The sequence below is a fragment of the Zea mays genome, chromosome 6, assembly GCF_902167145.1.
Source record: "Zea mays cultivar B73 chromosome 6, Zm-B73-REFERENCE-NAM-5.0, whole genome shotgun sequence".
NCBI classification, from domain to species: Eukaryota; Viridiplantae; Streptophyta; class Magnoliopsida; order Poales; family Poaceae; genus Zea; species Zea mays.
In genome coordinates this window covers 105,268,809-105,412,987 of record NC_050101.1, presented here as the reverse complement: position 1 = coordinate 105,412,987, position 144,179 = coordinate 105,268,809, and the positions used below count along the sequence as shown (strand labels likewise).

The 144,179-nt window shown below is 48.4% G+C and overlaps 3 protein-coding genes and 1 pseudogene across 3 annotated transcripts; all 4 read right to left on the bottom strand.

The window, feature by feature from the left end:
- Positions 1-32,847: 32,847 nt before the first annotated feature.
- LOC103629693 (probable GDP-L-fucose synthase 1) lies at positions 32,848-33,547 on the bottom strand (annotated as a pseudogene).
- Positions 33,548-75,284: 41,737 nt separating this feature from the next.
- LOC100216905 (WD repeat-containing protein 57) lies at positions 75,285-78,273 on the bottom strand. The gene is made up of 2 exons (NM_001143291.1): positions 78,137-78,273; positions 75,285-76,743 (listed from the first exon to the last, which is right to left on the bottom strand). The coding sequence occupies exon 2, from the start codon at positions 76,712-76,714 to the stop codon at positions 75,680-75,682; it is 1,035 nt and encodes a 344-aa protein (NP_001136763.1). The 5' UTR covers positions 76,715-76,743; positions 78,137-78,273; the 3' UTR covers positions 75,285-75,679.
- Positions 78,274-79,118: 845 nt separating this feature from the next.
- LOC100280916 (protein transport protein SEC61 gamma subunit) lies at positions 79,119-80,933 on the bottom strand. The gene is made up of 3 exons (NM_001153836.1): positions 80,799-80,933; positions 80,577-80,692; positions 79,119-79,335 (listed from the first exon to the last, which is right to left on the bottom strand). Exons 1-2 carry the CDS (start codon positions 80,890-80,892, stop codon positions 80,577-80,579), a joined length of 210 nt encoding a protein of 69 aa, NP_001147308.1. The 5' UTR covers positions 80,893-80,933; the 3' UTR covers positions 79,119-79,335.
- A 2,669-nt stretch (positions 80,934-83,602) lies between these two features.
- On the bottom strand, positions 83,603-94,793 carry LOC103629692 (ubiquitin carboxyl-terminal hydrolase 18). Its single transcript, XM_008650805.4, has 11 exons — positions 93,823-94,793; positions 88,787-88,958; positions 88,602-88,696; positions 88,420-88,505; positions 88,174-88,342; positions 87,951-88,074; positions 87,617-87,774; positions 86,622-86,706; positions 86,319-86,528; positions 86,170-86,231; positions 83,603-85,536 (listed from the first exon to the last, which is right to left on the bottom strand). The coding sequence occupies exons 1-11, from the start codon at positions 94,152-94,154 to the stop codon at positions 84,195-84,197; spliced, it is 2,835 nt and encodes a 944-aa protein (XP_008649027.1). The 5' UTR covers positions 94,155-94,793; the 3' UTR covers positions 83,603-84,194.
- Between the last annotated feature and the right edge of the window lie 49,386 nt (positions 94,794-144,179).

Genomic DNA, 144,179 nt, shown 5'->3' with positions numbered 1-144,179 from the left:
ATTATCCTCCTCATCACTACAATTATCCTCATCACTAGAGGTTTCATATTTAGTGGAGGATTTTGATTTTACCTTCTTCCTTTTGTCGTCCTTTGCCATGAGGCACTTGTGGCCGACGTTGGGGAAGAGGAGTCCCTTGGTGACGGTGATGTTGACAGCGTCCTCGTCGGAGGAGGAGTCGGTGGAGCTCTCGTCGGAGTCCCATTCACGGCACACATGGGCATCACCGCCCTTCTTCTTGTGGTACCTCTTCTTTTCTCTCCTCTTTCCCTTCTTGTTGTCGCCCCTGTCACTATCACTAGATAATGGACATTTAGCAATGAAATGACCGGGCTTACCACACTTGTAGCAAACTTTCTTGGAGCGAGGCTTGTAATCCTTCCCCCTCCTTTGCTTGAGGATTTGGCGGAAACTTTTGATGATGAGTGTCATCTCCTCATTGTCGAGCTTGGAGGCGTCGATGGGTGGTCTACTTGATGTAGATTCCTCCTTCTTCTCCTCCGTCGCCTTGAATGCGACCGGTTGTGCTTCGGGCGTGGAGGGGCCGTCGTGCTCGATAATTTTCTTTGAGCCTTTGATCATCAATTCAAAGCTCACAAAGTTTCCTATTACTTCCTCGGGAGTCATTAGTGTATATCTAGGATTACCACGAATTAATTGAACTTGTGTAGGGTTAAGGAAAACGAGTGATCTTAGAATAACCTTAACCATTTCATGGTCATCCCATTTCTTGCTCCCGAGGTTGCGCACTTGGTTTACCAAGGTCTTGAGCCGGTTGTACATTTCTTGTGGCTCCTCCCCTTGGCGAAGCCGGAAGCGACCGAGCTCCCCCCTCGATTGTCTCCCGCTTGGTGATTTTGGTCACCTTGTCTCCTTCGTGCGCGGTCTTTAGCACGTCCCAAATCTCTTTTGCGCTTTTCAACCCTTGCACCTTATTATACTCCTCTCGACTTAGAGAGGCGAGGAGTATAGTTGTGGCTTAGGAGTTGAAGTGTTGGATTTGTTCGACCTCCTCTGAGTCGTAATCCTTGTCTCCCTTCTTAGGTACCTGCACTCCATACTCAACAATATCCCATATGCTTTTGTGGAGTGAGGTTAGGTGATGCCTCATTTTATCACTCCACATAGAATAATCTTCACCTTCAAACATAGGTGGTTTGCCTAATGGAACGGAAAGTAATGGAGTGCGTCTGGAAATGCGAGGATAGCGAAGGGGCATCTTACTATACTTCTTGCGCTCATGGCGCTTTGAAGTAGTGGAGGCCGATTCCGAGCCAGAGGTGGAGGGTGATGAAGAGTCGGTCTCATAGTAGACCACTTTCCTCATCTTCTTCTTCTTGTTACCCATCCGATGGGACTTGATGGAGGAAGAAGATTCCTCCTTGTGCTTGTGGGCGGACTCCCTTGAGTGTGTTCTTCCCGAGCTTGCGGTCTTGTCGCCGGTCCCGAGATCCCTCTTGGCGGATGCTCCCGACATCACTTCGAGCGGTTAGGCTCTAATGAAGCACCGACTTTGATACCAATTGAAAGTCACCTAGAGGGGGGTGAATAGGGCGAATCTGAAATTTATAAACTTAAGCACAACTACAAGCCGGGTTAGCGTTAGAAATATAAACGAGTCCGAGAGAGAGGGCGCAAAACAAATCTGAAAGTAGCCTAGAGGGGGTGGATAGGCGAAACCTGAAAATTAAAACTTTATCCCCCAACTAGATCCCTTGATTAGTGGTTAGAACAAGATATATAATTATCGGAGTATATAAAAACTAAGTCCTTGCTTGTAAGGAGTATTGCTTTCAAATAATGCGGAAATGATAAATCAATACTACTAATTAGTCTATGAAAATAAAGCAAGAGGGCTTAGGCAAGAAGAGCAATAACACAAGTTCTCTCTTGCAATGTGTTGCTTCACCAAGTGAGAATTTAACTTAAAGCAACACCAAATAGAATTAGCAAAGAGTAGTGCAAGAGAATCTTAGAAAGGGAAAGGACAAACAAATCACAAGCAATAAGCACACGAGACACGGGGGATTTGTTTTACCGAGGTTCGGCCCTCGAAGGCCTAGTCCCCGTTGAGGAGTCCACTTAAGGATGGGTCTTTTTCAACCCTTTCCCTCTCTCCACCGATCACCCAAGGATCGGCGAGCTCTTCTTCTTCTCAAGGATCACTCTCGATCCCGTAAGGACCACCACACTCTTTGGTGTCTCTTGCTAGCTTTTACAAGCCTCCAAAACTTTGGAGGAAGTTCGATGGGAGTCAAAACTGAGAGCACCTAGAGGGGGGGTGAATAGGTGATCCTGTAAAACTTAAACTTAATGCCACAAAAACTTGATTAAGCGTTAGCACAAATAATGCCAAGTGGCTAGAGAGGAGTCTCAACAAAACACAATAACCACAAGAGATCAATCACAGAGATGGCACAGTGGTTTATCCTGTGGTTCGGCCAAGACCAACGCTTGCCTACTCCACGTTGTGGCGTCCCAACCGACGAGGGTTGCAATCAACCCCTCTCAAGCGGTCCAAAGACCCACTTGATTACCACGGTGTTTTGCTTGCTTTTACTATATCCCGTTTGCGAGGAATCTCCACACTTTGGAGCCTCTCGCCCTTACACTTAGATGATCACAAAGAAGCACGGAGTAAGGGAGGGATAAGCAACACACTCAAGACAAGAAATCACAGCAACACCACGCACACAAGTCGCAACAAGAGCTCACAACTCAACTAGAGCTCTAATTGCTATCGCAAGGAATCAAAAGCGCGGAATCGATGTCTTAGTGCTTAGGAATGCTTAGAGAATGCTTGGTGTACTCCTTCATGTGCCTAGGGGTCCCTTTTATAGCCCCAAGGCAGCTAGGAGTCGTTGAGAGCATTCCTGGAAGGCATATCTTGCCTTCTGTCGCCTGGCGCACCGGACAGTCCGGTGCACACCGGACACTGTCCGGTGCGGATTTCTTTCCTTCTCTGGCGAAGCCGACCGTTGGCACCTGGGAGCCGTTGGCGCACCGGACAGTCCGGTGCCCCCTCCCGACCGTTGGATTGGCCACGTGTCTTGCGCAGATCGCGCAGCCGACCGTTGGCCCGGCCGACCGTTGGCTCACCGGACAGTCCGGTGAATTATAGTCGTACGCCACCGATGAAATTCCGAGAGCAGCGAGTTCGCACGAGCCAGCCTGGCGCACCGAACACTGTCCGGTGCACCACCGGACAGTCCGGTGCTCCCAGACTGAGCAGAGTCTTGGCTGCTCGAGCCAAGACATTTCCAATTGTTCTTTTCCTGTTTCCAGCACTTAGACACAATACATTAGTCTCTAAAACAATGTACTAAGTCTGAGAAACATACCTTTACATTTGATTTGTACTTTGTCCACCATTTAACACTTAGTCACTTGTGTTGGACACTAAATCACCAAAACACTTAGAAATGGCCCAAGGGCACATTTCCCTTTCAATCTCCCCTTTTTGGTGATTTATGCCAACACAACATAGAGCGAGTAGAACAAGTGCAAAATCAATTCAAATAAGAACTCAAAATTGTTTTGATTCAAATTTGACATATATGGATCACTCTTTGCCACTTCAAATTCCTATCTCTAAGTCAAAAACACTTGTTGAGACATAACAAGAGTTGTTCCAAGAGAAATTGATCAAAGATTTCAAAAACTCCCCCTTTTTACCATAATTAAGCCTTCTCCCCATAAGAGACCAACTTTTGAAAATAAGAGACAAACAAAAGTATTTTGACAAACAAAAACTCTAACTCTACTGGCTCTACTTTTCAAAATTCTCAAGTGGTAGCTGATCCATTTATTGCTTTGGCCTTTATTTTCTCCCCCTTTGGCATCAAGCACCAAAACGGGATCAATCTTGGCCCTTTAACCCCATTGCCTCACCAAAAATCTTCAACTAAGAGTAAAAGGCAATAAGATCATAAAGATGAACTTGGAATAAGTTACCCTCTCATCGGAGTGCAGTGGAAGTCTTGCATGGTCCAAGTCCACCTTTTCCCTTTCAATCCTCCTTAGAGACTAAATCAAGCAAACTCAAGCACATGGTTAGTCTCAAAGGGTCAAGTTGTAACACATCTCCCCCTAAATATGTGCATCACTTTGCAACGGACTTGTGAGGTCCGGGGAGTGCATGTACAACTCGAGCACCATAAATAAACAACACAATGCAAAAGGAACATGATCAAAGGCATAAACACATGTATGCTATAAATCAATCCAAGTTCCACGAATCTAAGACATTTAGCTCACTACGCAGCTTGCAAAAGGTCTGCTCATCTAAAGGCTTGGTAAAGATATCGGCTAGCTGGTTCTCGGAGCTAACATGAAACACTTCAATATCTCCCTTTTGCTGGTGGTCTCTCAAAAAGTGATGCCGGATGTCAATGTGCTTTGTGCGGCTGTGTTCAACAGGATTATCCGCCATGCGGATAGCACTCTCATTATCACATAGGAGTGGGACTTTGCTCAGATTGTAGCCAAAGTCCCGGAGGGTTTGCCTCATCCAAAGTAGTTGCGCGCAACACTGTCCTGCGGCAACGTACTCGGCCTCAGCAGTGGATAGGGCAACTGATGTTTGTTTCTTAGAACTCCACGACACCAGGGACCTTCCTAAGAATTGGCACGTCCCTGATGTACTCTTCCTATCGACCTTACATCCAGCATAGTCGGAGTCTGAATATCCAATCAAGTCAAAGGTAGACCCCTTTGGATACCAGGTCCTGAAGCAAGCCGTAGCGACTAAATATCTAAGAATTCGCTTCACAGCCACTAAGTGACACTCCCTTGGATCAGATTGAAATCTTGCACACATGCATACACTAAGCATAATATCCGGTCTACTAGCACACAAATAAAGTAAAGACCCTATCATAGACCGATATGCTTTTTGATCAACGGACTTACCTCCTTTGTTGAGGTCGGTGTGTCCGTCGGTTCCCATCGGAGTCTTTGCGGGCTTGGCGTCCTTCATCCCAAACCTCTTGATCAAGTCTTGCGTGTACTTTGTTTGGGAGATGAAGGTTCCATCCTTGAGTTGCCTCACTTGGAACCCAAGGAAGTAGCTTAACTCGCCCATCATCGACATCTCGAATTTCTGAGTCATCACCCTGCTAAACTCTTCACAAGACTTTTGGTTAGTAGAACCAAATATTATGTCATCGACATAAATTTGGCACACAAAAAGATCACCATCACAAGTCTTAGTAAAAAGAGTTGGATCGGCTTTCCCAACCTTGAAAGCATTAGCAATTAAAAAGTCTCTAAGGCATTCATACCATGCTCTTGGGGCTTGCTTAAGTCCATAGAGCGCCTTAGAGAGCTTACACACGTGGTCGGGGTGCCGTTCATCCTCGAAGCCAGGGGGTTGCTCCACGTACACCTCCTCCTTGATTGGCCCGTTGAGGAAGGCGCTCTTCACATCCATTTGGAACAACCTGAAGGAATGGTGAGCGGCATATGCTAGCAAGATACGAATGGACTCTAGCCTAGCCACAGGAGCAAAAGTCTCCTCAAAGTCCAAACCTGCGACTTGGGCATAACCTTTTGCCATAAGTCGTGCCTTGTTCCTTGTCACCACCCCGTGCTCGTCTTGCTTGTTGCGGAACACCCACTTGGTTCCCACAACATTTTGCTTGGGACGAGGCACCAGTGTCCAAACTTCATTTCTTTTGAAGTTGTTGAGCTCCTCCTGCATGGCCAACACCTAGTCCGGATCTAGCAAGGCCTCTTCTACCCTGAAAGGCTCAATAGAAGAGACAAAGGAGTAATGCTCACAAAAATTAACTAATCAAGATCGAGTAGTTACTCCCTTGCTAATATCACCCAAAATTTGGTCGACGGGATGATCCCTTTGAATCATCGCTCGAACTTGGGTTGGAGGTGCCGGTTGCGCTTCTTCCTCCATTACATGATCATCTTGTGCTCCCCCTTGATCACACGCCTCCTGTTCATCATCTTGAGTTGGGGGTTGCACCATTGTTGAGGAAGAAGGTTGATCTCATTCATCTTGTTCCTGTGGCCGCACATCTCCAATCGCCATGGTGCGTATTGCGGCCGTTGGAACTTATTCTTCATCTACATCATCAAAATCAACAACTTGCTCTCTTGGAGAGCTATTAGTCTCATCAAATACAACGTCGCTAGAGACTTCAACCAAACCCGATGACTTGTTGAAGACTCTATACGCCTTTGTATTTGAGTCATAACCTAACAAAAACCCTTCTACGGCTTTGGGAGCAAATTTGAAATTCCTACCCTTCTTCACTAGAATGTAGCATTTACTCCCAAAAACTCGAAAATACGAAACATTTGGTTTGTTACCGGTTAGTAGCTCATACGACGTCTTATTGAGGAGGCAATGAAGGTAGACCCTGTTGATGGCGTGGCAAGCCGTGTTCACGGCTTCCGACCAAAAGCGCTCGGGGGTCTTGAACTCTCCAAGCATCGTCCTCGCCATGTCTATAAGAGTCCTGTTCTTCCTCTCTACCACACCATTTTGCTGTGGTGTGTAGGGAGCGGAGAACTCGTGCTTGATCCCTTCCTCCTCAAGGTACTCCTCCACTTGAAGGTTCTTGAATTCGGACCCATTGTCGCTCCTTATCTTTTTCACCTTGAGCTCAAACTCGTTTTGAGCTCTCCTTAGGAAGCGCTTGAGGGTCCCTTGGGTTTCAGATTTATCCTGCAAAAAGAATACCTAAGTGAAGCGAGAAAAGTCATCAACTATAACAATACCATACTTACTTCCTCCTATACTTAGATAGGCGACGGGTCCGAAGAGGTCCATGTGAAGCATCTCCAAAGGTCTTGATGTGGTCATCACATTTTTGGTGTGATGAGAGCTTCCCACCTGTTTGCCTGCTTGACAAGCTGCACAAGGTCTATCTTTTTCGAATTGAACATTAGTTAAACCTATCACGTGTTCTCCCTTTAGAAGCTTGTGAAGGTTCTTCATCCCCACATGTGCTAAGCGGCGATGCCACAGCCAACCCATGCTAGTCTTAGCAATTAAGCATGCATCTAGACCGGCCGCCTCTTTTGCAAAATCAACTAAGTAAAGTTTGCCGTCTAATACACCCTTAAAAGCTAGTGAACCATCACTTCTTCTAAAGACAGACACATCTACATTTGTGAATAGACAATTATATCCCATATTGCATAATTGACTAATAGATAACAAATTATATCCAAGAGACTCAACTAAAAACACATTAGATATAGAGTGCTCGGATGAAATAGCAATTTTACCTAACCCTTTTACCTTGCCTTGATTCCCATCACCGAATATTATTGAATCTTGGGAATCCTTGTTTTTGACGTAGGAGGTGAACATCTTCTTCTCCCCCGTCATATGGTTTGTGCATCCGCTGTCGATAATCCAGCTTGAACCCCTGGATGCATAAACCTGCAAGGCAAATTTAGGCTTGGGTCTTAGGTACCCAACTCTTGTTGGGTCCTACAAGGTTAGTGACAATATCCTTAGGGACCCAAATGCAAGTTTTATCTTCCTTGCATTTTGCCCCTAATTTCTTAGCAATCACCTTTCTATCCTTTCTACAAATTGCAAATGAAGCATTACAAGCATGATAAATTGTAGAAGGTTCATTAATTATTTTCCTAGAAACATGAACAACATTTCTTTTAGGCATAACATTTCTCCTAGCCAAATTTTTATCATGCATAATAGAAGAACTAGAAGCAACCATGGCATTTGAATTGTAAGCATTACAACTCTTATCATAATGATCATTTCTAGAAAATTTCCTATCATGGTACATGAAGGCATGGTTCTTTTGCACACTGCTAGCCATAGGGGCCTTCCCTTTCTCCTTTGCGGAGATGGAAGCCTTATGGCTTGTTAAGTTCTTGACTTCCCTCTTGAAGCCAAGACCATCCTTAATTGAGGGGTGTCTACCAATTGTGTAGGCATCCCTTGCAAATTTTAATTTGTCAAATTCACTTTTGCTAGTCTTAAGTTGGGCATTAAGACTAGCAACTTCATCATTTAATTTTGCAATAGAGGCTATGTGTTTACTACAAGCATCAATATCAAAATCTTTACACCTATTGCAAATAACATCATTTTCTACACAAGATGTTGATTTACTAGTTATTTTTAACTTAGCATTCAAATCATCATTTATGCTCTTTAAGTTAGAAATTGAATCATGGCATGTAGACAACTCACAAGCAAGCATTTCATTCCTCTTAATTTCTAATGCAAGGGATTTTTGAGCCTCTACAAACTTATCATGTTCTTCATACAAAAGATCCTCTCGCTTTTCCAGTAGCTTATTCTTATCATTTAAAGCATCAATCAATTCATTAATCTTGTCAATCTTAGATCTATCTAAGCCCTTAAATAAGCATGAATAGTCTATTTCATCATCATCACTAGACTCATCCTCACTAGAAGAAGCATAAGTAGAGTTTCGAGTACTTACTTTCTTCTCCTTAGCCATGAGGCATGTGTGATGCTCGTTGGGAAAGAGGGATGACTTGTTGAAGGCGGTGGCGGCGAGTCCTTCGTTGTCGGAGTCGGACGTGGAGCAATCCGAATCCCACTCCTTTCCAATATGTGCCTCGCCCTTTGCCTTCTTGTAATTCTTCTTCTTTTCCCATTTTCCACTCTTCTTTTCCTGGTCACTATCATTATCGGGACAATTAGCGATAAAGTGACCAGTCTTACCACATTTGAAGCATGAGCGCTTCCCCTTCGTCTTGGTCTTGTTGGGATGCTCCTTGCGACCCCTTAACGCCGTCTTGAAGCGCTTGATGATGAGGGCCATTTCTTCATCATTAAGCCCGGCCGCCTCAATTTGCGCCACCTTGCTCGGTAGCGCCTCCTTGCTTCTCGTTGCTTTGAGAGCGATAGTTTGAGGCTCTTGGATTGGACCATTCAATGCATCATCCACGTATCTAGCCTCCTTGATCATCATCCGCCCGCTTACGAACTTTCCAAGTATCTCCTCGGGCGTCATCTTGGTGTACCTAGGATTCTCACGAATATTGTTCACAAGATGAGGATCAAGAACAGTAAAGGACCTTAGCATTAGGCGGACGACGTCGTGGTCCGTCCATCGCGTGCTTCCATAGCTCCTTATCTTGTTGACAAGGGTCTTGAGCCGGTTGTATGTTTGGGTTGGCTCCTCCCCCCTTATCATAGCGAATCTCCCAAGTTCGCCTTCCACCAACTCCATCTTGGTGAGCATGGTGACGTCGTTGCCCTCATGTGAGATCTTGAGGGTGTCCCAGATCTGCTTGGCATTGTCCAAGCCGCTCACCTTATGGTACTCATCCCTGCACAATGAGGCTAGCAACACAGTAGTAGCTTGTGCGTTTTTATGAATTTGTTCATTGATAAACAAAGGGCTATCTGAGCTATCAAATTTCATTCCACTCTCTACTATCTCCCATATGCTAGGATGGAGAGAGAACAAGTGACTACACATTTTGTGACTCCAAAATCCGTAGTCCTCTCCATCAAAATGAGGAGGTTTACCAAGTGGAATGGATAATAAATGAGCATTTGTACTTTGCGGAATACGAGAGTAGTCAAAAGAAAAGTTCGAATTAATCGGTTTCCTTCTCTCGCAGTCGTTGTCGTCGTTGTCCTTTTGGGAAGAAGTGGACTCATCGCTGTCGTCGTAGTAGACGATCTCCTTGATGTGTCTTGTCTTCTTCTTCTTCCCATCTTTGCGTCTGTGGCCCGAGCCCGAGTCGGTAGGCTTGTCATCCTTCGGCTCGTTGACGAAGGACTCCTTCTCCTTGTCGTTGATAACGATTCCCTTCCCCTTAGGATCCATCTCTTTGGGCGGTTAGTCCCTTTCTTGAAGAGAACGGCTCTGATACCAATTGAGAGCACCTAGAGGGGGGGGGTGAATAGGTGATCCTATAAAACTTAAACTTAATGCCACAAAAACTTGATTAAGCGTTAGCACAAATAATGCCAAGTGGCTAGAGAGGAGTCTCAACAAAACACAATAACCACAAGAGATCAATCACTGAGATGGCACAGTGGTTTATCCCGTGGTTCGGCCAAGACCAACACTTGCCTACTCCACGTTGTGGCGTCCCAACGGACGAGGGTTGCAATCAACCCCTCTCAAGCGGTCCAAAGACCCACTTGAATACCATAGTGTTTTGCTTGCTTTTACTATATCCCGTTTGCGAGGAATCTCCACACTTTGGAGCCTCTCGCCCTTACACTTAGATGATCACAAAGAACCACGGAGTAAGGGAGGGATAAGCAACACACTCAAGACAAGAAATCACAGCAACACCACGCACACAAGTCGCAACAAGAGCTCACAACACAACTCAATGAGTTCACAACTCAACTAGAGCTCTAATTGCTATCGCAAGGAATCAAAAGCGCGGAATCGATGTCTTAGTGCTTAGGAATGCTTAGAGAATGCTTGGTGTACTCCTTCATGCGCCTAGGGGTCCCTTTTATAGCCCCAAGGCAGCTAGGAGCCGTTGAGAGCATTCCTGGAAGGCATATCTTGCCTTCTGTCGCCTGGCGCACCGGACAGTCCGGTGCACACCGGACACTGTCCAGTGCGGATTTCTTTCCTTCTCTGGCGAAGCCGACCGTTGGCGCCTGGGAGCCGTTGGCGCACCGGACACTGTCCGGTGCACACCGGACAGTCCGATGCCCCCTCCTGACCGTTGGATCGGCCACGTGTCTTGCGCAGATCGCGCAGCCGACCGTTGGCCCGGCCGACCGTTGGCTCACCGGACAGTCCGATGAATTATAGCCGTACGCCGCCGATGAAATTCCGAGAGCAGCGAGTTCGCACGAGCCAGCCTGGCGCACCGGACACTGTCCGGTGCACCACCGGACAGTCCGGTGCTCCCAGACTGAGCAGAGTCTTGGCTGCTCGAGCCAAGACATTTCCAATTGTTCTTTTCCTGTTTCCAGCACTTAGACACAATACATTAGTCTCTAAAACAATGTACTAAGTCTGAGAAACATACCTTTACATTCGATTTGTACTTTGTCCACCATTTAACACTTAGTCACTTGTGTTGGACACTAAATCACCAAAACACTTAGAAATGGCCCAAGGGCACATTTCCCTTTCAAAAACTCCACGCACAAATGAACACAAAGATGTAGCACACACTATCTCTCAATGAATCTCACAAGGCACTAGTGTTAAACACAATGAGTAGCTCTCTTTTGCTTGCTCTCTATTTTGTGGCACTTGTGTTGGTTGTAGTGGTCTAAATCTTGTGTATAGGATGGATCAATGAATGTGTGTGGTTGGGAGGGCTTGAGTATGTCAACTAGATGACTTGGAATGTTGCTTGGGCTCCCACCCATTGAAGTGGTCGGTTGGGGTGGTATTTATAGCCACCAACCAAAATCTAGCCGTTGGTGAAGTCTGATGGCGAAGGGCGCGCCGGACAGTCCGGTGCGCCCCCGGACAGTGTCCGGTGCGCCGCCACGTCATCCTGCCATTAGGTCTTGAAGCTGGTCGACCGTTGGAGGCTCTGTCCTCATGTGGCACCGGACAGTCCGGTGACGCACCGGACAGTACGGTGCCCCTCTGACCGCTGCTCTGACTTTGCAGAGTCGACCGTTGCGCGCAGATAGCCGTTGCTCCGCTGGTGCACCGGACAGTCCGGTGGCACACCGGACAGTCCGGTGAATTTTAGCGGAGATGCGCCTGGAAAACCCGAAGGTGAAGAGTTTGAGCTGAAGCACCCTGGTGCACCGGACACTGTCCGGTGTCACACCGGACTGTCCGGTGCACCAGACCAGGGCAGCCTTCGGTTCCCTTTTTGCTCCTTCCTTTTGAGACCTAACTTGTTCTTTTGATTGGTTTGTGTTGAACCTTTGGCACCTGTGGAATATATAATCTTGAACAAACTAGTTAGTCCAATTATTTGTGTTGGGCAATTCAACCACCAAAATCAATTAGGAAATAGGTGTAAGCCTAATTCCCTTTCAATCTCCCCATTTTTGGTGATTGATGCCAACACAAACCAAAGCAAGTATAGAAGTGCATAATTGAACTAGTTTGCTTAATATATGTGCAAAGATTGCTTGGAATTAAACCAATCTATAATTTCATAAGATTTGCATGAATGCTTTCTTCATATTTAATGTTTTGGACCATGCTTGCACCATTTGTTTTGTATTTGCAAATTCTTTTGTAAAATCTTTTCAAAGACATTTTGCAACTAGTCAAAGGTAAATGAATAAGATTTTTGAGAAGCATTTACAAGATTTGAAATTTTCTCCCCCTGTTTCAAATGCTTTTCCTTTGACTAAACAAAACTCCCCCTCAGTAAAATCCTCCTCTTAGTGTTCAAGAGGGTTTTAAGATATCAATTTTGAAAATACTACTTTCTCCCCCTTTTGAACACAATAAGATACCAATTTAAAAAACATGAGTTTAAAATTAGGTGGTGGTGCGGTCCTTTTGCTTTGGGCTAATACTTTCTCCCCCTTTGGCATGAATCGCCAAAAACAGATACTTAGAGTGAAATATAAGCCCTTTTTACTTTCTCTCCCCCTTTGGCAAATAATATATGAGTGAAGATTATACCAGATTTGGAGGAATGGCGGAATACCGGCAAGGAGTGGATAATACCAATGGAGTTGAGTGGAAGCGATGTCTTTGCCGAATACTCCATTTCCCTTTCAATCTAAGACTTAATACATGAGATGCTCATGAAAACATATTAGTCTTAGCCTTGGCACAAAGAGAGATAAGAAATATGCAAATGTACCAAAGGAAAGAGATATGATTAAAATGATATGTCAATTAAGCTTAAACAATTCTATATAATATAGATTGCTCCCCCTAAATATGTGCTTTGAGAGGAATACAAATTTTTGGTCTTAAACGCCAAGTGCACATAATTAGGTTAATGAGGTCATGTTTATATCATAGAGAATGTTAAGTGCATTGTGTCATAGTATAAGTGTGATGCTCATGACAATTGATGCACTTATGAAAGCATGTTATAAACATCTCAAGCATTTACCTTTAAGGATTTCAAAGAGGCTTAAGGACCATCCACATTTGGAACAAAGGCAGCTTATCCTCATTACAAGGATAAGCTTTAAGCTCCTTGACAATAAAATTACTTCACCCAGTTTAAACAAAGATGTAAGAATGAATGTTTGAGAAGTTTAAACTAAGTATGAAGCAGGGTTAATGCATGAACATCCTTTCTCTTCCTTTTATACAAGATATGCAAGGAATGTAGGAAGATTTAGGTACATGAATAAACAAGATTGAATAGTTTTACCCTTTTGTACCTTTACATAGTGATGCTCTTCTTCATTGTGCTTTGTCCTTAGTCTTATTGAATTCGCCTAAGACTTTTACTCAAGACAATGTATGAAAATATTTTGCACAAGAGAGAGTTCTACAACTAGTGATCCTTCTCTAAGTCATTGTTTTAGATATCAAGTAGATCACAAATTGCATAAATATATCATGAATTCTCCTTTTAACTTAGTGTATATCAAGATAGATGTCGATTGAAATTACCAATTGAAATCAAATTGAAATCAATTGAAATTACATGAGGCACTAAGAAGCATAAGTGATAATTGAAGTTATTAAATGATCAAACAACAGATGCGATCAAAAGAACAACATAGGCATTATATTTTCAATCAAGTTCAAAAATAGGAGAATCCAATAAATATGCTACTTTAACATTGAAAGCTACAATCCTTGATAAAGGTGACATTATTTTACCAAGTTGGATTGAAATGTAGTAGCATGCCTTATGAGAAACTTGTTCTCATACATGAGACTATATGAGATTACTAAGATAACGTGCTAGTCTCAATATAATCAAGATATAGAAATAGGCTCCCCCTAAAGATATGCATCAAGAATGAAAGAAATGGGTGAATGCACTCATTTTCAAAGGCAAATAGGGAGAAGCACTATTTATCTTTGATCAAGGCTAAAAAGATTTGCAATACACAATTTATGCCTGGTATTCTCACAATGAAAAAGATTTAGAATACTCACAACCACACCATTGATGTTTTGAAAATCTCATTGTCCAAGTAGGTGTTGTTGCACTTGATGTCTTTCTCTTTCATGTAAGTGTCCTCCCTTTGTAGTTGTTTCTTTTTCCTTTCAAACTTGTTGAAAAACACTCAAGAAAGATGTTAACAGCACAAGGGAGTATATAATGAAGGATGACTTCTTAGATAGGAAATAAACACAATTCATCATCCAAAATTCACATATACTTGAAGTAAATTTCTTAATGTTAGCACATATCTTTTAGGAAAGGGGAATATGCACCTTTTAATCATTTTGATCAATCATAGAAAATTTACTTCTTCATATTGAATTCATTAATCATTTCTTAGAAGTGGGTCAATATGAGAATATACATAGCAAAGGCATGATATAGATTCTAATGCACAAATGCATTTTGTGAGAATGAGATTGAATGCACATCTATCCGACTTTGGTCCAATAAAGAATCTATTCTTCTCATAGGTATAATTAGAGTAAACAATCATTGATGGGAATTATATTTGATTAAGAAGGTGAGTTCCCATACCTTTGCTTTTACCTTTCTTCCTTTGGGTGAAGATCAGCCCTTTGAGGCTTGTGGCATTAAACTTGCACTTACTTTCTTGTAGATTTTCATAAGCAAGCTCAAGAGAAATGTTAATAGCAACACAAGCACTAGTTTCCCTTTTTGTAATCATTTTGATAAGGAATGAAAAGTGGATTACTAAAGCATGGAAACTCTATAATATGAACTAGATTATTTCTTGAAGTATGCTTAGTTTTAACTTATGGAACAAGCATAGTAAGTTCTTTAAGATTACAGGAATAAGTCTAATTCATAACATGGAGAGCGATAAAAGTAGAATAGTCATATCCAATATAAGCAAGAAGCAAAACAACATAAATCATTGGATTGACTTTTCTTTTTATGTTAAATTACGCATCTCCAAAGAGAAACATATTCTCTACTAGTGAGACTACATGGGTTACTTAGATAAAAGCATTAGTCTCACAATTCTAGATATAGAGAGAATCTTCCTTTTGTAGGTGTCGTAGGGATTTGAATTCCTTACATGACACCCTATTCTTTTAGGAACTTGGAATATCTCTCTATATCTAGAATTATGGCAATAATAAGATAATAAGTGTAAAACATGCCATAAGTAAGAAATGATGAAATCTACCATATGAGAGGAATTTCTTCAAAGAATGGTGACATAATTTAAAAACATTTGAAGTGCTTTCTTTTTCTATGTGACTACACAAGACACATAAGAAATGATAACTTATGATACTTGAAAGCGTAATTGTTACCATCCTTTGGCTTTCCTCCATGTTGTAGGCCTTGACTTTTCGGCATAAGATGATTCTTTATTTCCTACAACATCAATATCTTTCCCCGAGATGATATGAATTTAAGAGATAACAATTCAAAATAACCTTGGGTCAATCTTGGATATAGATCATTAAAGATTGATAGCTTGAGTTAATAAAAATTGTATTGACTCTCTCAAGCATCCCAAAGCTTCATAACATCTCCTTTCTCCTGCAAAGCTTGTTAAGCATGTTTTTGTACCCATCGCTTGATGGGTCCATCATGGTTAGTCAACAAGGATATAGGAACCCAAGAGTCCTTTGTGTTAGCACTTGGTAAACTCATTACCTTTCTAACACAAGTTACAGTTTTGGGTTGCCTAGTCATATGAGAATTAATTGACAAGCTAGGAGTGGGATTTTTACTAATGGGACAATCTTTGCATTGATGTCCCTTCCTTCGGCATATGTAGCATAGGCGATCCTCATGTCTTGAAGATTTCTTTCTTGCTACATGGTTAGTGAATATTTTCTTTTCTAACATTATGCCTTTTTGTTTCAAATGGGGACAAGATTTAATAAAGTGTCCCTTCTTTGAACATTTAAAACAAAGTTTATCATCCTTGTTAATAATCAAGCCATTTTTAATATAGGGACATGATCTAATCAAATGCCCCTTTTCAAAGCATTCACTACACTTCTTATTTTTATTTGTATGAAGTGTAACTTGATTATTACCTTGGATGTTACCTTTTATGGAGGCATGGTTGAGGCTTTTGGAAGAGGTATTGATTTTCTTATTTTGCTTCCTCCTCTTGGCAATCCTCAAGTCCTTGACATTTTCTTCAAGGGATTTAGTGCATGCCACGGTTGTTCCCGTCTCAAGCTTCTTCACCATGTGATCACGGTTATCTTGAGAAGGTTGAGTAATGCACTTCCCTTTTAGTTGTGTCAAGCTCATCTTTAGCCTCTCATTTTCTTCTTTGAGCTTTTGATATGTATCATCTTTAGTTTCTGCAAATTCTAGCTCAAAGGAAGATTTGCTTGTCAACGGACAACAAGCATTAGCACATGGTAATGTAGTTTCAATTTGAATACATGTGCATGAGTGAGGTTGTTGAGATTTTAAGTTATATATCACAACCTCATGAGCTACATTTAATATGATATGATCATCCATAAGATTTTCATGAGAGCAAAGGAGCATATCATATTTTTCTTGAAAAGCTAGATTTTCAATTTTTAGCTTTTCTACTTGGTCCTTAAGCAAGGTATTCCTATTTACTAATTGAGCGATACAATGTAAAGCGTTATCTTGCTCAATTGAAATAGTTTCATACCTTTGGACCAAATCAACATGAGAGCACTTTAGCTCCTCATGTTCTTTAGTCAACTCGTCAAAGTGTAGCATTTTCACGGAAAGAAAATCTTCTAGCCTTTGACGAGCTTCGCTTTGCTCTCTCGCTCTTTCTAGAAGTTTTAGCATGACCGCCTTATCTTCTTGGTTTAGGCGAGCGTAGAGTTGCATGAAGCTTCCTTCTTCCTCCTCATCCTCGTGTGTGCTTCCGCTATCATTTTCATTAGCCACATAACATATGTGGGAATCGAAATGGGAAGACAAACCTTTTGGAGAGGTGGATTCATCGTTCGGTCTCCATCGGTCATTTTCTTCTTCTTCCTTGCAAGGGTTAGTATCACAAAGACCAAAGGAAGTAGAAGCACAAAATGATCTATTATGTTTGGACTTATCAAATTTGTTTTAAATTCTAGTCCAAATATCATGCACATCACAAATAGGTTTATCATATTTTATTATGAAGGCATGATAATCTTCTTTGCTAAGGGATTTACTTAAGATGTCATAAGCTAGATAGTTTAAGCGTATACATCTTAAATCTTCTTCGGAGGCATTTTCCCTAGCATAGTTAGAAGGAATGATACTCTTGTCTAAAATTTGTTCTAATTGATGATCTATGGTCCTAAAAGCATTTATCACCCTAGTAGACCATGAATTATAATTAGAACAATCGGGAAGTAATATCTCAAGAGTTACCTCCTTGTTCTCCTTGGTCTTCTTGTTCTTTTGGGATCTTCTTCGAGCCATCACTTCGAGTTGTTAGACTCAATATGAAGTGCCTAGTTCTGATACCAATTGAAAGTCGCCTAGAGGGGGGGTGGATAGGCGAAACCTGAAAATTAAAACTTTATCCCCCAACTAGATCCCTTGATTAGTGGTTAGAACAAGATATATAATTATCGGAGTATATAAAAACTAAGTCCTTGCTTGTAAGGAGTATTGCTTTCAAATAATGCGGAAATGATAAATCAATACTACTAATTAGTCTATTAAAATAAAGCAAGAGGGCTTAGGCAAGAAGAGCAATAACACAAGTTCTCTCTTGCAATGTGTTGCTTCACCAAGTGAGAATTTAACTTAAAGCAACACCAAATAGAATTAGCAAAGAGTAGTACAAGAGAATCTTAGAAAGGGAAAGGACAAACAAATCACAAGCAATAAGCACACGAGACACGGGGGATTTGTTTTACCGAGGTTCGGCCCTCGAAGGCCTAGTCCCCGTTGAGGAGTCCACTTAAGGACGAGTCTTTTTCAACCCTTTCCCTCTCTCCACCGATCACCCAAGGATCGGTGAGCTCTTCTTCTTCTCAAGGATCACTCTCAATCCTGCAAGGACCACCACACTCTTTGGTGTCTATTGCTAGCTTTTACAAGCCTCCAAAACTTTGGAGGAAGTTCGATGGGAGTCAAAACTCCACGCACAAATGAACACAAAGATGTAGCACACACTATCTCTCAATGCATCTCACAAGGCACTAGTGTTAAACACAATGAGTAGCTCTCTTTTGCTTGCTCTCTATTTTGTGGCACTTGTGTTGGTTGTAGTGGTCTAAATCTTGTGTATAGGATGGATCAATGAATGTATGTGGTTGGGAGGGCTTGAGTATGTCAACTAGATGACTTGGAATGTTGCTTGGGCTCCCACCCATTGAAGTGGCCGGTTGGGGTGGTATTTATAGCCACCAACCAAAATCTAGTCGTTGGTGAAGTCTGCTGGCGAAGGGCGCACCGGACAGTCCGGTGCGCCGCCACGTCATCCTGCCGTTAGGTCTTGAAGCTGGTCGACCGTTGGAGGCTCTGTCCTCATGTGGCACCGGACAGTCCGGTGACGCACCGGACAGTCCGGTGCCCCTCTGATCGCTGCTCTGACTTCTGCAGCAGTACTGTTCACTTTGCAGAGTCGACCGTTGCGCGCAGATAGCCGTTGCTCCGCTGGTGCACCGGACAGTCCGGTGGCACACCGGACAGTCCGGTGAATTTTAGCGGAGATGCGCCTGGAAAACCCGTGAAAGTCGCCTAGAGGGGGGGTGAATAGGGCGAAACTGAAATTTACAAAATTAATCACAACTACAAGCCGGGTTAGCGTTAGAAATAGAAACGAGTCCGAGAGAGAGGGCGCAAAACAAATCGCAAGCGAATGAAGAGTGTGACACGCAGATTTGTTTTACCGAGGTTCGGTTCTTCCAAACCTACTCCCCGTTGAGATGGTCACAAAGACCGGGTCTCTTTCAACCCTTTCCCTCTCTCAAACGGTCCCTCGGACCGAGTGAGCTTTTCTTCTCAATCACTTGGAACACAAAGTTCCCACAAGGATCACCACACGATTGGTGTCTCTTGCCTCAATTACAAGTGAGTTTGATCTCAAGAAAGAATGAGAAAGAAAGCAATCCAAGCGCAAGAGCTCAAAAGAACACAACAAATCACTCTCACTTAACACTAAAGCTTTTGTGGAATTGGGAGAGGATTTGATCACTTGGGTGTGTCTTGTATTAAATGCCTAGCTCTTGTAAGTGGTTGGAAGGTTGAAAACTTGGATGACTTGAATGTGGGGTGGTTGGGGGTATTTATAGCCCCAACCACCAAACTAGCCGTTTGGTGGAGGCTGCTATCGCATGGCGCACCGGACAGTGTCCGGTGCGCCAGCCACGTCACCAGGCCGTTGGGTTCCAACCGTTGGAGCTCTGACATGTGGGCCCGCCTGGCTGTCCGGTGGTCCACCGGACAAGTCCTGTAGACTGTCCGGTGTGCCACCCGCGCGTGCTCTGCTCCTCTGCGCGCGCTGGCGCGCATTTAATGCGTTGCAGTCGACCGTTGGCGCGAAGTAGTCGTTGCTCCGCTGGCTCACCGGACAGTCCGGTGTGCACCGGACATGTCCGGTGAATTATAGCGGAGCGGAAATCCGAAGCTGGCGAGTTCAGAGTCGCTTTCTTCTGGAGCACCAGACACTGTCCGGTGTGCACCGGACATGTCCGGTGAATTATAGCGAAGCGCCTCTGAAAATTCCTGAAGGTGCGAAGTTTGGCTTGGAGTCCCATGGTGCACCGGACACTGTCCGGTGGCACACCGGACAGTCCGGTGCGCCAGACCAGGGCAGCCTTCGGTTATCCCTTGCTCTCTTTGTTGAACCCATTTTTTGGTCTTTTTATTGGCTAAGTGTGAACCCTTGGCACCTGTATAACTTATAGACTAGAGCAAACTAGTTAGTCCAATTATTTGTGTTGGGCAATTCAACCACCAAAATCATTTAGGAAATAGGTGTAAGCCTAATTCCCTTTCAATCTCCCCCTTTTTGGTGATTGATGCCAACACAAACCAAAGCAAATATAGAAGTGCATAATTGAACTAGTTTGCATAATGTAAGTGCAAAGGTTGCTTGGAATTGAACCAGTATAAATACTTATAGAATACGCATGGATTGTTTCTTTGATTTTTGACATTTTGGACCACACTTGCACCACATGTTTTGTTTTTGCAAATTCTTTTGTAAATCCTTTTCAAAGTTCTTTTGCAAATAGTCAAAGGTAAATGAATAAGACTTTGTGAAGCATTTTCAAGATTTGAAATTTTCTCCCCTGTTTCAAATGCTTTTCCTTTGACTTAAACAAAACTCCCTCTCAATGAAATCTCCTCTTAGTGTTCAAGAGGGTTTTAAGATATTGATTTTGAAAATATTACTCTCTCCCTTTTTTGAACACAAGGAGATACCAATTTGAAAAATCATACCAATTAAAAAACTCTTTTTAAAATTTGGTGGAGGTGCGGTCCTTTTGCTTTGGGCTCATGCTCTCTCCCCCTTTGGCATAAATCGCCAAAAACGGAATCATTAGAGCCCTTGATAACTACTTTCTCCCCTTTGGCAAATAAAATACGGGTGAAGATTATACCAAAGATGGAGAGTTGCTTGGAGCGACGGCAAAGGATGAGTTACGGAGTGGAAGCCTTTGTCTTCGCCGAAGACTCCAATTCCCTTTCAATACGCCTATGACTTGATTTGAAATTCACTTGAAAACACATTAGTCATAGCACATGAAAGAGACATGATCAAAAGTATATTTATGAGCTATGTATGCAAGACATCAAAAGAAATTCCTAGAATCAAGAATATTTAGCTCATGCCTAAGTTTGTTAAAAGTTTGTTCATCAAGTGGCTTGGTAAAGATATCGGCTAATTGACCTTTAGTATTAATGTATGCAATCTCGATATCTCTCTTTTGTTGGTGATCCCTTAGAAAATGATACCGAATGGCTATGTGTTTAGTGCGGCTATGCTCAACGGGATTATCCGCCATGCGGATTGCACTCTCATTATCACATAGAAGAGGAACTTTGGTTAATTTGTAACCGTAGTCCCTAAGGGTTTGCCTCATCCAAAGTAGTTGCGCGCAACAATGGCCTGCGGCAATGTACTCGGCTTCGGCGGTAGAAAGAGCTACGGAATTTTGCTTCTTTGAAGCCCAAGACACCAAGGATCTTCCCAAGAACTGGCAAGTCCCCGATGTGCTCTTTCTATTAATTTTACACCCCGCCCAATCGGCATCCGAATAACCAATTAAATCAAATGTGGATCCCCTAGGATACCAAAGCCCAAACTTAGGAGTATAAACTAAATATCTCAAGATTTGTTTTACGGCCGTAAGGTGAGCTTCCTTAGGGTCGGCTTGGAATCTTGCACACATGCATACGGAAAGCATAATATCCGGTCGAGATGCACATAAATAGAGTAAAGAGCCTATCATCGACCGGTATACCTTTTGATCTACGGATTTACCTTCCGTGTCGAGGTCGAGATGCCCATTGGTTCCCATGGGTGTCTTGATGGGTTTGGCATCCTTCATCCCAAACTTGCTTAGAATATCTTGAGTATACTTCGTTTGGCTAATGAAGGTGCCCTCTTGGAGTTGCTTTACTTGAAATCCTAAGAAATACTTCAACTCCCCCATCATTGACATCTCGAATTTTTGTGTCATGATCCTACTAAACTCTTCACATGTAGATTCGTTAGTAGACCCAAATATAATATCATCAACATAAATTTGGCATACAAACAAATCATTTTCAAGTGTTTTGGTAAAGAGTGTAGGATCGGCCTTTCCGACTTTAAATCCATTAGTGATAAGAAAATCTCTTAGGCATTCATACCATGCTCTTGGGGCTTGCTTGAGCCCATAAAGCGCCTTAGAGAGTTTATAAACATGGTTATGGTACTCACTATCTTCAAAGCCGGGAGGTTGCTCAACATAGACCTCTTCCTTGATTGGTCCGTTGAGGAAGGCACTTTTCACGTCCATTTGATAAAGCTTGAAGCTATGGTAAGTAGCATAGGCTAATAATATACGAATTGACTCAAGCCTAGCTACGGGTGCATAGGTTTCACCGAAATCCAAACCTTCGACTTGGGAGTATCCTTTGGCCACAAGTCGGGCTTTGTTCCTTGTCACCACACCATGCTCATCTTGCTTGTTGCGGAAAACCCACTTGGTTCCTACAACATTTTGGTTAGGACGTGGAACTAAATGCCATACCTCATTCCTAGTGAAGTTGTTGAGCTCCTCTTGCATCGCCACCACCCAGTCCGAATTTTGGAGTGCTTCCTCTACCTTGTGTGGTTCAATAGAGGACACAAAAGAGTAATGCTCACAAAAATGAGCAACACGAGATCTAGTGGTTACCCCCTTATGAATGTCGCCGAGGATGGTGTCGATGGGGTGATCTCGTTGGATTGCTTGGTGGACTCTTGGGTGTGGCGGTCTTGGTTCTTCATCCTCCTTGTCTTGATCATTTGCATCTCCCCCTTGATCATTGTCGTCATCTTGAGGTGGCTCATTTGCTTGATCTTCTCTTTCATCAACTTGAGCCTCATCCTCATTTTGAGTTGGTGGAGATGCTTGCGTGGAGGAGGATGGTTGATCTTGTGCATTTGGAGGCTCTTCGGATTCCTTAGGACACACATCCCCAATGGACATGTTCCTTAGCGTGATGCACGGAGCCTCTTCATCACCTATCTCATCAAGATCAACTTGCTCTACTTGAGAGCCGTTAGTCTCATCAAACACAACGTCACAAGAAACTTCAACTTGTCCAGAGGACTTGTTAAAGACTCTATATGCCCTTGTGTTTGAATCATATCCTAGCAAAAAGCCTTCTACAGTCTTAGGAGCAAATTTAGATTTTCTACCTCTTTTAACAAGTATAAAGCATTTGCTACCAAAGACTCTAAAATATGAAATATTGGGCTTTTTACCGGTTAGGAGTTCATATGATGTCTTCTTGAGGATTCGGTGTAGATATAACCGGTTGATGGCGTAGCAAGCGGTGTTGACCGCCTCGGCCCAAAACCGATTCGAAGTCTTGTACTCATCAAGCATGGTTCTTGCCATGTCTAATAGAGTTCTATTCTTCCTCTCCACTACACCATTTTGCTGTGGGGTGTAGGGAGAAGAGAACTCATGCTTGATGCCCTCCTCCTCAAGGAAGCCTTCAATCTGAGAGTTCTTGAACTCCGTCCCATTGTCGCTTCTAATTTTCTTGATCCTTAAGCCGAACTCATTTTGAGCCCTTCTCAAGAATCCCTTTAATGTCTCTTGGGTATGAGATTTTTCCTGCAAAAAGAATACCCAAGTGAAGCGAGAATAATCATCCACAATAACTAGACAGTACTTACTCCTGTCGATGCTTATATAAGCAATCGGGCCGAATAGATCCATGTGTAGGAGTTCCAGTGGCCTGTCAGTCGTCATGATGTTCTTGTGTGGATGATGAGCACCAACTTGTTTCCCTGCTTGGCATGCGCTACAAACCCTGTCTTTCTCAAAATGAACATTTGTTAATCCTAAAATGTGCTCTCCCTTTAGAAGCTTATGAAGATTCTTCATCCCAACATGGGCTAGTCGGTGGTGCCAGAGCCAACCCATGTTAGTCTTAGCAATTAAGCAAGTGTCGAGTTTAGCTCTATCAAAATCTACCAAGTATAGTTGACCCTCTAACACTCCCTTAAATGCTATTGAATCATCACTTCTTCTAAAGACAGTGACACCTACATCAGTAAAAAGATAGTTGTAGCCCATTTGACATAATTGAGAAACGGAAAGCAAATTGTAATCTAAAGAATCTACAAGAAAAACATTGGAAATGGAATGGTCAGGTGATATAGCAATTTTACCCAATCCTTTGACCAAACCTTGGTTTCCATCCCCGAATGTGATCGCTCTTTGGGGATCTTGGTTTTTCTCGTAAGAGGAGAACATCTTCTTCTCCCCTGTCATGTGGTTTGTGCACCCGCTATCGATGATCCAACTTGAGGCCCCGGATGCATAAACCTACAAAACAAGTTTAGTTCTTGACTTTAGGTACCCAAATGGTTTTGGGTCCTTTGGCATTAGACACAAGAACTTTGGGTACCCAAACACAAGTCTTTGACCCCTTGTGCTTGCCCCCAACATACTTGGCAACTACCTTGCCGGATTTGTTAGTTAAGACATATGATGCATCAAAAGTTTTAAATGAAATGTCATGATCATTTGATGCACTAGGAGTTTTCTTTTTAGGCAACTTAGCATGGGTTGGTTGCCTAGAACTAGATGTCTCACCCTTATATATGAAAGCATGGTTAGGTCCAGAGTGAGACTTCCTAGAGTGAATTCTCCTAATTTTGCTCTCAGGATAACCAACAGGGTACAAAATGTAACCCTCGTTATCTTGAGGCATGGGAGCCTTGCCCTTTACAAAGTTGGACAATTTCTTAGGAGGGGCATTAAGTTTGACATTGCCTTCCTGTTGGAAACCAATGCCGTCCTTAATGCTAGGGCGTCTCCCTCTATAAAGCATGCTTCTAGCAAATTTAAACTTTTCGTTTTCTAAGTCATGCTCGGCAATTTTAGCATCTAACTTTGCTATATGATCATTTTGTTGTTTAATTAAAGTCATGTGATCATGAATAGCATCAATGTTAACATCTCTACATTTAGTGCAAATAGAAGTATGTTCAACGGTAGATGTAGAGGGTTTGCAAGATTTTAATTCTACAACCTTAGCATGCAATATATCATTTTTACTTCTAAGGTCGGAAATGGAAGCATTTCAAACATCTAATTCTTTAGCCTTAGCAAGCAATTTTTCATTTTCAAATCTAAGGCTAGCAAGAGTAACAATTAATTCTTCAATCTTAGCAAGCAAATCATCATTATCATTTCTAAGATTTGGAATTGAAACATTACAAATATTTGAATCAACCTTAGCTAACAAATTAGCATTCTCATTTCTAAGGTTGTCGATAGTCTTATGACAAGTGCTTAGCTCACTAGATAATTTTTTACATTTTTCAACTTCTAGAGCATAAGCATTTTTCACCTTAACATGCTTTTTGTTTTCTTTAATAAGGAAGTTCTCTTGAGTGTCCAAGAGATCATCCTTCTCATGAATAGCACTAATCAATTCATTTAATTTTTCCTTTTGTTGCATGTTTAGGTTGGCAAAAAGTGTACGCAAATTATCTTCCTCATCACTAGCATTATCATCGCTAGAAGACTCATATCTAGTGGAGGATTTGGATTTAACCTTCTTCTTTTTGCCGTCCTTGGCCATGAGGCACTTGTGGCCGACGTTAGGGAAGAGAAGGCCCTTGTTGATGGCGATGTTGGCGGCGTCCTCGTCGGAGGAGGAGTCGGAGGAGCTCTCGTCCGAGTTCCACTCGCGGCATACATGGGCGTCGCCACCCTTCTTCTTGTAGTATTTCTTCTTCTCCTTTCTTCTCCCCTTCTTGTCGTCGCCCCTGTCACTAGAAATAGGACATTTTGCTATAAAGTGACCGGGCTTACCACACTTGTAGCAAACCTTCTTGGAGCGGGGCTTGTAATCTTTCCCTCTCCTTTGTTTGAGGATTTGGCGGAAGCTCTTGATGACGAGCGCCATTTCCTCGTTGTCGAGCTTTGAGGCGTCGATTGGTTGTCTACTCGGTGTAGACTCCTCCTTCTTCTCCTCCGTCGCCTTAAATGCGACCGGTTGTGCTTCGGATGTGGAGGGATCATCTAGCTCATTGATTTTCTTTGAGCCCTTGATCATGTACTCAAAGCTCACAAAATTCCCGATTACTTCCTCGGGAGTCATTAGTGTATATCTAGGATTACCACGAATTAATTGAACTTGAGTAGGGTTAAGGAAAATAAGTGATCTAAGAATAACCTTAACCATTTCGTGGTCATCCCACCTTTTGCTCCCGAGGTTGCGCACTTGGTTCACTAAGGTTTTGAGCCGGTTGTACATGTCTTGTGGCTCTTCTCCTTTGCGAAGCCGGATGCGACCGAGCTCCCCCTCGATCGTCTCCTGCTTGGTGATCTTGGTTAGTTCATCTCCCTCGTGCGCGGTCTTGAGCACGTCCCAAACTTCCTTGGCGCTCTTTAAACCTTGCACCTTGTTATACTCCTCTCGACTTAGAGAGGTGAGGAGGATAGTTGTGGCTTGGGAGTTGAAGTGCTCGATTTGGGCCACCTCGTCCTCATCATAATCCTCATCCCCTACGGATGGTACCTGTGCTCCAAACTCAACAACATTCCATATACTTTTGTGGAGTGAGGTTAGGTGAAATTTCATCAAATCACTCCACCTAGCATAATCTTCACCGTCAAAGGTTGGCGGTTTGCCTAATGGAACGGAAAGTAATGGAGTATGTTTAGGTATGCGAGGGTAGCGTAGGGGGATCTTACTAAACTTCTTGCGCTCATGGCGCTTAGAAGTTACGGAGGGCGCGTCGGAGCCGGAGGTGGACGGTGATGAAGTATCAGTCTCGTAGTAGACCACCTTCCTCATCTTCTTTTTCTTGTCGCCACTCCGATGCGACTTGTGGGAAGAGGCTTTCTTCTCCTTCCCTTTCCCCTTTTTGCGGGACTCTTCCAATGAAGCCTTCTCGTGGCTTGTAGTGGGCTTGTCGCCGGTCTCCATCTCTTTCTTGGCGTGTTCTCCCGACATCACTTCGAGTGGTTAGGCTCTAATGAAGCACTGGGCTCTGATACCAATTGAAAGTCGCCTAGAGGGGGGGGGGTGAATAGGGCGAAACTGAAATTTACAAAATTAATCACAACTACAAGTCGGGTTAGCGTTAGAAATAGAAACGAGTCCGAGAGAGAGGGCGCAAAACAAATCGCAAGCGAATGAAGAGTGTGACACGCGGATTTGTTTTACCGAGGTTCGGTTCTTGCAAACCTACTCCCCGTTGAGGTGGTCACAAAGATCGGGTCTCTTTCAACCCTTTCCCTCTCTCAAACGGTCCCTCGGACTGAGTGAGCTTTTCTTCTCAATCACTTGAAACACAAAGTTCCCACAAGGATCACCACACGATTGGTGTCTCTTGCCTCAATTACAAGTGAGTATGATCTCAAGAAAGAATGAGAAAGAAAGTAATCCAAGCGCAAGAGCTCAAAAGAACACAACAAATCACTCTCACTTAACACTAAAGCTTTTGTGGAATTGGGAGAGGATTTGATCACTTGGGTGTGTCTTGTATTAAATGCCTAGCTCTTGTAAGTGGTTGGAAGGTTGAAAACTTGGATGACTTGAATGTAGGGTGGTTGGGGGTATTTATAGCCCCAACCACCAAACTAGTCGTTTGGTGGAGGCTGCTGTCGCATGGCGCACCGGACAGTCCGGTGCGCCAGCCACGTCACCAGGCCGTTGGGTTCCGACCGTTGGAGCTCTGACATGTGGGCCCGCCTGGCTGTTCGGTGGTCCACCAGACAAGTCCTGTAGACTGTCCGGTGTGCCACCCGCGCGTGCTCTGCTCCTCTGCGTGCGCTGGCGCGCATTTAATGCGTTGCAGTCGACCGTTGGCGCGAAGTAGTCGTTGCTCCGCTGGCTCACCAGATAGTCCGGTGTGCACCGGACATGTCCGGTGAATTATAGCGGAGCGGAAATCCGAAGCTGGCGAGTTCAGAGTCGCTTTCTTCTGGAGCACCGGACACTGTCCGGTGTGCACCGGACATGTCCGGTGAATTATAGCGAAGCGCCTCTGAAAATTCCCGAAGGTGCGAAGTTTGGCTTGGAGTCCCATGGTGCACCGGACACTGACCGGTGGTGCACCGGACACTGTCCGGTGGCACACTGGATAGTCCGGTGCGCCAGACCAGGGCAGCCTTCGGTTATCCCTTGCTCTCTTTGTTGAACTCATTTTTGGTCTTTTTATTGGCTAAGTGTGAACCCTTGGCACCTGTATAACTTATAGACTAGAGCAAACTAGTTAGTCCAATTATTTGTGTTGGGCAATTCAACCACCAAAATCATTTAGGAAATAGGTGTAAGCCTAATTCCCTTTCAACCCGAAGGTGAAGAGTTTGAGCTGAAGCACCCTGGTGCACCGGACACTGTCCGGTGGTGCACCGGACACTGTCCGGTGCGCCAGACCAAGGCAGCCTTCGGTTCCCTTTTTGCTCCTTCCTTTTGAGACCTAACTTGTTCTTTTAATTGGTTTGTGTTGAACCTTTGGCACCTGTGGAATATATAATCTTGAACAAACTAGTTAGTCCAATTATTTGTGTTGGGCAATTCAACCACCAAAATCAATTAGGAAATAGGTGTAAGCCTAATTCCCTTTCAAAATCGTGAGCAAATAAAGAGCGAGACACGATGATTTGTTTTACCGAGGTTCGGTTCTTGCAAACCTACTCCCCGTTGAGGTGGTCACGAAGACCGGGTCTCTTTCAACCCTTTCCCTCTCTCAAACGGTCACTTAGACCGAGTGAGCTTCTCTTCTCAATCAAACGGAACACAAAGTTCCCGCAAGGACCACCACACAATTGGTGTCTCTTGCCTTGGTTACAATTGAGTTTGATCACAAGAAAGAATGAGAAAGAAAAGAAGCAATCCAAGCGCAAGAGCTCAAATGAACACAAATGTCGCTCTCTCTAGTCACTATTTGATTTGGAGTGATTCCGGACTTGGGAGAGGATTTGATCTCTTTGGTTGTGTCTAGAATTGAATGTTATAGCTCTTGTAATGTGTTGAAGGTGGAAAACTTGGATGCCATTGAATGTGGGGTGGTTGGGGTATTTATAGCCCCAACCACCAAAATATGGCCGTTGGAAGGCTGCTGTCGCATGGCGCACCGGACAGTCCGGTGCGCCACCGAACACTGTCCGGTGCACCAGCCACGTCAGCAGGCCATTGGGGTTCGACCGTTGGAGCTCTGACAGGTGGGGCCTCTCGGCTGTCCGGTGGTGCACCGGACAGGTCCTGTAGACTGTCCGGTGCGCCAACTGCGCGTGCTCTGTCCTCTGCGCGCGCAGGCGCGCATTAAATACGTTGCAGTCGACCGTTGCGCGCGAAGTAGCCGTTGCTCCGCTGGCACACCGGACAGTCCGGTGTGGCACCGGACACTGTTCGGTGCTTCATCGGACAGTCCGGTGAATTATAGCGGAGCGGCCTCCCATTTTCCCGAAGGTGGCAAGTTTAGCTTCGAGTTCCCTGGTGCACCGGACACTGTCCGGTGGTACACCGGACAGTCCGGTGCGCCAGACCAGGGTGCCTTTTGGGATGTCTTTTGCTCTCTTTGTTTGAATCCTTTCTTGGTCTTTTTATTGGCTTATTGTGAACATTTGGCACCTGTAAAACTTATAGACTAGAGCAAACTAGTTAGTCCAATTATTTGTGTTGGGCAATTCAACCACCAAAATCAATTAGGAAAAAGGTGTAAGCCTAATTCCCTTTCAATATTTCACCCATTGTTGATGATTCTTTGTCTACTGATCATTCTTCTCCTGTTGTGCAGCAACCACAACAGTCTATTCTAGTTGGAAGGGCTAAAAGAGATATTAGGCCTCCAAAGAGATTGATTGAAGAATGCAACATTGCTTTTGCTCTGAGTTGTGCAGGGGATATTGATTGCAGTGTAGAGCCTTCCACTTATAGTGAAGCAATGGTTTCCAATGATCGTGACAAATGGGTGTTTGCTATGCAAGAGGAGATGTAGTCACTTGAGAAAAACGGTACATGGGACATTGTTTTCTTACCTAAAGAAAATAAGATTGTTCATTGCAAATGGATCTTCAAAAGAAAGGAGGATTCATCTCCAAATGAGCCTCCACGGTTTAAGGCAAGGTTAGTTGCAAAATCTTTCAGTCAAATACCAGGGATTGATTATAATGATGTTTTCTCTTTAGTTGTAAAGCAGAGTTCTATTTGTACTTTCTTGAGTATTGTTGCTATGCAAGATCTTGAGCTTGAACAGTTAGATGTGAAGACTACTTTCTTACATGGAGAGTTGGATAAAGAAATTTATATGGATCAACCCGAGGATTTTATGGTTCCTGGTAAGAATAATTTTGTTCGCAAATTGAAGAAGTCCCTTTATGGTTTGAAGCAGTCTCCGAGGCAGTGGTACAAGAGGTTTGGTTCATTTATGATTTCTAATGGCTTTAAAAGATCCCAATATGATAGTTGTGTCTATATTAAATTTGTTAATGGTTCACCTATCTATTTGTTGTTATATGTTGATGACATGTTGATTGCCGCCAAGAGCAAGAAGGAGATTGCAACCTTAAAGGAACAGTTAAGTAGCGAGTTTGAGATGAAGGACCTAGGAGCCGCTAGAAAGATTCTTGGCATGGAGATTAGGAGAGACAAAATCTGGTTTATTGTTCCTCGGTTAGCACAGTTATATTCAAAAGGTTTTGTGTCGTTTCAATATGCACTATTGTAATCTAGTAAGTACTCTCATTGTTCCTCACTTCAAGTTGTCATTTGCTCAATGTCAAACCAAAGATGAAGATTTAAAGAATATGTCAAAGGTGCCTTATTCTAATGTTGTTTGGTTCTTTGATGTATGCTATGGTTTGCTCACGTCCCGATTTGTCATATGCTATGAGTTTGGTTAGTAGATACATGGCTAATCCTAGTAGAACACATTGGGAAGTTGTTAAGTGGACTTTCAAGTACTTGCGTGGTACGTCTAATGCTTGTTTGTAGTTTGGCAAGGTCAAAGAGGGACTTGTTGGATATGTTGATTCAGATTATGGAGGATATTTGGATAAAGGAAGATTATGGATAGGTTATGTATTCATAGTTGGTGGATGTGCAGTCAGTTGGAGGTCTTGTATACATGCCACAGTTGCTTTGTCTACTATAAAGGTAGAGTATGTTGTAGCTTGTGATGCTAGTGAAAGTCATCTAGAGGGGGGTGAACAAGTGAAACCTAAAAATTATAAACTTTGAACATGCACTTCACCCGGGGTTAGGGTTAGAAATAAATAATAGTGAATTTGGAGTGCGGAAGATAGTTCTTCTTGCTATGAGTTGCTCAATCAATGCAGATAACTTTGGGAGCTAACTCAAAACAATGTGAGCTAGAGAACTTTTAGTGAGAGGGGAGAGGGAAGAAACAAATCGAATGGTGAAGATCAACACAAATGGACACGACGATTTGTTTCCCGAGGTTCGGTTCCAAAGAATCTACTCTCGTTGAGGAGGCCATAAAGGTCGGGTCTATTTCAACCCTTTATCTCTCTCAATCGGTCACCTAGACCGGTTGATTTTTCTTAATCTCTCGGGTCACAAAGACCCCACAAGGATCACCACACAATTAGGTGTCTCTTGCTAGCTTTACAAATCACTTAGAAAGTTTAGAAGGAGAAGAAGAAAGCAACCAAACAACAAGAGCAACAAATGGAACACAAATCACCCTCTCTCAAGTCACTAAACACTTTTGATCACTTGACTTGATTATGGCACTTGGAGAGGATTGAAGGCTTTGGATGTGTCTTTGGAGTGTATTCTTTTCTCTTGTATTGAGTGTAGAGAGTGGAAAACTTGGATGACTTGAATGGTGGTGGTTGGAGGTATTTATAACCCCAACCACTATTCTAGTCGTTGGTTGAGTTCTCTGTCGATAGGCACACCGGACAGTCCGGTGAGCATCGTACACTCCACTGTTCATTGTCCGGTGCGTGCCATGTCAGCCGACCGTTGGATTTTGGAGCTGTTGACCGTTGAATTCGTCTGTCCTTGTGGTGCAACACACAGTTCGTTGGCACACCGGACAGCCCGATGCGACATGATTGTCGCAGACTGTCTCTGACCTTCTGACGCTTTAGACTGCGGTGCAGTCGACCGTTGGCGAAGTCGACCGTTGCTCGTGGGCTCACCAGACAGTCCGGTGACACACCGGACAGTCCAATGTTTTTTAGCCGTGGAACTCTGAGAATTCTCGAGAGCGACCAGTTCGCTATGCGCGTCAGCCTGGGCACCGGACACTGTCCGGTGCGCCGCAGGCTGGTGCAAATCTATTTTGCTCCATACTTATAGAATTGCCCTAAGAGTCATTTTCCTTATATGTGTATATGAACTTTATGCACCTGTGAAAAGATCAACTAGGCAAACTAGTTAGTCCATAAGGTTTATGATGGTCGTCAAACACCAAAATCGATTATAGGAAAAGTTTGAGGCCATTTCCCTTTCAGCTAGCAAAAGAGGTCGTTTGGTTGAAATGTCTATATGCTGAGTTTTGTGGAGATACATCTTGTATTACACAGTTTTGTGACAGTTAGCGTGCTATTTGCCTTACAAAGGATCAGATCTTTCATGAGAGGACAAAGCACATTGATAGTAAGTATCATTATATCTGAGAAATAGTTGCAGAAGGTAAATTGAGGGTATGCAAGATCAGTACACATTTCAATCCAGATGATATGATGACTAAACATGTTTCTGGAGCTTTTGCTCAAACTTAGTTGGTATAATTGCTTAGTCCTAGCGACTATGTTGGCACCAGCAGTTTATTCCTTCTGTTATTTAGAAAGTTGCTTACAAGTTATGGCTACAAGACGAATTTATCTAAAGTTGGATATTGTCGATTTTGTGATCCAAATTCTGCATATGGAGGTCGTGTTGGCAAACGAGGCGGAGGCCCGTCGCCCAAGTGTGGCATTTTGTAAACACTCCACATTTTGTATATACATTGGTGACCCTAACTAGGGTTTGATGTGTGTCATTAGTTTTACTCCTCTTGTTAGCCATTGTCTAAGGATGACATTCCATAAACACTCCACATCATAGTGAAGGTTTCGTTTGGCTGGTGCCCATGGTTTTTCCCTTCGCATTGAAGGGTTTTCCACGTAAATCTGTGTGTCGGGCTATGTGGTTTGTTGGTTGATTTACTTCATTTTGTCTGTCGATTATGCTAACACTTCAGACGACAACCTCGAGGGTGTCGGTGGCCTTGGCCTCGTGGAAGTTACGGATGAGCGTGGGCAGGATGTGGGAGTTCTCCGAGTGGAAGTTGTCGTGCGGGCCATAGAGGTTGGTGGGCATGGTGGAGACGGCATCGAGGCCATGCTAGACGTGGTAGGCCTAGCACATCTTGATGCCGACGATCTTGGGACGGCGTACCACCCGTTGGTGGGCTTGAGCGGACCGCACATGAGCGCACCCTCCGTGATGGGCTGCAGCGCAAACTTGGGGTAGATGCAAGAGGAGCCGAGGAAGAGGAGCTTGTGAATGGAGCCCTAGTGCAGCGCAGTGTCCAAGGTGATGAAGTAAGCGGGCAAGGCGGAGTTGGCGTGGATGCCGCCGAGCTTGGCGACCACCTACACCACGTAGCGCAGGCGCTCCGCAGCGAAGAAGGCCTCCAAGTCGGCCGACCGGGTCAGGTCAAGCTTCGCACGGGTGTGGACCACGACTGAGGTGAAGCCAAGAGAGAGGAGGTGGTGCACGATGGCGGACCTGACGAAGCCGCGGTGCCCCACCACAAAGACCTTGGCGTCCTTGTCAGCGAGGAAGGACGGGTGCAGATCTTCCGAGGGGTCGGAGGTGAGCTCAACATGGGAGGGCGAGCTTGCGGAGGGTGAGGGACAAGACGGGGTTTACCTGCGGCAGTGACGATGCACATGTCTCCTGAGGGTCTGAGCGAGCGGTGGCGTGGCCAGATGAGAGGGAGACTTTCGAGGGTCATTATTAAGATGGGTTCGTGGGTCGGGTTACACACGCTCACAGCTCAGAGTCGTTGACCTCTGTTACCTTTTTTCCCTCCTAAGCAAATGTTAGATATTTCCTCTGTTCCAAAATATAGTTTATTCTGATCCTTTTTTGTTCATATTCGAACAAATTATAATGAATATAGACATACATACAAACTACATGCATAGATTAATTAATAAATGTATATTTAATCTATGACGAATTATATTTTGGGACGGAGGGTGTAACACCCCAGGTGTTGCCATGGCTGGAGCACACCTTGGCACTCAAGACTATGATCACATGTGGAAGAACTTAAGGAGCAAAAGTATAAGGGGCTTTGGAAACTAAGTTTTTACCAAGAGTTGGGAATGACCAAAGGCATTACCCTAATTGTGTGCAACTATCACCTTGGGAGAGGGGGAAAGAACCCTAGGCCTCTCTTAAACCCTATCTCCCAAAACCATGGATAAGAGGGGAAAGAGAGTGAGCAAATGTGCAAAACATGGGTAATCTTTACCCAAACCCTAAGCAACATTATAACCATCAATTAGGGGAGGGAAATATTACAAAAAGGCCCCTAGGGAAACCCCATTTCAAATCTCCAAGTGGAGAGAGAGCTAGAGCTCTCTAATTCCCTCTAAGTCCCATTTTAGCCCTAAATCAAAGATCAACCGTGTTCACTTTAAAAATGGCGCCAAAACCACTTGGGTTCTATACCAAAAATGTGCAATACCACTTAGGGCACCCACTGGAAAAAGTTGAGCTCGAGACTCGGACGTTTGACATGCCATGGCATGGCTTTTGTCGTGATATGCTCAGTATGACACACCTGTTTTGGCACCCGAAGATCTCCCTCCCTAGGCCGTATCTGCCCCGGCGTCTCACAGTTGAGTGACAGCCCTAGGTGCCAGGAAGAGGTCTGCGCCGGACTTTTGCAAAGATTCGCACGTTTGCGACCTCTGGCGACATTTGAACACTGGAAGAAACAAACCGCCACGTGTTCGACGCCGTCTGCCGCGCCAGAGCACGCCCGCGCCGCGCCCAAGCCAAGCCAGTGCCCTGGTCCGCGTCCGCGACTATAAAACGCCCAGGAGCCTTGGCCGTACCCCTCCGCACGCGCTCAAGCCTCACCGGAGCTCAGTTCGCCGCCGTTTGCCCATACGCGACGTGCCCGCGGCCACCCGAGCCCCTGCCACCGTAGACCGGCCAGCCCAGCCATTCCCAACCCCGTCCAGCCCTCGGAGAAGACTGTGCACGTCTCCGTGAAGCTCCCCGAGCGAGGAATCGGGCTCTGCTTCACCGGAGAGGCCGGCCCAAGGTCACCGGACTTCAACCGACCGCCGGCAACCGTGGACCGAGGTACACCGTGCACCTCTCTTCGATTCCTTGCACGGTTAGACTCCTTAGACCTCCACGAAGCTCCCCATGCCCTTGGATTGAACTATGCCGCCGTGGATAGGCCGGAGCACACGCCGCCGACGAGCTCGCCCGCCTGCTCACGTGGACCGGGCGATTCCGGCCATCCCCGACGACGAGCCGTACCTCGACGTGATCGCCAGACCCTCCCCGAGCCAACCCTACCCTTCGCCGGACCTCCCTCGCCGCCGGTAAGCCGCGCCACCCTTTTCTTTCCCGCGGCTACTGTTTCAGTTGAGGGAGGGACTGCGGGTGAGAGGGAGAGAAACCCAGGGGGTTAAGTGAAAGGTCAGAGACTCAAGTGAATAGTGCCTTAAGGGTAGATCTGCGAGGTTTGAATTGTTTTAAACCCAGGGACCTCGGCGCAAACTGTTTTTCCAGGAAAACTTAATTAAAACCTAATTTAAATTCAAACAGAAACTTTAAAAACCCATAACTTCTGTTTGGTTTATCCAATTTTGGTCAAACTAATTTTGCCAGACTCTAAATCATGTAACCTATTTAGGAAAAATATAAAACCCCTTGGTGTTGTGGAAAACTTAAAAGTTCTGATTTAATGTTAACTTTGGCCAAAAGCTAAATAATAGTAAGAAAAATAGTTAGGCTATTTGACTAAGGTTAGGAAAATTTGGAGAAGTTTATATTTACCTACTAACCTGTTTAAAAATGTTAAACCTCTCTGTCCACTCCATTTGAGTTAGTTTTACCCCTTATTCTATAATATGCTTAAGGATAAGGAAAATAGAAAATGTAATTAAATTAATGAACCAGAGGGTACCCCTATTTTTGTTAGGTTATTTATTCAACATAGTTCACTGGAAAAATATATCATACCCTATTTTAGTGTAAAATAAGTAAGATCCCTTTTGTTTAAATAAAACAAGTGAAACTTAGAAAGACTCTACAAAAATAACCCCAAGGTAAACACACCCCCACCCTTGGGATAACTATTGTTCTATCAGAAAGAACTTAGGAAAAATAAGAAATCTGCTGTTTGACATTTTTCAAATAATAATGTAGTAGAAGGTGCCTTCTTGACTTTAAACTTGAGAAAATCATAGCTAAATAACCACCCCTTAGTTTCCTGTGATTTTTAGCACAAAGACCTATTATTACCAGAGGATGTCAACAAAAATAACCTTTAGGACAGAACCTACCCTAACTAGGAGGTGTAGTGTGAAGTGGCCCTTATTGCCTAACTTTTGTTATTTTTGTCTAAGGCCTAACTTTTATACTTTAAGCCTCAAATTCTTAAAACAAGCTAAAATAGCTAGTGACAACCCACTGTAATTTTTACAGAATTTTTGGAAATTATTAAAACCCTGTTGTAGTTCAAACCTACCCTAGAAACCCTAAATGGAAATTAAGGAAAGAGAAATGAAAGATATGAATACAGGTTGTCCCTAAAAACTTTATTGCTGTCCACAAAAATATATCAAAGCAATACCAAACCAATCTGTGTTATCCTAAAGCCAAACCTAAGCTTAAAGGGTAATAAGTCAAAGTCTATGTATACCACTAGAAGCCCCGCACAACTAAGAAAACCTTAAGTTACTTCTCGACTTAGTTTCTTTTGCATAATGTTATTAAATCATGCATAATCATGACATACATGTTCATTGCATTTCGATAGACTGTAATCTTGCTGACGGAGAGTACATCCTCGTGCCGGAGCAAGGAGCTGCTCAGGAGGTAGCCCCAGATCCAGCACCAGAGCCAGCACCAGAGGACCTGCCTGCCACTGCTTTGGAAGGCAAGCCCCGGTTTTATGCATAACCTGTTATTTATGCTATTTTACTTCACTTAATGATTGTAGGATTGATTGTGCACTTAGGTGTAGGAATTGTTTGAAACCCTAGTTGCATGATCTCAGGAATCCTTTTGAGATGAATACTAGTATGACAGGTCGAGTAGTTGCTTTATTTAATTAGGATCTCGGTAGAAGACGAGTGATTTTTCTAGCACTCGCGCGAGATCAGGAAATTGATTGTACCCACTTTCACACCGTCATGATACTAGTTGGTGGACAACAATCCATGGGGATTGGTGGTTCACGAGATGGAAAATGGAATAAGGATTAACGTGCGGATACCTGTGTCAAGCGTTTGAACGTACTAAACACATACCGAGAAATATGGTAAATCGGTAAGCCTAGTACCTGAGTGAACCTGCCCGCAGACATATCCCCTCACGCGACCTGAGACGAGGTCTCCCATTCCGGTTATGGTGGGTACAAGTGCGGTCACTGCACGACGGCCAGTCGGGGTCAGTGGGGCATTGTACGCCAAGGCGGTGAGCCCTGATCTGTTGCCAGGGAATCGATGGGGACGGTTGATATGTGTGGGGACGGAGTGCCCCTACGTGTCGTGTGTTTAGGTTTACCTTGCAAGGATAAAAACTCGATTCGAATCGTCTGCTTCTCGCAGCTAATGAGACTGCTTGATCCATTGTACTGCATTGAGTAATAAGTGGAAGTATGATGAGTTGAGAAAAGATGTTGAATTGTTAATAATGCTTGCTACCATGTATGAGTAGATAGTTCACTTTTAGCCTTAAGAGAGTCACACTTAACTTTGATTAAGTTAAAATCTTGATTTAGAAACTCAGCTAGTGCTTTTGGCAACCAAACCCCACAGCCAAACAGCTGCATGTCTAGAGGTAGAGGAGTAGACTCCTCACACCGGGTAAGTCTAGCTGAGTATTAGTATACTCAGCCTTGCTTGTGGCATAATTTTTTACAGGTTCCCTGGAGGAGATGGTTGCTGGGTTAACTTGGCCGACCACCCTGCCACCGGGTTGGACTGTCGAGTGGGACCCTGCCTCGGCTGAGGAGGAGCATGAGGAGTGATGGGACAGGCTTCCCCATCCCTCTGTTTTATTTACCGTTAGTTTTATTCCGCTGCACTTCGAACAATGATGGTTACTTTTGCAAAAACTCCAATGATGATGATGGTGATGTAATAATTTAACATTGTGACATGTATGGTTTTATGCTTTATTGTATTTGCTCTGTGACTCACCTTCGAGTGAGATTGTGGTACTTGATCCTGTCAGTGGCCGTGTCGGACTAGATCCGAGGGATTGACGGGTTATTCCCATTTAAGTGTGGTCTAGCCTCTGAGGCGGGACTTGGACACTTAAGTTGGAATAATTCGGGCAGTTCCGCCACAGCTGGTATCGGAGCTTGTACCACCACAGAGGAATCAGTAAAATGTAAATACCATCAATTTTCTAAATAAAACTTGATAGAAACAAGTTGGATAGATAGTAGGACGAGCAGGATAGACCTAGGACGTGGAGCCTTAGGTTAATAGAAGGGTAGCTAGGTGGCTAAGTAACTAGGCCCTACAGGCCACTTTTACAGGATGGGAGTTCCTCCCTATTCCTTCTATCTTGTTGTGAGGTCGTTCAGGACGAGCATGCATGCATTCATAATTAAGCAATGGATAACTAAGTAAGGACTTAAAAACAAGATAACAACCAGCTAGGTCCTTAGTGCCTTTTTACTTAACTAGAGAAAGGCTGAGTTTTATTTTTCTTGTTCTTTTTATAATTCTTTTCTTTTACTTACGCTTAACCGTACACAGATGACTTCCCACGGATCCTCCGATGACGGGAATGCCCTGACCCACACTGACGGACTTGCACGAGAGGGTTTTCCCCGCATTTTATGGGAAGTGCTTCAGGGAGCCGGATACACGACACCCCCTCAGTACGCGGTGCAGCAGTTCGAGAAGCATCGAGTGCCTCGCTGTAGGGTGAGGATGACTTTGGAGCCTCATCCCCTGCAGCCAGGATGGCGCTCCTTGGACTCAGAGTCTTTCGGGTACCGGGCAGAGGACACGATCGAGGCAATCGCTCTGCATGGATTGACTACCTTCTGCGGATTCCATCCCTTAGAGCTGGCTACCCACCCCATTGGCTTGTTCCCCGCTGAGAAGGAGGACGACCCAATGTGGAAGGATCGGGTGGAACATGCCAAGGACATCTGGGCCATCTACCCAGGACAGACTGCGCACTTAACAGTACGGTGCATGAATGCTCTGTACCGTCTGCAAGTGATGCGCGGTGAGGCCATGTCCCATCTGATGGCACTGCTGGAGGCCACCAAGATCACGTTGGATAACCGAGAGGAGCTTGTGGTCGACTTGTCTCAAGAAATGGTAGAGAAAGATTTGCTAGTGGAGCAGCTGTCTGGTGAGATTCATGAGTTGGAGGAGCTAGTGGGCACCCGGGAGAACACCATTGAGGTCCTAGAGGATCAGCTCCTCAACACTCAGCAGCAGCTGGCAGAAGCAAATGAGCACCTAGACATGCATCACCAAGAGATCCATGGTGGGGAGGCTGACGAGGACGTTGACATCGAGGGAGGAGACGAGTCTGCTTCCAGTATAGACACTGCTGGCTTGGGAAGACCACCTTCCCCCGAGTCGAGCGTTGCTTCGTTCGCTCACTAAATGTCCAGGGTAGGTTTAGAAGTTGGGCAGTCGGACTCCTCGCCGCTAGCTTAGCTTTTGCACCCTTAGGGTACTAGGCTAGGTAGAGTTGAGTCATTTTGGAACAATTTGATGTAATCGTATTAAACTCTCTTGGGAGCTTGATGGATGGATGCTATTATTAGCTTAATCTTGGAAGGAAGGAAAATTATGCCTCTTAAAATCCCGCTGTTTAACTTTTTCCCCGTGATAAAATCTTGAATTTCGGAACTATGGTGTTAAGTATGTATGTGGTTTTTCAGATGGCTGGGAGGCAGCGTCGTGGCCAGAACGAGCACGTTCCACCACCACCCCCACCTCCCACTCTGCAGGAGCTCATGGCTCAGCAGAATGAGATCCTGAGGCAGTTGGCTCAACGTCAGCCACCACCCCAGCATTATGGTGGTGGAGACCACCAACGTCACCCCGCGGCGGCCACCTATCAGGAATTCCTCAGCACCCAGCCTCCACTGTTCACAAGGGCGGAAGACCCACTTGACGCAGATGTGTGGCTGCGAGTGGTGGAATCCAAATTCCCACTACTCCATGGAGTTTGCTCAGAGGTCACCAAAGTCAGGTTCGCCACCCAGCAGCTTCGCGGACCTGCAAGGACTTGGTGGGATCATTTTCTTGCTATGCAACCAGAGGACCAAGAGTTAGAGTGGAGGGAATTTAAGGCAGCTTTCAGAGGCCACCATATACCAGCCGGGATCATGGACAGGAAACTCAATGAGTTCTTGGCACTCACTCAGGGCAACAGGACAGTGTTGCAGTATGCCCAGGCCTTTAATGACTTGTGCCAGTATGCGGGATATCATGCGGATACAGATGAGAAGAAGAGGGACAGATTCAGAAGGGGGCTCAGCACTAAGCTCCGGGATCGTCTCAACACCGCCAGGGCCAACAGCTACAATGAGTTGGTCAACATGGCTATCTCCCAAGAGGACTGCATTACAGCTAGGCAGGCAGAGAAGAAAAGAAAGACCTCTGTGGCAGGACCCTCAGCTCAGCCACAGCGTTTCCGGATTGTGTCCGACACCCAGGGCAGGGGACCCCAGCAGCAGCAAGGGCGATGGGTAATTCGACCTCAGCAGCAGCAGCAGCAGGCACCCAACCGCAATCAATTTCCAGCACAGCGGAATAATCAGCAGCAGCAGTACCGCCAAGCCAATGACAACAGGTGCTTCACTTGTGGCAACACTGGGCATTATGCCAAGAATTGCCCCAGGAACCAGCAGAGGCAGGGGCAGAATGCAAATCAGAACCAAGGCAAGAGACAGAAGGTGCAAGTGAGGCAGGGCAGGCTGAACTTCACCACAATGGCTGACATTCCAGAGGGAGCACCCGTCATGACTGGTATCTTTACAGTTTTGAATTATCCTGCTATTATTCTATTTGATTCTGGTGCATCGCATAGTTTTATCAGTGCCAAATTTAGTGCCAAATGCCAGTTGCCCTTTCACCATACCGATGGGGGCATTACAATTTCAACACCAGGAGGCAGAGTTGCCACTTATCAAATCAACAGGCAAGTGCCTATAAAATTTGGTAGTCTGGTAATTAGAACCACCCTTCTCATCTTAGGATTGGATAGCGTGGATATTATTTTGGGAGCTGACTGGTTGACCAGGCATCAGGCAGTATTGGACATTGCAGCCAGAGCCATTGAAATCCATTCCCCTGCTTATGGCGAGACTGTTTTATATTTACCCGACCAGGGATGCACCCGTTCTTGTGCTTTTGCTATGATAGAATCCCCAGTGGAAAAGATCCCAGTGGTCTGTGACTATCCAGATGTTTTTCCGGATGAATTGCCAGGAATGCCACCTGACCGAGACATTGAGTTCGCAATTGAGTTGCAACCCGGGACTGCTCCGATCTCCAAGAGACCCTATCGGATGCCTCCCGCGGAATTGGCAGAATTGAAGAAGCAACTGCAAGAGTTGTTGGACAAGGGTTTTATTCGTCCAAGCACTTCACCATGGGGATGTCCAGCATTATTTGTGAAGAAAAAGGATGAGAGTTTGAGGATGTGTGTTGACTACCGCCCTCTCAATGCGGTAACCATAAAGAACAAATACCCGTTGCCTCGCATTGATGTTCTGTTTGATCAGTTGGCTGGAGCCAAGGTATTCTCCAAGATAGACCTTCGCTCAGGATACCATCAGATCAAGATCCGCGCTAGCGATATTCCCAAGACAGCTTTCTCTACCAGATATGGACTGTATGAGTTTCTGGTGATGTCTTTTGGGCTGACCAATGCCCCGGCTTATTTCATGTACCTGATGAACTCAGTGTTTATGCTAGAATTGGATAAGTTCGTGGTCGTCTTCATTGATGATATTCTGGTCTATTCCAAGAATGAAGACGAACATACTGAGCACCTGCACATTGTGCTTCAACGACTGCGCGATCATCATCTTTATGCTAAGTTGTCTAAGTGTGAGTTCTGGCTGAAGGAGATTAAATTCTTGGGTCACACAATCTCTCAGGATGGGATATCAGTTGATCCTGAAAAGGTACAAGAGGTAATGGATTGGAAACCCCCGACTACAGTGAAGCAGATTCGGAGTTTTCTGGGATTGGCAGGGTATTATCGACGATTTATTCCGGATTTCTCCAGAATTGCCAAGCCAATGACTGAACTGTTGAAGAAGGGAGTCAAATTTGAGTGGAGCCAAAAGTGTGAAGATGCCTTTCATACCTTGAGACAGCATTTGACAACAGCCCCGGTGTTAGCTCAACCTGACAATACCAAGCCATTTGAAGTTTATTGTGATGCTTCTGGTACTGGTTTGGGATGTGTCCTGATGCAAGAGAGCAGAGTGATTGCTTATGCTTCCCGGGCACTCAGGCCCCATGAGCAGAACTACCCTACCCATGATCTAGAGTTGGCAGCTGTAGTTCATGCTCTAAAGATATGGAGACACTACCTGATGGGAGCTCACTGTAACATCTACACTGATCACAAGAGTCTCAAATACATCTTCACTCAGGCAGATCTGAACATGAGGCAAAGGAGGTGGTTAGAGTTGATCAAGGATTATGATTTAGAAGTGCATTACCACCCAGGTAAGGCCAATGTTGTGGCAGATGCCTTGAGCAGAAAGGCCCAGTGTAATTGTATGAGCATGGATGTGGGAATGACCACCCTATGTGATGAGTTGTGTAAGCTGAACCTGGAAGTTGTTTCTTCGGGTAACCTAAGCTATATCTCGGTGGAGCCCACATTGCAAGAACAAATAGTCAGGGCACAGGTTGAGGATAAGGGTGTTCAGGTTATCAAGGATATGATCAAGCAAAAGGCAGAAAAATACAAATGTTTCCGACAGGACAGTAAGGGAATTCTATGGTTTGGAGATCGATTGGTTGTTCCCAAGGACCCTGAGCTTAGAAAGAAGATACTGGACGAAGCTCACCTTTCCAAATTCTCCATGCACCCTGGTAGTAACAAGATGTACCATGATCTCAGATCTCTATATTGGTGGACTAGAATGAAAAGGGAAATTGCCAAGTATGTATCCGAATGTGACACCTGCTAGAGAATCAAAGCTAGTCACTTGAAGGCAGCAGGCCCTCTGCAACCCCTTCCCATACCATCTTGGAAATGGGAGGACATTTGCATGGACTTTATAGTGGGATTACCCAATACCTCCAGGCACCATGATTCTATTTGGGTTATCGTGGACAGATTGACCAAGACGGCTCATTTCTTGCCAGTACACACCACCCACAAGACCGAGAAGTATGCTGAAATTTATGTTGATCAGATAGTGAGATTGCATGGTATCCCCAAGACCATTATATCTGACAGAGGAGCACTGTTTGTGGCACGCTTTTGGGAGAAACTGCAAGAATCACTTGGGACCCATGTTATCCGAAGCTCGGCATATCACCCTCAAACCGATGGCCAGACAGAAAGGGTGAATCAAATTTTGGAAGATATGTTGCGAGCCTGTGCACTACATTATGGAAAGGATTGGGACAAGTGTCTGTCTTTGGCAGAGTTCTCTTACAACAATAGCTATCAGTCCAGTTTAAAGATGGCACCTTTTGAGGCATTGTATGGGAGAAGGTGTAGGACCCCACTAAATTGGTCTCAAGCAGGAGAAAGGGAAATTTTTGGACCAGACTTAGTACTCGAGGCAGAGGCAAAAGTCAAGGTCATTACCAAGAACTTGGAAGCTGCTCAGGCCAGGCAAAGGAGCTATCATGATAAGAGGCGGAAGCCTCTACAGTTTGAGGTGGGAGATCATGTCTATCTTAAGGTATCACCCACCAAGGGTGTCCAGAGATTCGGAATCAAGGGCAAGTTAGCTCCTCGCTACATTGGACCCTATGAGATCAAGGCAAGTTGTGGACCCGTAGCTTACCAATTGGAATTGCCACCTCACATGTCAGCAGTGCATAATGTGTTCCATGTGTCTCAGTTGCGCAAATGTGTTCGTCTACCCACTGAAGTACTGCCAGAACCAGACATTGAGATAGAACCAGACTTGTCCTACCAAGAGTACCCCGTCAAGGTATTAGATCAAAAGGAGAGATCAACTCGGACAAGGTCGGTCAGAATGTATAAGGTTCAGTGGAGTCATCATTCAGCGGAAGAAGCTACATGGGAGACTGAGGATTTTCTACGCTCTCGCTTCCCCGACTTTCTACCCAAAAGAGTCGGTATGTAACCACAGAACCCCACCCCCACCTGCCCTTTGAAATCAATTATAAGAGAGACTAAGATAGCAAGAATAGTCTAAGTTGTGGATTTAACTTAAGAAGGGCTTCCTTCTGAAGTTGCAAAGAGAATGACATTCGAAGAGCAGTTAACAAGAGAAACTTGAGTATAAAGAAAGAGTAGCACCAACACACCTTCCAGCACCCTCCAAGGGACTCTACCTAAAATCTCGGGACGAGATTTCCTTTAAGGGGGGAGGGCTGTAACACCCCAGGTGTTGCCATGGCTGGAGCACACCTTGGCACTCAAGACTATGATCACATGTGGAAGAACTTAAGGAGCAAAAGTATAAGGGGCTTTGGAAACTAAGTTTTTACCAAGAGTTGGGAATGACCAAAGGCATTACCCTAATTGTGTGCAACTATCACCTTGGGAGAGGGGGAAAGAACCCTAGGCCTCTCTTAAACCCTATCTCCCAAAACCATGGATAAGAGGGGAAAGAGAGTGAGCAAATGTGCAAAACATGGGTAATCTTTACCCAAACCCTAAGCAACATTATAACCATCAATTAGGGGAGGGAAATATTACAAAAAGGCCCCTAGGGAAACCCCATTTCAAATCTCCAAGTGGAGAGAGAGCTAGAGCTCTCTAATTCCCTCTAAGTCCCATTTTAGCCCTAAATCAAAGATCAACCGTGTTCACTTTAAAAATGGCGCCAAAACCACTTGGGTTCTATACCAAAAATGTGCAATACCACTTAGGGCACCCACTGGAAAAAGTTGAGCTCGAGACTCGGACGTTTGACATGCCATGGCATGGCTTTTGTCGTGATATGCTCAGTATGACACACCTGTTTTGGCACCCGAAGATCTCCCTCCCTAGGCCGTATCTGCCCCGGCGTCTCACAGTTGAGTGACAGCCCTAGGTGCCAGGAAGAGGTCTGCGCCGGACTTTTGCAAAGATTCGCACGTTTGCGACCTCTGGCGACATTTGAACACTGGAAGAAACAAACCGCCACGTGTTCGACGCCGTCTGCCGCGCCAGAGCACGCCCGCGCGCGCGCCCGCTCCGCGCCCAAGCCAAGCCAGTGCCCTGGTCCGCGTCCGCGACTATAAAACGCCCAGGAGCCTTGGTCGTACCCCTCCGCACGCGCTCAAGCCTCACCGGAGCTCAGTTCGCCGTCGTTTGCCCATACGCGACGTGCCCGCGGCCACCCGAGCCCCTGCCACCGTAGACCGGCCAGCCCAGCCATTCCCAACCCCGTCCAGCCCTCGGAGAAGACTGTGCACGTCTCCGTGAAGCTCCCCGAGCGAGGAATCGGGCTCTGCTTCACCGGAGAGGCCGGCCCAAGGTCACCGGACTTCAACCGACCGCCGGCAACCGTGGACCGAGGTACACCGTGCACCTCTCTTCGATTCCTTGCACGGTTAGACTCCTTAGACCTCCACGAAGCGCCCCATGCCCTTGGATTGAACTATGCCGCCGTGGATAGGCCGGAGCACACGCCGCCGACGAGCTCGCCCGCCTGCTCACGTGGACCGGGCGATTCCGGCCATCCCCGACGACGAGCCGTACCTCGACGTGATCGCCAGACCCTCCCCGAGCCAACCCTACCCTTCGCCGGACCTCCCTCGCCGCCGGTAAGCCGCGCCACCCTTTTCTTTCCCGCGGCTACTGTTTCAGTTGAGGGAGGGACTGCGGGTGAGAGGGAGAGAAACCCAGGGGGTTAAGTGAAAGGTCAGAGACTCAAGTGAATAGTGCCTTAAGGGTAGATCTGCGAGGTTTGAATTGTTTTAAACCCAGGGACCTCGGCGCAAACTGTTTTTCCAGGAAAACTTAATTAAAACCTAATTTAAATTCAAACAGAAACTTTAAAAACCCATAACTTCTGTTTGGTTTATCCAATTTTGGTCAAACCAATTTTGCCAGACTCTAAATCATGTAACCTATTTAGGAAAAATATAAAACCCCTTGGTGTTGTGGAAAACTTAAAAGTTCTGATTTAATGTTAACTTTGGCCAAAAGCTAAATAATAGTAAGAAAAATAGTTAGGCTATTTGACTAAGGTTAGGAAAATTTGGAGAAGTTTATATTTACCTACTAACCTGTTTAAAAATGTTAAACCTCTCTGTCCACTCCATTTGAGTTAGTTTTACCCCTTATTCTATAATATGCTTAAGGATAAGGAAAATAGAAAATGTAATTAAATTAATGAACCAGAGGGTACCCCTATTTTTGTTAGGTTATTTATTCAACATAGTTCACTGGAAAAATATATCATACCCTATTTTAGTGTAAAATAAGTAAGATCCCTTTTGTTTAAATAAAACAAGTGAAACTTAGAAAGACTCTACAAAAATAACCCCAAGGTAAACACACCCCCACCCTTGGGATAACTATTGTTCTATCAGAAAGAACTTAGGAAAAATAAGAAATCTGCTGTTTGACATTTTTCAAATAATAATGTAGTAGAAGGTGCCTTCTTGACTTTAAACTTGAGAAAATCATAGCTAAATAACCACCCCTTAGTTTCCTGTGATTTTTAGCACAAAGACCTATTATTACCAGAGGATGTCAACAAAAATAACCTTTAGGACAGAACCTACCCTAACTAGGAGGTGTAGTGTGAAGTGGCCCTTATTGCCTAACTTTTGTTATTTTTGTCTAAGGCCTAACTTTTATACTTTAAGCCTCAAATTCTTAAAACAAGCTAAAATAGCTAGTGACAACCCACTGTAATTTTTACAGAATTTTTGGAAATTATTAAAACCCTGTTGTAGTTCAAACCTACCCTAGAAACCCTAAATGGAAATTAAGGAAAGAGAAATGAAAGATATGAATACAGGTTGTCCCTAAAAACTTTATTGCTGTCCACAAAAATATATCAAAGCAATACCAAACCAATCTGTGTTATCCTAAAGCCAAACCTAAGCTTAAAGGGTAATAAGTCAAAGTCTATGTATACCACTAGAAGCCCCGCACAACTAAGAAAACCTTAAGTTACTTCTCGACTTAGTTTCTTTTGCATAATGTTATTAAATCATGCATAATCATGACATACATGTTCATTGCATTTCGATAGACTGTAATCTTGCTGACGGAGAGTACATCCTCGTGCCGGAGCAAGGAGCTGCTCAGGAGGTAGCCCCAGATCCAGCACCAGAGCCAGCACCAGAGGACCTGCCTGCCACTGCTTTGGAAGGCAAGCCCCGGTTTTATGCATAACCTGTTATTTATGCTATTTTACTTCACTTAATGATTGTAGGATTGATTGTGCACTTAGGTGTAGGAATTGTTTGAAACCCTAGTTGCATGATCTCAGGAATCCTTTTGAGATGAATACTAGTATGACAGGTCGAGTAGTTGCTTTATTTAATTAGGATCTCGGTAGAAGACGAGTGATTTTTCTAGCACTCGCGCGAGATCAGGAAATTGATTGTACCCACTTTCACACCGTCATGATACTAGTTGGTGGACAACAATCCATGGGGATTGGTGGTTCACGAGATGGAAAATGGAATAAGGATTAACGTGCGGATACCTGTGTCAAGCGTTTGAACGTACTAAACACATACCGAGAAATATGGTAAATCGGTAAGCCTAGTACCTGAGTGAACCTGCCCGCAGACATATCCCCTCACGCGACCTGAGACGAGGTCTCCCATTCCGGTTATGGTGGGTACAAGTGCGGTCACTGCACGACGGCCAGTCGGGGTCAGTGGGGCATTGTACGCCAAGGCGGTGAGCCCTGATCTGTTGCCAGGGAATCGATGGGGACGGTTGATATGTGTGGGGACGGAGTGCCCCTACGTGTCGTGTGTTTAGGTTTACCTTGCAAGGATAAAAACTCGATTCGAATCGTCTGCTTCTCGCAGCTAATGAGACTGCTTGATCCATTGTACTGCATTGAGTAATAAGTGGAAGTATGATGAGTTGAGAAAAGATGTTGAATTGTTAATAATGCTTGCTACCATGTATGAGTAGATAGTTCACTTTTAGCCTTAAGAGAGTCACACTTAACTTTGATTAAGTTAAAATCTTGATTTAGAAACTCAGCTAGTGCTTTTGGCAACCAAACCCCACAGCCAAACAGCTGCATGTCTAGAGGTAGAGGAGTAGACTCCTCACACCGGGTAAGTCTAGCTGAGTATTAGTATACTCAGCCTTGCTTGTGGCATAATTTTTTACAGGTTCCCTGGAGGAGATGGTTGCTGGGTTAACTTGGCCGACCACCCTGCCACCGGGTTGGACTGTCGAGTGGGACCCTGCCTCGGCTGAGGAGGAGCATGAGGAGTGATGGGACAGGCTTCCCCATCCCTCTGTTTTATTTACCGTTAGTTTTATTCCGCTGCACTTCGAACAATGATGGTTACTTTTGCAAAAACTCCAATGATGATGATGGTGATGTAATAATTTAACATTGTGACATGTATGGTTTTATGCTTTATTGTATTTGCTCTGTGACTCACCTTCGAGTGAGATTGTGGTACTTGATCCTGTCAGTGGCCGTGTCGGACTAGATCCGAGGGATTGACGGGTTATTCCCATTTAAGTGTGGTCTAGCCTCTGAGGTGGGACTTGGACACTTAAGTTGGAATAATTCGGGCAGTTCCGCCACAGAGGGAGTATTTGTTTTCAAGTTTCATGAAGTGCATTCACGGTTTTGGATAGGACTATAGGAGTGCATGGTAGTTTGGCACTTGACAGTTTGAAGGAGTGCAGTGTTTGTAGCTACTCCTTCCTCCACAAAACTATTAAATATAAATTTCCGAAAAAACAAACAATATTAGATTTAACTAAACCTAGATAAAAAATATTACTACATCTGTTCTCGAATATTTGCCTTGATTCCCTCCCTCCATTTCTTCAGTTGTATTAACGCAAAAAATGATGGACAAAGATTTTTAGTTAAATAGTGTCAATTGCAAAACACAAAATATGCAATTACTATGCAACGGACGACCTTCACTACAATAAGCTGTTGTGAAAAAGCACAGGTACAAGTGCATACACACAGCGGACAAGGAGCATTTCGACAGGTACATTTCAAATCCTGCCAAGATGTAACACCCAAAATCTTATTTTGAAAGTCTAGTAAAGTTCTCTAAGGATTTTGAGTTAGAATACCTTCTAAAAATATTTTTCTTACATTTGAAGCTAAATCACCTAAAATAAACATAATACTCATAAAGATTTAAATAAAATAATCACTATATGAATTGGCCATCCCTTTGTTGAATTATATATTTTAAGTACCCTCTTAACAATTTTCTTTCACTAGAGATTATTTTTGGGGTATGAGTTGCATATTTAAAAGTATTTGTTTAAATAAGATACAAATAAATTAAATAAATTAATAAAACTATGTTTTTGCATGCATGTTGGGTTTTTGATCTGTGCATTTGATCTTAAGTTTGCAAACTTAAAACATAGTTTTAATTATAATTTGAACCAAATTAGAAAATAGAAAATAAAAATAAAACAGAAAAGAGATGGCTACCTGCGTTTGGGCCTAAAGCCACCCCCTCGGCCCACTATCCCCCCCCACCCACACACACACACACGATGGCCGACCCAGCTCCACACGCGCGCCTGCTGCCTCGGCCGAGCGCCCCCTCTCCCCTCACTAGCGGGCGGGCCCCTTTTTCCAGCCCCTTAGCGTGTGCGCCTCACGATCACTGACTGGTGGGACCGCAGCACCGCCTCCTTCATAACAAATCGCGAGCATCATAGCGAGCTCGCGCAGAATGCGCCTGGATTCGCCAGGGAAATCCGTGTGAATGCGGACCGAACCCTCCCCTTGGAGAGTATTTATCCGACCCTGATGCCCCATCCCACGATCTGGGTTGGAACCGTCGCGCGCAACATGGAGTCCGGCGGAGAGCGTGAGGGAGGCCAGCGATGTCGCTAGCTGCCCGCGTCATCGTTCTATTCCCGGAAAGGTACCCTAGGGACTCACTGATGCGCGTAGAGCGCGCGCGTCGTCTCTGAGTATGCCGACCATGGGGGAGCTCGGGGAATTTCTCCCTGTCGTTCTTCGGTACCGCGAGCCCGTAAACAGTCTGCAGTCCCATTCTATAGTAAAACTCTTACCGGTTAGTCCTGTTTTTAACATATTAGCCCTCGACTTTTTAAAAAATAGAACCCCACTACTACATGAGATCAGTTTAATTAAAATAAAAATCTAGAAATTAAATTTTTAGGTGTAAAAATAATTCTAGAAAGCTTAGATAAATCATATCTCCTCCGTCATAACTCTGATTTGGTCCGTTCAAGTTGTGTTAGCTTCATAATAATATTTTCTACAGAATAATAACATCATTTGTACCGTATCACATACTTTTATAATTATATGTTGTTTCAACCTATGTTTAATGGATTAATCTCCCTAATCAAAAGATAATTCGTCCATAATCCAACAAAAAATTGATCTCAACTAAAGTTATAACTTAGATCTTCCGAAAACCATAACTTCTTCGTTTTAGTTCCGAACTTAGTGGTTCTCGAACCTACGCTCTCGTAGCAGCGCGTAGAATATTCTTACGTTGTTTGTTTACATGCCTTGGTGTAATGTTACCATACCCATTACTTGCTTGATTGTATGTATTACTACGCATAGAGGTGAGGTCACGAGAAACCCAAAGATCCACTTGGTGAAATACCTGGAATCTCAAGTCACAAGCAAGTCGTGCCCTTGATCACTCTTTTTTACCTAATAATGTTCCTGTTAATCATTATGACATGCTCAGATTAATATGATGGGACGTAATAGGTTTCCATAGTATTGTTTATCCCACACCTTGTTTACCACTAAACTTTTGGGTAGTATATGCTATTGCTCTACCTGGTTTTGTGATTAATGTTATATCTGAATTATGATCATGTTCCAATTTTGTTTTTGTTTTAATTATTGCTCATGACAAGATCATTGTGTTAATTAAAACATGGAGCTTAACTTGAGATAACAATGCTATCACAAGCTAGTGGAGGACTACCTCACCCGAAAGGGGCAAGGGTGGTAGGAGAGTTGTCGGTATAGAGAGGTTCTTGGGTTGATCATGCTGCGATGACTTTTCAGACGAGGGATTCCTATATCGCTCTCCTCAGAAATCATAGTGGGTTTTCTGAAGATAGCGAAACTTTGTAAATGTCTCGTAGTGCTACACTGCCTCGTCTCCTCAGCAGAGATGAATGGAAAGTCGCAATCCCTTGGCAAATGGATAACACGACTTGTGGGTAAAGGGTGCAACATCTGCAAGTGTAAAACTGGTATATCAGTCGTGCTCACGGTCAAAGAGCGACTCAGGACTCTCGCATGATTAACTTATGGAACTAAACTTAATTTATCATATACATTGCATTGTGAGTGTTAATATTAATACTGATCTCTTATTTTTTTGGTTGGTATCTACTTATACCTAGTAACTGCTAGTAAAACTTTGACTAACTTTAAAAGCTATTGTCGGGGACCATAATTAGGGGTACCCTCAAGACTCCTAATTCTCAGCTGGTAACCCCCATCAGCACAAAGCTGCAAAGGCCTGATGGGTGCGATTAAGTCAGGGATCGGTCCGTTCGAAGGACTCGATCACGCCTCGCCCGAGCCTAGCCTCGGGCAAGGGCAGCCGACCCCGGAGGATCTCCGCCTCGCCCGAGGTCCCCCTCCAGCGATGAACATACTTCCGGCTCGCCCGAGGCCCTGTCTTCGCCAAGAAGCAACCCTGACCAAATCGCCGCGCCAACCGACCAAATCGTAGGAGCATTTAATGCAAAGGTGGCCTGACACCTTTATCCTGACGCGCGCCCTTCAGTCGACAGAGCCGAAGTGACCGCAGTCACTTCGCCGCTCCACTGACCGGCCTGACAGAAGGACAGCGCCGCCTGCGTCGTACCGACTGCAGTGCCACTTGACAGAGTGAGGCTGACAGGCAGTCAGGCCCGGCCTCAGGCACCATAGGAAGCTCCGCTTCGCCCGACCCAGGGCTCGGACTCGGGCTCAGCCCCTGAAGACGGCGAACTCCGCTCCGCCCGACCCAGGGCTCGGACTCGGGCTAGGCCCCGGAAGACGGCGGACTCCGCTCCGCCCGACCCAGGGCTCGGACTCGGGCTAAGCCCCGGAAGATGGCGAACTCCGCTCCGCTCGACCCAGGGCTCGGACTCGGGCTAAGCCCCGGAAGACGGTGAACTCCGCTCCGCCCGACCCAGGGCTCGGACTCGGGCTAAGCCCCGGAAGACGGCGAACTCCGCTCCGCCCGACCCAGGGCTCGGACTCGGGCTAAGCCCCAGAAGACGGCGAACTCCGCTCCGCCCGACCCAGGGCTCGGACTTGGGCTCAGCCCCGGAAGACGACGAACACCGCTCCGCCCGACCCCAGGGCTCGGACTCAGCCCTGGCCTCAGCTGACGGTCTCCGCCTCGCCCGACCCAGGGGCTCGGACTCGACCTCGGCCACGGAAGACAGACTCGACCTCGACCTCGGAGGAGCCTTCACATCGCCCAACCTAGGGCGCAGACTAGCCACGTCAACAGGAGGCGCCATCATCACCCTACCCCAAGCTGACTCAGGCCACGGGGAACAAGACCGGCGTCCCATCTGGCTCGCTCCGCCAGATAGGCAATGATGGCGCCCCGCACACTCTGTGACGACGGCGGCTCTCAGCCCCCTTACGGAAGCAAGAGGACGTCAGCAAGGACTCGACAGCTCCGACAGCTGTCCTTCCCCCAGGCTCCAGCGCTCCTCCGACGGCCACGACACCACACGAACCGGGCGCCAAGACCTCTCCGGCCACCACGATGGCGTGTACTTAGGGCGCTAGCTCTCCTCCGCTAGACACGTAGCACTCTGCTACACCCCCCATTGTACACCTGGATCCTCTCCTTACGCCTATAAAAGGAAGGACCAGGGCCCTCTTACAGAGGGTTGGCCGCGCGGGGACGAGGACGAGACAGGCGCTCGCGTGAGGCCGCTCGCTCCCTCTCTCGCGTGGACGCTTGTAACCCCCTACTGCAAGCGCACCCGACCTGGGCGCGGGATGAACACGAAGGCCGCGGGATTTCCACCTCTCTCACGCCCGTCTCCGGCCACCTTTCTCCCCCCTTCGCGCTCGGCCTCGCGCCGACCCATCTGGGCTGGGGCACGCAGTGACATTTCACTCGTCGGCCCAGGGACCCCCCGGTCTCGAAACGCCGACAGTTGGCGTGCCAGGTAGGGGCCTGCTGCGTGTTGACGAACAGCTTCCCGTCAAGCTTCAGATGGGCAGTCTCCAGCAACCTCTCCAGCCCGGGACGGTGCTCCGTTTCGGGAGTCTTGAGTTCATGTCCCTCGACAGCAGCTACGACATGATACTCCTTCCCCGTCGTGCGACAGCAGCAATGGCGGCCGACAGCCCGCCCGCCGGCGGCGGAATCGACGACGTCTTCCCCGCATGGTGGAAGAACAACATTCGAGCTCACCCCGTCCTCTCCCCCGCCGACGGAGGAGGAGGCGGGGCAACCAAGGCCAATCAGGAGGCAGCGCCTCGTCGGCTGTCGAGCGAGTCGACGGCGCCGGCACCCCAACGGGGGGTGCGCCGGGCATCGACCTCGCGTTTGAGACGAAGACGAGCGCCGCCTCCCCGCAACGCGCCAATTCCAAGCAAACGGACGACGCCAGCACGCTCGCGAAAGGCTTGTCGAGCGTCACCCTCGTACCAGAGACGACAGTGCAGTCAGTCCCTGACGTGACTTCATCGTCGCCCGTCGACCAAGAGGTACCGACCGATTCTCATCTCACGCCCCTTGGATTCAGCCTCGACCCGCCAAGCGACTTCGCTTTGGCGGGTGCCCCCGTAGAGGCGAGTCCAAACCCTCTGGGGTTTCGTATGCGGTCACCTTGGGACCGACTGACGGACGTCTCGACCTACGGGCCCTCTGGGTCCGAGGAAGACGACGTGCCCGACTTCTGTTGGGATTTCTCCGGACTTGGCAACCCCAGTACCATGCGGGACTTCATGACCGCATGCGACTACTGCCTTTCCGACTGTTCCGACGGTAGCCGCAGCCTCGGCGACGAGGACTGCGGCCCGAGTCGCGAATGTTTTCACGTCGATCTAGGGGGTCCCTCCGAAGGCGACCATCTTGGTGTGCCGGAGAACGGTGATCTCTGAAAGGGAAATGTGCCCTTGGGCCATTTCTAAGTATTTTGGTGATTTAGTGTCCAACACAAGTGCTTAAATGTAAAAGGGTGGACAAAGTACAAACCAAGGATAAAGGTATGTTTCTCAGACTTAGTACATTGTTTTATGGACTAATGTATTGTGTCTAAGTGCTGGAAACAGGAAAAATCCAATTGGAAATGTCTTGGCTCGGGCAGCCAAGAATCTGCTCAGTCTGGGTGCACCGGACTGTCCGGTGGTGCACCGGACAGTGTCCGGTGCGCCAGGCTGGATCGAGCGAAGTGGCCGCTCTCGGGAATTCACCGGCGACGTACGGCTATAATTCACCGGACTGTCCGGTGTGCACCGGACTGTCCGGTGAGCCAACAGTCGGCCGGGCCAACGGTCGGCCGCGCGATCTGCGCGGGACACGTGGCTGAGCCAACGGCTAGAAGGGGGCACCGGACTATCCGGTGTGCACCGGACATGTCCGGTGCGCCAACGGCTCTCTGGCTGCCAACGGTCGGCTGCGCCAGTTAAGGAAAGAAATCGGGCACCGGACAGTGTCCGGTGTGCACCGGACTGTCCGGTGCGCCACGCGAAAGAAGGCAAGAATTGCCTTCCCAGATTGCTCTCAACGGCTCCTAGCTGCCTTGGGGCTATAAAAGGGACCCCTAGGCGCATGGAGGAAAAGCACCAAGCATCCTTTGAGCACTCTTGATCACTCACACATCATTCTTGCGCACTTGTTCGACATTCTAGTGATTTGAGCTCCGTTCTAGTGTGCTAGTCTTTTGAGCTTAAGTCTGGGTCTTGTGTGTGCGTAGTTGCTGTGATCTTTGTGACTTGTGTGAGTTGCTAATCCCTCCCTTACTCCGTGCTTCTTTGTGAACTTCAAGTGTAAGGGCGAGAGGCTCCAAGTTGTGGAGATTCCTCACAAACGGGATTAAGAAAAGCAAAGCAAAACACCATGGTATTCAAGTGGGTCTTTGGACCGCTTGAGAGGGGTTGATTGCAACCCTCGTCCGTTGGGACGCCACAATGTGGAGTAGGCAAGCGTTGGTCTTCGCCGAACCACGGGATAACCACTGTGCCATCTCTGTGATTGATATCTTTGTGGTTATTGTGTTTTGTTGAGACTCTACTCTAGCCACTTGGCAATTATTGTGCTAACCTTAACCAAGTTTTGTGGCTTAAGTTTTAAGTTGTATAGGATCACCTATTCACCCCCCCCCTCTAGGTACTCTCAATTGGTATCAGAGCCGTTCTCTTCAAGAAGGGACTAATCGCCCGAAAGAGATGGATCCTAAGGGAAAGGGGATGGTGGTCAACAACGAGAAGGAGTCTATCTTCAACGAGCCGAAGGATGACAAGCCTACCGAGTCGGGTTCAAGCCACAAGCGCAAAGACGGGAAGAAGAAGAAGACAAGGCGCATCAAGGAGATCATCTACTACGACAGCGACGAATCTTCCTCTTCCCAAAAGGACGACGACTACGAGAAAGAGAAAACGGTCAATTCGAACTTTTCTTTTGATTACTCTCGTATTCCTCAAAGTACAAATGCTCATTTATTATCTATTCCACTTGGTAAACCTCCTCATTTTGATGGAGAGGACTACAGATTTTGGAGTCACAAAATGCGTAGTCACTTGTTCTCTCTCCATCCTAGCATATGGGAGATTGTAGAGAGTGGAATGCACTTTGATAGTACGGATAGTCCCATGTTCATTAATGAGCAAATTCATAAAAATGCACAAGCTACTACTGTTCTTCTAGCTTCATTGTGCAGGGATGAATACCACAAAGTGAGCAGCTTGGATAACGCCAAGCAAATCTGGGACACCCTCAAGATCTCTCATGAGGGGAATGACGTCAGAATGCTCACCAAGATGGAGTTGGTGGAGGGCGAACTCGGGAGGTTCGCTATGATAAGGGGAGAAGAGCCAACCCAAACGTACAACCGGCTCAAGACCCTTGTCAACAAGATAAGAAGCTATGGAAGCACGCGATGGACGAACCACGATGTCGTCCGCCTAATGCTAAGGTCTTTTACTGTCCTTGATCCTCATCTTGTAAACAATATTCGTGAGAATCCTAGGTACACCAAGATGACGCCCGAGGAGATACTTGGAAAGTTCGTAAGCGGGCGAATGATGATCAAGGAAGCAAGATACGTGGACGACGCATTGAATGGTCCAATCAATGAGCCTCAACCCCTTGCTCTCAAGGCAACAAGAAGCAAGGAGACGCTACCTAGCAAGGTGGCACAAATTGAGGCAGCCGGACTTAATGATGAAGAGATGGCCCTCATCATCAAGAGATTCAAGACGGCGCTAAAAGGTCGCAAGGAGCACCCCAACAAGAACAAGATGAAGGGGAAGCGCTCCTGCTTCAAATGTGGTAAGATTGGTCATTTTATAGCTAATTGTCCCGACAATGATAGTGATCAGGAAAAGAAGAGTGGAAAATGGGAAAAGAAGAAAAACTACAAGAAGGCGAAGGGCGAGGCACATCTTGGAAAGGAGTGGGATTCGGACTGCTCCTCGTCCGACTCCCACAATGAAGGACTCGCCGCCACCGCCTTCAACAAGTCATCCCTCTTCCCCAACGAGCGTCACACATGCCTTATGGCAAGGGAGAAAAAGGTATGTACTCGAAACTCTACTTATGCTTCTTCAAGTGAGGACGAATCTAGTGATGAGGATGAAATAGATTATTCATGTCTATTCAAGGGCCTAGATAGAACCAAGGTAGATAAAATTAATGAATTAATTGATGCCTTGAATGATAAGAATAGGTTATTAGAAAAGCAAGAGGATTTGTTGTATGAAGAACATGACAAATTTGTAGAAGCACAAAAATCTTATGCTTTAGAAGTTAAAAGAAATGAAATGCTTTCTTGTGAATTATCTTCTTGCCATGAGACAATTTCTAACTTAAGGAGCATTAATGATGATTTGAATACTATGTTAGAAATAGCTAGTAAATCAACAACTTGTGTAGAAAATGTTGTCATTTGCAATAGATGTAAAGATTTTGATATTAATGCTTGTAGTGAACACATAGCTTCTATTGCAAAATTAAATGATGAAATAGCTAGTCTTAATACCCAACTTAAGAGTAGCAAGAGTAATTTTGATAAACTAAAATTTGCTAGGGATGCCTACACAGTTGGTAGACACCCCTCTATTAAGGATGGACTTGGCTTCAAGAGGGAAGCCAAGAACTTAACAAACCATAAGGCTCCCATCTCCGCCAAGGAGAAAGGGAAGGCTCCTATGGCAAGTAGTACTAAAAAGAACCATGCTTTTATGTACAATGATAGAAGACAGTCTCATAGGAGTTGTAATGCTTATAATGCTTTTGATGCACATGCCTATGATTCTTATGCTATGTTTGCTTCTAGTTCTTCTTATATGCATGATAGAGATATGTCTAGGAGTTATATTCATCATGTACCTAGAAAGAATATTGTTCATGTTGCTAGGAAAGTTATGGATGGTCCTTCTACAATTTATCATGCTTTAAATGCTTCCTTCGCTATTTGTAGAAAGGATAAGAAGATAGTTGCTAGGAAATTAGGGGCAAAATGCAAGGGTGATAAAACTTGCATTTGGGTCCCTAAGACAATTGTGACTAACCTTGTAGGACCCAACAAGAGTTGGGTACCTAAGTCCCAAGCCTAAATTTGCCTTGCAGGTTTATGCATCCGGGGGTTCAAGCTGGATTATCGACAGCGGATGCACAAACCATATGACGGGGGAGAAGAAGATGTTCACCTCCTACGTCAAAAATAAGGATTCCCAAGATTCAATAATATTCGGTGATGGAAATCAAGGCAAGGTAAAAGGATTAGGTAAAATTGCTATTTCAAATGAGCACTCTATCTCTAATGTGTTTTTAGTTGAGTCTCTTGGATATAACTTGCTATCTGTTAGTCAATTATGCAATATGGGATATAATTGTCTATTTACAAATGTAGATGTGTCTGTCTTTAGAAGAAGTGATGGTTCACTAGCTTTTAAGGGTGTATTAGACGGCAAACTTTATTTAGTTGGTTTTGCAAAAGAGGAGGCCGGTCTAGATGCATGCTTAATTGCTAAGACTAGCATGGGCTGGTTGTGGCATCGCCGCTTAGCACATGTGGGGATGAAGAACCTTCACAAGCTTCTAAAGGGAGAACACGTGATAGGTTTGACTAACGTGCAATTCGAAAAAGATAGACCTTGTGCAGCTTGTCAAGCAGGTAAACAAGTGGGAGGAGCACATCACAGCAAGAATGTGATGACCACTTCAAGACCTCTGGAGCTGCTACATATGGACCTCTTCGGATCCGTCGCCTATCTAAGCATAGGAGGAAGTAAGTATGGTCTAGTTATTGTTGATGACTTTTCCCGCTTCACTTGGGTATTCTTTTTGCAGGATAAGACTGAAACCCAAGGGACCCTCAAGCGCTTCCTAAGGAGAGCTCAAAATGAGTTTGAGCTCAAAGTGAAAAAGATAAGAAGCGACAACGGGTCCGAATTCAAGAACCTTCAAGTGGAGGAGTTTCTTGAGGTGGAAGGGATCAAGCACGAGTTCTCCGCTCCCTACACACCACAACAAAATGGTGTGGTAGAGAGGAAGAACAGGACGCTTATCAATATGGCGAGGACGATGCTTGGAGAGTTCAAGACCCCCGAGTGTTTTTGGTCGGAAGCCGTGAACACGGCTTGCCACGCCATCAACAGGGTATACCTTCATCGTCTCCTCAAGAAGACGTCATATGAGCTCCTAACCGGTAACAAACCCAATGTATCTTACTTTCGTGTATTTGGAAGCAAATGCTACATTCTAGTGAAGAAGGGTAGAAATTCTAAGTTTGCTCCCAAAGCTGTAGAAGGGTTTTTGTTAGGTTATGACTCAAATACAAAGGCATATAGAGTCTTCAACAAATCATCAGGTTTGGTTGAAGTCTCTAGCGACGTTGTATTTGATGAGACTAATGGCTCTCCAATAGAGCAAGTTGTTGATCTTGATGATGTAGATGAAGAAGACGTTCCAACGGCCGCAATACGCACCATGGCGATTGAAGAGGTGCGGCCACAGGAACAACATGAGCAAGATCAACCTTCCTCCTCAACTATGGTGCATCCCCCAACTCAAGACGATGAACAGGTTCATCAAAAGGAGGCGTGTGATCAAGGGGGGCACAAGATGATCATGTGATGGAGGAAGAAGCGCAACTGGCACCTCCAACCCAAGTTCGAGCGATGATTCAAAGGGATCATCCTGTCGACCAAATTCTGGGTGATATTAGCAAGGGAGTAACTACTCGATCTCGATTAGTTAATTTTTGTGAGCATTACTCTTTTGTCTCTTCTATTGAGCCTTTCAGGGTAGAAGAGGCCTTGCTAGATCCGGACTGGGTGTTGGCCATGCAAGAGGAGCTCAACAACTTCAAGAGAAATGAAGTTTGGACGCTGGTGCCTCGTCCTAAGCAAAATGTTGTGGGAACCAAGTGGGTGTTCCGCAACAAACAAGACGAGCACGGAGTGGTGACAAGGAACAAGGCTCGACTTGTGGCAAAAGGTTATGCCCAAGTCGCAGGTTTGGACTTTGAGGAGACTTTTGCTCCTGTGGCTAGGCTAGAGTCCATTCGTATGTTGCTAGCATATGCCGCTCACCATTCTTTCAGGTTGTTCCAAATGGATGTGAAGAGCGCTTTCCTCAATGGGCCAATCAAGGAGGAGGTGTACGTAGAGCAACCCCCTGGCTTCGAGGATGAACGGTACCCCGACCATGTGTGTAAGCTCTCTAAGGCGCTCTATGGACTTAAGCAAGCCCCAAGAGCATGGTATGAATGCCTTAGAGACTTTCTAATCGCTAATGCTTTCAAAGTTGGGAAAGCCGATCCAACTCTTTTCACTAAGACTTGTGACGGTGATCTTTTTGTGTGCCAAATTTATGTCGATGACATAATATTTGGTTCTACTAATAAAAAGTCTTGTGAAGAGTTTAGCAGGGTGATGACGCAGAAATTTGAGATGTCGATGATCGGCGAGTTGAACTACTTCCTTGGGTTCCAAGTGAAGCAACTCAAGGACGGCACCTTCATCTCTCAAACGAAGTACACACAAGACTTGCTGAAGCGGTTTGGGATGAAGGATGCCAAGCCCGCAAAGACTCCGATGGGGACCGACGGACACACCGACCTCAACAAAGGAGATAAGTCTGTTGATCAAAAAGCATACCGGTCAATGATAGGGTTGTTACTTTATTTATGTGCTAGTAGACCGGATATTATGCTTAGCGTATGCATGTGTGCTAGATTTCAATCCAATCCTAAGGAGTGTCACTTAGTGGCGGTGAAGCGAATTCTTAGATATTTAGTTGCTACGCCTTGCTTCGGGATCTGGTATCCAAAGGGGTCTACCTTTGACTTAATTGGATATTCAGATTCCGACTATGCTGGATGTAAGGTTGATAGGAAGAGTACATCGGGGACGTGCCAATTCTTAGGAAGGTCCCTGGTGTCATGGAACTCTAAGAAACAAACTTCCGTTTCCCTATCCACCGCTGAGGCCGAGTATGTTGCCGTAGGACAGTGTTGCGCGCAACTACTTTGGATGAGGCAAACCCTCAGGGACTTTGGCTACAATCTGAGCAAAGTCCCACTCCTATGTGATAATGAGAGTGCTATCCGCATGGCGGAAAATCCTGTTGAACACAGCCGCACAAAGCACATAGACATCCGACATCACTTTTTGAAAGACCACCAGCAAAAGGGAGATATCGAAGTGTTTCATGTTAGCACCGAGAACCAGCTAGCCGATATCTTTACCAAACCTCTAGATGAGAAGACCTTTTGCAGGTTGCGTAGTGAGCTAAATGTCCTAGATTCGCGGAACTTGGATTGATTTATAGCATACATGTGTTTATGTCTTTGATCATGTTCCTTATGCATTTTGTTGCTTAATAATGGTGCTCAAGTTGTATAAACACTCCCTGGACCTCACAAGTCCGTTGCAAAGTGATGCACATGTTTAGGGGGAGATGTGTTACAACTTGACACTTTGAGACTGACCATGTGCTTGAGTTTGCTTGATTTAGTCTCAAAGGAAGATTGAAAGGGAAAAGGTGGACTTGGACCATGCAAGACTTCCACTGCACTCCGATAAGAGGGTAACTTATTCCAAGTTCATCTTTATGACCTTATTGCCTTTGCACTCTTATTTGAAGATTTTGGTGAGGCAATGGGGTTTAAGGGCCAAGATTCATCCCGTTTTGGTGCTTGATGCCAAAGGGGGAGAAAATAAAGGCCAAAGCGATAAATGGATCAGCTACCACTTGAGAGATTTTGAAAATAGTAGAATAGAGCTTTTGGTTTGTCAAAACTCTTTTATTGTCTCTCTTGTCAAAAGTTGGCTTCTTGTGGGGAGCAATGTTGATTATGGGAAAAAGGGGAGTTTTTGAAATCTTGAATCAATTTCTCTTGGAATGACTCTCTTTATGTCTTAACATGTGTGTTTGACTTAGAGATAGAAATTTGAGTTTGATTTGCAAAAACAAACCAAGTGGTGGCAAAGAGTGATCCATATATGCCAAAAATGATTCAAAATAAATTTGAGTTTTCATTTGCATTGACATTGCACATGTTCTAGTTGTTTTATGTTGTGTTGGCATAAATCACCAAAAAGGGGGAGATTGAAAGGGAAATGTGCCCTTGGGCCATTTCTAAGTATTTTGGTGATTTAGTGTCCAACACAAGTGCTTAAATGTAAAATGGTGGACAAAGTACAAACCAAGGATAAAGGTATGTTTCTCAGACTTAGTACATTGTTATATGGACTAATGTATTGTGTCTAAGTGCTGGAAACAGGAAAAATCCAATTGGAAATGTCTTGGCTCGGGCAGCCAAGAATCTGCTCAGTCTGGGTGCACCGGACTGTCCGGTGGTGCACCGGACAGTGTCCGGTGCGCCAGGCTGGATCGAGCGAAGTGGCCGCTCTCGGGAATTCACCGGCGACGTACGGCTATAATTCACCGGACTGTCCGGTGTGCACCGGACTGTCCGGTGAGCCAACAGTCGGCCGGGCCAACGGTCAGCCGCGCGATCTGCGCGGGACACGTGGCTGAGCCAACGGCTAGAAGGGGGCACCGGACTGTCTGGTGTGCACCGGACATGTCCGGTGCGCCAACGGCTCTCTGGCTGCCAACGGTCGGCTGCGCCAGTTAAGGAAAGAAATCGGGCACCGGACAGTGTCCGGTGTGCACCGGACTGTCCGGTGCGCCACGCGACAGAAGGCAAGAATTGCCTTCCCAGATTGCTCTCAACGGCTCCTAGCTTCCTTGGGGCTATAAAAGGGACCCCTAGGCGCATGGAGGAAATGCACCAAGCATCCTTTGAGCACTCTTGATCACTCACACATCATTCTTGCGCACTTGTTCGACATTCTAGTGATTTGAGCTCCGTTCTAGTGTGCTAGTCTTTTGAGCTTAAGTCTGGGTCTTGTGTGTGCGTAGTTGCTGTGATCTTTGTGACTTGTGTGAGTTGCTAATCCCTCCCTTACTCCGTGCTTCTTTGTGAACTTCAAGTGTAAGGGCGAGAGGCACCAAGTTGTGGAGATTCCTCGCAAACGGGATTAAGAAAAGCAAAGCAAAACACCGTGGTATTCAAGTGGGTCTTTGGACCGCTTGAGAGGGGTTGATTGCAACCCTCGTCCGTTGGGACGCCACAACATGGAGTAGGCAAGCGTTGGTCTTGGCCGAACCACGGGATAACCATTGTGCCATCTCTGTGATTGATATCTTTGTGGTTATTGTGTTTTGTTGAGACTCTACTCTAGCCACTTGGCAATTATTGTGCTAACCTTAACCAAGTTTTGTGGCTTAAGTTTTAAGTTGTATAGGATCACCTATTCACCCCCCCCCTCTAGGTGCTCTCAATCTCCCTAGGCATGTGCCTCGCGTTGACATCCTACGGGAGCTAGCAGTGGTCCCCGTTCAGGCTGGGGGTCATGACCCACAGCTCGAGCAAATCCGCGGGGTGCCGGCCAGGCTCGACGAGGGAGCAGGAGCACTTGAGCCGATCCGCCGGGACATCGGGGCAGGAATGGGCGGGCCAACCTTCGGCCGGGGAAATGCGTCATCTACCCCAGGGCTTCTAGCACCGCACCGCCGACGATGCCAGGATGAGGCCGCCGCCCGCTTCCAGTGGAGTCGGCCAGAACCTGGCTGTAGCGGCAATGCTCCTCCGCACGATGTCGGAGCCATCAACCACCGAGGGACGGCGAATCCAGGGAGAGCTCAAGAATCTCCTGGAGGACGCCGCGGTCCGACGGGCCGAAAGCTCCGCCTCCCGAAGGCAGGGGTACCCCTCGGAACATCGCGCCGCGACTTCCCGATTCATGCGGGAAGCCTCGGTTCACACCGGGCGCACGCGCAACGCAGCGCCTGCGGCCCCGGGTCGCCTCGGCAATGAGCACCATCACCGCGACCGTCGGGCCCACCTCGACGAGAGGGTGCGCCGAGGCTACCACCCCAGGCGTGGGGGCGCTACGATAGCGGGGAGGATCGGAGTCCCTCGCCCGAACCACCCGGTCCGCAGGCTTTTAGCCGCGCCATACGCCAGGTGCCGTTCCCGACCCGGTTCCGACCCCCGACTACTATCACAAAGTACTCGGGGGAGACAAGACCGGAACTGTGGCTCGCGGACTACCGGCTGGCCTGCCAACTGGGTGGAACAGACAACGACAACCTCATCATCCGTAACCTCCCCCTGTTGCTCTCCGACACCGCTCGCGCCTGGTTGGAGCACCTGCCTCCGGGGCAGATCTCCAACTGGGACGACCTGGTCCAGGCCTTCGCCGGCAATTTCCAGGGCACGTACGTGCGCCCTGGAAACTCCTGGGACCTCCGAAGCTGCCGGCAGCAGCCGCGAGAGTCTCTCCGGGACTACATCCGGCGATTCTCGAAGCAGCGCACCGAGCTGCCCAACATCACCGATTCGGATGTCATCGGCGCGTTCCTCGCCGGCACCACCTGCCGCGACCTGGTGAGCAAGCTGGGTCGCAAGACCCCCACCAGGGCGAGCGAGCTGATGGACATCGCCACCAAGTTCGCCTCTGGCCAGGAGGCGGTTGAGGCTATCTTCCGGAAGGACAAGCAGCCCCAGGGCCGCCCACCGGAAGATGTCCCCGAGGCGTCAACTCAGCGCGGCGCCAAGAAGAAGGGCAAGAAGAAGTCGCAAACGAAACGCGACGCCGCCGACGTGGACCTTGTCGCCGCCGCCGAGTACAAGAACCCTCGGAAACCCCCCGGAGGTGCCAACCTCTTCGACAAGATGCTCAAGGAGCCGTGCCCCTATCATCAGGGGCCCGTCAAGCACACCCTTGAGGAGTGCGTCATGCTTCGACGCCACTTTCACAGGGCCGGGCCACCCGCGGAGGGAGGCAGGGCCCACGACGACGACAAGAAGGAAGATCACCAGGCAGGAGAGTTCTCCGAGGTTCGCGACTGCTTCATGATCTATGGTGGGCAAGCGGCGAACGCCTCGGCTCGGCACCGCAAGCAAGAGCGTCGGGAGGTCTATTCGGTGAAGGTGGCGGCGCCAGTCTACCTAGACTGGTCCAACAAGCCCATCACCTTCGACCAAGCCGACCACCCCGACCACGTGCCGAGCCCGGGGAAATACCCGCTCGTCGTCGACCCCGTCATCGGCGACGTCAGGCTCACCAAGGTCCTCATGGACAGAGGCAGCAGCCTCAACATCATCTACGCCGAGACCCTCGGGCTCCTGCGTGTTGATCTGTCCTCGGTCCGGGCAGGCGCTGCGCCTTTCCACGGGATCATTCCCGGGAAGCGCGTCCAGCCCCTCGGACAACTCGACCTTCCCGTCTGCTTCAGAGCACCCTCCAACTTCCGAAGGGAGACCCTCACGTTCGAGGTGGTCGAGTTCCGAGGAACCTACCACGCGGCGCTGGGGAGGCCGTGCTACGCGAAGTTCATGGTCGTCCCCAACTACACCTACCTCAAGCTCAAGATGTCGGGCCCCAATGGGGTCATCACCGTCGGCCCCACGTACCGACACGCGTTCGAATGCGACATCGAGTGCGTGGAGTACGCCGAGGCCCTCGCCGAATCTGAGGCCCTCATCGCCGACCTGGAGAGCCTCTCTAAGGAGGTGCCGGACGAGAAGCGTCATGCCGGCAACTTCGAGCCAGCGGAGACGGTTAAGTCCGTCCCCATCGACCCCGGCGGCGACGCCTCCAAGCAAGTCCGGATCGGCTCCGAGCTCAATCCCAAATAGGAAGCAGTGCTCATCGACTTTCTCCGCGCGAACGCCAACGTCTTCGCGTGGAGTCCCTCGGACATGCCCGGCATACCGAGGGATGTCGCCGAGCACTCGCTGGATATCCAAGCCGGAGCCCGACCCGTCAAGCAGCCTCTGCGCCGATTCGACGAAGAAAAGCGCAGAGCCATAGGCGAGGAGATCCACAAGCTAATGACGGTAGAGTTCATCAAAGAGGTATTCCATCCCGAATGGCTTGCCAACCCTGTGCTTGTGAGAAAGAAAGGAGGGAAATGGCGGATGTGTGTAGACTACACTGGTCTAAACAAAGCATGTCCGAAGGTTCCCTACCCTCTGCCTCGCATCGATCAAATCGTGGATTCCACTGCTGGGTGTGAAACCCTGTCTTTCCTCGATGCCTACTCAGGGTATCACCAAATCAGGATGAAGGAGTCCGACCAGCTCACGACTTCTTTCATCACGCCCTTCGGCATGTACTGTTATGTCACCATGCCGTTCGGCTTGAGGAATGCCGGTGCGACGTACCAGCGGTGCATGAACCATGTGTTCGGCGAACACATTGGCCGGACGGTCGAGGCCTACGTCGATGACATCGTAGTCAAGACGAGGAAAGCCTCTGACCTCCTTTCCGACCTTGAAGTGACATTCCGATGTCTCAAGGCGAAAGGCGTAAAGCTCAATCCCGAAAAGTGTGTCTTCGGGGTACCCCGAGGCATGCTCTTGGGGTTCATCGTCTTCGAGCGGGGCATCGAAGCCAACCCAGAGAAGATCGCAGCCATCACCAGCATGGGGCCCATCAAGGACTTGAAGGGCGTGCAGAGGGTCATGGGATGTCTTGCGGCTCTGAGCCGCTTCATCTCGCGCCTCGGCGAAAGAGGTTTGCCTATGTACCGCCTCTTAAGGAAGGCCGAGTGCTTCACTTGGACCCCTGAGGCCGAGGAAGCCCTCGGGAACCTGAAGGCGCTCCTCACGAATGCGCCTATCTTGGTGCCCCCAGCTGCCGGAGAAGCCCTCTTGATCTACGTCGCCGCGACCACTCAGGTGGTTAGCGCCGCGATTGTGGTTGAGAGACGAGAAGAGGGGCATGCATTGCCCATCCAGAGGCCAGTCTACTTCATCAGCGAGGTACTGTCCGAGACCAAAACCCGCTACCCACAAGTTCAGAAGCTGATGTACGCGGTGATCCTGACGCGGCGGAAGTTGCGACACTACTTTGAGTCCCATCCGGTAACTGTGGTGTCATCCTTCCCCCTGGGGGAGATCATCCAGTGCCGAGAGGCCTCGGGTAGAATCGCAAAGTGGGCAGTGGAAATCATGGGCGAAACAATCTCGTTCGCCCCTCGGAAGGCCATCAAGTCCCAAGTCTTGGCGGACTTCGTGGCTGAATGGGTCGACACCCAGCTCCCAACAGCCCTGATCTGGCCGGAACTCTGGACCATGTTCTTCGACGGGTCGCTGATGAAGACAGGAGCCGGCGCAGGCCTACTCTTCATCTCGCCCCACGGGAAGCACCTACGCTACGTGCTACGCCTCCCTTTCCCGGCGTCCAACAATATGGCCGAGTATGAGGCTCTGGTCAGCGGGTTGCGGATCGCCATCGAGCTAGGGGTCCGACGCCTTGACGCTCGCGGTGACTCGCAGCTCGTCATCGACCAAGTCATGAAGAACTCCCACTGCCGCGACCCGAAGATGGAGGCCTACTGCGATGAGGTTCGGCGCCTGGAAGACAAGTTCTACGGGCTCGAGCTCAACCACATCGCCCGACACTACAACGAGACCGCGGACGAGCTGGCTAAAATAGCCTCGGGGCGAACAACGGTTTCCCCGGACGTCTTCTCCCGAGACCTGCATCAACCCTCCGTCAAGATCGACGACACGCCCGAGCCTGAGGCACCCTCGGCCCAGCCCGAGGTACCCTCGGCTCAGCCCGAGGCACCCTCGGCTCGGCCCGAGGCATCCTCGGTTCAGCTCGAGGTACCCTCGGCCCCCAAGGGTGAGGCACTGCGCGTCGAGGAGGAGCGAAGCGGGGTCACACCTAATCAAAACTGGAAGACCCCGTACCTGCAATATCTCCACCGAGGAGAGCTGCCCCTCGACCGAGCCGAAGCTCGGCGGTTGGCGCGACGCGCCAAGTCGTTCGTCTTGCTGGGAGATGGGAAGGAGCTCTACCACCGCAGCCCCTTGAGAAGGCACCCGGAGGCTACACCCACCATTGGGAAGGGTGGTTCGTCATCGCCAAAGTTCTGAGGCCCGGAACGAACAAGCTGGCTGACAGTCAGGGCGAGGTCTACACCAACACTTGGAACATCCAACAGCTACGTCGCTTCTACCCTTAAGATGTTTTCAAGTTGTTCGTATACCTCATTTCCCACGCAAAATTTGGTCATCAAGGAAGGGTCAGCCTTGCCTCGGCAAAGCCCGACCCTCCCTCGGGGGCTAAAAAGTGGGGAACCCCCTCCACGTCAAAATTTTCAATCAAAAAAGGCTTCCCCCCGATTATGTCGGTAGCAGGACCCCAAGAAGCGAACGCGGATGCATGTAAGTGGCAAGATTGACTGAGCCGAGGGACTCCTACACCTCTGGGTTACGGATACCTCACTCGCCACCTACCACGAAAAATGACTCCTACTTGGGCAAGCCACCCTGCTACTGACGAGCGGAGCGGGACACGCAAAATGAAAAGGAAAAGGGGCACGACTTTATACTACGATAATAAAGTGTTCAAGCCTCAGCGGTCGCAAAAGACACACGTGCATTCAAAGGAAACTGCCCCGACAGAGTTAGGCGCCGCCCGGGGAAGGAGTCGCGCCTTCGGCCTCGTCTCCACCCTCGGCAAAGTCCGCCCCGGCTTCGGACGACGGCGCAGGCGGGAGGATCTCTGCCTCGAAGGTGGTCGCCAGCACCGCGCTCGGGCCCGCGGCGGCCGCGTCAAGCCTCTGGACTTCAGCTAGGGCGGCTTCGTCTTCGTCAGGAAGGCAATATCCCTCGCTGACCCGCTCCAGATCCACGACGTAGTGGGAAGCAAGCACGGCGAAGGCCCACCTGACGCCGTGGTGTAGCGCCTCGCGGAGTCTGCCGCGCACATGGTCGCCCAAGGCCTGCAGGCGACTTTGAGGGGAGCTCCCTGAGGGGACGTCACCAAAGCCGAAGACCCGGCAGAAGTCCGAGACGGCCTCGGACATGGCCGCTTGGTCGGTCTCCCTCTGCTCGGCCGCCCCGGCAAGCGCCTTGGCGGACTCATCAAGGGCAGACTCGAGCTCTGCGAACAGCCAGAACGAAAGATCTCAAACACAAGCGGAGGAAACAAACTGAAACGAAAACCGAAAATGGTCAGGGCGTACCTCCGGCTCGGACACGCTGCTCCGAGGCTGCAACCTGGGCTACGGCTAGGTCGGCTGCAAGGGCTCCAGCCGGCTTTCGGCCTCGGCAGCCCGACCCTGAGATTGGTCTCGCTCATTGACGACCTGGTCGAACTCCGACTACTGTCGTCGCACCTCTACGCGTGCCGCTGCCGCCTCGGCTCTCAGATCGGCGCAGAGCAACCGAAGGTCCGCCACTTCGGCGCCCTGCTGAGAGAGGCGCGCAGTAGCCCCGGCGAGCGAGGTCCTCAGGGATCACAGCGAGCCCCAGATGTCGACCTCACGGCGGATGAATGACGACTTGGCGGCGCTCAGATCCGTCAGATCATGAGGGAAGGAAGCGGGGCATCACAAAAGACGCCTTGGTCACAAAGAAAAAAAAGGTATGCCTGAAACCATTACCTGGAGGATTTTGGGGACGTCCCTGCAGAAAACCTCCAGCGACGACCGGAGCGACCCCACCATTGCTTCGGCACACTCGCGGAGCTCGTCCCAGGACTGCTCCTCCCGCTCATCGTCAAGAACTAAGAAGGGATCTGATGCCTCACGAGTCCGGAACCGGAGCAACTGGCGCCGGCCCTCGGAGCTCCGCCGCGCAGGGACAAGGCTACCGCTCGGCGGGACGGATCGCGTCTCCACGCCCCCCTCCTCCGAGGCACCGAGCGCCGACGCCTCGGCCATCTCAGCGTCGGCAGCAACAGGTCGCTCCTCGACTGGGACGGCAACGGCTTCGGTAGCAACAGGTACCAGCACCGGCGGCATGTCCGGTGGGGCAGAGGCCGCGTCCGTGTCAGCCGCCTCCTCTAGCACGATGGCCGCCTCGACAGAAGAGCCGGCCTCGGGAACTCGCCCCACGGCGACTGGTGCCGCCTGACCCCCCTGCTGTGGAGCGCCTTGCGAGAAGGACAGCTGAACAGCGGGGCCCGGAGCGGCACCGGCTGCGGAAGCCGACGCCGTCTTAAGGGCCTTCCTGGGAGCCAGATCGGTCAGGCCATGGCTTCGCTTGCTGAGGAGGAAAGAAAAGTCGCGGTCGGGACATACGAATGAGAAGCCAGGACGAAGACGTTCCAAGATACTTACCCGCTCCGGGCCATGATCAACCGTGCCTGAGGAGAGGTCTCTCGGATCTCGACCCCCGAAGGCGCCGCCGAGGTCCGCCTCGCCGCCAGCTTCGGCACCACCCTCGCCTCGAGCACCTTGGACGCCCGGGCGCTGCCACTGCGACCTGAGGGTCGCTCTCCTGCGTTGCCGACGCGGGCGACGGCTCTCGGGAAACAGACGCCTCGGCCTGACTCCCCGGGGTCACCTCAACTTCCCCGGTCGAGGGGTCAGGTACCCTCTCAGTCTGCCCCCGCTCTTCGGGCCGGGACCTCGGCGTCCCGGCTCCGGGGACTGACGGTGCTAGCCCACTCGGGGGCTGGCTCGACGACTCCTGGCCTAGCCTCAAACCCGGGCTGAAGCCGAGGCGGGCAGCCATGTCGTCATCCTCATCATCATCTTCATTGTCGTCGTCATCGTCAGGCGTTTCCGGCGACGGCTCCCTCGGGAGCCCCTCCCTCTCCTGCCGACGATGGAGCTTTTCCAAGGCGTCTCGGGCCCAAGCCTTCTCCGCGTCCTTCTTCTTCTTCTCCTCCGCGGCAACCCGCCGCGCTGCTCGGTCCACCGCATCCTCCGGGACCCGTGGCCGAGAAGGCTTGTGCCACCCTACCTCCTGGAGACAGATGGAAATTCCGACCGTAAGAATCAAGGGCAACCCGACGCAAGGAGAAGGAGGGAGCGGACACTCACCAGGGTCACGCACCCTTGGTCGGGGCGCATCAAGGGCTGGGAGAAGGCGCTGGTGTCCGGTTTTCCCAACGCGACGGCCACCCGCCCGTGGAGAACGTCGAAGGGAAGAGGATCCGAGGACATCCGCGAGCCCTCCAAGTCAGCCTCCGGCATCATCTCCCAAAGCGGCAACCGTCGCTCCGCCAAGGGAAGCACCCTCCGGCGGTGGATGGCGGCAATCACTCCTGCGGCGGTGAGTCCCCCTTTCCGCAACGCCTCCAAGGCCTTGAGAAGGGGTTCGAGGTTCTTCTGTCTTTCGTGCGGGGTCCCGTGGCGCCAAGCATCGGCGGCGACGGTGACCACTCGCTGGGAAAACGGCGGGAGCAACTCGCCGTCATTCCGGAGGTAGAACCACCGGCGCTGCCACCCTTTATTTGAGGACGCAAGGATGGCGGGAATATACTGTGACGCCCGCGACTGCCTCAGCTGGAGGATGCAGCCGCCGGCCCGCACTGCCGCGCGGACCCTTCTCTCTCCCGTCGGCGAAGCAAAAAGCTCCGCGGAAAAGAGATGAGTCCACAAGTCCCAGTGGGGGGCGATCCCCAAGTACCCCTCGCACACCGCTACGAAGATGGCGGCCTGCGAGATGGAGTTGGGGCTGAGGTTGTGCAACTCCACCCCATAGTTGTGCAGGATCGCCCGCATAAAGCGGCTCGCCGGCACACCGAATCCCCGCTCATGGAAGGAGACGAAACTCACGATGTACCCCGGCGGTGGGGACGGAGCGGCTCCGCTCGCGGGGGGGATCCACTCCGGCCGCCTCTCATCAGAGAGAGGGCGAAGTAAACCCTCAGCAACAAGATCCTCCAGATCACTCGTCGTCACTGTGGAGAAAGGCCATGGGTCGCGCGGCGAGATGATGGTCACCCGGTCGGCCATCACCGAGAAGAAGGGGTGGCGGCGTAAAGGACAGGGTGGGCGGTTTCCTTTTCTCTGGCTAAGTCTCTCAGGTTGCGAAAACCTAAGAAGGAGGCAAGAAGCGGAGCAAAGAACCATCGCCAGACCCTCCCCCGAGTATATAAAGACCAAGGCGAGACCCGTTCAACGTTCCGCCCAGACCGGCCGCGGGATTCAAAAACTCGAAGCGAAACAGTCATTCCTCGAACGGCTCGCGCACGCGCAACGGCCGCCCCGCGAACCGCTCGCCTCGTCGCATTAACTCCGCGGCGGGACAGGCGGCGCCTCTGGCAGGAGAAGCAAGCGACGCTTCACCTTCACCATAATGACCGCGTCAAAAGAGGTACGCCACGTCATTCGATTTCGTATCCTTTTCCTTTTTCCTCTTTCTCTCTCTTGCAACAGGGACCGGGAAAGGGGGATACCCCGAAAAGGATCCTTCTCTGTGAAGGAACCAGGCTCCGAGCCTCCCTACTGATCAGAGGTTCGAAGGCTGGCCCCTCGAAGGGTTCAACAGCCGCCTCAGAGCGCGTGGGCTCCACACCCACTACTGGTCAGAGGTTCGAAGGCCGGCCCCTCAGAAGGGTTCAACGACCGCCTCAAGCTACTCGGGCTCCGTGGCCACTACTGATCAGGGGTTCGAAGGCTGGCCCTCGAAGGGTTCACAGCCACCTCAGACACAGAGCGAGGGATGACCATGGGTACATTCGATACATAACGAAGGCTCGGGCTGCGCTCCCGAGGTACCCTAGGACATTTTCGAGACCAGCGGGAACGATCTTGTAACGGAATCCCATCAGAGGGAGGCATCGAGCCCTCGGACCCCGTCGACAAGGGACCGGGTCCGGCAGATCACCCGCAGGTACTTTTGGGTGCGCCTCTGGGCCTCTAGCCGACCCCTAGCGAATGGGGCACGGACGTCCGCTCGGATTACCCGCCAGCAGCTCACCGGAGACACCATGTTCGGCGCCCTCCGAGGGCAACATGGCGCTTTCCCCCCCTCCTCCTTGCGGAAAGGCGACGCAGGGGCGTATGTAAAAAAGTCGAGTCTGTCCCTGACCGTCCTCTCGCCCTGTGCAGAGGCTCGGGGGCTGCTCTCGCAAACCCGGCTCCGGCCAAACCGTTGACAGCGTCAACATACCAGCCCGAGAACTTGGGACCCGACCGTGCACCCGGGCTACGGCCAGCTCGCATGAGGGAACGACCAGACCAGTCAAAGCATTGCGCGAGGCATTAAGACCTCGGAGGAGTCAAACCACTCCTCCGAGGCCTCGGGGGCTACACCCGGCGGGTGCGCTCGCGCGCACCCACCGGAACAAAATGCAACCAAGAAAGGCTAGTCCCCTTGCAAAACAGTGCGACAAAAGCCTCCAAGCGAGTGTTAACACTCCCTTCGAGGCTCGGGGGCTACTGTCGGGGACCATAATTAGGGGTACCCTCAAGACTCCTAATTCTCAGCTGGTAACCCCCATCAGCACAAAGCTGCAAAGGCCTGATGGGTGCGATTAAGTCAGGTCCCCATAATTAGGGGTACCCTCAAGACTCCTAATTCTCAGCTGGTAACCCCCATCAGCACAAAGCTGCAAAGGCCTGATGGGTGCGATTAAGTCAGGGATCGGTCCGTTCGAAGGACTCGATCACGCCTCGCCCGAGCCTAGCCTCGGGCAAGGGCAGCCGACCCCGGAGGATCTCCGCCTCGCCCGAGGTCCCCCTCCAGCGATGAACATACTTCCGGCTCGCCTGAGGCCCTGTCTTCGCCAAGAAGCAACCCTGACCAAATCGCCGCGCCAACCGACCAAATCGTAGGAGCATTTAATGCAAAGGTGGCCTGACACCTTTATCCTGACGCGCGCCCTTCAGTCGACAGAGCCGAAGTGACCGCAGTCACTTCGCCGCTCCACTGACCGGCCTGACAGAAGGACAGCGCCGCCTGCGCCGTACCGACTGCAGTGCCACTTGACAGAGTGAGGCTGACAGGCAGTCAGGCCCGGCCTCAGGCACCATAGGAAGCTCCGCTTCGCCCGACCCAGGGCTCGGACTCGGGCTCAGCCCCTGAAGACGGTGAACTCCGCTCCGCCCGACCCAGGGCTCGGACTCGGGCTAGGCCCCGAAAGACGGCGAACTCCGCTCCGCCCGACCCAGGGCTCGGACTCGGGCTAAGCCCCGGAAGACGGCGAACTCCGCTCCGCCCGACCCAGGGCTCGGACTCGGGCTAAGCCCCGGAAGACGGTGAACTCCGCTCCGCCCGACCCAAGGCTCGGACTCGGGCTAAGCCCCGGAAGACGGCGAACTCCGCTCCGCCCGACCCAGGGCTCGGACTTGGGCTCGGCCCTGGAAGACGACGAACACCGCTCCGCCCGACCCCAGGGCTCGGACTCAGCCCTGGCCTCAGCTAACGGTCTCCGCCTCGCCCGACCCAGGGGCTCGGACTCGACCTCGGCCACGAAAGACAGACTCAACCTCGACCTCGGAGGAGCCTTCACATCGCCCAACCTAGGGCGCAGACTAGCCACGTCAACAGGAGGCGCCATCATCACCCTACCCCAAGCTGACTCAGGCCACGGGGAACAAGACCGGCGCCCCATCTGGCTCGCTCCGCCAGATAGGCAATGATGGCGTCCCGCACACTCTGTGACGACGGCGGCTCTTAGCCCCCTTACGGAAGCAAGAGGACGTCAGCAAGGACTCAACAGCTCCGACAGTTGTCCTTCCCCCAGGCTCCAGCGCTCCTCCGACGGCCACGACACCACACGAACCGGGCGCCAAGACCTCTCCGGCCGCCACGATGGCGTGTACTTAGGGCGCTAGCTCTCCTCCGCTAGACACGTAGCACTCTGCTACACCCCCCATTGTACACCTGAATCCTCTCCTTACGCCTATAAAAGGAAGGACCAGGGCCCTCTTACAGAGGGTTGGCCGCGCGGGGACGAGGACGAGGACGAGACAGGCGCTCGCGTGAGGCCGCTCGCTCCCTCTCCCGCGTGGACGCTTGTAACCCCCTACTGCAAGCGCACCCGACCTGGGCGCGGGACGAACACGAAGGCCGCGGGATTTCCACCTCTCTCACGCCCGTCTCCGGCCACCTTTCTCCCCCCTTCGCGCTCGGCCTCGCGCCGACCCATCTGGGCTGGGGCACGCAACGACATTTCACTCATCGGCCCAGGGACCCCCGGTCTCGAAACGCCGACAGCTATGCTCGGCTTTAACCATCTTCTTTGGTAAGCCCCACTGCAAGTTAGCTCATGTACATTATTCTACACACCTTGTTGATCGATGAACGTATGTGAGCTTACTCTTGCTGTACTCACAACCCTCAGGTTAAGGACATGTACCACAATATAAGGAGCATGAAGGATATCGTGATGAGTTCATAAGAGGTCTAGGTTGTCGTCTCGCAGTCAACTATGGTTGCCGGATCGTTATTTTCATATGATATAATTATTTAGCTATTTTATACAGAACTCCTATTATATATTAAAGATGTAACATTCGTTTCTGTATCATGAGTCATCATATGTGTGAGATTTGATTCACGTCCGAGTTTGTCCACTAAATCCGTGTGACACAAGAAGGTGGTATCACTTCTCCAGCTAGCTTCAGGCAACTAGAAAAGATCACTTCTCCAGCTAGTTTCAGGTGACTAGGAAAGATTAACAATATGGCAGAGCCGTACATAACTACAGCAGGCAAGCTCCAGAGAGTGAGGTTCTAGACACAGTACATTCAATCGGTGATCTTCAAGCACCGCATCAAGTTTAAGGTCGGAAAGTCAGAGAGTACAAAGCCATGGAGCGGTTTGTCAACAACTGGGCTAAACAGGCTAAGACAATCTACAAATGACAAATCCTGATCAGCCAAACTGAGTATTCCGATTTTCAGGCGAAGGAATGGGGATGTCAGTGCCTCTTTTTCTCCTCATCAAAGTGTCACAAGAACATCCCAGTGATGTGGGAGCCTCTGGCATTGGGTCTGCCAGCCACTGCCATAGTCACTTAAAGTTCCCCAAGGAAGATCTGTTTGTCGCTGCCGCAGGATCCAATGATCGGCTCAGTGGGATGGAACGCAGTCTCATTGACAGAACCGTTGTGCCCAGGAAGCTTGTACAGGATGCGCCTTGACGTTGTGTCCCAGATGTAGACCATGCGGTCCGCGCTCCCGGCAGTGACCTTGCGGTTATCGGGTGACCAGCTACACTTCAACAGGTTCTTCTCAAAGTTATGCTGGTGACCTGTAAGAGTTTTGATGTTCCGGTTCTCTGGCGCGTAAGGGCGCAGATCCCAGATCTTGAGCTCGTTATCCATCGCATTGGTCAGGAGGTAAGATCCATCAGGGCTAAGCTGCATCCCAGTGATCATGTCCTGATGCCCTTTGAGATGTTCTGTCACTTCGTTCTTGCGAAGATCCCACCACTTGACATCGTTGTCCAGGCCACCAGTGAATACCTTATCTGCTGCCTCTGAGAAGCTAACAGCTGTGATCTGATATTTGTCGGGGAGAGTTTGTATTGCACCTCTCTGACGCAAGTCCCACAGCTTTGCTGTACCATCGTCTGAACCGCTAACCACAAGAGGTGGCCACTTCCGCGCTGGGCAGCATGAGTTGACGAATGATGAGTGCTCAGCCATCTTCTTAACTTGTTTGCCAGTCTCAACGTCCCAGACCCTCAGAGTCTTGTCAGGGCTTGCAGAGATGATCTGGGTCCCATCAGTAGTCCACTGAAGATCAAGAATAGCATTCTTGTGCCCTCTCAGTACCATGAAGTTCTTACATTCACCATGGGCAAGCCATAAGAAGATATCCTTGTCATGGGAACCTGATGCTATCACAGTTCCTGCAGGATTGAACTTCATGCAGTATATAGCACTCTGGTGACCAGTAAGTAGCATTATTGGTGCCTCCAGGCTGGATGTGCGCTGTTTTCCTCCAGGACCAGGAGCCTGGTTTGGTTGTTGTTGAAAATTAGCCAGCTCCATCCCTGGTCGTGAGGCTACAAGAGCCAAATAATTGTTGCCTGGAGCAGAGAACATCTTGAAGTTTGCAATATAAGATCAAGTTCCTGAGGCAAAGAAATTTATAAGATAGCTGCAAGAAATGCACATCACACACACAGACCACAATAGAGATGTACACACACATAAAAAAACAGAACAAAAACATTGACACCAACCTTTAAGTCACATTTTATATATATATATATATATATATATATATATATATATATATATATATATATATATATATATATATATATATATATATATATATATATATATATATATAGGATCACAGTTAATTATCTCTACAAGTCAGTGTTATGACAAAGAATGAAAGTGAAGTCCCCAGCTCAGTATATCGAAAAAAAATGAATACACCAAATGCCGATAAAACAGCATTACGACACTATAGCAACAATCAAGCCAAAATGTTAGGTCACATTTGAGGAAAAATAACTAACAATAGCGGAAGCCAGTTCAAAGTCAGCATAAATAATCATGTTCTGGGTTACATGCAATCAATATTATCCGAAACGCTAAATAGTAGACAGTCGGTCACCTTTTGTTTAGCGTTTAGGCAGTTTACACGGTGTTTAAATGGAATTAAACAGTTTAAACTGTTTTATATTAGTTGTCCAAAATATATATACTTATATATGTGCATGTAAAAATTGAAGTAACATATACCTACCTTGGGCATGTAAATAAACAAGTATTCTAATGTATAGCACATTAGCAAGTCCTCAGATTGAGAACACATGCACATCCACATGACAACCAAAACATGGTTAATGATAAATAAATGAGCCAAGTGATAGACAATAGCATGATCATTGACGATTGAGTAGTTGACACACACTCACAGATTGACAAATGGCAGCTACTTAGCATGTCTTCAGATCAGTACAATAGTACATAACATCATGAGTGCATAAATTCAGACTACGTCATGTCTGAATAACATTGGTCATCACAGCACAATACCATAAAACATTGACAAATTAGTCCATAAGAAAAAGCACCAATTGTTGTCAAGGTGTCAACTGTCAAGTTCTCACTTCAGTTCTCACAACGCTCAGTCACACTCACACCTCAGGTAATACAGAGATCCTAGACAACTTAAATCACAAGTCAAATGCAAAAGATTAGCAGACACTAGCTGCTAGCCATGCAAAAGAAAAAAAATAGCCTGGTATATAACTGTGAATGTGAATTCTTACTTTTTGCGAAGTCTAATCTGCACAATTAGAAATCAAACATTGAGTTCTCAGCAATCTACAATACCGAATCAATCAGAGAGCAGCCCAAATTGCAGAGAGCAGCAACCAGCCAATCAAGCAGTAGTGCAGTGGGCAGCCATTTACATGTCTACACTGTAATTATATCAGATCCGAGTACAGGGTTTGGGTGCAGGGTTTCGCACAGCAGGGAAGGGAAGACAAAGGGTGCGCGTACCTGGTAGCGTTCGTCGCCGGCGAAGGAACCGAAGAAGACCTGGGGCACCTGGCGTAGGACGGTAGCGAGTAGCGAATGTCGCTCGTCGTGGCCACAAGAGAAGGAGAGACTGAGAGAGCGCGCGCGGTGAGCTGGGGAACGGGGTCGGGTTGACGGCGGCCAGCCGGCAGGGCAATGGAACGAGAAAACAAAGGGCTGCAGCGGCAATCTAGCAGGCTTCGGAGGCTCGGACCACCTCCCGTGGAGTTGAGGTTTCGGCCCAACTGGCCCAACATTGTTTCTTTTTTATTTTCTTTACTGTTTGTTTCCTCGTATATGTGTCTTTTCTTTGTATTTTTACTTTTTTCACAGTTGCTTTTGTATCTATAGATTTATTATTTTATTTCTACTTACTTCTAAGTCTATAATATTGTTTTTTGAATCTGGAATACTAACCTCATGAACATAGCATCTTGTCTCCTAATTATGGTCTTGTTTGGCACAATTGCTAATCGTTGAAAAGGCAGTTTATTTGAGAAGTTGATGAAAGAGAGAAAGGGCGCTGGGAGGAGACAACGGTGGAATGAGCTTGCCGTCCCTTTCTGCGGAAACCATCAGAGCATTAACAGCATGTGCAGAACGTCTACTGTCTCTGCTATCCCGCGCCAAAAGGGACACGCTTTCCATCAATAGCAAGTGCAGAACGTCTACTGTCTCTGCTATCCATCGCCAAAAGGGACACGCTTTCCATCAATACGCCAGCAGAACATCGTAGGGTCCGGCGTCTGGATTTTAGGGGCGTAGTGTTTGTGGTTTCGCTTATAATCCACTTCAAAAATAAGCGACAATCCGCCCAAACGTCTATATTTTTTTTTCGTTTCTCACAGAAGCAACAGTCTACAGTTCGGCTCAGATATACTAAAACATTAAACCACCAAATCGCGCTTACCATCGCCGAGAGAGCTGTAGACAACAACAAAAATAGCTTAATGGAACAACAAAATGGAACTTTCTTTCCAAGACTGGCTGCTTCATCAAGGATTCAAGGTCTACTCAGAATCCACATCCAGACATCCTGAAGCCTTGTCGTTCAACGATTTACTCCAGAAACACAACCGGAAAAAAAATGTCATTAACAATACTATTCCAAAGACCAAGATCCTCGCTATCCCTTGCTCTCAAAAGTATCGCACTACTCCCATGCTAGTCGCGCCCTGAGCCTGCACAGAACACAGGAGAAGTTACTAGCACGCTCATTGTACTCAGAGCAGGAAATTATTACTTAGCTACTCGAATTGTGCATTGCTTCTATTTTCAAGTGACCTGAAATGGAAACGCTTGATACATTCTATTGTAATGCCATCGGTAACAGAGCATATATGTTCCTTTTTTTACTCACTAGTAGGTACCAAGACTGATCATGTCTACAAAGCCATCAATCATGGTAAGATATAGTCAGGGAATCACAGCGTCTCAAATTCCAATCATATTTTCCCAATAAATTCAAAATTCTAGCAGCATGGCAAGAGTGGGACATGTGCCTCCGTAATAGAAATACTGAAATAGTTAGGAAGGCAACTTTTCCACCAAATGGCGATGTTTCCACTTAATGATGAATCCTCAAAACAGAAGCAGGCAAAAATCAATCCATGACATAAGCATCGATCCAAAATTGGTCAGCAGTAGTTTCTGTTTAAAAGATCCTCATTGGCTCCCCTAGATTTAGAGGGAATCCACCATACATCACATAGCTCGAAACACAATGTTTGGAGTATGAAAAGTTGCAGAAGTGGCGTTCATATAACAAAAATAAACCAAGGGCTGGTACAATTATGTTTGGCTTCGTAATAGTTGAGTTGGACAGACAATTCGAGGTGTTCTAGCATAATAGTTTCCACATGTAAGGTTCTGGTTACGTGTATTTAGCGAGGAATGATAGAATACAACTCTCCTCAGCAATTCAGACAAACAAAAACTTGGGAACTTGTACTGGATCGAAATAAATAACTGCGATGAGTTACAGACTGATACTAGAGGCTGACATCCAAAACTGAGTTCACAAGTCAACAACCAGTTGGAACCAATGACTTATATAATATGCTACTGCTACTGTAATTGTGAACAGATAAAACTGCACTAATCGACTGCTAGAATTTCTCTTCTGATAAGTATATCTGACTCTGACCAAAGATCATGCACGAGGTAAAATCCAGTTATCCAGTTTCCACATAATCGAATGATAGGCCACGAAGTCGAGATTCAAAATCATAGTGAACAAGCACACTCAGATCGGCCGAGATCTTACCAGCGCCACAGTCTCCGCACCAGCACCCAAATTCACACCTCAAAAGCGTGCAGAGACTCACACAAACAAGAGCGCGCACCGCAGATCAACAAACCACAACATCGAAACAAGCGGATCTAACGGGCAGCGGTGGGTCAGGGAATAAAAGACACGGACCTAGCCGGAACCGACGATAATGTTGTTGATGGGAATGAAGATGAGCTTGACGAAGAAGCCGACGAAGCCCATGACGACGAACCCTATCGCCGTCCGCGCTGCCACCTTGGTGAACTCTGCAAGCGCAGATCACAGAGAAAAACCGTCAGATCTGAATATGAAGAACCAAAAACAACTCAGATTCGAGCCGGGCACGGCGGATGTAGGGGTCCTTGCACGTACCCTTGCGGTCAGGCTTGTGGCAGCGCTTGACGAGGCGGACGCTGTCCTTGGCGAAGTCGCGGAGGGGATCCACCACAGAATCGACCGCGTCCATGGCGACGTGCGAGAAGCGGTGGGCTGGATTCAGTTAAAAGCAAGCCGACGCGAGAATGCGGTTCTGCCTTCGTAGGAAGTTTGGTCGTCTTGCCGGGTGTAATAACATGAATGTCTGGAAATCCGAATTATATATATATATATATATATATATATATATTGGTATTTACTAAAGATATTTAAAATATTACTCTCTTTCTTCTAAAATATATTCGGCTTCAAACTAACGGACATGGGTACCCTCTTCTACAGTACGAAGACGCTGCACCCGTACGATACCTCCAGGTCACACGGAGAGCGGCACCCGACCCCACCACATGGGGCAGGTCTAAAGGCACCACGTGACGAGAAATGATAATACATCCCAGGAAGCACCGTTGGGTTCGGACCTCGAACACCGGACCCCTGTGAGTACGAGTCTGGAGCTCCCGAGGAGACATGTCGGGTCTCCTCGAGTGAGGTTCGGGCCTTAGCAAGGTCTCGGGACGGAGAGGACCCCGGCACAAGGGTCCGATACCGACACGTGTCTAGGCTTTGCCCTACGCTCCCCGCTCAGACGGAAACTCGCCACGGACGCGAGAATGCGGTTCTGTCTTCGTAGGAAGTTTGGTCGTCTTGTCGGGTGTAGTAATAGTAACATGAATGTCTTGAAATCCGAATTATATATTGGTATTTACTAAAGATATTTAAAATATTACTCACTTTCTCCTAAAATATATTTCGCTTTAAACTAATCATACATCTATTTAGTAACTCATGAATACAAATTGTATATATATCTATATTTATTATCAGTTAGACGAATGTGGACGGAAAAAGTGGATCAAAAACAATTGTATTTTGGGAGTGAGTAATATATATGTTTGTAAATCTAAATTATTCAAGCTAAAAAAATTATATTAATATATCTATTAATATTCGATTTCGATATAAATAGTAAATAGAGGAAGCTTAATATATATGTTTAGAAAACTAAATTATCCGAGCTAAAAGGTTAATATGAATATCCGTATTAATATTTTAATTTAATTTAAATAGCAAATAGAGGTAGCCGAATTAGATTTCTAGTATTTTTATTTATGTCTGCAAAACTATTTCAAACTTATTTTTACCACTATTTACTAATTACAAATGATTTTGATTTTAATAAAGGTAGACCGTTTGAAATATTAAAAATTCTATGACCTTGTTTAGTATAATTTATTTTCGCAGATTCTTCATATATTTAAATAGAAGTTGTGTCAAACATATAGAAAATGTTTTTCACGAACTTCTCAAATAAACTACATGTTCTAACTAAGGCGTTATTTGGGAAGCTTTAACTCGAGTAAATGTGGAGTTGGTGGAGCAGATTATTAGGTGCTTCAGAAAATCGTAGAGTCAGGTTATAATACTTTAGAAGGCATTTAGATAACTAATTTTATTTATTATTTAAATTAAAATTAGTTTTTAAAACTATTTAAATCACAGCAAAGAATTACGAGTGAGGCAATGTCGACACCGGCGGCAGGGCTGGGGAAACGGCGTCGACGTGAGTCCGGAGAAGTAGAGTCTCACTCGCAATCGCAATACGAGCGGCAGCTCCTCAGAGAGTCCTGAGTCGCCGTCGCGAGTCCGGAGAAGTAGCCACGCAAGAGTCTCACTCGCAATCACAATACAAGCTGTCAGGGAGTCCTAAGTTGATGATTAATTCGAGATGGATTTAAGAAAATACAAAAATGAAAGATTGTTGGTGCCAAAGGTCTTTCCTTTTTTTGCTACCGCTTCTCCTACTGATTAGGGGCTTCGGCTAGTTGGTTTTAGTTTTTTTGATGTGTTAGGGATCTCTATCTGTATAGGTCTTTCTGGCCTCCGTGAGAAGTATTTTATATTTTAGGTCTTCTTAGACTTTTTCCTTTCCTTCTAATATATGATTAGTACTTAGTTCTCCTGCACTTTTCAAGAAAAAAACACTTATCACATACTTTAAATATTAATATTTTTTTATATATATTTGATTAAAGTTAAAAGGATTTATATTTGGACGGATGAGATATATATTAACAATATCGCACTACAAGTATAACAATTAATGCATGATAATTACATTATTCCCTACCAAATCAATTTAACAATTGAATTGCGTACAAAAAATGCATCCTCTACAGTATCAACAACATAAAACGAATATACAGTTTTATATTACTAAGTATTCCCACAGTTCGACTAAGGTGCCCAAAGCTAATAAGTTTAATATACTGTTAAATTGCCTATAATCGACGTGAACGGAAAGGATGCAACAAATGCAGCCTATTGTATCCCTTTTAAAAATGACATGAACAATCCCGTGTAGAAATGCCATGAACAGACCAGAAGACCAGAAGGATGATGCGAAATTGCAAATCCCTAAATCCCACGTGGTTTGGGTCTATAGGTCAGCCTAGAACTTGCTAAAATAAATTAGAATGGAACGAACTAAAACTGGCCTTAAAAACACCATCTAATGGCTACACAATGCATGAGGATGTAGGTAACTTCGAACAATTCACAGTTTCAAAATACATGAACAGGAACAAAATAAGGCAATGTACACACTCATGCCAATGCGAGGAAATCATTGAGTCGCTAGAAACTTATGTATTTTGAAGCTAACAGAAGAACTCACGTTGAGAGTTTCATCCATCATCGCACAGTAAACACCAGCAAAATATATCATGCGAGGCAAAGGAATGTAAAATATAAAGGTGAAAGCCATGAGAATTTCCTCTTATCACTCTGCAATTGATTCAGCTTTCAGGACACCGGAGGAGTCAGCAGTTCCAGTTTATTTAAGCTATGAATTAAGGGGACGGTAGTAGGCCTACGCTCAGCTATGTACCTAACGCTAATGCCAACAAAATAGCGTGGCATTAGGGGAGCATCTGGGTTTCTGCAAATTGTGTGGAAACCCAGATACCCCTCTACCCATCTGATATGAGGGAGCCACGTGGCGAAAGAGGAAAAATTTCTATCAAGCAAACAATGCTTGCCCTAATTGCATAGCATTTACTTCGTAGCTCACAGCCCTTCATCAGTTTATATACCAGCCATGACATGATCACACAGGCTCTCAGTTCTCACTTGTGTGCTCGAAATGGCCTCTATTCTATAACAATGCAGTCATGCTTTTATTGGGCATCAATACCATCCAGCTAAAAAAATTGAGGTTATTCGTCGGCTCAGTCCATCATGTTCAGACCCATCATAACTCATGCCTGGGGCTCCATTACTGTCATTTTCTTGTCCACAGCTGTTGTTTTTTGTGGTCAAAATTGCAAGGCCATTTCAATCAAGGTGGTCGGAGGCTGCTCTTATTTGGAATGAAGAGCCATTCGTCGTACAATCTGAAACCTTTTTTTCTGCATGATCTGGCACTACTGTGGCGCCATTAGATTTTTTATCCATTGGAATGTCAGAGCTTGTGCCTATGACTGTGGATTCCCTGCGGTGTCTTGTAAGGAAACCAGGAGACAAGCCACCCATAGAAGATGAGTTGTTACTTGACTTACTGTTTCCATTCCCAAAGGATGATGATGCGTCAGTGCTAAATGGCAAGCTATCATCTGCTTTGACTGAAATTCCTCTAGAACTAGGCCTTCCAAGGAAGCCCCGAGGTAAAAATGACATGTCCCCTTGGCAAGCTTTAGGTTTCCCATTGCATGTCCTACCGCAATTGTTGTTGCTGTCTGATTGTAGCTTGTAAGGTCTTGGCTCAAAGCCATGAGAAACAGAAGGCACATCTCGCTTGTCTTCATGCAACGAATCATCGATAGATTGCATATCAACATTAGCTGCACAGAATTTGCCATTACTGGATGTAACGGGTGCATCTCCATTGCACTTTTCACTTCCAGAGTTGCAAAGAACTTCTTGCTCTAGACTGCTGATATGTCCATTGCAATAGCCATTTAACTTTCGAGGAGAACCGGCACTAGCCTCTTCTGTAAAGGAAGATCTTTTTCTTGAGGGCTTATCAAAAAAACCAGAGGAAAATGATGGTTTGGGTTCTCCTGGCACCCCATTCGCAGTTGGGGTTGCTGTGTTATTATTCGGCCTTCCAACTGAATCATTTAAGACAGGTCTTTGTTCGTCGCATCTCTCAACTTCTGCACCAGCTTCAGTATCAACATCCATATAGTCAACTGAATCAATACATGAGGCAGGCACCTCACATTGCTCTGCAAAGGAATGTTCCGAAGATGCTTCACTTGTGCAGTTGCCAAACTGCACAGAGCTCATCGTAGTAGGACCACCTTCTAAAGGAGGGCCAAGTTGCACAGAGCCTTCTAATACAGAATCTGGAGCTCTAGTATCTTCAAGAACATGTGATACTAGTGAACCTGGTAAACGTAGATTTCCATTGCTAATGAATTTGTCATCTTCAATGCTTGTACGTAGATCCATGTCTGACTCCTGGTCCTTAATACCCATTTCATGCAAGGATTCATTATTGGATTCACAATCCTGTTGTAACATATCTTCTGGAATCTTCAAAGATGATTCACAGTTCAATGTTGTATCTGCTAGTATCATGTGGCTTTGCCCATTGGAAAGGAGCGATTTGCACTGTTGTTGCTGTTTCACGGACTCATCAACTGTAAGAAGTGACCTAGGACGAGCTGTTCTCCTGCAGAGTCAAATGGTAATGGAAGTTTGTCAGTTCTTTAGTCCAGATAGCACACTTTACAGCAACCTGACAAGAACTTGTTCAATATATAATAAAAAAAATTGACACAATGGAGAAAATATGTAAATTTTAGAATGAAAACAATAGTGTCCCAAAAGAGTGATGATTAGACAATTATGATAGCAATTTAGTTGTTTGGCAGAAACCATAACAATCAATAATAAACATAGGGAAAGCAGGTTGAGCTATGTGCTTGTCACATTGCGCATTATCACAGTTGATAGTTCATACAAAAGGATTTAGGTCCGTTTGATATATCTCCCATTGGCTGCATATGATCTATATCTTCCACTTCCCAAAACAGGCAATATGAATCTTTTCCCGGTCAGTACAGTACAATTATATTTAGTTGCCAATGATAAAACAAAGCACACAATCCTGGGAGCAGCAGTACCAATGCAGAAGAACAGCAAAAATGACCATATTATCAGAGCAAGCAGAAATTGACAAATAGATTTGGACTCGTGAGGTACAAATGTAAGGCTTTAATATAAGTGAGCAATGCACCCAACCCCACAAGAACATAACACTGACAATGATAGGCAGCATCAAAATAATTAGAACTGCAATTACCTGCTATATAAAAGCATATAAGCGCCTTGAGCATGTACTTCCTCCTCATCAACAACCATAACCTACATATACAAAGAAGCTGGTAAATGGTGCTTAATACAGATTATTTGTGTCGTAAGTCATATCAATACAAATGTTAAACTATATACCTTGCAGTCATCAATTTTATACCACCTTCCTTGATAACCTTTGATATAGCATATATAATGTCCAAAGAATGATGCGTTCAGCATATCCAGATGAACGACTACAGCATAGAGATCATACAGGTCACTTCCATCAGTGCAACTCATGTATGGTGTCAGATCTAACTCCATAGGGAATGTAACTCTCTTATTTAGTTTCCCAAATCTACCAGTCTGTTACAGGCACATAATTGTTTGTTATGCAAAGTTGTTATAAAACAATCATATAACTTCATTGATACAGTTCTAACAAACTGATGTTGTAACCTGGAATCTTTTGAGAGTGATAGTAAGTATATTTGGAGCTTGCTGAACTGAAAGGTGCTTCCGTGCTTTCACATAGTCGTTGCATCTGCATAAAAGAATGTTCAATACTTTGATCTAAAAGAAGTCTACAATCTGAAATCACATGCTACCTCTGATCCCAAATAGAGATCCCATTTAGACTTGGCAGCAGGATTAAGATGAGGGTACAATGAATAGTAGCCATCAATCAATCATTTCTAGAGTTAAGATGGGTGTCAATTTATTTCATTGATTAAGGTGCATTTAAGTATGGGCAGGCATGGGAAAATAAGGCAAAAGGTTGGATTGGAGTTGTAATTAAACTTATATTTGGATAGGGGGGAGTACATGCAACTGGCCAAAATACAAGTGGTCTTGACGTGACTTTATTAAATTACACTCCTCAAATCATGGCAGATAGGGAAGATGACATATTTCCCTGCTCCTCTAAAAAGTACAAGACTTTAGATAATTCCAGAAATATGTGATGATTTTTTTTTAAGAAACCGCAGGAGAACTGCGCATCTTATATATTAGAGAGGAAAAGAAAAAACATTACAATAGAGGAGAAGTTGCAGAGCAACTCTCCCAAAAACCCTAATAAACCCTAAGGTGATTACAGATTGTTGCTGAAACTTGACCCGACCACGCCCAGGGCAGCAACTGAGTGATTTAATTATTTCAACATTATATAACCAGCACAGATAATTTATTATTATTACAAAATTAACAATATGAATAGCTACAAGCTCACCTAAGCTTTAGCACACATTATCTAATTATTTTCGTCCATGCATTTACAAGACATTCAAATGTGCATACATGATACAAATTTGTGCTTTGTACTGATCATGAGAAAAAAGTAGGTGATCTCAGCAAGCACTCAAACTAAATTGGTGGTACATGTGGCTACAAAATGAGTAGGAAGTGCATGTGTCTAGATACTTTAATAAGCAATTCCACAACGCCACACTTACCCATCGCATTTGTACTTATTATCCCCATCAAGCCACTCAACAGCAGTGAACTGATCCAAGCACCGTTCCAATGATTCAGCATCACCTTGAATTTCAACAGTCAAATCCATCATATTATCATAGCGGTTTGAGACCATTCCACATGTGGTGCATTGAACCTGCACACATGACACATCTTTCTAATTAGGCACTATACGCTATAACGCTACATGTCGATGAATTGTAACATTCGCAAAACAGAATGCAGCTCAATTAGAAGTTCGGAGCTGATTAAAGCACAGACAAAAAAAAACAAATACATATTTAAACTGGTTGAAGTGGAAACATAAGATACCTGTGATTGCAGCCGCCCACCAAATATGTGCTGAATAATGGTTGTCTCTTGGATGCTAAGATCTACAGCCTTCTCACCTCCATATTCATCAAGGCAAGCAGATTGCATCTTATCAATTGCAAACCTACAAAGATATAAAATAACAGCACACTGAATTGAAGATAATCCAACAGAGAGTCATCCATGTAAACTAAGCAAATAATACTAGTAAATAATAATTCACCTCATGAATTCATGAGCATCCTCTTGCCTACCAACGCCAAGATTGCCACCAATATTTGGCAGATGAGAAAGAATGTTTGTAGGAGCAAATGGGTGCAAACTTCCACTAGCTCTCTGAATATGACATTGTAGCTCACACAAAAAACACCAATCTTCATGCCTCACAGAACCTGAAACATAGAAATGAACATTTTTAAGCAAATAACGAGATGTCATCAATGCATGCATATTATAGACAATCACATACATTCCCTGCTATGGTCCTTTCCTAACAGATAGGCCACAAGTGGTCTCGTGCATGAGAGACATTGTAAAACCACATTAGCAAAGCAACTGCAAAAAAAGGTGATTTATCATGTGCATTTAAGAGGCATGTGTAAAGCAAACAATGAAACAAATGATACTATATAAATTATTATTACGATGTACCTGTTGCCACAGTTCATAAGCCCACAAGGTACAACATCAAGGTCTTTCCAGTTGTACAACTTTAAGAACTCATCATAAGGAAAGAGGACCTGACCCTGTGTATGGGGAACACAAACAAAAAATGGTTGCAGATGATTGAGAAGTTAAAACACAAACAGATTTATAGGTTATATAAAACAGTATACCTTGCTTATCTTTTTACAGGCAGGCACCAATGAGATGCGACCGAAACCTGATGTTTTCTTACTGTTGGCCTCACCTCCACAGGATAACTTGTCGGCAAGATCCAATGATTTCATTTGTTTGCACTTGAATTTGTGATCAATTTGCCAATGCTTTGTCTGGCATTCTTGGGAACTGAAGAAGAGAGTAAATGATGAGATTAATGCCTGAGAGCAACATAACAGTATTGTGACAGAAAACATTCCGGCAGGGTTCTGTGACAATGTCTTTGATTGGAAAGAATAACAAATGTACTCCAAGCACAAACAGGACAAGTTTATAATAATGACACTAAAAGATGCAGATTCTTGTGAAAATAAACATATCCAACATTACAACGGAGTCCACATATTCATGCTACAGCATGATAAGGCAGCAAGAATATTTGATTCTCTACAATTCAATTGACAGTTTATGAGTCCATTCAATCAATTTCGAGAATAAACAACAGTGTTATCTGATCGGTCGATTAATCGCGATTAGGATTCGATTCATCAGTCTATTAGGCTCTATGGGCCAGGGCCTAAGACCATGTTAGTTTCAGCTTTTTCTAGTTTCTGGCCACCAAAAGTTGTTGCGGACTGCCAAACGCTCAGCTTTTCAACCAGCTTCTATAAGAATCGATTTGGTAAAATCCATCGAAAATCAACATAAACACATAATTAGCCGAGTTATTGTAATAGTAAGAATCCGTCACTTTCTAGTTCCTGAATACTATGGACACCATCATCTTCCTCCGCACGTAATCCCCACCATACTCAGATTCTCTCCACAACCGAATTCTCCCCACAACCAGATTCTCAGAAAAGCTGGCCCTCGGTTGTTCGCCATAATTCCTAAAAGAATTGTTAGCAAAAGAACTGTCCAAGAGGCCTTAGAGAATAGAAGATGGATTTCTGACATCAAAGGGGCTCTCACTGTCGGAGCTATAACAGACTACCTCCACTTCTAGGAAATTCTTTCTGGTTATGTTACAACCTGGCAGGGAAGATAAGCACATTTTTAGCATTGCACCAGACGGCAGATATTCAGCCAAATCTGCCTATAAAGGTCTTTTCCTGGGCTCAAGTTTGTTTGGGCATTACAAAAGGGTGTGGAAATCTTGGGACCCTTCAAAATGTCGCTTTTTCATTTGGCTGGTTGCCCAAAACAGGTGCTGGACAGCTGATAGACTAGCCAAGAGAGGTTTAACTCACCCAAGCAATTGTCCTCTATGTTGATCAGGAGTCTGAAACTTTAAATCACCTGCTTGTCTCGTGTGTTTTTACAAGGTGTTTTGGTACAAGGTGCTGAGAAAGTTTGGCATGCATTCCTTAGTCCCGAAGCCAGGTACCAGATCCTTTTTGGAGTGGTGGGAAGAAGCCTCAAAGATAGTGACTGGACTCACCAAGAAAGGGCTTGATTCCCTCATCATCTTAGGGGCTTGGTCGGTTTGGAAACACCGTAATAGGTGTGTTTTTTATAATGATTCTCCCAGCCTGTCTCTAATCCTCAGACAGGTGGATGAAGAAAGGTGCCGATGGGAAATTGCAGGGGCCAAGGGTCTATCCTTCCTGGCAGCCCCTACCCCCGGCTCCTGAGGACTGCTGCTTTTGTTTTGTTGGGTGGTGTACCTGTCTCTATGGATCCCTTCTTGTATGCGTGTCTGGCCTCCGTAAGGAGTCTCTTGTTTTGTTTGTAATTTTGGGTCTTCTTAGCCCTTGTTACCTTTCTTCTTAATATATATAATAGCGCAGTTCTGCGCGTTCGAGAAAAAAGCTAAACCAAACAGGCCCTAAGCAACTAGGCTCTATGTTTGGCCCATTAGACTTTAGTCTATAGAGGAAAATTTCCTCCAGTGCTACGAGCGCCTTTCTATGGAAGATGGTGGTTGATGAGGATGAACAAAACAAGACAAGCAAGGTGATTAGAGGACAGAAGGTGAATGACCATTAGCAATCAGAGATCGGAATAGAAAGAATCCTCAATCCTAGTAACTAAAAGCATTACTATTTTCTTATCATTCTGTTTTCTTTACGTGGGAAACTTATGGTATTCAATTTCTGGCTTTCTGCTGCAGTTCTTTGGTGGGGGTTATTAAAACGATAAAACGTTGGAACACTCATGGGTGAAATTTTAACTTTTAAACGTTTAAACAAAGTTTAAACGTAGTTTTAAACAACATAGGAAAAATGCCAATACATCATAATTTCAGACAATAATATGAAGTTAAATACCAAAACAGAGAGGTTACTGGCTTACCAAAACTTCACCCATGAGTTGGATTGAACCCCAAAAGTAACTAATAGACTGGGCCCAAAAGTAGCTAATGGTCTAAAATGCATAAAACACTGTGTTTTATAGTTTAGAACGCCAAAACGCTAAAACGTGGTTTCAACCTCTAATTAGAGTTTTGACGTTTAAACGTAGTTTAAACATCGTTTAAACGTAGTTTTAATAACACCGGGGGCATATAGGGGTGGGTAATAGATCACGATTCAGAACAATTCGTTTGAGCCCAGCATTGTTATTTTCTTACCATTCTGTTTTCTTTATGTGGGAAACTTATGGTATTCAATTTCTGTTGTAGTTCTTTGGTGGGGTGCATATAGGGGTGGTAATAGATCACGATTCAAATGTTTCTTCACAATTCGTTTGAGCCCTTAATTAATTTTAGTTCAAAATGAATAGAAATAAAGCTCGATCCTAATATGATCTGATCCTTAAATTTTATAGTGTAAAAAAATTAGAACCCATTACCACCCCTAGGTGCATATGGTGGCCTTGCAAGCTCCAACATTTATCAAAAAGAATTGTTAGTCTTTGTTGTTCGGCATCGGGGTGTGAGTGCAAATGGAGTGCATTTTTCATTAAGTACTAAGTAATTGGAGGTCCAACTATTTATCTTGCAGGCTGCAATGACAAGCAATGTGACATCAATTTTGTTTTCTATCTACCTTTGTGGATACAGACCCAAAAGAGCCTGGTTTATGTTAGCTACAACTGCAAGATGGCCAATAGGTTCCAAAAAATTCATGAACTTGGTTCTAAAGGAAAGCAATCAAACCCTTTGCACCGTAAGATTTTCAGTGGGACAATAAGCGGGTGGATACCGATTCTGAACAAGTTCAAAGATCCGACAGAAATGATGTGGATATGGTTGATCAAGCTGCCAGTGCTCGTACGCAAATTCATGAGGTGAAATTTGCTAGTCTAAGTCTCTAAGAGGGAGAAATTTGCCAAGGGTCAAGGGATGCTGCTACTCGTACGCAAACCATCAATACATATGGCAGGAGAAGGAAGCACACAAGAGCAATAAGTAAGGAAGTTGATGTAGAAGGAGATGAAGGTGATGGGCAAGATGGAAATGAAGCCTCACAAGTCACAAGAGCAAACTGGTATAGGTGGAACAAATACAGCTGAAGAAATGGAGGACGATGAAGATTCTGGTGGAGCTAGAGATCGACCTGCGACAAACATTGATGGAGGAGGCTACCAAGTGGATGACGATTTACTTGCTTAATACTTTTTTGTCTATTGTCGTACTCTTTTAGTATGGACTTGTTTAATTCTGAGTCTGTAAGACTGTAACTGTATATGTTTAATTCTGCACTTGCCTTGCTGCATCTAATTGCTGTTTTCCTATGGTTCTTGTTTGATGACTGCTTGCTGCTCTACCTTACTACAGCACTAGGCCTACAGCTCATATTTTCCTGTTATTAACCTCTTTTCTATGTTATTTCAGCTATTCACCGACAGCATCAGCAAACAATAGGCGGCCGATTTCGAGAAATTCTCCCTGGAACAGTAGAGCTATTGCTGATTTCCAATTTATAGTATAATTTCCAATTTATAGTATTCTGTGATACTACAACATTACATACATGATGATATAATATATATAGTTACACACTATTATACTTGTATACATAGCACTGGTACAGGCATACAAGCTTATAAGCCGATCACCGATTAGTGTTCGATTAATCGGACCTGATCGACAATTAATCACGATTAGTCGTCTGGTCAGTCCTCATACATCAGTAGCCTGTTCATCTATCATCTGTTTGCCAAGTTCCATGTGGCCAACAGACCAATATTGCCAAACAGGACAAGATGACCCACATTACACCCAAATAAAATCCATATGGTTTCAACCAAACCAGCCATATTACCTTTTAGAAAATGGATTTGATATTGTTTGATGTGGAGTACACACTATCATTAAATCAACGTTTGTATAGGAACTGAAAATATAGCTTTTGCCTCCACCTTGACAGATTGAAACAGTCAGAAAACATCAAGGACAGAGCACTGCCATCCGGTCATTAGTTCAGCACTGTTTTCAACTCTTTGTTTCCTTAGTTTCAACAAATAAGACTCAGAGGGGGGAAATCAGTAAGCCGTGATGCATTGAAGTTAGAAAGGGGGCTAGTAATTTCAAGCGCATCAAACCAACGATTTCCACAATAGAACAGACACTCGTTGTGCTGTTGTGAATAGATTATCACTCTCCGAGACAATAAGTATAGGTTTGTCATGGTTGTTTGTGCCCTTGCCACAAAGGGACACTCATCCGAACACAGAGAGGCTAAATCTCCTGTCCAGCAGAAGAAAACCTCATTCAAGACAGGAAGCAAGAACTGGAAATTTTACCATGCGTATCTACCGTGCAAACACCCTGCAGAAAACCCAGAATTTCACACATTTCGCAGGATCAGAAACTCCCAGCAACTGCGTGAAATCAAACTCATGGACAACGAAATGACCCGCCCGAAACACCAATTTTCCAATAAACTACGCCACGGTTGTAAAAAAAAATAGGTTTCATCATTAGCAGGAGCGACAGGGAGATGGTTTAAGAACCGTGCAAGATCCCGGTGGTACGATTGTCCGCCCCAACCACCAGATAACACATCAGAAGCGACAAATTCCGCTGGGAACTCGGCAAAATCACATGCGGCGCACTATACCAGTACAATTCACGAGGCGAATACTAGGAGGAGAGAGACGCACGCACCAGTACCGCACGCGCTTGCACCCGGAGCACTTCTTGGAGGTGACGACACCGCACGCGGCGCAGGGCCCCGTGAGGTCCGCTGCGGCGCCCCCCTGCTCCGGCCGGTTCCCCTTGGACGACATCGGGGAGGCGGGCGAGCTGTGGTGGTGATCGTCGTAGGAGGCGGCGAACCCCGCGGCGTCGACGACGAAGTAGCGCGAGGCGGCGCGGCGCACGGCAACGACGGCCGCGGAGAAGAGCACGAGCCCGACGACCGCCGCTTGGATCACCGCCGAAAGGTCCAGTCCCAAGCCCGCGCCCGCGCCACCGCCTCCGGCGCCGCCCCCCAGCATCTAATGTAGCCGGCCCCTAGGGTTAGGGTTCCGCGCCCGGCGTCCGGCACCGACCATCCGAGCCCAACCAGACTGCGAGCCGCCCGGACACAGGTGACACAGGCCGCAGCGCGGACCGAGTCCGAATCCTAACTGGTCCAGCCGCACCGCCCGCGCCGCAGTCTCAGCCGGAGCCGGAAGGGACACTGCCGCTGGCGCGCTTTTCTCTCCTATTGGGCTCGCCGCGCTACCGTCACTGACGCGCGGGACGGGGCGGGAGGGGCCGGTCTGGCAGTGGAGATGGGGCGGAGCGAGTCAACGCCGCGGTCGCGGAAACGGCGGGGGAAGCGAGGCGTGTTTGTGTTCCTCGGTTTACGCATCGATATAAAACAAGGAAAAGCCTACTACTAGAATGGAACAGAATGTTGCGGATCTTGTGGCTTCGGTTTTAGGCTTCTGTCGCCTTTCCTCTTATCAGATGGAAGGGAGATATGACATGATCGAGTCTTCGAGACTGGTCTGGTGAAGATGACGAGAGAATATTTCTTTTTCTCTTTATTATGAAAAGGGGATTGAGCGTTTGTTTGGGGTCAATGGAATTAGATGTACTATAAATTCTCTTTACTAATCAAAATGGAATAGTAAGCTACTTCAATCCCCTCCAATCATATTGATTCCAAACAAGTATTTAAGTTTTGGTGACAATTAAATTGAAGGGGATCTACGAGTTAGGAAATTCCTTGCTATTTAAATTTAAACACAATTTCATCCCTATAAATCTATTTTAAATTTATTGTCACCAAACCAGTTGTTGGGGCCTTCGTCCTCCGAAGGTCCTCAAAAAACGTAATTTAACCGTGTTTGTCAAATGTGATTTATAAACAGGTACCTTCGGATTCAGGATTAAAAGACATATAGGATGAGGACATGATCGTGACGAAGGTTGTCGTCGCTCCGAAGCTATGCACAAAAGAGCTTCGGCTCAATCACGAGAAAAGGAACCGGCTTAAAGGGGAAAAGGTTATTCAGTCCTCATAAATTTTTCTACAAGCTAATAGTAAATGTAAAGGGCACGAGTGTAATTTCTCACAGGCTGCGTCCTGTGCCTATAAATAGATGAACAGTACCCTCGTACTGTTCACGCTGACTTGTACCTACTTTTGCGTCATGTGCTTTTTTGCCTTCTAACAAGCCGAAGGTACCCTTGTAATTCAACGTTGTTCCTGCTTTTACATGATGATATAATGAATAATAATGAGTTAATAATGTTATATGATTGTTTATGTTGTCTCTTATATTTCATATGTTTCTTCTTTTATTAACTTATACTGCAATGATGAAGGTACGTCATTCATGACCTTCGTCCGAAGATCATTATATCCTGAAGAAAATAATGCTTCGAAGGACGAAGGGCATTAACATTTAATACCTTGTGTTGCCTTGTTCTTAATTCATAGTATTTGAGAACAAGTCCCCAACATTGGCGCCCACCTCCGGTGAACCCTTTTTCGACCACCTTCGGCAAGCACTTAACTTCGTCATGCCACCGAAGAAAGCTTCAGCGCCAGGGGCTGCTGCACTGCAGCCACTGGACCCGAACCAGGAGACCCTTTCTCTTCGAGAGGCCCAAAGCCAGAAGAGGAAGGCCACTAGTCCAACACTCCAAGAGGAGGAGTTGGACCAAGAAATCAGAAACATGGAGATAATCCATCAGCAAGTACAAAGGAAGAAGGAGAAGATGGCCCGACTGGCTGATCTTCAAAGGCAGATCGACGAAGCCACTGAAAAAGTACGCCATCTTGATCAAGACGAACAAGATCGAAGGCCCCAACACAGGGGGCTTCATCAAGAAGGCTTGTTCAACGACGATGGATGGTATGATGATTTTAATCATGATACTTTTACTTTTGATGATGCTTCTCCCTTGGCAGCAGAACTGCAGGCTATTCCATGGCCCCCATCATACAAGCCACCTCAGCTTCCTATGTATGATGGGCATTCAGACCCGAAGTAGTTTTTGATGAATTATGAAGCAACTATATCTTCATATGGCGGCAATGCAGCTGTCATGGCCAAGTCCTTCGTCATGGTAGTTCAAAATGTGGCCCAAACATGGTATTCTTCTCTTCGGCTAGGGACCATTACTTCTTGGCAGAAGCTCAAGGATATGCTGATAACAAGTTTCCAAGGCTTCCAGACGAAGCCAGTCACAGCTCAGGCCTTGTTTCAATGCACGCAAGATCATGAGGAGTACCTCCAAGCATATGTTCGAAGGTTCTTGCGTCTTAGAACACAAGCGCCTATAGTACCCAATGAAATTGTCATTGAAGCCATGATTAAGGGGCTTCGTCCAGGACCTACTGCTCAGTATTTCGCTAGAAAGCCCCCACAGACTCTGGAGAAGCTGCTTCAGAAGATGGATGAGTACATCCGGGCTGACAATGACTTCCGCCAAAGAAGGGAGGAAGCATACAGGTTCTCTGAAATGACCAGGGGCTTCGAAGGAAGAATCCACCTGAGGCACATCAAGTCAATTCACAACTCCACCCAGAGTGATGATAGAGGAAGTCAACAACAGAGGCCGTAGTATTCTTCGCAAGCTTCGGGGCAGCAACAAAGCTCTTTCCGGTCGCCAGCTCCAAGAGACAGAGGCGCCACGGGCTTCGGAGGAAGATATGGCGACCAGCCCAGGAAGATCTACTGCCTATTTTGTGGTGAAGACAAGGACCACAATACAAGAACGTGTCAAATCACCATCCAAAAGCAAAAAGAGATTGCAGAAGCCGAAGCCCAACAAAGTCAACCGAAGCAGGTCCTGCACACTGCTTCGTGTCATTCACCCTACATACCAGAATATGTGGGTAATCATCCCGCAGCTTCTGTTGCTTCGGCTAATCAGCCGCAAGTTTCTTGGCCACAGCTTCTACCTCCACCGCCACTACAGCCTGCCTACTCACGAGGTCAACAGCCAGAAGGGAGTCAACAGACCCATCAGCAGCGAGATTTTTGGGAGGGGTCCGAAGCTCGCACAGTTAATAGTATTGTGCCAGAATCAAAACACATATATTGAGAGATATCCTACCTTTGGCACAGTTTTATATTCACTGTCGTTTTCTTTTTTAATAAGGAACAATCAATGTAAACCTAGTTTTTTTGTTATTATTAATTTCCTGTACTAGCTTCGTTTATGTCAAAATGAAATATACCTTTGTCACAGACTTACGAGAATGCCGAAGCTACAAAGAGATATTGCTTCAGGAATGCAGAGCTAAAAATCGCAGTGAAAGTTTTATCGAAGCTACAAAAAGTCGTTCTTAAAGAGCGCAGCGTAAGTTTGCCGAAGCTTCAAAAAGCCGTTCCCAAGGGAGCGCAGTGTAAGTTTTCTGCTCAAAAGTCGTTCCAAAGGGAATGTAGAGCCAAATACCGCCGAAATATAAGGCGAAGCGCGAAAAGTCAACGTGAATACCGCCGAAATAGAAGGCGAAGAAGTTCAAAAGACGTTCCTTAGGGGATGCAGAACTTACACAAAAAAATAAGCGGTGAAGCCTAAAAATAAACGGCAAAGAGATTTTTGATGGTTCCTAAGGGGACACAGATATTGTGTTTCAGCGTGGGTATGTGTCTTCGGCATTAGCATCATTCTTTGCATCATATCATCGCATCGTATCGCATAGCATCACATCATACATCATATCACATCTGTCGGGGACCATAATTAGGGGTACCCTCAAGGCTCCTAATTCTCAGCTGGTAACCCCCATCAGCATAAAGCTGCAAAGGCCTGATGGGTGCGATTAAGTCAGGGATCAGACCATTCGAGGGACTCGATCACGCCTCGCCCGAGCCTAGCCTCGGACAAGGGCAGCCGACCCCGGAGGATTTCCGTCTCGCCCGAGGCCCCCCTCCAGCGGCGAACATATTTCCGGCTCGCCCAAGGCCCTGTCTTCGCCAAGAAGCAACCCTGACCGAATCGCCGCACCGACCGACCAAATCGCAGGAGCATTTAATGCAAAGGTGGCCTGACATCTTTATCCTGACGCGCGCCCCCCAGCCGGCAGAGCCGAAGTGACCGCCGTCACTTCGCCGCTCCACTGACCGGCCTGACAGAAGGACAGCGCCGCCTGCGCCACCCCGACTGCGGTGCCACTTGACAGAGTGAGACTGAGAGGCAGTCAGGCCCGACCGAAGGCATCATAGGAAGCTCCGCTTCGCCCGACCCAGGGCTCGGACTCGGGCTAAGTCCCGGAAGACGGCGAACTCCGCTCCGCCCGACCCAGGGCTTGGACTCGGGCTAAGTCCCGGAAGACGGCGAACTCCGCTCCGCCCGACCCAGGGCTCGGACTCGGGCTCAGCCCCAGAAGACGACGAACTCCGCTTCGCCCGACCCCAGGGCTCGGACTCCGCCCTGACCTCAGCCGACGGTCTCCGCCTCGCCTGAACCAGGGGCTCGGACTCGACCTCGGCCACGGAAGACAGACTCGACCTCGGCTTCGGAGGAGCTTCCACGTCGCCCAACCTAGGGCGCAGACCAGCCACGTCAACAGGAGGCGCCATCATCACCCTACCCCGAGCTGACTCGGGCCGCAGGGAACAAGACCGGCGTCCCATCTGGCTCGCTCCGCCAGATAGGCAATGATGGCGCCCCGCATACTCTGTGACGACGGCGGCTCTCAGCCCCCTTACGGAAGCAGGAGGACGTCAGCAAGGACTCAACCGCTCCGACAGATGTCCCTCCTCCAGGCTCCAGCACTCCTCCGATAGCCACGACATCACACCAACTGGGTGCCAAAATCTCTCCGGCTGCCACGGCGGCATGTACTTAGGGCGCTAGCTCTCCTCCGCTAGACACGTAGCACTCTGCTATACCCCCCATTGTACACCTGGATCCTCTCCTTACGCCTATAAAAGGAAGGACCAGGGCCCTCTTAAAGAGGGTTGGCCGCGCGGGGACGAGGACGAGACAGGCGCTCGCTTGAAGCCGCTCGCTCCTTCTCCCGCGTGGACGCTTGTAACCCCCTACTGCAAGCGCACCCGACCTGGGCGCGGGACGAACACGAAGGCCGCGGGATTCCCACCTCTCTCACGCCGGTCTCCGACCGCCTCGCTCTCCCCCCTTCGCGCTCGCCCTCGTGCTCGACCCATCTGGGCTGGGGCACGCGGCGACATTCACTCGTCGGCTCAGGGACCCCCCGGTCTCGAAACGCCGACAGTTGGCGCGCCAGGTAGGGGCCTGCTGCGTGTTGACAAACAGCTTCCCGTCAAGCTCCAGATGGGCAGTCTCCAGCAACCTCTCCAACCCGGGACGGCGCTTCGTTTCGGGAGTCTTGAGTTCATGTCCCTCGACGGCAGCTACGACATGATACTCCTTCCACCGTCGTGCGACAACGACAATGGCGGCTGACAGCCCGCCCGCCGACGGCGGAATCGACGACGTCTTCCCCGCGTGGTGGAAGAACAACCTTCGAGCTCATCCCGCCCTCTTCCCCGTCGATGGAGGGGAAGGCAGGGCAACCAAGGCCAAGCAGGAGGCAGCGCCTCGTCAGCTGTCGAGCGAGTCGACAGCGCCGGCACCCCAACGGGGGGCGCACCGGGTATCGACTTCGCGCTTGAGACGAAGACGAGCGCCGTCTCCCCGCGACACGCCAATCCCGAGCAAGCGGACGACGCCAGCACGCTCGCGAAAAGCTTGCTGGACGTCACCCTCGTACCTGAGACGACGGTGCAGTCAGTCCCCGACGTGACTTTATCGCCGCTCGTCGACCAAGAGGTACCGACCGATTCCCATCCCACGTCATTTGGATTCAGCCTCAACCCGCCTAGCGACTCCGCTTTGGCGGGCGCTCTCGTAGAGGCAAGCCCAAACCCTCTGGGGTTTCGTATGCGGTCACCTTGGGACCGGTTGACGGACGTCTCGACCTACGGGCCCTCTGGGTCCGAGGAAGACGACGAGCCCAGCTTCTGTTGGGATTTCTCTGGACTTGGCAACCCCAGTGCCATGCGGGACTTCATGACCGCATGCGACTACTGCCTTTCTGACTGTTCTGACGGTAGCCGTAGCCTCGGCGACGAGGACTGCGGCCCAAGCCGCGAATGTTTCCACGTCGATCTAGGGGGTCCCACCGAAGGCAACCATCTTGGCATGCCGGAGGACGGTGATCTCCCTAGGCCGGTGCCTCGCGTTGACATCCCACGGGAGCTAGCTGTGGTCCCCGTTAAGGCGGGGGGCCATGACCCACAACTCGAGCAAATCCGCGGGGTGCAGGCCAGGCTCGACGAGGGAGCAAGAGCGCTTGAGCCGATCCGCCGGGACGACGGGCAGGCATGGGCGGGCCAGCCTCCGGCCGGAGAAATACGTCATCTACCCCAGGGCTTCCAGCACCGCGTCGCCGACGACGTCAGGGTCAGGCCACCACCCGCATCTAGTGGGGTCGGCCAGAACCTGGCTGCAGCAGCGATGCTTCTCCACGCGATGCCGGAGCCATCAACCACCGAGGGGCGGCGAATCCAGGGGGAGCTCAAGAATCTCCTGGAAGGCGCCACGGTCCGACGGGCCGAGAGCTCTGCCTCCCGAAGGCAGGGGTACCCCTCGGAACCTCATACCGCGACTTCCCGATTCATGCGGGAAGCCTCGGTCTACACCGGGCGCACGCGCAACACCGCGCCTGCGGCCCCGGGTCGCCTCGGCAACGAGCACCATCACCGCGACCGTCGGGCCGACCTCGATGAGAGGGTGCGCCGAGGCTACCACCCCAGGCGTGGGGGACGCTATGACAGCGGGGAGGATCGGAGTCCATCGCCCGAACCACCCGGTCCGCAGGCCTTCAGCCGGGCCATCCGACGGGCGCCGTTCCCGACCCGGTTCCGACCCCCGACTACTATTACAAAGTACTCGGGGGAGACGAGACCGGAACTGTGGCTCGCGGACTACCGCCTGGCCTGCCAACTGGGTGGAACGGACGATGACAACCTCATCATCCGCAACCTCCCTCTGTTCTTCTCCGACACCGCTCGCGCCTGGTTGGAGCACCTGCCTCCGGGGCAGATCTCCAACTGGGACGACCTAGTCCAAGCTTTCGCCGGCAACTTCCAGGGCACGTACGTGCGCCCCGAGAATTCCTATGACCTCCGAAGCTGCCGGCAGCAGCCGGGAGAGTCTCTCCGGGACTACATCCGACGATTCTCGAAGCAGCGCACCGAGCTGCCCAACATCACCGACTCGGATGTCATTGGCGCGTTCCTCGCTGGCAGCACCTGCCGCGACCTGGTGAGCAAGCTGGGTCGCAAGACCCCCACCAGGGCGAGCGAGCTGATGGACATTGCTACCAAGTTCGCCTCCGGCCAGGAGGCGGTCGAGGCTATCTTCCGAAAGGACAAGCAGCCCCAGGGCCGCCCATCGGAGGATGCCCCCGAGGCGTCAACTCAGCGCGGCGCCAAGAAGAAGGGCAAGAAGAAGTCACAAGCGAAACGCGACGCCGCCGACGCGGACCTTGTCGCCGCCGCCGAGTACAAGAACCCTTGGAAGCCCCCCGGAGGTGCCAACCTCTTCGACAAGATGCTCAAGGAGCCGTGCCCCTATCACCAGGGGCCCGTCAAGCACACCCTTGAGGAGTGCGTCATGCTTCGGCGCCACTTCCACAGGGCCGGGCCACCCGCGGAGGGTGGCAGGGCCCGCGACGACGACAAAAAGGAAGATCACCAGGCAGGAGAGTTCCCCGAGGTCCGCGACTACTTCATGATCTACGGTGGGCAAGCGGCGAACGCCTCGGCTCGACACCGCAAGCAAGAGCGTCGGGAGGTCTGCTCGGTGAAGGTGGCGGCGCCAGTCTACCTAGACTGGTCCGACAAGCCCATCACCTTCGACCAGGCCGACCACCCCGACCACGTGCCGAGCCCGGGGAAATACCCGCTCGTCGTCGACCCCGTCATCGGCGACGTCAGGCTCACTAAGGTCCTCATGGACGGAGGCAGCAGCCTCAACATCATCTACGCCGAGACCCTCGGGCTCCTGCGTGTCGATCTGTCCTCCGTCCGAGCAGGCACTGCGCCCTTCCATGGGATCATTCCCGGGAAGCGCGTCCAGCCCCTCGGACAACTCGACCTTCCCGTGTGCTTCGGAACACCCTCCAACTTCCGAAGGGAGACACTGACGTTCGAGGTGGTTGGGTTCCGAGGAACCTACCACGCGGTACTGGGAAGACCATGCTACGCGAAGTTCATGGCCATCCCCAACTATACCTACCTGAAGCTCAAGATGCCGGGCCCCAACGGGGTCATCACCGTCGGCCCCACGTACAAACACGCGTTCGAATGCGACGTGGAGTGCGTGGAATACGCCGAGGCCTTTATCGCCGACCTGGAGAGCCTCTCGAAGGAGGTGCCAGACGTGAAGCGTCATGCCGGCAACTTTGAGCCAGCAGAGACGGTTAAGTTCGTCCCCCTCGACCTCAGCGGCGACGCCTCCAAGCAGATCCGGATCGGCTCCGGGTTCGAACCCAAATAGGAAGCAGTGCTCGTCGACTTTCTCCGCGCGAACGCCGACGTCTTCGCGTGGAGTCCCTCGGACATGCCCGACATACCGAGGGATGCCGCCGAGCACTCGCTGGACATCCGAGCCGGAGCCCGACCCGTCAAGCAGCCTCTGCGCCGATTCGACGAGGAGAAGCGCAGAGCCATAGGCGAGGAGATCCACAAGCTAATGGCGGCAGGGTTCATCAAAGAGGTATTCCATCCCGAATGGCTTGCCAACCCTGTGCTTGTGAGAAAGAAAGGGGGAAATGGCAGATGTGTGTAGACTACACTGGTCTAAACAAAGCATGTCAGAAGGTTCCCTACCCTCTGCCTCGCATCGATCAAATCGTGGATTCCACTGCTGGGTGCGAAACCCTGTCTTTCCTCGATGCCTACTCAGGGTATCACCAAATCAGGATGAAAGAGTCCGACCAGCTCGCGACTTCTTTCATCACACCCTTCGGCATGTACTGCTATGTCACCATGCCGTTCGGCTTGAGGAATGCGGGCGCGACGTACCAGCGGTGCATGAACCATGTGTTCGGCGAACACATTGGCCGCACGGTCGAGGCCTACGTCGATGACATCGTAGTAAAGACGAGGAAAGCTTCCGACCTCCTTTCCGACCTTGAAGTGACATTCCGATGTCTCAAGGCGAAAGGCGTCAAGCTCAATCCCGAGAAGTGTGTCTTCGGGGTGCCCTGAGGCATGCTCTTGGGGTTCATCGTCTCCGAGCGGGGCATCGAAGCCAACCCGGAGAAGATCGCAGCCATCACCAGCATGGGGCCCATCAAGGACTTGAAAGGCGTACAGAGGGTCATGGGATGTCTCGCTGCTCTGAGCCGCTTCATCTCACGCCTCGGCGAAAGAGGTCTACCTCTGTACCGCCTCTTGAGGAAGGCCGAGTGCTTCACTTGGACCCCTGAGGCCGAGGAAGCCCTCGAGAACTTGAAGGCGCTCCTCACAAAGGCGCCTATCTTGGTGCCCCCAGCTGCCGGAGAAGCCCTCTTGGTCTACGTCGCCGCGACCACTCAGGTGGTTAGCGCCGCGATTGTGGTCGAGAGGCAAGAAGAGGGGCATGCATTGCCCGTTCAGAGGCCAGTTTACTTCGTCAGCGAGGTACTGTCTGAAACCAAGATCCGCTACCCACAAGTTCAGAAGCTGCTGTATGCGGTGATCCTGACACGGCGGAAGTTGCGACACTACTTCGAGTCTCATCCGGTAACTGTGGTGTCATCCTTCCCCCTGGGGGAGATCATCCAGTGCCGGGAGGCCTCGGGTAGGATTGCAAAGTGGGCGGTGGAAATCATGGGCGAGGCGATCTCGTTCGCTCCTCGGAAGGCCATCAAGTCCCAGGTCTTGGCGGACTTCGTGGCCGAATGGGTCGACACCCAGCTACCGACGGCTCCGATCCAACCGAAGCTCTGGACCATGTTTTTCGACGGGTCGTTGATGAAGACAGGAGCCGGCGCAGGCCTACTCTTCATCTCGCCCCTCGTGAAGCACATACGCTATGTGCTACGCCTCCATTTCCCGGCGTCCAACAATGTGGCTGAGTATGAAGCTCTCGTCAACGGGTTGCGGATCGCCATCGAGCTAGGGGTCCGACGCCTCGACGCTCGCGGTGACTCGCAGCTCGTCATCAACCAAGTCATGAAGAACTCCCACTACCGCGACCCGAAGATGGAGGCCTACTGCGATGAGGTTCGGCGCTTGGAAGACAAGTTCTACGGGCTCGAGCTCAACCACATCGCTCGGCGCTACAACGAGACTGCGGACGAGCTGGCTAAAATAGCCTCGGGGCGAACCACGGTTCCCCCGGACGTCTTCTCCCGGGATCTGCATCAACTCTCTGTCAAGATCGACGACACGCCCGAGCCCGAGGTACCCTCGGCCCAGCCCGAGGTACCCTCGCCATAGCCCGAGGCACCCTCACCTCGGCCCGAGGCACCCACGGTTCAGCCCAAGGTACCCTCGGCCCCCGAGGGCGAGACGCTGCACGTCGAGGGGGAGCAAAGCGGGGTCACGCCTGATCAAAACTGGCAGACCCCGTACCTGCAATATCTCCACCGAGGAGAGCTACCCCTCGACCGAGCCGAGGCTCGGCGGGTGGCGCGTCGCGCCAAGTCGTTCGTCTTGCTGGGCGATGAGAAGGAGCTCTACCACCGCAGCCCCTCTGGCATCCTCCAGCAATGCATCTCCATCGCCGAAGGCTAGGAACTCCTGCGAGAGATACACTCGGGGGCTTGCGGCCATCACGCAGCGCCTCGAGCCCTTGTCGGGAATGCTTTCCGACAAGGCTTCTACTGGCCCACGGCGGTGGCCGACGCTACCAGAATTGTCCGCACCTGCGAAGGGTGTCAATTCTACGCAAGGCAGACCCACCTGCCCGCTCAAGCTCTGCAGACGATACCCATCACCTGGCCTTTTGCTGTGTGGGGTCTGGACCTCGTCGGCCCCTTGCAGAAGGCACCCGGGGGCTACACGCACCTGCTGGTCGCCATCGACAAATTCTCCAAGTGGATCGAGGTCCGACCCCTGAACAGCATCAGGTCCGAGCAGGCGGTGGCGTTCTTCACCAACATCATCCATCGTTTCGGGGTCCCGAACTCCATCATCACCGACAACGGCACCCAATTCACCGGCAGAAAGTTCCTGGACTTCTGCGAGGATCACCACATCCGGGTGGACTGGGCCGCCGTAGCTCACCCCATGTCAAATGGGCAAGTAGACCGTGCCAACGGCATGATTCTACAAGGGCTCAAGCCTCGGATCTACAACGATCTCAACAAGTTCGGCAAGCGATGGATGAAGGAACTCCCCGCGGTGGTCTGGAGTCTGAGGACAACGACGAGCCGAGCCACGGGCTTCACGCCGTTCTTCCTAGTCTACGGGGCTGAAGCCGTCTTGCCCACAGACCTGGAATACGGCTCCCCGAGGACGAGGGCCTACACCGACCAAAGCAACCAAGCTAGCCGAGAAGACTCGCTGGACCAGCTGGAGGAGGCTCGGGATAGGGCCTTACTACACTCGGCGCGGTACCAGCAGTCCCTGCGACGCTACCACGCCCGAGGGGTCCGGACCCGAGACCTCCAGGTGGGCGACCTGGTGCTTCGGCTGCGACAAGACGCCTGAGGGCGGCACAAGCTCACGCCCCCCTGGGAGGGGCCGTTCGTCATCGCCAAAGTTCTGAAGCCCGGAACGTACAAGCTGGCCAACAGTCAAGGCGAGGTCTACGACAACGCTTGGAACATCCAACAGCTACGTCACTTCTACCCTTAAGATGTTTTCAAGTCGTTCATATACCTCGCACCCACACAAAGTTTAGTCATCAAGGAAGGGTCGGCCTTGCCTCGGCAAAGCCCGACCCTCCCTCGGGGGCTAAAAGGGGGGGGGGAACCCCCTCTACGTCGAAATTTTCCTCGAAAAAAGATCTTTTCTGCCAGAATGTCTTTCGTGCTTTTTGACTACTTCGAAAGTGGATCCTGAAAACGACGGAGTACACGTAAGCAGCCAAGGCTGACCGAGCCGAGGGACTCCTACGCCTTCGGGATACGGATACCTCACTCATCACCTTCTGCGATAAGTAACTCACGTTCGGATAAGTGATTCCGCGGACCGAACAAGTCCTCACGTTCGGAAGCTCTTTTGCCGAAGGGATCCTTCGAGCCTTCTCGACTGCGTCAGTGACAGAACCCTATGGACGAGTAAGAGTGCGCGTAAGCGGCAAGGCTGACCGAGCCGAGGGACTCCTACGCCTCCGGGATACGGATACCTCACTCATCACCTTCCGCGAGAAGCAACTCTTGCTCGCACAAACATTTCTGTTACCGACAAAAAAGTCCAGATACTCGAAACAAGAGGAAAAGAGACACATCTTTACAACACGGCGAGGGTGTGTTTTGGCCTCGGCGGTCGCAGGAAACACGCGCTATAAGACAATCCGATCCTGCAGGCTCGGGTCTTGACACTGGAAGGGAGCAGCAGCACCCTCGGTGTCGACAACACCTTCGGCGAGGTCCGACCTAGCCTCGGACGGCGACGCGGTCCGAGGATCTCCACTCCGAAGGACGGCGTCATCGCCACGCCCGGGCCATAACTGCCAGGGTCTTCTCCGGGAATCCGGCCCGAGCAGGCGGCTCGGCCGGTCACCCCGGGGCCTCGGCCAGCTGTCCTCCAAGGACGTCAGCCCGACCCGAGGCCTCGGCTGGTCAACTCCGGCGTCGATCCCGCTAACGGACGACCCGGCCAGGCTCCGGCTAACCAGGTTTTCTTTTTGAGCCAACTCTGCCTCTGTTCATGCTGACACCGCTACCCCTGGCCTCGGCTCATCGGAGAGCGGCCGAGGGGTTCCTTTAACTAAGCTAGAGAAGCCTCGGACAACAAGGCCGACCGAGTCGAGGGACTCCTACGTCTCCGGGATACGGATACCTCACTCGTCACCTTTACACGGGGCGACTCAGGCTTGGTGAAGCGGTTCAGACAACCAACAGGCGAGTCTTAATGCTCGAAATGAGAACAAAACACGGCTCCGTGCCAAAATTACATACATGTTCAGGCCTCGACAGCCACAATGAACAAACACACTGGCATTCAAAGTGCCATTACAAACGGAACTCCGGTTCCACCTCCGCAGGTACGAACAACCCCACTCGATGGGGGGGCCTGCGTAGCAACAGAAGACCGACGAACGACGCGCCGTCGCCCGCTCCAGCAGCGGCGGCGACGACGACTTCTGCTCCGGGGGGCCGAACAGCGGCAGCGATGACCTCAGGGCGGATGCTGCTGCCAGGAGGCCCCTGCCCATGCCCAAACTCGTGAGGCAAGGACGGGCAGAAGGCCGTAGAGTTGGAGGTCGGTCCGTGGGCGGCCCTGGCTATCTCGTCGGCGGAAGAACCTCTTCCAGCTGCCGTGGCAGACGCCGGCGCCGGGAGCGGCTCCGAAGCCACTCGCGTCCGAGAGCCAGGCACGCGACAGCTGCCGGTGCCACGGACAACAACCGCCCTTCCCCCCCCATCACTGAGGGAAGGAGCGGGCCGCCGCCCACGCAGGGGCCGGCCCCAACTCGGCACACTCCCCTCCCCAGCCCTGGTGATGAAAATCCTTGAGGCTGAGGGAGGGGCAGAGGCCGCAGCCCGGCTCGCTTTCCCCACCATCAAACTGGAGGTCACCGTCTTGGGTGACCGCCGGCGGGGGGGGGGGGGTGCAGCCGGGCCGCATGATGAAAATCCTTGAAGCCGAACGATGGCTGAAAGGTACCAACTCCCACGGAGTTGCGTTCCTCCAACGATGAGGCAGAAAGACGGCGGGTATCCCCCATCCGGGGGCTTGGAAGGTGGAGAGACACGATGCATAAGGGAGCACGAAGACGTGGTCGCCTTCCAAGGGGTCACCCTCCTTTTAAAGGCGACTCTCCCTACTTGCGTCCCCAGCCGTCGCGGGCTGAGTCTTCTCCAACACGCTCCAAGGCCCTCCCCTGCGGCGCGGGGGTTGGGTCCCACACATCATACAAGCCGGCTCAGAGCAGAAGAAGCCAAACCGCCGTGCGCGGTGCGCACAACCGCCCAGCGGTCACAAGTGACCCTCCACTTTTGCCCAGACCAACGGGCGAAAGGGGCGGGCAGCCATGCAGGCGGCATGCAACCGCGCCAAGTGGGCACGCTTCTCCGACTCCCAACACGCCCAGCATGGAGGCCCAGGCCCACGCGTCGTGCAACCGGCGCGCCGAATGCTTCGTGCATGCAACTGCACCGCCACTTGCGCCACCACCGCGCCTCCTCGACTGCGGAACCAATACCGCGACTCGAGGCGACCCAGCGCGTGGCCCAGCAGCGCCAGCCTAGCACGACGGTCAATGCGGCCAAAAATGGGCCAGCAGTAATGACGGTGGCAGGCGGGCAGGAGCAGCGGTCACGTCGTCAGCCAAGCTCACGTCCCATCCGGGGGCAGCGAGAGAACCCTCTCTCACGGCGTGAAGACAACGCGCCCGTGCTCCGTTCCTCGAACGGCTCGCGCACGCGCAACGGACGCCCCGCCAACCACTCGCCCTGTCGCATTAACTCCGCGGCGGGACAGGCGGTGCCTCTGGCAGGAGAAGCGGGCGACGCTTCACCTTCGCCATAATGACCGCGTCAAAAAAGGTACGCCGTGTCGTTCGATTTCGTATCCTTTTCCTTTTTTTCCTCTTTCTCTCTCTTGCAACAGGGACCGGGAAAGGGGGATACCCCGAAAAGGATCCTTCCCCGTGAAGGAACCAGGCTCCAAGCCTCCCTACTGATTAGAGGTTCGAAGGCTGGCCCCCCGGAAGGGTTTGACAGCCGCCTCAGATCGCGTGGGCCCTACACCCACTACTGGTCAGAGGTTCAAAGGCCGGCCCCTCGGAAGGGTTCCACGGCCGCCTCAGGCTACTCGGGCTCCGCGCCCATTACTGATCAGGGGTTCGAAGGCTGGCCCCCGAAGGGTTCACAGCCGCCTCAGACGCCGAGCGAGGGATGACCATGGGTACGTTCGATACATAACCAAGGCTCGGGCTGCGCTCTCGAGGTACCCTAGGACATTTCTGAGACCAGCGGGAACGATCTTGTAACGGAATCCCATCGGAGGGAGGCATCGAGCCCTCGGACCCCGTCGCCAGGGGACCGGGTCCGGCAGATCACCCGCAGGTACTTTTGGACGTGCCTCCGGGCCCCTAGCCGACCCCTAACGAATGGGGCACGGACGTCCAGTCGGATTACCCGCCTGCAGCTCACCGGAGACACCATGTTCGGCGCCCATCGAGGGCAACATGGTGCTTTCCCCCCTCCTCCTTGCTGAAAGGCGACGCAGGGGCGTATATAAAAAAGTCGAGTCTGTCCCTGATCGCCCTCTCGCCCTGTGCAGAGGCTCGGGGGCTGCTCTCGCAAACCCGGCTCCGGCCGAACCGTTGACAGCGTCAACATACCAGCCCGAGAACTTGAGACCCGACCGTACACCCGGGCTACGGCCAGCTCGCATGAGGGAACGACCAGGCCAGCCGAAGCATTACGCGAGGCATTAAGACCTCGAAGGAGTGAAACCACTCCTCCGAGGCCTCGGGGGCTACACCCAGCGGGTGCGCTCGCGCGCACCCACTGGAACAAAACGCAACTGAGAAAGGCTGGTCACCTTGCAAAAAAGTGCGACGAAAGCCTCCAAGCGAGTGCTAACACTCCCTTCGAGGCTCGGGGGCTACTGTCGAGGACCATAATTAGGGGTACCCTCAAGGCTCCTAATTCTCAGCTGGTAACCCCCATCAGCATAAAGCTGCAAAGGCTTGATGGGTGCGATTAAGTCAGGGATCAGCCCATTCGAGGGACTCGATCACGCCTCGCCCGAGCCTAGCCTCGGACACGGTCAGCCAACCCTGGAGGATTTCCGTCTCGCCCGAGGCCCCCCTTCAGCGGCGAACATATTTCCGGCTTGCCCGAGGCCCTGTCTTCGCCAAGAAGCAACCCTGACCGAATCGCCGCACCGACCGACCAAATCGCAGGAGCATTTAATGCAAAGGTGGCCTGACACCTTTATCCTGACGCGCGCCCCCCAGCCGGCAGAGCCGAAGTGACCGCCGTCACTTCGCCGCTCCACTGACCGGCCTGACAGAAGGACGGCGCCGCCTGCGCCACCCCGACTGCGGTGCCACTTGACAGAGTGAGACTGACAAGCAGTCAGGCCCGGCCGAAGGCACCATAGGAAGCTCCGCTTCGCCCGACCCAGGGCTCGGACTCGGGCTAAGTCCCGGAAGACGGCGAACTCCGCTCCGCCCGACCCAGGGCTCGGACTCGGGCTAAGTCCCGGAAGACGGCGAACTCTGCTCCGCCCGACCCAGGGCTCGGACTCGGGCTAAGTCCCGGAAGACGGCGAACTCCGCTCCGCCCGACCCAGGGCTCGGACTCGGGCTAAGTCCCGGAAGACGGCGAACTCCGCTCCGCCCGACCCAGGGCTCGGACTCGGGCTAAGTCCCGGAAGACGGCGAACTCCGCTCCGCCCGACCCAGGGCTCGGACTCGGGCTAAGTCCCGGAAGACGACGAACTCCGCTCCGCCCGACCCAGGGCTCGGACTCGGGCTAAGTCCCGGAAGACGGCGAACTCCGCTCCGCCCGACCCAGGGCTCAGACTCGGGCTCAGCCCCAGAAGACGACGAACTCCGCTTCACCCGACCCCAGGGCTCGGACTCCGCCCTGACCTCAGCCGACGGTCTCTGCCTCGCCTGAACCAGGGGCTCGGACTCGACCTCGGCCACGGAAGACAGACTCGACCTCGGCTTCGGAGGAGCTTCCACGTCGCCCAAACTAGGGCGCAGACCAGCCACGTCAACAGGAGGCGCCATCATCACCCTACCCCGAGCTGACTCGGGCCGCAGGGAACAAGACCGGCGTCCCATCTGGCTCGCTCCGCCAGATAGGCAATGATGGTGCCCCGCATACTCTGTGACGACGGCGGCTCTCAGCCCCCTTACGGAAGCAGGAGGACGTCAGCAAGGACTCAACCGCTTCGACAGCTGTCCCTCCGCCAGGCTCCAGCACTCCTCCGACAGCCACGACATCACACCAACTGGGTGCCAAAATCTCTCCGGCTGCCACGACGGCATGTACTTAGGGCGCTAGCTCTCCTCCGCTAGACACGTAGCACTCTGCTATACCCCCCATTGTACACCTGGATCCTCTCCTTACGCCTATAAAAGGAAGGACCAGGGCCCTCTTAGAGAGGGTTGGCCGCGCGGGGACAAGGACGAGACAGGCGCTCGCTTGAAGCCGCTCGCTCCCTCTCCTGCGTGGACGCTTGTAACCCCCTACTGCAAGCGCACCCGACCTGGGCGTGGGACGAACACGAAGGCCGCGGGATTCCCACCTCTCTCACGCCGGTCTCCGCCCGCCTCGCTCTCCCCCCTTCGCGCTCGCCCTCGCGCTCGACCCATCTGGGCTGGGGCACGCGGGGACATTCACTCGTCGGCTCAGGGACCCCCCGGTCTCGAAACGCCGACAACATCAATGACATCAATTGAAAATGAGGCCGATCTTCGGGCAATGCTTTACAAAAAATGAAAAGATGCCAAGTCACAAAGTAAGCTAAGAATTACAGCTTCATCAGTTCTGATGCGAAAAAAGGGATCTATTGTTTACGAAGCATTGATGTCTTACAAAGTATGGATGATTTTTACGAAGCATAAAGCTCTTCTTACGAAGCATGAAAAGAAGGGAAGGTGTTTTTTCGCCGAAGGCTCAAAAACGATATGTACATAAAGTTTCATGCATCACAAAGAATTACAAACCATTCATATATTACATTCAAAACTATAAACATCAAATATTACAACCATAGTTCAGCAAATGTTACATTAATATTCTAGAAATGTTTATACAATAGATACTCTTCTTCCTTCAGAACTTTTTCTACAGCTTCGGTCAGCAGTTTGGTAACAACTTCGTCTACAATAGCTTCGGCCATATTAATAATTTCTATTGCTTTCTTTGTTTCTGGGTCGGCCAATGGGTTGAATGGCTCTGGGGGAGGAGATAGTTCAGCTGCGGTAGAAGGCATAAATTAGTCCGAAGTCACAAAAATAAACAACAAAGTTAAAAGCCATTAAGTAATACATATCCGTCTTTCAAGTTCCGCAGCTTTTTCAGCTGCTTTCGTTGTTTCTCGAGCGTCATGAATATCTTTTCGCTCTTCTTCATTATTTCATGGGCCATCCCTCGGCCGCCATTTTCCCAAATATCAGTGAAAATTTTTCCGCTTATTGAGCTTGCTTCGGCCGAGGGGTCCTTCGTATCGTCAATGGAGAAGGCAGCTTCGGCCTGGGCCAAGGTTTTAACATGTTCGCACCCTGCCTTCTCCAAAATGGTTGCAACTCCCCTCGCACCAGAGAATGCACAGACGTCCCCGCGGTCACTCAAAATCTCTTCAAAAGCTTCGACTTCACCGCTGATCCACTCGACTACGCCCTCAGGGTCGCCACGTATGAAGTTGTCTTCACTTGAGTACGCGTCCACATTGGCGAAGCTAGTCTTTATCTTTTTTACGCATTCCAAAGATTTTTCAAAGCATCTTTCTTTTGATGCGCGAAGTTCTGCAACTGTTTTTTCGAAATAATTTTTCCAGTACTCGCTAGCATCTCGATCAGCTTCGGCAACAACGCATTTTAATTTGGCCTCGGCTAACTGTTTCTGAAGGTCTTCAATTTCACTTTTCTGGGCCTCAGCTTGAGCTTTGGAACTAGCCTCGTCTTCTTTTATTTTGCTCACCAATGAAACTAATATTTTATCTTTTTCAAGGTCTTCGTTCCTTAGTTCAATTACTTCCAAACGAAGGTTGTTCAGAGCTATTGTGCATCCTTCATCTTTGATATTTTTCTGTGCCCTTAGGGCATTGCTAAGGATCAAGCCCTGCAAAAGGAGCATAGTATTAAGTATACACAAATGAAAAAAAATCGTTTTAAAGTACAAACATTGATTTTCACACCTTTATACTATTATATGCTAAACTATCGGCTAATTCATCCTTCGACAGTACAGAAAGCCCATCTTCTAATGTTGGGAATCCGAAGCTTCTGCTCATCTCCCGGCAGACATATATCTCTTTGCTGTCCGGGAGGCAGTACAAAAAATCATCTTCTTCGCTGCCGTTGAACACTAATGCCCCCTTCAGATATTTCAGCTTCTGGGCATAGTGTTGAGCTTCACGTTCTTCTTTTTAGAGAGCCTTTTTCTCGAAGCATGACGAATGATATATTCAATACTTTCTTTTAAAGCTTCGGGAGCAGGAGCGGCAACTTTTTCAAGCAAAGTTTGATCTACAGCCTCTTCCTCCGATGCTTTCTCTTCAATTTCCGAAGGCTTTTTCTCAGTAGGCTCTGAAGGCCCAGCTTCGGCACTAGCTTGGCCTACTGCAGCTTCAGCTGGCTCTGTCTCAGCTTCGGTTTGCATTTTCGAAGCCTCGGGAATTTTCCTTGAAGGAGTAGAGCTTGAAGCCTTTACTGTTTCTAGCACGTCTAGTACATTTACCATCCTTTTTCTTTTCGGGGTTGCCGCAAGACCTTTTTTGCCTTCGACACTGTTACTCCCGCCGAAGGGCTTAAAATTTCTAATATTTTTGTTTGCCAGTCTTTTGTTTTTCGGCCTTATCTCTACCAGCCTTTGATTCAGCTAGTTCGGCTGAGGACGCCTTCGGCATGGTAGCCGGTTCTTCAGCCTTCTGCATAGGAGGAATGGGCTCCTTTGATTCAGCAGCTGAAGAGATCTTCTCGCCAAGCTTAGGTTCCATGGCCGTCTCTATATAGCGTGGCCGATGGGTGAGAACCTTCAATTTCTTGCTCTTCGGCGCAGGCTCATCTCGAGTGGCCGAAGCAGCAGTTTTCCTCTTCTTTCCCCGTCCCCGCATCGGGTAGCAGTAGTCGGGGTAAACAAATCCAATAGCATCAAAAACCCTATTTAATCTTTTTTCGGCTCCCGAAGGCCGCAGATAGTGCATTATCTTCGGACTTGGAATATGCTCTAAGTAACTCAACACTAGTATTTTCAACACACTTTAGCCAGTCATCATCTGGTTCGAAAAACTGGTCTCCAAACCTGAAGGTGTATTTCAATCGAACCAGGTCGCCTTCGCAAGGGTTAGTGATGGTTTCTTTCGGCATTTCCCAGCTGTCTATCGGTGGCCATATCCTGTAGGCTACGTGTTCTTGAACTAAGTCTCTTGTCCCAATAAAAGAGCAAACTGTGCTGAAGGCCCTTTGGCATGCTTCGGTTGCCTCATCAATTTCTACCTTCGGCTTTCAAAGGCCGAAGCGGGACCAGATGGGGCGCATGATGATTTCTTTAATGTCTTCTCTCGCCTTCAAATTATTTTTCACGTAAAACCACTCTTCCATCCAGGCCCCGGGCCATCTCTTCCGAAACATTAGCACTAGGTAGCTTGCGCTAGAGCGAGCAATGAAGCTATAGCAACCGAAATTATTATGATATTGTTCTTTACCCCAGGCCTTCGTCTCATACGAAAGTTCATGCATACTGCAAAAACATCTTGCACTTGGCTCTAGACCCTGACTCCTCACAGCCCAGACGAAGATCCCCATTCTAATAACTGCTTCGGGAGTGATCTGGTGAAGGAAAATCTGGTATGTCTTTAAAACTTCAACCACAAATCTGCTCAACGGGAACCGAAGTCCAGCTTTGAAGAAGCTTCGGAAGATCACAACTTCGTTTTCTTCGGGAGCAGGAACGACTCCGTCTACGTCAGCCCTCACAATAGACATATCTCGAAAATACCTTCCTTTCATATTATCAAGATGACTCTGTTTGATAGTTGATTTCCCGAAGACTGCATGACTTAGTCGCCAGGGCCGATCTTCAGAGTCTTCGCCTCCACTTTCCACATCATAGCTGTCGCTATCATCAGTATCTTCAGACAAGTCTTCTAGTATCTCTTTAGTAATCTTCTCTATATTTGTTTTTGCTATTGATTCAACAAATCCAGCAGTCTTCTCCTCAAGGAGCTTCTCCTCTTCGCTCAGCTTCGTCTCATCAGCAACTTTTTTGTCTTGAGACATCTTTTCTTTGGAAATGGCGAAAATGCGTCCTTAAAACTAAAGCTTAGGAAGTCTGAGAAAATAAGCAAGCGTTGGTGAGCAAGAGCTATAAAATTGAGCAAATAAAGCAAGTGGCAAAAACAGCGTACCAAATGTGGTCAGGGTGAGTTCTTATTTATACGCTCGGCGCGTTCCAAATTGGAGGGTCCCGACTGTCATTGACTGTTGCTATTCTAGCAAAAGGAAGGTGTTTTTTCGGACCTTCGGCTTAAGGCCTTCGTCCATGTCACAGTTTGAATTCGTTATTCTAAAACAAATTAATACTGCGAGGGGCTACTGTTGAGGGCCTTCGTCCTCTGAAGGTCCTCAAAAACGTAATTTAACAGTGTTTGTCAAGTGTGATTTATAAACAGGTACCTTCGGATTCTGGATTAAAAGGCATATAGGATGGGGACATGACCGTGACGAAGGTTGTTGCCGCTCCGAAGCTATGCACAAAAGAGCTTCGGCTCAATCACGAGAAAAGGAACCGACTTAAAGGGGAAAAGGCTATTCAGTCCTCATAGATTTTTCTACAAGCTAATAGTAAATGTAAAGGGAATGAGTGTAATTTCTCACAGGCTGCGTCCTGTGCCTATAAATAGATGAACAGTATCCCCGTACTGTTCATGCTGACTTGTACCTGCTTTTGCGTCATGCTTGTGCTTTTTTGCCTTCTGACAAGCCGAAGGTACCCTTGTAATTCAACGTTGTTCCTGCTTTTACCTGATGATATAATGAATAATAATGAGTTAATAATGTTATATGATTGTTTATGTTGTCTCTTATATTTCATATGCTTCTTCTTTTATTAACTTATACTGCAATGATGAAGGTACGTCCTTCATGACCTTCGTCCGAAGATCATTATATCTTGAAGGGAATAATGCTTCGAAGGACGAAGGGCATTAACATTTAATACCTTGTGTTGCCTTGTTCTTAATTCATAGTATTTGAGAACAAGTCCCCAACACCAGTCCTTAAGAGGGGTTTTTACCCGTAGACAAGCACGTGTTTATGACACTAGTAATATTTTCTGTATAATGTCGTACCGGTGCTTAATGACTTGTTAGAGCTCTGTCCACTCAGCATAACAATTAGATAGCCATGTTTGACTTTGGCTCTCTCCTAAATCAGCTCTCTAAGATATTTTCGTCTTTGCGCTCAAAGCACGAGCACCTAGACGCCCATCGATAATGAACTGGTGTCTATAAACTCTATATACTCTTATAAAGTTCTCCAATATCAGTGTCAACGATTAGTCAAGTGGGAGAAAACATGAGACATGTACTGAGAATAAGGGAACTAACGCATGTCATTGATCCCATCTAGGACGATGTTCTATATCTCACATATCACGAAGTTAGCAACATATAAAATGTCGAGATCAAGTCATCATTATTGAATCTTGGCGAGTACCTTACCATATCTCATCCTCATTAGAAGTGCCCTTATCATTACATAGATGATCATTGCAACTAGTGTAATTAATGTTCACTAGTGTTCCACGGGATCCATCTCCAAAGGGTGCCCTAAACAGTGAGGCAAAAGGTGGTACATCTTGGTCTTGAGGACGTTCGCTGGATTTATAGCTACATAGCATAACCAGTGTATCATAGTCTAAGAAGATCGGAAGCTAAGGGGTCTCTGATCTCCATAGTAGGCCCTCAAAAACATAGGAGATGATTTGTGACTCGTATGTAGAAGATGACTTAGTCCACGAGGGACATCGACCTCTCACCCGACTAAGTTTTCAATAGAAACACTAGCACGAGAGCCCCCGCTCTGCCTTGTAACATGTTTAAACAACAACGACAACAAAGGCTTAAGCAACATACTGGACGTAAAGAACTTTTTTGAACAAATATAAACCCTCTCTCTCAAGCTAACCAAAGCAAACTCATTGGAAAAGTAGCTTACAAGATCCCCATCTAACCATTAAATTTATTCTGTCGTGGGGATGAAACCATGACACTTTGGTGTTGTAACAATGTAAGATATTTTTTTCTAAGTTTTAAAGTTTTGTCTACTCGTTTGTGTTCCTAATGAAACATGGATTATTTTGAGTTCCCTTACCATATAGGATCGATAAACGATTGGATTTGACTTCTTTTTTTAAACACCTAATGCCAAAATGACTGATGGGTGTATTTTGAGATCACGTTAGGATCGGTTGATCTACCATGATTTGCTTGCACTTAGGCTACTCCAAGTGCAAAGTTTCATTGCACTATTTCTAAAAATGTTATATCAGTTTTGTTTATGAGACTATGTATCCTTAGCTTCATCTAAATAAAACGTTCACCTTTCATAAAACTCTCTCTATCTTTTCTTGTCGTTAAATTCTTACTATGTCATCATAATTACTTATATGAACATTCAATGAACATGAAACTCAAATAAAATACCCATGGGGAATAGCTTTTCAACATTCAAGTTCAAGTGGAATTGATGGGGAACGTATTCTGTGCACAAGACAACCTTCATGCACATATGGACACATTTAACCTGAGCACTTTGTCCAACAATCTTAAGCTGAGATGTATGATTTTTTGCAAATATGTAGCTATCACGTGAGGAGGATAGCGTGGAAGATGTTTTTAAAATACATCAGCATTGGCGGAGCCAGAGCCCCGCTAGCCTAAGCACGTGCTTGGACTTCGCAGTTGGCCACCGTTGAATAGGCGTGTGAAACGAGGTTGTCGGAGAGGAAATCTCCGGCCAGGTGGCGGAATGCACCAGCCCTAAATCCTAAGATGAGGAGGGGCCTAAGCGTTTTGCCTGTTAGGTGGAAACGGGAAGAACACAAGAACACACAAGGATTTAGAGTGGTTCAGGCCGCCGGAGTGTAATACCCTACTCCACCGTGTGATGTATTGAGCTTGAGAGCTTGTATGAACTTGTGAGTCTGAGAGTCTAAGTGTGTCTGAGTGAGCCTGCCTTGTAACGCCGTGTGCCCTCCCTTTTATAGCTCAAGGGGGCACGTACAAGGACACTGAGCCCCGACATGCGGGCCTAGGGACATAACGGATGTAATACTTGGAGCAACTAATGCTAGTCGCTAGTGTGACACCCCAGTGTCACCTAGGGTTTCTCTTAAAAAGCCAAACCAAGAACCATTATTTTATGTGAACCAAAGTAAGCATGAGCATCAAAATAACTTAAGTGATAAAGAGTTCACCAAGTATGTACTTAAAAGTGTCATGATCAAAACAATTGAGTCTTTGAAAAGATAAGAATGTGCAACCCTAATTAAGAACTCTAAGTGAACCCCATGAACAAAATTCAAGAAAATAAGCAAAAGGGAATGAAAAGTTTAAAATTTTGAGTTGAGCCAATAATATAAGTTAAAGTATATTTGATAAGCAACAAGATAGATTGAGGAAGCTTAGCCAAAATAATTCAAGAAAACCCCCAAATCAAGCTTCTTTTGTTGGGACTCATTGGGAATTCTGAATTTCAGAATTCTGAAATTCAGACCTTGAGCCAAAGATCAGGGATGTTCACCTTGATCCCTAACTCGAATCCTAATGGCCCCATTGACAAAATTGTGTCTAACTAACCCCTCTGTCGTGTGCCATAAGATGGCATTGGGACGCGAGCCCTAGACACGACAAAACTTGGGATTTGCCTCGGGTTTAGGCAGGGAGACAGACCAGATTTCCTGGCTCCATATCTCTGCAACCAGTAGGCAAAATCCTATGACCTCCACACAAGAATGGTAGCTTGTAGGGAGGAGAAGAGGTTTCGTGCACTGACCAAGGCGAGAGCAGGCTCGGATGAGCGACCACACGCGCCAGAGCTTGGGCAGAACGCACGGGCACACGTGTTCGACCCTGGTCGGCACGCCAGAGCTCGCCCAACCCCCGCGCGCGCTCGCCCCGGCGTCCGGTCAAGTCCGCCGCGCGCCCACGCCCTCGGCCGTGCCCGCCCGCGCCTATAAAGCCTCCCCGGGCGCACCTCTCTTCGCCCCGCACTCACCCTCACCGGCCAGCCACCGTTCCTTAGCTCCGGCGAGCGTATTTCCGCCCGCCATTGCCGCCAGAGCTACGGCCGCCGTGGCCAGCCCACTCCAGCCGCCCTCCAGCCCAACCTGTGCTTCGGCTAGCCCCGCCAGTAGCCCGTGAAGCTCGCCAAGCCCTCGGACCCGACCGGACTTCACCGGAGGCCCGAGATCGACCTCACCGGACTTCGGTCTTCCGCCACCGCGCGTGGACCGAGCTATCCAGTGAGTCTCCGCCCAATTCCTTTCGCTCATGTCTTCTCTGGCATCCCGTGGACCTCTCTGACCTATTTGATTGAACTATCTCGCCGTGACCAGGCCGGTCTCCTCGCCGCCGACGAGCATCCCCGCCTGCGCGCGTGGACCGACCAACTCCGGCCATCTCCGTTGACGTTCCGCACACCGTTGTGATCCCCGCGACCTCCCCTTCATCCTCGACCACTTCACCGGAACAGTCTCAACGCCGGTAAGCCCCTCCGCCCTTTTCTTCGCCGCGGCTACTGTTTGAGGTAGAAGAAGGACCTCGGGTTAGGTTTTGTAGAACCCGAGGGGTTTTCTGTAATGTCAGCGACACATGTGAATAGTAACCTAAGGACTGATTCGCGAAGGAAAACTTAGAAAACCGCCAGGGACCCCAGTGCAAAGTGGTTTTCCCTTTTATCAATTCTGTTATTCTTTTTAAATAACCAAAGAACTTAGAAAATTCATAACTTGATGAAATCTTAATGAAAAGCTGTCAAACCAATTTTGCTAGCTCTGGAATATTATGATCTATCATTTAAAATTATTGAACCATATGCTTTCTGTTCTAAATTTTAGAGCTTAAAATTAAAAACAGAAACCCCCTAAACCTTGTTTAATTAAGGAAAATTAGTTTTTCTTCTATACTGAGCTTAAGAAAATTTGTAGATGCTTATACCCTAATTAGACATTGTTTAAAAATAGTAGGATCCCCAGCATTAGAGATTATGATGTAGTTATTCATTTAAAGCCATTTTGTCCACAACTTAGAGAAAATCAGAAAAGCATTAGAAAATGTTGAACAGTGATTAGTAATATTTTTCCTAGTTTACTTATGCAACCAAGAACCTAGGAAAAATGCAGAGACCATTAATTAGGACCAGTTTCTAATTAAGATGCTTTAATCAACCTTATGTAGACTGAAAATCAATTATTAGAATTGCAAAACTATAACCAAAGTGGTTAACAAAAATCCAGTGAACTTATAACCACCAGAGCCCCACTACAAAAATACAGAACACCCCAGCCTAACTTTTTAAGTAGGGAAAATAAATACAGAATGATAATAAGGCATTTTTCCAATAAATCATAAGCAACCCCTTTTTATGAGATAATGGGCAACCAAAAATTAGCTAAGTCCATGATGAGATAAACCACCAGAGAAAAATGCAAACCCATGAAAAAGAAGTGAACCCATACCTTTTGCTAGTAATTTGTGAGAAAGGCCATTTAGCTCAAATAATGCATACCACCCCTTCCCTTAAGCAAAAAGAAACCAAACTCCAGAATGATTGCTCTTGCACAAAATACTAGCTAAGAAAAATAAGAACTCTGTTGTTTGATGTTTTTCAAGTACAGTGGTAGTAGAAAGCACCCCTTTGGCTAGAAACCTTAAGAAAACCATAGGAAAAGAATTAAAAAGTATTAATGACTAGAAATTTGTATCAAGTCATGTTATGACACCTAAAAGCCAGCAAAAATAAGTTTTAAAGAATTACCCACTGTTAAATAATAGTTGTAGTTCAAAGTACCCCTTCTGCCCTAAGATTTGGTAATTTTGTCCAGAGAAAACCATTTACTTTCTGAACCCCAAATTTTGAGACAGAGAATCATACACCAGTAACAAGCCACTGTAATTTTTGCAGAATTTTTGGAATTTTATAAAAGCAACTTGTAGTTCAAACCTACTCCAAAACATTAAAAAGAATAAAAGAAAAGAGAAGAAGGAATAAACCTCATCCCATTAAAACTAACCCAATTTACCAAGTGTACCACTAAAGGGTTTTACATAAGTAAGGTTAACTTGTTTAAATTCAAAAGACCCTACATCTTTAAAAGTTGAAAATTCTAAAGCACATATTGTATCATGCATATATCTTACGCATTGCATTCATTAGATTGTAATCTTGCCGACGGAGAGTACGTGCTCATCCCCGAGCAAGGACCTGTCCAAGAGGAGGACCAGGAGCAGGCTTCAGAGGCTGCTATTGAGGATCTCCTCGCAGCCCCAGCAGTTGAAGGCAAGCCCCGGTTTTATGCATAACCATGTTAATATATGCTACTTTACTACACTTAATGCTTGTAGGACTGTAATGTGCACTTAAGTGTAGGAGTTGCTTGAAACCTCTAGTTGCATGAACTTAGGATTCCTTTTTGAGATGAATACTAGTATGCTAGGTCGAGTAGCTGCTTGCTAATCAGGATCTCGGTAGAAGTCGAGTGATTTTCTAGCACTCGCGCGAGGTCAGGAATTGATTGTATTCATCTTGATAATGGGATAGATACGTATTGGTCTATGGACTTGGATCCAGGGAGGATGCCTTGTCCATAAGACGGGAAAAATGAATTAAGGATTAATGTGTGGATACCTGAGTCAAGCTTTTGAACGTACTAAGCACATGCCGGGAAAAATGGTAACCGGTAAACCTAGTACCTGAGTGAAGCCGGGCGCGGACTTTATCACTCATGCGACCTGAGACAGGGTCTCCCATGCTAGCTATGGTGGGTACAAGTGCGGTCACTGCACGGCGGCAGCCGGGGTCAGTGGAGCATTGTATGCCAAGGCGGTGAGGCCTGGACGCGAACGGGGAATCGATGGGGACGGTTGTCATGTGTGGGGTCGGAGTACCCTGACATGCCGTGTGTTTAGGTTTACCTTGCAAGGTTAAAACTCGATTCGAATCGTCTGCTTCTCGCAGCTAATGAGACTGCTTGATTCCTTGTACTGCATCGAGTAAGAAGTGAAATGTGGATCACATGAGATAACTTGTTGATTGAGCTAATTGCTTGTTACCATGTATGCTTAGAAGGAGCAAATCTAGCTAAGTTAATGATGGTAGAAATTGAAAAGCTAAAAGTTGATTTTAGAAACAGCTAGTGCTTTTGGCAAACTAAACCCCTCAGCCAAACAGCTGCATAGTCTAGAGGTAGAGGAGTAGACTCCTCACACCGGTTAAGTCTAGCTGAGTATTAGTATACTCAGCCTTGCTTGTGGCACCATTTTTGCAGGTACCATGCAGGATGTAGTTGATGGTGTGACTTGGCCTACCACCCTGCCACCGGGTTGGACGGTCGAGTGGGATGTTGCTCCGGCAGGAGAGGAGCATGAGGAGTAGTGGGCTAGGCCTTGCCCATTTCCTCGTTACCGACGACATCGATTATCCGCTGCACTTTAATTTGTGAACTTTATTTGCTACTCCAAAAACTCCGATTTATGTAATAACTCCGTACTTAATTTGAGGTTTCCTGTTTTATTGTATTTCTTCTGTGACTCACCTTCGAGTGAGATTGTGGAATTTGATCCTGGTTAAGTGGCTCTATCAGACTAGATCTGAGGGACTGACGGGTTATTCCGATTTAAGTGCGTCACGGCCCCTGAGGCATGACTTAGGCACTTAAGCTGGAATAATTCGGGTGGTTCTGCCACAGCTGGTATCGGAGCAAATTCCACCACAGAGAAGGACAATAAACCATGAATACCGATTTTCAAAATCTAAAACTTGCCTAGAAACTACTACAGATCGTCAGGACTAGACCGCTAGACCTAGGACGAAAGGCCTTAGGCATAGAGGGAGAAATAGGTGGCTAATTAATTAGGCCCTGTGGGCCAATACTTATATTTTAGGATGCCCTAAAAAGGCACCCTATTTCCCTTTTGAGAGGCAACGTTTCTTTCCGCATGCATGCATTATAAAACACAAAGAGGAATTAAAATTTGAGCTAACCCCTTTTCTTTAAAATCATCCAGGCTCTCTTTTTCTTTTTTTCCTTCCACCATAATCTTTATCTTGATTCCCTTCCGCAGATGAATTCACCCACCCCCGCCAGTGGAGGAGACTCTCGTTTCAGTTCTGACTTCCTTTCTCGCGATGGCTTTCCTTCCATCTTGTGGGAAGTGCTTAACTCCGCCGGTTACCCTACGCCCCCTTTGTACATGGTGCAGTTGTATGAGGAGCATCGGGTACCTCGTTGTCGGGTCTGGCTAACTTTGGAGGCTCATCCCCTTCAGCCGGGTTGGCGTTCTCTTGACTCTGAGACGATTGGACTCAGGACGGACGACACCGTTGAGGCAGCAGCCATGAAGACTCTGACGACTTTCTGTGGCTACCATCCCCTGGAGATGGTGATGCACCCCTTGGGACTCTTCCCTGCTGAAAAGAAGGATGATCCCATGTGGTGTAACCGCGTGAGCCATGTGAAGGATGTGTGGGCAATGTATCCTGACTTGGTTGGGAGGGTCACTGTTCAGTGCATGAGTGCGCTGTACCGCCTTCAGGCCCTTCAGAGCGATGCTATGGCACTTCTTGCTAACACCGCTCAGACTGCCAAGCTCACTCTCGACAGTCGGGAAGATTTTGTGGTCGACCTATCCACAGAGTTGGTGGAAAAGGATCTGCAGGTGGAAAGGCTGAGCCAGCGTATTACCACCCTGGAGCAGCAAGTGGAGATCCGAGATAACACTATTGATGTCTTGGAGAACCAGCTCCACGACGTGCAGAGGGAACTCGAGGAAGCCAATGACCACTTGGACATGCACCACCTGGAGATGGAGGCCAATGAAGCAGGAAGCGAGGGAGAAGAGGCTCCCGAGGAGCTAGGACCAGCCCCTGGTGCCAATGGGACTACCTCCGCGATACCTCCTTCACCCGTATCCAGTGTCGCTTCCACCGCTCAGGGTTAAGCAGTCGCTTTGACATTTTTAGGCGGATAGAAACCTATGCGAGCTTAGTAGTATCACATTTTGGACTAGGCTTATGGGTACTTTCCCCTGATTAATGTAACCCTGTAAACTTTTGATATCTGTGGGATCCTTGTCACCATGCTATCTTCACTTTCGAACCTAATATTATGATTATGGCCTTTTTCTTCCATATGAGATGATATCTTGTCGTTCGGAAGTGAGTTGGGATAACATTGGCGACAATCTCTGTTTTCAGATGGCAGCGAGGCAGCGTCGCGGGCAGAATGAGCAAGCTCCCCCGCCACCTCCTCCAGCTCCCACAGTGCAGGAGCTGATGGCCCAGCAGAATGAGATTCTGCGACAGCTCTTGCAGCGCCAGCCCCACCAACAGCATCATGGTGGAGGCCAGCATCAGCGACCTCCGGCTATGGCAACATACCAGGAGTTTCTGAGCACGCAGCCGCCCTTGTTCACCAAGGCAGAGGATCTGTTGGACGCCGACGTGTGGCTTCGCGTCGTCGAGTCCAAGTTTCCCCTCCTCACGGGAGACTGCCCTGATGAGGCCAAGGCTCGCTTCGCCGCACAGCAGCTTCGCGGCCCAGCTCGGACTTGGTGGGACCACTTCCGTGCTATGCTCCCCGCTGATCATGAAGTATCTTGGGAGGAATTCAAGACTGCCTTCAGAGGACACCACATTCCAGCTGGCATTCTTGATCGGAAGTTGAATGAATTCGTGGCCCTCAATCAAGGAACCCGCACGGTACTGCAGTATGCGCAAGCCTTCAACGACTTATGCCAGTATGCAGGGTATCATGCTGATTCTGATGAAAAGAAGAGGGATCGCTTCCGCAGGGGTCTCAATACCAAGCTACGGGAACGACTCAACACTGTCCGGGCCAATAGCTTCAATGAGTTGGTCAACATGGCCATCTCTCAGGAGGATTGCATTGTTGCTCACCGGGCAGAGAAGAAGAGGAAGGCACCAATGGCAGCACCATCCGCTCAGGCTCAGAGGTTCCGGATTGTTTCTCACAATCAGAGCAGGGGTTTTCAGCAGCAGGCAGGCAGATGGGTGATCAGGCCACCTCAGCAGCAGCAGCAGCCGGCACCCAACCGCTATCCAGCTCCCGCCCCAAGGAACAATCAGCCTCCGCAGCAGCAGCAGTTCCGCCAAGGCAATGGGAACAAGTGTTTCACTTGTGGCAATGTGGGCCACTATGCCAAGAATTGTCCCAGGAACCAGCAGAGGCAGATGCCAGCACCGAATCAAGACAAGGGAAGAAAGCAGAAGGTGCAAGTCAGGCAAGGGAAGCTCAACTTCACTGCTCTAGAGGAAGTGCCAGAAGGAGCTCCTATCATGACCGGTACCTTTTCAGTTTATAATCAACCTGCTTTAATTCTGTTTGATTCTGGTGCATCTCATAGTTTCATTAGCCAAAAGTTCAGTGCTAATTGCAAACTGCCATTCTCTCACTCAAAAGGGTCATTCATGATAGTCACACCTGGGGGTAAAATTGCAACTAATCAATTAAACCAAAGTGTGCCTATTCAACTGGGAAGCCACATTGTCAAAACCACTCTTCTTGTGTTGGGATTGGAAAATGTGGACATTATTCTAGGAGCAAATTGGATGACCTTGCACCAAGTTGTGCTTGATGTAGCCAGTCGTACCGTGGAAGTTAATTCTCCTTTCTGCGGGAATTTCACTTTGATTCTGCCTAGTCAGGGTTCTTCTCAGTCATGTGCTTTCTCTATGACGGAGTTACCCCTGAAGAAGATCCCAGTGGTCTGTGAGTATGCAGATGTCTTTCCTGATGAATTGCCGGGAATGCCACCGGACCGGGATATTGAATTCGCCATCGAGTTGCAACCGGGAACGGCCCCAATTTCCAAGAGGCCCTACCGAATGCCACCCGCTGAGTTAGCCGAGTTGAAAAAGCAGTTGCAAGAGTTGCTGGATAAGGGATTCATTCGCCCAAGCACTTCGCCTTGGGGATGTCCAGCACTGTTTGTGAAGAAGAAGGATGAAAGCTTGAGGCTGTGTATAGATTACCGCCCTCTTAATGCGGTAACTATCAAGAACAAGTATCCTTTGCCTCGTATTGATGTTCTCTTTGACCAATTGGTCGGGGCTAAGGTGTTTTCCAAGATAGACCTTCGCTCTGGCTACCATCAGATCAAAATACGAGCAAGTGATATTCCGAAGACGGCATTCTCAACCAGATATGGGCTGTATGAATTCTTGGTGATGTCATTCGGGCTGACAAATGCACCAGCATACTTCATGTATCTGATGAATTCTGTTTTCATGCCAGAATTGGACAAGTTCGTGGTGGTTTTCATCGATGATATCCTGGTGTACTCAAAGAGCGAAGAGGAACATGCCGGGCATTTGCATGTAGTGCTTCAACGTCTGCGAGAGCACCACCTTTATGCCAAGCTATCCAAGTGTGATTTTTGGCTAAAGGAAATCAAATTCTTGGGTCACACTATCTCTCAGGATGGAATAGCTGTTGATCCTGATAAAGTGCAAGAGGTGATGAATTGGAAGCCACCAACGACTGTTCGCCAGATTCGGAGTTTTCTGGGATTGGCCGGTTATTACCGAAGATTTATTCCGGACTTCTCTCGAATTGCGAAGCCTATTACTGAGTTGCTGAAGAAAGAAGTCAAGTTTGTGTGGAGTCAGAAGTGCGAAGATGCCTTCCATGCATTGAGGCAGCATCTGACCACAGCACCGGTATTGGCGCAACCCGACAGCAGCAAGCCTTTTGACGTGTATTGCGATGCCTCTGGCACCGGGCTAGGTTGTGTCTTGATGCAAGACAACCGAGTCATTGCTTATGCCTCAAGAGCACTCAGGCCTCATGAGCAAAATTATCCCACTCATGACCTCGAGTTAGCAGCAGTGGTTCATGCATTAAAGATGTGGAGGCACTACCTGATGGGAACCCACTGCAACATCTTCACTGATCATAAGAGCCTTAAGTACATTTTTACTCAGGCTGATCTCAACATGAGGCAGAGAAGATGGCTAGAGCTGATCAAGGATTATGACCTGGAGGTACATTATCACCCAGGGAAGGCTAATGTAGTAGCAGATGCCTTGAGTCGGAAGTTGCAATGCAACTGTATTCTGATGGATTCTCGTGTTAACACCTTGTGTGATGAGTTGAGCAAGATGCAAATTGAAGTGATTCCTTCTGGTTCTTTGTCTCACATTTCTGTTGAGCCAGCTTTGCAAGACCAGATTATCATGGCCCAGCTCAGTGACAAGGGAGTGCAGATTATCAAGAAGAATCTCCATCAGAAGGTTGAGAAGTACAATTGTTTCCGCCAGGATGAGAAAGGTGTGTTATGGTTCAAAAGCAGATTGGTAATTCCTAAGGACCAGGATCTCAAGAAGAAAATTTTGGATGAGGCTCATCTCTCCAAATTCTCTATGCATCCGGGAAGCACCAAGATGTACCATGATTTGAAGCTTTTATACTGGTGGACCAGAATGAAGAGGGAGATAGCCCAGTATGTATCAGAGTGTGACACCTGTCAGAGGATAAAGGCAAGCCACTTGAAGTCTGCTGGAGCCTTGCGACCACTGTCCGTACCTTCGTGGAAGTGGGACGATATCAGCATGGATTTCATTGTGGGTCTGCCCAACACCTCTCGTCATCATGATTCAATTTGGGTTATTGTGGACCGATTGACGAAAGTGGCACATTTTCTTCCTGTGCACACCACTGATAAGGCTCAGAAGTATGCAGAATTGTATATCGACCGGATCGTGTGTTTGCATGGATTACCTCGGACCATTGTTTCTGACCGAGGAGCCCAATTTGTTGCCAGATTTTGGGAACAATTGCAAGAGTCTTTGGGAACCAAGCTAATCAGGAGTTCAGCTTACCACCCACAGACTGATGGTCAGACGGAAAGAGTAAACCAGATTCTGGAAGATATGCTGAGAGCTTGTGCGATCGATTGTGGCAAGAACTGGGATAAGCACCTCTCCTTGGCAGAGTTTGCTTATATCAATAGTTATCAGTCCAGCCTAAAGATGGCACCTTTTGAAGCTCTCTATGGAAGAAGGTGCAGGACACCACTCAATTGGTCTCAGCCTGGTGAAAGAGAAGTTTTTGGACCTGATTTGGTGACTGAAGCCGAAAGGAAGGTCAAGCTAATCAGGAAGAATCTAGAACCTGCTCAGGCCAGGCAGAAGAGCTATCATGATAGAAGAAGGAAACCTCTCCAGTTCAAGGTGGGAAGTTTTGTATACCTCAAGGTATCACCCACCAAGGGAGTGCAGAGGTTTGGGATCAAAGGCAAGTTAGCCCCTCGTTACATTGGACCTTATGAGATCATTGAAGCATGTGGACCCGTGGCATACAAGCTGAAGTTACCTTCAAAGATGTCTGCCATTCACAGCGTATTCCATGTATCTCAGCTAAAGAAGTGTGTTCGATTGCCGACTGAGATTCTAGCAGAGCCAGAATTGGAGATAGAGCCAGATCTCTCGTACCAAGAGTACCCCTCCAAGATTCTGGATTGCAAGGAAAGATCAACTCGGGCTAAATCGATCAAGATGTTCAAGGTCCAGTGGAGTAATCACTCAGAGGAGGAAGCTACTTGGGAAACCGAGGAATTCTTAAGATCCAACTTCCCCGATTGCCTACCTAAGGAAGCTGGTATGTAATCACCCCCAACCCCTCCTCCTGCCTTTCGAATCTAATTTCCAAAAATATGATCTTAATTCAGAACGAAGTAACTATAAAGATAAAACTTAAAAGGACTTCCTTCTGAAGTTGCAAAGAGAATGACATTCGAAGAGCAGTTTTGCCCTAATAGTAACAATCATCACCCTTTTTCCTATCAGTCTCACCCTTCGCTTCACCCCGGGAGGACTCTGGCCCGAATCTCGGGACGAGATTCCTTTAAGGGGGGAAGGCTGTGACACCCCAGTGTCACCTAGGGTTTCTCTTAAAAAGCCAAACCAAGAACCATTATTTTATGTGAACCAAAGTAAGCATGAGCATCAAAATAACTTAAGTGATAAAGAGTTCACCAAGTATGTACTTAAAAGTGTCATGATCAAAACAATTGAGTCTTTGAAAAGATAAGAATGTGCAACCCTAATTAAGAACTCTAAGTGAACCCCATGAACAAAATTCAAGAAAATAAGCAAAAGGGAATGAAAAGTTTAAAATTTTGAGTTGAGCCAATAATATAAGTTAAAGTATATTTGATAAGCAACAAGATAGATTGAGGAAGCTTAGCCAAAATAATTCAAGAAAACCCCCAAATCAAGCTTCTTTTGTTGGGACTCATTGGGAATTCTGAATTTCAGAATTCTGAAATTCAGACCTTGAGCCAAAGATCAGGGATGTTCACCTTGATCCCTAACTCGAATCCTAATGGCCCCATTGACAAAATTGTGTCTAACTAACCCCTCTGTCGTGTGCCATAAGATGGCATTGGGACGCGAGCCCTAGACACGACAAAACTTGGGATTTGCCTCGGGTTTAGGCAGGGAGACAGACCAGATTTCCTGGCTCCATATCTCTGCAACCAGTAGGCAAAATCCTATGACCTCCACACAAGAATGGTAGCTTGTAGGGAGGAGAAGAGGTTTCGTGCACTGACCAAGGCGAGAGCAGGCTCGGATGAGCGACCACACGCGCCAGAGCTTGGGCAGAACGCACGGGCACACGTGTTCGACCCTGGTCGGCACGCCAGAGCTCGCCCAACCCGCGCGCGCGCTCGCCCCGGCGTCCGGTCAAGTCCGCCGCGCGCCCACGCCCTCGGCCGTGCCCGCCCGCGCCTATAAAGCCTCCCCGGGCGCACCTCTCTTCGCCCCGCACTCACCCTCACCGGCCAGCCACCGTTCCTTAGCTCCGGCGAGCGTATTTCCGCCCGCCATTGCCGCCAGAGCTACGGCCGCCGTGGCCAGCCCACTCCAGCCGCCCTCCAGCCCAACCTGTGCTTCGGCTAGCCCCGCCAGTAGCCCGTGAAGCTCGCCAAGCCCTCGGACCCGACCGGACTTCACCGGAGGCCCGAGATCGACCTCACCGAACTTCGGTCTTCCGCCACCGCGCGTGGACCGAGCTATCCAGTGAGTCTCCGCCCAATTCCTTTCGCTCATGTCTTCTCTGGCATGCCGTGGACCTCTCTGACCTATTTGATTGAACTATCTCGCCGTGACCAGGCCGGTCTCCTCGCCGCCGACGAGCATCCTCGCCTGCGCGCGTGGACCGACCAACTCCGGCCATCTCCGTTGACGTTCCGCACACCGTTGTGATCCCCGCGACCTCCCCTTCATCCTCGACCACTTCACCGGAACAGTCTCGCCGCCGGTAAGCCCCTCCGCCCTTTTCTTCGCCGCGGCTACTGTTTGAGGTAGAAGAAGGACCTCGGGTTAGGTTTTGTAGAACCCGAGGGGTTTTCTGTAATGTCAGCGACACATGTGAATAGTAACCTAAGGACTGATTCGCGAAGGAAAACTTAGAAAACCGCCAGGGACCCCAGTGCAAAGTGGTTTTCCCTTTTATCAATTCTGTTATTCTTTTTAAATAACCAAAGAACTTAGAAAATTCATAACTTGATGAAATCTTAATGAAAAGCTGTCAAACCAATTTTGCTAGCTCTGGAATATTATGATCTATCATTTAAAATTATTGAACCATATGCTTTCTGTTCTAAATTTTAGAGCTTAAAATTAAAAACAGAAACCCCCTAAACCTTGTTTAATTAAGGAAAATTAGTTTTTCTTCTATACTGAGCTTAAGAAAATTTGTAGATGCTTATACCCTAATTAGACATTGTTTAAAAATAGTAGGATCCCCAGCATTAGAGATTATGATGTAGTTATTCATTTAAAGCCATTTTGTCCACAACTTAGAGAAAATCAGAAAAGCATTAGAAAATGTTGAACAGTGATTAGTAATATTTTTCCTAGTTTACTTATGCAACCAAGAACCTAGGAAAAATGCAGAGACCATTAATTAGGACCAGTTTCTAATTAAGATGCTTTAATCAGCCTTATGTAGACTGAAAATCAATTATTAGAATTGCAAAACTATAACCAAAGTGGTTAACAAAAATCCAGTGAACTTATAACCACCAGAGCCCCACTACAAAAATACAGAATACCCCAGCCTAACTTTTTAAGTAGGGAAAATAAATACAGAATGATAATAAGGCATTTTTCCAATAAATCATAAGCAACCCCTTTTTATGAGATAATGGGCAACCAAAAATTAGCTAAGTCCATGATGAGATAAACCACCAGAGAAAAATGCAAACCCATGAAAAAGAAGTGAACCCATACCTTTTGCTAGTAATTTGTGAGAAAGGCCATTTAGCTCAAATAATGCATACCACCCCTTCCCTTAAGCAAAAAGAAACCAAACTCCAGAATGATTGCTCTTGCACAAAATACTAGCTAAGAAAAATAAGAACTCTGTTGTTTGATGTTTTTCAAGTACAGTGGTAGTAGAAAGCACCCCTTTGGCTAGAAACCTTAAGAAAACCATAGGAAAAGAATTAAAAAGTATTAATGACTAGAAATTTGTATCAAGTCATGTTATGACACCTAAAAGCCAGCAAAAATAAGTTTTAAAGAATTACCCATTGTTAAATAATAGTTGTAGTTCAAAGTACCCCTTCTGCCCTAAGATTTGGTAATTTTGTCCAGAGAAAACCATTTACTTTCTGAACCCCAAATTTTGAGACAGAGAATCATACACCAGTAACAAGCCACTGTAATTTTTGCAGAATTTTTGGAATTTTATAAAAGCAACTTGTAGTTCAAACCTACTCCAAAACATTAAAAAGAATAAAAGAAAAGAGAAGAAGGAATAAACCTCATCCCATTAAAACTAACCCAATTTACCAAGTGTACCACTAAAGGGTTTTACATAAGTAAGGTTAACTTGTTTAAATTCAAAAGACCCTACATCTTTAAAAGTTGAAAATTCTAAAGCACATATTGTATCATGCATATATCTTACGCATTGCATTCATTAGATTGTAATCTTGCCGACGGAGAGTACGTGCTCATCCCCGAGCAAGGACCTGTCCAAGAGGAGGACCAGGAGCAGGCTTCAGAGGCTGCTATTGAGGATCTCCTCGTAGCCCCAGCAGTTGAAGGCAAGCCCCGGTTTTATGCATAACCATGTTAATATATGCTACTTTACTACACTTAATGCTTGTAGGACTGTAATGTGCACTTAAGTGTAGGAGTTGCTTGAAACCTCTAGTTGCATGAACTTAGGATTCCTTTTTGAGATGAATACTAGTATGCTAGGTCGAGTAGCTGCTTGCTAATCAGGATCTCGGTAGAAGTCGAGTGATTTTCTAGCACTCGCGCGAGGTCAGGAATTGATTGTATTCATCTTGATAATGGGATAGATACGTATTGGTCTATGGACTTGGATCCAGGGAGGATGCCTTGTCCATAAGACGGGAAAAATGAATTAAGGATTAATGTGTGGATACCTGAGTCAAGCTTTTGAACGTACTAAGCACATGCCGGGAAAAATGGTAACCGGTAAACCTAGTACCTGAGTGAAGCCGGGCGCGGACTTTATCCCTCATGCGACCTGAGACAGGGTCTCCCATGCTAGCTATGGTGGGTACAAGTGCGGTCACTGCACGGCGGCAGCCGGGGTCAGTGGAGCATTGTATGCCAAGGCGGTGAGGCCTGGACGCGAACGGGGAATCGATGGGGACGGTTGTCATGTGTGGGGTCGGAGTACCCTGACATGCCGTGTGTTTAGGTTTACCTTGCAAGGTTAAAACTCGATTCGAATCGTCTGCTTCTCGCAGCTAATGAGACTGCTTGATTCCTTGTACTGCATCGAGTAAGAAGTGAAATGTGGATCACATGAGATAACTTGTTGATTGAGCTAATTGCTTGTTACCATGTATGCTTAGAAGGAGCAAATCTAGCTAAGTTAATGATGGTAGAAATTGAAAAGCTAAAAGTTGATTTTAGAAACAGCTAGTGCTTTTGGCAAACCAAACCCCTCAGCCAAACAGCTGCATAGTCTAGAGGTAGAGGAGTAGACTCCTCACACCGGTTAAGTCTAGCTGAGTATTAGTATACTCAGCCTTGCTTGTGGCACCATTTTTGCAGGTACCATGCAGGATGTAGTTGATGGTGTGACTTGGCCTACCACCCTGCCACCGGGTTGGACGGTCGAGTGGGATGTTGCTCCGGCAGGAGAGGAGCATGAGGAGTAGTGGGCTAGGCCTTGCCCATTTCCTCGTTACCGACGACATCGATTATCCGCTGCACTTTAATTTGTGAACTTTATTTGCTACTCCAAAAACTCCGATTTATGTAATAACTCCGTACTTAATTTGAGGTTTCCTGTTTTATTGTATTTCTTCTGTGACTCACCTTCGAGTGAGATTGTGGAATTTGATCCTGGTTAAGTGGCTCTATCAGACTAGATCTGAGCGACTGACGGGTTATTCCGATTTAAGTGCGTCACGGCCCCTGAGGCATGACTTAGGCACTTAAGCTGGAATAATTCGGGTGGTTCTGCCACAGCTAGTGCAATCTCCTTGTGTCCTGATATCCGCGGTCTGCGTAGCATTGGTGTGCAGCGTAAGCTTCCCTGGCAACGTACGAGTGATGACGAGCACAATGTATGCCGCAGCACGGCCGTACTGCCTGCCACCGGAATGGACGGGCACGCCGCCTACAGGATGGCCTAGTCGTCGCCCATCAGCAGAGTGGACAGGGCACATTTAATGCTGAGGCGGCACATCGCTTGTCAGTGGAGTAGACAGGGCGCATTTAATGCTGAGGCGGCACATCACCTGCCAATTTGACAGGCGGCGCGCCTCATCCACAATAAATGTGGAGGACGCGCAGCCCAGAGGCCTTACGTCAGGCTCCACCCATTGGCTTACGTCACGGGCAGCTGGCCACGTGGCAGCATAGGGTTTCCGCCTGAGCGGGGAGCAGAGGTGTACGCAATATGGTCTGGACACGTGTCGGCTCCGGACCCCGCCTGGCTTTGATTAAGGTCCGGGTACTCATTCTCCTAGAATCCCGGGACCTTGTTGTGATTGACCCAGACCCCACACAGGGGGGTCCGAGACCCGTCCCGGGGGTCCAGTCTGTACCAGTGGAGGTCCTGGACCTTGCCAGGAGGTCCGGGCTGTGTATCCAGGGGTCCGGCACTTTCCCGTGGGGGTCCGGACCCATTGTTGACACCTTGGAGTATATCGTTTTCTCCGGCCACGTGGCGGCCCCGGAGCCGCCCACGTGGTGGGGTCAGGCGTTGTTTGCCACGTGACTAGAGATAGCCGCATGGATTCCGCGCCTTCATACTGTAGTAAGGGGTACCCTTGTTTCAGGGTACCGACAGTGGCCCCCGGGCCTGCCTCAGGGGAGGATATGAGCCTGCAGGTGGGGCCAAAGCTTGATTGGTGATTGGCGCGATGCTTCCATGCGCTTGCTGATGTAACCACTGCCAGTCCGCCTTCGGTCACACCAACTGTCACGCCTGTCCCCGCGGCTGACTGACTCGTGGCCTCCGCACTTGATGGTTTTTGCCGGGCCACGCGTGGGGTGCCTCGATACCGCTGCATTGGTTTTGAAAATTCACCCTTTCTGTCTTCTACGGCGGCCCCGAGGAGGCGCGGTACTGGCGCGAGCGGCGGTTCGACTTCTCTGCACCCAGGAATCGGCGCCCAAGGAGGATGACTCGTGGGCCCGGACCCCCGTGTCAGAGACTGGGCTATTGGTTTTGGCAGAGGTGAAGAGGCGCACTACCGCAGGCGGTGGCATGCTCCTCACGCGGCGGTTCGCCTTCTCCGCACACGGAGGTCGACGCCCAAGGAGTATGACTCGCGGGCCTGGGCCCCCGTGTCAGAGGCTGGTCTGCTACTTTCGGCGGAGATGATGAGGTGCGGTGGTTCGCTCCTCGTGTGGCGGTTCGCCTTCTCCGCACATGGAGGTCGACGCCCAAGGAGTATGACTTGTGGGTCCGGCCCCTCGTGTCAGAGGCTGGTCCGCTTCTTTCGGTGGAGGTGAAGAGGCGTGGCGGTTCGCTCCTCGCGTGGCAGTTCGCCTTCTTCGCACATGGAGACTGATGCCCAAGGAGTATGGCTCGTGGGCCCGGGGCCCCATGTCAGAGGCTGGGTCGCCTTGGTGCGCGTCGGGCGAGTTTTTCTGTGGCGTCTCGGGGCGTGAGTGGGGGAGTCCTTCTCATCACTCACTGCGCCCTTTCGCCCACAAGTTCTCCGCGCACTTCTGCCACCGTAGCCGCCATGGCCTTGCTAGACCCTCCCGAGTGCTTCCAGTCCGAGGTGGCACTCAACTTGGTGCGCAACCTGCTCGGATGGGGTGTGCCGGCGTTCGCCGGAAGGATCCGTCTCGGTGCCTCTCCTCATGGCGATCTTGCCTCCGGAGAGTTCGTGCTCTTCGCCTCCAACCTCCCCAGCGGGTTGGCGTTGCCGATCTCGTCTTTCTCCGTGCTGCTGCTGGAGGAGCTCGACCTCCAACCTCAGCACTTCACGCCCCGCTTCATCCCTCAGGCGACCCTCTTCGCCTACCTCTGCGAGATGTCCGTGGGGGCGACACTTTTTCCTCCAGCATACAGACGGGAGGGCGCTGCGCAGTGACCTTCCGGAGGCAGAAGGCAAGCTGAGCTGTGGCTCCATCTTCCGCGTGAGCTTTACCAGCATCCCATGGTACACCACCATGAACTGGTCTAGCTCCAACTCCATGAGGTGGGAAGCAAGCTGAGCTGCGGCTCCATCTCTTTGGCTTTGATGGCTTTGGTGCCGCCTCCAACGGTGACCGCTGGCCCGACTACTGATACTGAAGACGCCACCCAGGAGGTTGTACAAGATGTCGTGGAGATGGTGGCCACGCGCTTCCAGCGCGACCCTACTGATGTCGAGTAGGTCATACCTGTAGACATAAGGCTAGGGCCCCGCTTGAAGGCGGATGTAATAACTTTGTTTTTGTAAGATACTTTTGGGAACTATCAATTAAATAGCTCTTATTTGTATGACGCTTGTTCTTGCTGTGTGTGGTTTTATCAACTCCTTTCCTAATACGTGGCCCCCCTGGGATGTAGGCTCGACATGTCGAGGCTAGATACCAGCATACCTAAGAAAGAGTTGGTGTCCAAGCCCCCAGGAGGTAGCCTCGACTGGGACCTGGACCTGCACACAGCTTCGGCTAGGAAGTGTTAGTAGCACACCCATCAGGACCCATCGTCTGGTATCAGCCATCCTTTGATTCATGCAACAGGACCTGCAGGATTTGGCCCGGGAAGCCAAGCCGTGTGTCCGGACCCCCTGAATCACAGTTCCAGATACTAGGACACCCATCGCGGAGTGGTGGAGCGTGTAGGCTTACGGTACGGGAGCAGGCTAAGCGGCTATACGGCTCCGGACCACCCTAGGGGACGTGCGTCCATTCTCTAGAACCAGACCCCAAGTTCCCGGACCCATAGGGCTATAGTTCCAAATACTAGGATACCCATCGCAGAGGGGTGGAGCGTGCAGGCTTAGGGCGTGGAACCAAGCTAAGCGGCTACACAGCTCCGGACCACCCCAGGAGACGAGTACCCATTCTCTAGAACTGGCCCCCAGGCTACCGGACCCCCCTGCTTTCGTAAGGGGGGGGTCCTAAACTGCAAGTCTGGCTACTCAATTCAGATGTCATCATACCAGCAAGGGTGGGAGACCGTATGGGTGGGTTAGATAAAAAATAATAATATCTGGAATCTGTAGTAGAATAAAACCATCACAGGGGCACATCTGAGGGGGTAATTTTTTTCCTTATAACTTGACATGCATGAGTGCAGACCAACAGGCCGGACTTATGAGGAAGGACCTCACTGAGCTGGCGTACACATATGCACAACCTAGTTAACACAAGAAATCATAACCCCTCGGACTTGCTTATGTGGGTAGGACTTACAGGAATACTCTATATTCTAGGGATTGGGAAGAGGCACCCCTTCAGTTGTGGCGAGGCGGGCACTCCCGGGTCGGCATACTTCCGTCACCTTGAAGTGTCCTTCCCAACTGGGGGAGAGTTTGTGGACCCCTTCTCGGTTCAGTACTCGCTGTAGGACTAGGTCCCGGACCCCGGGCTCCCTACTATGCATGATCCGCTGGCGGTGGCGTCCGAGCGCTTAGTTGTATCATGCATTTCAGGTCGCCTCTTGCCATCTGCGTTCGTTGATGAAGTCCACGTCCTCACGCCGCAGCTATTCCTGCATAGACTCGTTAAAATACTAGACCCATGAGGAGCCCATAAAGATTTTCGGGGGAAGGCAGGCTTCAGCCCCATAGACCAGGAAGGACGGGGTCTCCCTGGTGGCCCGACTAGTTGTCATCGCCGGAGCGGAGTCTCCGGTGAAAACATCCTTCAGGACCCCCTCGGGTGACTGATACCCGAGGTCCGGTTCTCCCGCAGCCACCTCGCCAATGTTGACCCTTTCCTTGCCAGACCAACGACGAGGAGGGGAGCCGTCCTTGGAGGTCTGCTCGCGCCGTTCACTGACGCGCTTCGCGAGTTCGATGATCTCGCGACACTCCGCGGCGCCATGGCGACTGTTGGGGTGTACACGGCATGAGCCGTTGTTACCCCTCTGCGGCCGTGGGCGCTTGTTGCGCTCATTCCGGCCCCCAGTCGCAGCTGCGATGATCGAAGCGGCAGACGGCAGCCTCTCGGAGCCACGGTTCTTATTCTTCTTCTTTTTGCCGTCCTGAGCGACGGCACCAGATCCACCCGTCTGGGCAACCCCGGTCTGTGGTGCCGAGTGCCATGCACGGCCCTCGGCAGCCCTGGCGCACTTGTCAGCCAGAGCGAAGAGCGTGGTGATAGTTTCCACGTCATGTGTGGCCAACTTCTCCAGCATCTTTTCATCACGCACCCCCTGGCAGAAAGCGGTGATGATGGAAGCATCGGAGATACGGGGTATAGTTCCTCGTACCTTGGTGAAGCGGGAGATGAAGGTCCGGAGGGTTTCCCCGGGCTCCTGCCTCACTGCATGGAGGTGAGCCTCCACTCCATGCCACTGATAAGCACTGGCAAAGTTTGCTGCAAACCGTGCACAGAGCTCTTCCCAGGAGTAGATTGATCCTGGGGTAAGGTTTATGAGCCAAGTCCAGGCAGGCCCAGACAAGGCAACATGAAAATATGTTGCCATTACGATGGTGTCTCCACCTGCTGCCGTAATGGCGGTGACGTACACCTGCAAGAATTCCGACGGGTTGGACGTACCGTCATACTTTTTCGGCAGGTGCGGCCGGAACTTGGATGGCCAGGTCACCGCGCAGAGATGATCCGTGAGTGCGGCGCAGCCCACGCCGGCCAAAGGGGCACCCGCCTGGAACCGGATGCCCACTAGGGTTTGCGGTGCTACCGCAGCAAAGTCTTGATCGAGGTTGCGACCCTCGATGTTTAGCCGGCGCTCGCGCGCCCTCTCTAGACATACTCGATCGTCTTCGTGACCCTCGAAGTTTTGTCGGCGCTCCTGTGCCCTCTCCAGAGAGACCCGGGCATCTTCTCCCGCACGCCTGCGGTTGAGCTCTACCCGGAGGTCGTCGGTTTGTGCACCCCTCACAGAGGGTGAGCGCACAGACGCCGTCGCCTCATGTTGGCGGCGGGATGACCGTGGCCTAGACCTGGTCGAGCCAGAGTGCGCCATGCCGAGCAGTCGGTCGACGTCGTCACGCCACTGCTTCATGGCCCCCGGTGAGGCCGTGTAGCTTGGAGGGTGGCACAGCAACTCCCTGGCCATAGACAACGCCCCTGAAGCAGCCCTCGACGGAGTCCGGGATGTCTGCGCAGTTGTATGCTGCTGCGCAGCGTGCACAACATCAGTGCCCGACACTGGGCGGTTGGGAACCCGTGGCATGGAAGAAGCAGCTTCTTCCTCCACCAGGAAATCCTCCAAAGTCTCGGTGCGGTGCTCAACGATTTACACCATCATGCTGAGCAAGAAAACAAGCAGAAACCTAAAGCCTAGCCCCCTACCTGGCGCGCCAAATGTTGGAGAGGAAATCTTCGGCCGGGTGGCGGAATGCACCCGACCTAAATCCTAAGATGAGGAGGGGCCTAAGCGTTTTGCCTGTTAGGTGGAAACGGGAAGAACACAAGAATACACAAGGATTTAGAGTGGTTCGGGCCGCCGGAGCGTAATACCCTACTCCACAGTGTGATGTATTGAGCTTGAGAGCTTGTATGAACTTGTGAGTCTGAGAGTCTAATTGTGTCTGAGTGAGCCTGCCTTGTAACGCCGTGTGCCCTCCCTTTTATAGCTCAAGGGGGGCACGTACAAGGACACTGAGCCCCGACATGCGGGCCTAGGGACATAACGGATGTAATACTTGGAGCAACTAATGGTAGTCGCTAGTGCAATCTCCTTGTGTTCTGGTATCCGCGGTCTGCGTAGCATTGGCGTGCAGCGGAAGCTTCCCTGGCAACGTACGAGTGATGATGAGCACAACGTATGCCGCAGCACGGGTGTACTGCCTGCCATCAGAATGGATGGGCACGCCGCCTGCAGGATGGCCTGGTCGCCGCCCGTCAGCAGAGTGGACAAGGCACATTTAATGCTAAGGTGGCACATCGCTTGTCAGTGGAGTAGACAGGGTGCATTTAATGCTGAGGCGGCACATCACCTGCCAATTTGACAGGCGGCGCGCCTCATCTGCAATAAATGCGGAGGACGCGCGACCCAGAGGCCTTACGTCAGGCTCCGCCCGTTGGCTTACGTCACGGGCAGCTGGCCACGTGGCAGCATCAGGTTTCCGCCTGAGCGGGGAGCAGAGGCGTACGCGATATGGTCCGGACACGTGTCGGCTCCGGACCCCGCCTGGCTTTGATTAAGGTCCGGGTATTCCTTCTCCTAGAATCCCGGGACCTTGTTGTGAGTGACCCAGACCCCACACAGGAGGGTCCGGGACCCGTCTCGGGGTTCCGGTCTGTACTCGCGGAGGTCCTGTACCTTGCCCGGAGGTCCGGGCTGTGTATCCAGGGGTCCGACACTTTCCCGTGGGGGTCCGGACCCACTGTTGACACCTTGGAGTATATCGTTTGCTCCAGCCATGTGGCGGCCCCGGAGCCGCCCACACGGTGGGGTCAGGCGCTGTTTTCCACGTGACTAGAGATAGCTGCATGGATTCGGTGCCTTCATATTGTAGTAAGGGGTACCCCTGTTTCAGGGTACCGACAGAGGTGGTGGAAAGGAGGTTGATGTAGCTAGCCCCGACCGCCTACAGTGCTCCTGGCAATGATGTCGGATGTGGAAACAAGCTTGGACATCTCCTTGAACGGCATCGCAGCGTTGCGTTGCGGCCTCCTATGACTGTCGGAGGCGCCCCCTGAGCGGGCGAAAGTAGTGACGATGGAGGCCTCAAGGTGGGTACGGTTGGCAGAGGTGGGGTGGTGGTGCGGCGGCCGGTAGATTCGACAATCACCGATGATGCAGGATCCATGTGCCGCCTTAGGGGAGGCGAGGTCGGTCAAATCGATAGGTGGCTTCATCGCTTGAGATAGTGACGGTGTGATGCGGAGTCAAAGCCTTAGAGGTTAGAGAAGACTAGAGTAAGAGGTCTGATGCCAATGTGTCGCCTTGGCCTTGTCGCTAGTGACTGATAAAATAATAACTTGATACTCTGGTAGGCCTAGTTGGCATCACTACTCGACTGGGTCGCTGTCCGATGATGCTAGGGACCTAGGCATACATATGGATGGGACCGCCAACGCCGAACTGGAAGAAAAATGGTCGTGATGGTTTGGGTGGAGTTCAACGTATGAGGTGTTGAAGCGTCCCCAATCCTCTGGGACTCAAATGTGATACAATTACTAGTCCCAGGAGGCTAGTAAACACATTTATACATCAGATGATTACAGATCTGCTTAAACGAGACAAACCTATAAAGGTGGCGATCAACTTTAAGAGTTGGTCCACAACTCGGGACATATCATCAGAGTGGTGCTGAAGCAGCCCAATATACGCAGCGAAGCAAATCAGCGGTCCAACAGCCATAGGCAAGGTTGGGAACAATCGTAACTCTTACCCGATCTTCTTTTTCTGAAAAACAACAAATAAACAAGGGTGAGTACAAACGTACTCAGCAGCCCACCTTCACCCGCAGAATGAGGAAATCAAATATAATGCATGGAATATGTGGAGCTCAGGATATTTTGCAGAAACAACAATATTTTATGCAGGGTTGTTTTGAAAAACATTTTGTATTTTGCAAAGCGCATCCTCTCCAAAAGGAGCAGGAAGTTTTTCAATATTAGAACAAAATCCCCTGGACTAAACCATCCAGGTATCTCAGCAGTTTCCCACTGGTTTTCATTTTCAAAAACAGCTACTGGACTTCCCGTCCAACATAGCTCACGGCTCAACCGCCGGACCTTTTTTTTAAAATCACTTTTCTCAAAAGCACCCCTTTTTTTGGAAAACAAAACACTAATTGTCATACCACACCAGACTCATCCATTCCTGTGGACACAGACTATTCGAATAGGTTTGAACTCTGCGCAGAGGGGTACACTTTACCCACTAGTCCGGCTCTGCGATCTCATGGCCAATGAGATCCGAATCCGAATCTCTTTCCTTCCTCGCACGTCCTAACCTTAACGGTTATACCGGAAGGAGTCAGGCCACCGCCATGTCCAAACCAGACAAAACATTCCCCCTCCTTATCCTCCTGGTACTCCCCAGCCTTCATAACCCTGGGGTTGGACCGTACGAGTTCAGATCGAGTGACTGCCCACACAGCCTCAAGTGGTTGTACTTTTCATGAGTACATGTAGTGAAGGATGACAAACCGATCCTTATATGGGGGGACAATCCTTCTGCTCACGCCTAAACCAGCTGAGCCATCACCTTAGGCCCTCCCCTAAACCAGGGAGTCCCTGATCATCCCACTCACAAGGTGATAAGGGTGAAAACCCTTCATCATACTCATTTTGAAAAGCATTTTCTTTTGAAAACTCACACCATTTCTCAAATCATTTAGAACAAATATATCAAGGATTGATTGCGGCAAGCGGCTTGGGTGGCCATAATAATTTGTCTCAAAATCATATCATGCATAAAATAACAGACTGAGGGTTGTGGTTGAAAAATCATAGGTAATTTATGCATCAAAGGGATCCAGTGAGCTTGCCGTGCTTATCCAGCGAAGGGGAAGGGGAGCTCGCGAAACTGGCTTCTAGCTCCACTGCCTGGCGTAGACTTGCAGATCTGGCCTCCACGAGACGGCACAAACGCTCCAATAACTATGAAACATGAACAAGCAAACATACAAACCAGCAAGTATACCAACAAATATTTACTATAGTGGTCAGAATAGCGATATATGGATGGGTAGAGTCTTGAGTAGAATTTGTGTCATGTGGTGTTGAGATACGACTAGTGGTGGAGCGGATGTGCTTACCAGGAGGGTGGACTGGAGGCGAAGCGACACTATGTGTGTAGCCGGCAGAGCGGAGTAACTGAGTGGGTGTGGTGTTTGCCTTGGTTGAGGGTGTTGAGTGTGTGGAGAGGGAGAGGGTAGCTGGGTGTATTTATAGCCGAGTGTATGTGGTGTAGCACAGTGAAGTTCACTGTTGGTGAGAATAGTGACGAATGAATCGTCTGACTTAGTATGAACAAGAGAGTTATAGGCATAATATGGGACAAAAGTATTTTGGGAGTTTTCTGGAATATGGACCATGCTTAAGGGATGACATGGTTGGATAGAGAATAGTTTGATAAGAATTTAGAAACAAGAATTATTGGAATCGGAGTTTGGAAGCCTGGTTCGAAGGAATCTCAAAGTTAAGCGTGCTCAACTTGGAGAAACCTGGGATGGGTGACCAGATGGGAAGTTCCCTACTGGAAAGAAAATCACAGTCACCGGAGTTCGTATGACTAGAATATGGGTTTGACTGGTCTTAGGTGGACTGGACAACATGATGAATGAGTAGTTGAAATTTGGGGGTGATCGGATGAACGATGAATAGTAACGATGATGAATAGTAACAATGAATAGTTAAACGTTAAAGTCTATGAGTCAAATGCTATGAGTCAAGAACAAGGCAACACAAAGAATGTTAAACATTAAAGTCCTTCGTCCTTCGAAGCATTATTTCCCTTGAGGGATAATGATTTTCGGACGAAGGTTGTGAAGGATGTACCTTCGTCAAAGCAACATATAAACGAGGAAAGAAACATATGAAATATAAAAGATAATACAAACAGTTATTTACTACCATCAATTCATTTCTATTTTATTATTAAGGAAAAATAGAAATGATAACAAGTTACAAAAGTACCTTCGACTTGAAAGAAGGTAAAAGTACAAGCGTAACTCAAAAACAAATGACAAGTCAGCGTGAAGAGTACTAGAGCACTGTTCATCTATTTATAGGCACGGGACGCAGCCCATGTAAAATTACACTCATGCCCTTTACATTTGCTAATAATTCTATAGTAATCCATCGGGGTCTAGATAGCCTTTTCCCCTTTAAGTCGATTTCCTTTTCTGTTATCATGCCGAAGCTCCCTTGCGCACAGCTTCAGCTTTGTTCCATCCTTCGTATCCCTTGTGCTTCTTCACACTGTGATTTTGACTCAAGTCCGAAGGGTCCAAGTTCGAAGGTACCTGCTCATGTATTATACTCCAGAAACATTGTTAAATCATGTTTTTGAGGACCTTTGGAAGCCGAAGGTCCCCAACAGTAGCCCCTCGCAATATTAATTTGTTAGAATGATAAATTCAGATTGCGATATGGACGAAGGCCTTAAGCCGAAGGTTCGAAAAAACACCTTCCCTTTGCTAGAATAGCATCAGTCAATGACAAGCGGGGCCCTCCCACTTGCAACGCGCTAGGCGTATAAATAAGAGCACACCGCGAGCACATTTGGCACGTTGTCTTGCCATCTGCTCTTGCTTTCGCAATTTTCAGTTCTTGCATACCAACGCTTGCCTGGTTTTTTATAATTTTTAGCTTCGGCCTTAAGAGCATGTTTTCAACATTTCCGAAGATGTCTCAAG

Coding starts and splice junctions, on each gene's coding strand:
- LOC100216905 (NM_001143291.1), bottom strand. CDS start 76,714: ATGTTCTCTGCTCCAGGCAACAATTATTTGGCTCTTGTAGCCTCACGA.
- LOC100280916 (NM_001153836.1), bottom strand. CDS start 80,892: ATGGACGCGGTCGATTCTGTGGTGGATCCCCTCCGCGACTTCGCCAAG. Junction 80,693..80,798: donor CCACAAGCCTGACCGCAAGG/GTACGTGCAAGG, acceptor CTGCGCTTGCAG/AGTTCACCAAGGTGGCAGCG.
- LOC103629692 (XM_008650805.4), bottom strand. CDS start 94,154: ATGCTGGGGGGCGGCGCCGGAGGCGGTGGCGCGGGCGCGGGCTTGGGA. Junction 86,529..86,621: donor TCACTCTCAAAAGATTCCAG/GTTACAACATCA, acceptor TGCCTGTAACAG/ACTGGTAGATTTGGGAAACT. Junction 85,537..86,169: donor TATATGCTTTTATATAGCAG/GTAATTGCAGTT, acceptor TTGACTCTGCAG/GAGAACAGCTCGTCCTAGGT.